The following is a 144,179-nucleotide window of genomic DNA, read 5'->3' as shown; positions in this document are numbered from 1 at the left end:
CATCACTTTGCACTTGTCCACATTAAATTTAATTTGTCATTTGCATGCCCAATCTCCCAGTTTTGCAATGGCCTCTTGCAATTTCTTACAATCCTCTTGAAAATTAACAACTTTAAATAATTTTGTGTCATCGGCAACTTTGATCACCTCACTTATTTTCCCATTTCCAGGTCATTTATAAATATATTAAAAACTAAAGCGGTGGTCCCAGAACAGATTTCTAAAGCATTCCACTATTCACCTTTCTCCATTGGGAAAACGTACCATTTAGCCCTTCTCTCTGTTTTCTATCTTTTAACCAGTTGGCAATCCACAGTAGGAGACTGCCCCTTATCCCATGACTTTTTAATTTCTTAAGAAGTCTCTCATGAAGGACTTTATCAAACGCTTTCTGGAAATCCAGATACACTATAAGTATATATCAACTGGCTCACCTTTATACACAAGTTTATTTACACCCTCAAAAAAAGAAGCAAATTTGTGAGGTAAGACTTCCCTTGGCTAAATCCATGCTGGCTTTGTTCCATTAAAATATACTTATCTATGTGTTCAGCAATTTTGATCTTTAAGATAGTTTCTACCACTTTGCCTGGCACAGACATCAGACTCACTGGTCTGTAGTTTCCTTGGTATTATATGACAACCCTACAGTCTTCAGGTACTTTCCAAATTTCCAAAATCACTTTACAGATTTCCAAAAACAGGTCAGCAATTTCATTTCTCAGTTCTTTCAGTACTCTGGGATGCATACTGTTCTGATTGGTGGTCAGGGTTGTCCCGCAGACCACTGCTCCTACCTTCTCTTGGTCCCAGCTACCCTGCAATGCAGCAGGATGCCACAGATATGGGGAGAGATACCGCTTGCAACCCCAGGTCCAAGACAATCTCTGCCAATGGTGCCCATGAACGCAGCTAGATGCCGCCAACACGCAACAGACACCATTGCTTAGGCATGCTCTCCTCGTCTGTTTCCTTAGGCGCACGTGTGCGCATCACTCTGTGATTTAAAAGGACAGTGGTAGGGAAAATCCCAGCAGATCCTGAGAGTGACATCATGAACACTGGCCAATAAAAGGCCTTTGCCTACTTTCACATCTTACCTTGGCAACAGGTCAACCTGCTTACCAGTAGTATGAGTTGCCAGTGTCTCCATTTTTTATTCCTGTGGTTCCATTTCCTGTCTTTGTCTTCTTTTCCAGTATCTTCTGTCTTCATCCTTCAGTCACTGGTTCCAGAGTCCTAGGTTCCAGCATCTTCAGTCTTCAGCATCTTCAGTCTTCAATTCCTACCTTTCTTGTCTTTGTCTCCGCATCTGTGACTTTTCAGCTCTTCAGTGTGCCTTGCCTCCTGTCTTTCTCCATTCCTACTTACCCTGTCTATCCACCCTTCCTTTCCTTCAGAGGGATACTTGATATTGACCTCGGTCAGACTTCTGAACCCTCCTGACTGCTGCTTGCCTCCGACCATAGCCTGCTACTGGATATGCCTTGTCTTCTCCTGTTTCAGTCCTGTTATGCTCACATATCTATCAACCAGCAGACACCAGCACCAAAGTCCTGCTAGCCCTGGAACCCAAAAGCTCAACCCAAAGGGAACGTGGGCTGGTAGAGGTGAAGCTCCAGTTGGGCCTCTATCTCATCCAGATCCGCCTATTGATGGTGGAGACCTACAGGCCTCCACCCTGCAGGTAGCATCAACTTCTCGGTCCAAAGGTCCACACTCACATTTATTTATTTATTTATAAATTTTTCTACATTGCATATAGCAGAAAAACTGTGCTAAATGGTGAACAGTTACAAGCTAACAGTGCATCATATAAAAATTAATACAGTACAACAAATAATGCAATAACATAAAAATGACTAGTAAAATTTCAAAGAAAAGGCAAACCAAAATAATAAATGATCAGAGAGATTTCTCAACTCTAAGAGCAACTCATTCCACAATGTGGGGCTGGAGACAGCAAATGCTCTACTCTAGAACGAATGGTCTGCAAGTGATACATTTTAACAGAGAGAATAAGAAGAAGTCCGTTATCATCTGACCATAGGGACCACATTGGAACATACTTTATGATATTTTTAACCAAAGATGCAGGGCCAATGGAATAAAGAAGCTTAAGTATAAGAGTCATAAGTTTAAACTGAATCCTGTATTTGACAGGAAGCCAGTGATGTTGGTGCAAAGAAGGAGAAATGTGTTCTCTAAGCAAGAAGTAAGTAGACATATATCATCTGGTCCAGGTGATTTGTTACTCTTAAGTTTGTCAATTTGCTCTAGTATCTTCTCGGTTCATTAAGAATCCTTCAGTTCTTCTGAATCATCACACTTGAATATCATTTCTGACATGGTATATCTCTTAGGGTTGCTAGCTTTTCCACAGACCAGGACTGGACACTTGAAGACCAAGGGGGGTTGGGGGGGGGGGGGCGATGGAGAAGAGAGATGGTGTCCCTCATTTGCATACATTTTTGGATCCTGCTAGTGAACTGCCTAATTACTTTATCTGTGAATGCTTTAAAGGCCAATAATGAATTGACAGGCTGCACACAGGCAACAGTTTCTCTTTCAGCCTCTCAGGACAGTGAAGAGGCCTCCCTGACACTCAGCTCTCCCTGCTTTTTATCTTGTGGATTATTAGGGAGGGGGGTTGGAACACAAACGTTTTCCTGTGTCTCTCTCTCATACACAGACACATTCATTCTCTCACACACAAACACACATATATACTCCATCTCTCACACATGATCTCAGGAGGCAGAAGCATGCTGTGCAGAGATGGTGGAAAGAGAGAGGGGAACCAGGAATGTCAGAAGAGGCAGGCAACTGCCCAGGGTGCTGTGTCCAGGAGGAATGCCCCCACCCCAAGCTGAAGCAAACTGTTTTTTAATTTTGTTAGCAACCTCTTTCCCCTTTGACTACCCCAACTAAAGCTTTCAAAAGCAAAGGAAGCATTCTCCACAAGACCGAGCCTGTGTGAGGTCAACACAGCCAAAAGGTCCTCCTCTCTCCCACCCCTCCCTTCCTTGACTGATTTCAAAAGCATTATTTCTTTTTTTTTTTATCCTTTGCCCTTCTCACAGACCTCCCCCACTCTTTCATTCCCTTCTTGTTTTTGGACTCCTAATTTCTTTGTTTTCTGAAACCACTTGGCAGACATTATGCCAAGGAGCACTCCAAAGAGCAAAATGGGGGAAAAAGACCCTACCACCTTCCCTCCAGTAATAGATGTCCTAAGGGCCACCGGACACGTATCACCAGCTGTGCCCAATTCCAACCCAGCAATGGCAGGGACTCCTAATCCCACATACGTCCCTCTACTCCCAAGTATTCATAAGAACATAAGAACATGCCATACTGGGTCAGACCAAGGGTCCATCAAGCCCAGCATCCTGTTTCCAACAGTGGCCAATCCAGGCCATAAGAACCTGGCAAGTACCCAAAATTTAAGTCTATTCCATGTTACTGTTGCTAGTAATAGCAGTGGCTATTTTCTAAGTCAACTTAATTAATAGCAGGAAATGGACTTCTCCTCCAAGAACTTATCCAATCCTTTTTTAAACACAGCTATACTAACTGAACTAACCACGTCCTCTGGCAACAAATTCCAGAGTTTAATTGTGCATTGAGTGAAGAAGAACTTTCTCCGATTTGTTTTAAATGTGCCACATGCTAACTTCATGGAGTGCCCCCTTGTCTTTCTATTATCTGAAAGACTAAATAACCAATTCACATCTACCCGTTCTAGATCTCTCATGATTTTAAGCACCTCTATCATATCCCCCCTCAGCCGCCTCTTCTTCAAGATGAAAAGTCCTAACCTCTTTACTTTCCTCATAGGGGAGCTGATACATTCCCCTTATCATTTTGGTCTGCAGGGAGCCTTTTTTTCAACTAGCTATGGGATTAGGAGACATGACAACCACCCCTGCCTCTACAATACCATGGTCTCGGTGCAACCCACAGCTCCTCAACATCTGGCCCTTTTTCATCTCCTAACACCACAATAGCAGACCTTTTGACCAAGGTGCCTGCCAGCAAGCTAATCACTATCTACACTAGGCCAGGTCACTTTGCTTTTTCCATCTTGGAAGGCACGACACTTAACCTAGTGCCCACTAAAGACAACCATCATCCCACAGTGCTATTTTACACTACTTTTGAGTGAAGCACAGGGAGGTGTTATGACCATCGGTCGCAGACAGCTGCGACCGCATCTACTCACACCCTGTGCTGTTCCACTTCCCTCTCTGGGCCTACTCGCAGTGGGAGCCAGCCTCTGCCGCCGCGTACCTCAAGGTTCCTTGTGGTGGCCAGGATGCCGCTGCCACTCACGTCGACTCCAGGCCTTCCTAGGTGCGCGCGCTTGCCACCAGGCCCTCTTTTAAAGATCCTACGGCAGGAACCTCTGGGGCGTCCCAGACTGACATCATTTGATCAGGGTTCTTAAGCACTGCCTTCGCCTCTTGCTAGTTGACTTGGCAACAAGTTCCATCGCTATTCTACGAGTTCCTGTCTCTCTGGATCTGTGGTGACTTTCGGATCTTCTCGGACTCAGGACCCTGGTTCAGGTACCCGCTCCTTGGGGTCCTGTGTGTGATATCTGATGACTCGGTCTTCTAGTTTCCCCTACTCCACGGGCTAGCCTGCGCCTCCCACGGTTTTACCGCCGGCTTCCCCGCTCCTCGGGGTTGCCTCCGAGATGCCCTCACCACTTGGGAGTTCTATCTCTGTGCATCCCCACTCCTCGGGATTGTGCCTACGTTCTACTCCAGAGACAGCCTGTAGTTCCCCGCTCCTCGGGCAGTGCCTACATTCTATTCCAGAGACAACCTATGCTTCCCCACTCCTTGAGGTAGTGTCTACGTTCTTCTCCAGAGATTATTTGTGCTTTCCCACTCCTTGGGGCAGTGCCTACATTTTACTCCAGAGACTGAACTTCCCCGCTACTCAGGGCTGTGCCTACGTTCAACACTGGCGATTGCCAAAACTCCCCGCTCCTCGGGGCTACTACGTCATCACCTGAAGACCTGACTCTGGCTTCCCCGCTCCACTGGGTAACCTACATCATCGCATCAGTACCTCTCTTGCTACGCTGTTCCGCCCCCTCCCCCCCCCCCCCCCCCCAGTGTTGCCTTTGCAATACCTCTTGCGCTCTTTGCTTCACGCCTCCCGCTCCTCAGCCTTGCCTAGCGATACCCTCTTGGAGGTCTTCGTCCAGGTACTGCTTCTCGACCTACTAAGTTTGTTGTAGGATCTCTGCTCGCTGAGTTCCTCACCCCGCTCCTCAGGATCTTCCCACAGACTCTCTCCTAGATCTCCTGCTGTGCCAGACCTCGCCTCACGAAACTCACAAATCATAACAGGAGGGACCACTGTGGGAGTGACCAGCACTCCCTTATCAGCGACTACCACCCATGAAGCGATACATTCAGGATTACAATAAAACCACTCAATTGGATAGCAGTCAGGTATGTCCATACTTATTAATGGAAGATGAGTCTGACACTTACAGCATTTTGACAAACTATTTGTATGCTTCAGGGGCAAGTTGAAACTTAAATTGCAGCTGATGTATAGATCATTCAGATATGGCTGCAAAAGTTAGAGAAACTGGGCAGATTATGATTGTTATAGCCACCTGTGAAAATTATGTGATTTCATCACACGGAGGAGTAGTCCTCGTAGGAAGGCATAAGGGTTTATTTTATAAGCATTGCTTGTGCAAAGAGGCCCATATATGCGAGTATCTGGGCTGCATGCAAGCAGCGCGTATTTTAAAAGCTGGAAATTATGTATGTATGTGCCCGTGTGAGGGGGGGTGTAAAAGGGGCAGAGTTGGGGGCGGAGCATTGGGCTTTCCAGTGTGGGCCCAACAGTTATGCGTGTTGTTCTGTATTTTAAAACTGGCCGCCGCAGCACGCAACAGTCTGTTAACCATGTATGTTCTCTTCTGCTCCTGATGAGGCGAGAGTCTACTGAAATTTCTGATAAGGCCCAATTCGACTGGGTGACGGGGTCTGGATAAACTGGGGGGAGTGCAGGATGAAGAACCAGAGGGTCAGGATGACCTCAAGACAGACTGAGCAAACTGGAGCACTTATTGTTAAAACTGGGAATGTCCTTCACGCAAGCATGTTTTAAAATCTGCTTACCTGTATATGTTAAAGCCAACAAAATCCTAAGGAAGGTAAGGCGAATTTTGTTTGCCCGCGTAAACTCTTAAAATTAGGGGCACACATGCGATGGGTGTATTTTAAATCTGGTGGCTCCTCAACTCTGTCTAAGAAATGATAATTCTGTGTTGTGTGTCCTAAAGCTGAGCCTGACCTGTGACCCCTTACGGGACTTCCCCCATGGGCATGGTCAGCAGCCACAGTGTCCAAGGGTTCACCCAAAACCTTACAAACAATAACACAGGGTCTCCCAGTCAATGCGGGGAGAATGCTTCTGGAGCTAGGATAGCCCCAAGACCACAGGGTGAATGGCCTTTTCTAGGACGAAGAAGGTAATTTGTTCCTCATAAAGAACCCCCGAGCAGAGGGTCACTGGGGCAGTAACTGAGGTCACACAGCCAGGATGAGGACTTCCATGTATGGAGGAGATCCACAGCGGTGGTGTTCTCGGGATTACCGAGAGCTGTATTTGTCTCACCAGTTCTGCCAGGATGAAGTTGCCGCTGGCCCCCGAATCAACGAAAGCCAGCGTAGAGAAAAAACCTCCAGAGTAAGACAAGGACACTGGAACCGTGCATTGGGAAGCAGGATTCACGCAGCCTAGGGTCAGCTCCCCTGTGACTTCTAGCCTCGGGAGTTTTCCGGACATTTCTTGCATTGGGCCAATAAGTGGCCTTTGCTACCGCAGTAGAGACAGAGTCCCAGAGAGTGACGTCGCTGTCTCTCCTCAGGGTGAGGGGACTGTGGCCTAATTGCATGGGTTCCTCGGTTCATGCAATATGGGCTTCGGTAGGAGGAGGAGCCAGTGGGCGTGAAAAGGATAGTGCTAATAGAACAAGTCTACGTCCAGGATTTACTTCTCAGGCTCGCTGCTAAAGTCGATGGTCAATCTTGTCTATCAACTCAATCAGGGATTCAAGGTCATCTGGTAATTCTCGAACAGCCAGTTCTTCTTTGATCTTAGAGGACAGGCCCTCCAGGAAGATACTTTGCAGGTTGCCCTCCCGCCAGCCCAGCTCCGAGGCCAACGTGCGGAATTTGACCGCATAGTCGACCAGGGGGCGAGAGCCCTGGCGTAAATGGAGGAGTTCCATGGCGGCCGTAGAAAGCTGAGTTGGTTCATCAAAAACCTGCTTGAAAGTTAGGACAAAGCGCTGGAGGTCTCTGAGCATAGGGTTGCCTCGTTCCCAGAGGGGGGGAAGCCCATGCCAGAGCTCTGCCATCCAACAGGGACAGGATGTACATCAGACGGAAACTGCATTGGTTGTAGCGAGAATAGCATTAAGCAGTGGTTAAGGAAGCCCTGGCATTGCGTGGGATCTCCAGTATAGCGAGGAGGTGCGGGTAGATGCAGAGTTGGTGAAGGCGCTGGAGGCGGAGGCGAGGCCACAGCCTGCGGACTGGAGTCCAAGTGTTTGGCCAACCGCTCCACGGTGACTGCCAATATATCCAGGCAATGCTGTTGCTGCTGCAATCGCTGAGCCAGGCCCAGAATGGCCTAGAGGCCCGAGAGGTCTGCTGTGTCCATGGCCTTGTCAAGCTGTTGGAAATGTGGACCCTTGAGCTGGCCCGAGGATGGAAGAGCCACTGGAAGAAGGCCTGACAATGGTACTCGAGACCAGGAGGCAGAACAGGACCAGGAGACCTGACAGGATTTTCACCTATACCAACCCTCGTTCCCCAAAGGTTGAGCCTTTGGGTGCTGGAGCTGGCAGGACTTAAGCGAAGGTCTCCTGGTGGAGGAAGTCCGAAGAGCAGTCTGAGTCGAGGCAGGCTAAAGACTAGAAGAAACAGCGTCAGTCCAAGGGTCAAGGCGGGCAATGGAGGAGCAAGACGAGGAAGCAGGCCAGAGGTCAGGGCAGGCAGCAGACTAGCACAACCGAGGAACATGCCAAAGGTCAGGATGGGCAGCAGACAGAGGAATTCAGGAACCAGGCCGAAGTCAAAACCGAAGAATCAAGCAGAAGCTGGAGCGGAAGCAGGAGCGGAACCACGGGGACGGGAGGGGAGCAGGAACAAGCAGGAACTCAGGAGCAGGATCAGAAACACACAGGAACAGCAATTAGTTACTCACAGGAGTCAACCTGTTGCCAAGGCAAGGCAAGGGAGCAGGAAGTGGGCTTAAATAGCCCAGGGCTGTGATGTCATCGCTGGGGGCCGGGCCGAGATTTCCTGCCACGGCCCCTTTAAAAGTGGAGCTAGGCCGTACGCGTGCCTAGGGGGGAGAAGCCCAAGCGGCAGTCGGCGGTGTCTCCCTCATTGGGAGAATGCCGCGGTGGAGGCTCGGTGTGGCCTACCCGCTGGGACCACGGGGAGCATCGGAGGCTGGCGTCTGCTGGGTAAATTGGGGGACCTGGACACGGCAGTCCTTGGCCAGAGTTCCCAACATATGCAAAATACCTCGGTTCAAATCCTGGGCCATGATTGTGATTCCTAGGCCAGCTGGGGCTGTGGATCTCTTGGAATCAGCACTCAGAGTTCCTGGGGGTAGAAAGTTTCAGCCATCACTCAGCAATGACACTTACTAGCCATAAACTGCAGAGCCAAAGGAAAAAAAAAAAGTATACATAGAATGTGGAATAATTCAATGTTTTCAAAAGTCATATATTATGATACCCAAAATGTAAATACATTTTATCCTTATTTTTGTTTCCTGAGCTTTTTTCTCTTCATCCACTGTTCAGTGTACTACTACTAATCACTTCTATAGTGTTACACAACATTCACAGCGCTGTACAGAAACACATAAGAGACAGTCTCTGCTCAGTAAAGCTTACTATCTAATCAAGACAAACATACTTTCATTTTGGGCCCTAATTACTGAGACCCCGATATTGAAAGTGCATTTAGTGCTGGATAGCCACATAAGTAAGACTATCTTTTAACCCGCCTAGTGGGTGGGCATTGAGCAGATCTGGGCAGCACAACTTATCCGGTTAACTTAACCGGATATATAGCAATATTCGCTGAATATCCCTTGTAATTTAACAGGATAAGTCATATCTGGCTAAGTTACATACCTGGCCAGCACTGAATATCGGGCCCTAAGCATTTTTCCTATAGGCATAAATTGGAAAAAAAAAACTTTAGTACATACTGTAGACCCCAAATTTATCTGTTTTCTCAAATAAAATAAAATAAATGTCTTTTTCCTGGTTCTCCTTTCCTATGCATTTTTTCTTATGTCTCTCCTTCTCTCTCTCTCCATCCTTCTCTTGTATGTGGCAACCCCTCCCAGGTTGGTCACTATGTGTCACTATCCTTGTACAGAACACACTATCAATGAGCCTACCATCCCTCTTAGCTCCTCCCACCTGGAGGCCTGTGGTTGGATGTCTCATCACTACTTAGCCCAGCCATTTTAGAGCTCTTTGAGATCAGTTTAGGAAGCCTTTGATGTTTAAGTTTTACATTCTGGTGAGGCCTCCCAATTTCACCTTGGAGTTTCAATTGGAAGTGATACCTCATTGTGCACTCCCTGCCAGAGGGTCCTTCTCAACTTATTTTATAGAAGAGAGAGATTTGTATGCCTGATTTCCTTTTTGGGGTGAAAGGGCTCTCACCAAGAGGACCAAAGACCTGTGACTCCAATCTAAACCCTAGGTGGGCAAGCACCAGTGATGGATCCTGCTACGAGAGACAGTGATGGCTGAAGATGTATCCAGTTTTAACTTTAGAAGTACTTTTTGGGACATGAACAGTGTGGGGAGGTATTTGAATTCCCTTTCCCACAGGGACTGCAGTGCTGAGGTAGCCTGATCCCATCTGACTTTTCCCCAAGAGACTTCTCCAGAAATATCAACTAAGGATAAAAGATCAGCAGACTCCAACCGGATCTTCACCCATGTTCAGGACGGGCTGGGTACCCAGGAAGGATTTTTGCTGTGAAGTGGGGAACCCTTAAATAGGATTCCTGGATAGCCGCTGGGTGAGCTTTGTACAAGTAAAATCACCATGGGAGCTCCACCCAGATGCCTGAATAAAGGACACCTATCTACAGAAGAAATCATTCATGTATCACAGTCAGATGAAATTTCACTATTTATGGACAAATGGGCTTTCATCTAATTATTATCAAATCAGTAAACTTTAACACCCAAGCCTAGTCCTGTTGATTTGTCCCAGCAACTCACCCCATGGGATGCAACTGCACTCTAAACATACTGGAAGCAAGACACCATGGTCTGGGCCATAAGCAAGAGCTTCCCCCAATAAAAAAAATCCCCCCCCCCCCTTCCAGGATGAAGAGTTTAAGGATGGGAGTAAATTGCTAGTCGGAGCATCCCTGAAGAATAAGTAAGTTTGTGTGCCCTTGGGATTAAAACTCCCACTAAGGGTTACATCTATATCATTTACACCTCAGTTTTCTATCTTACTCCACTTATTCTTTGCTTCACTTCAGCACTACTGTTTCAATACTTTCCCTCCTCTATTACTCTGTCCGTCTGTCATCCCTCCATTTCCTCCTCTGTATTTCTCCTACTCCACTTCCCTTATATGTTATATGTTATCCTTTTTTCTCCCTCCCTCTCTCTCACCCTCCATCTCCCCTTTTCTACTTTTTCTTCTTTCTGTATACCATTCTGCCATTACTCCTATCCTACTTTTACTTTCTGTGTTTTCTCTCCTTCCATGACTCACCCTTTCCTCCCAGTCTCTTGCCACCCCTTTGGCCAACCCCAGCAATCATCTTCTACTTTGTCTTCTGATTTTTAATGCCCATTTCTTTCTTTTACCTTTGCCTATAATCTTGAACCTTGGAAAACACCAGAATAAAACAAACACACTGTATATATAAATAACCAGTACCTACTTACTCATGCGGCCATGGGTTATTCCCTATTTAATTTTGTTTTGATATCTGAAGGGTGAAGCAGTTCTTTTCAGGTTCTCTTTCAGTTTCATTTCAACTACACTCAGAGGGGATTCCTGGAAGTCACAAGTATCAGCAAGAGGACGTGACTAACTCAAATAAAATGTAACCTTTAGGATAGAGACAACCATCAGTATGTTTATCTTTTCCTGGTCAGTCATTCACCTCTCTATCAGTATGGGTAGAACTTATTTAAATCATAAAGAAGGCTAAAAAGAATTGGAATTCAACTAAGCAAAATACTTAAAACTAAAATAAGCCAGTGTAAGGGAAAATATCTTTATATTAGCAAAGTCAATATATGCAAGAGTAAAAACTGATCTACCTGGCTTTCAAAAGTAATGAAGATGAAAAGATTATCATTTGGAAGGCATAAAGGATGACTGGGGGAGGAGCACAGTAAAAAAAACATATCTGGAAAGGCAGAGGAAAGAAAGAAAGGCATTCAAGAGACCAAGATGCAAAAAGGAGAAGAATATAATTATGACAGTAAAACAAGGTGACGAGGCATTAGTGAAAGGATTCTTTGGCGACTCCTCCCGCAGTTGATGGGTGTCTGGCTGCCGCAGCATCTGCCTGCCGTTCCCTCCAGCGGCCCCAGGCCGGCATCCCCAGTCCAGCTTGGATGCTGCATCTCACCATGTTGTTCAGCTACCATAGGGCGCACGCGCCGCACGGCCCTGCTTCTTATGCTTCCTTTGGCGCAAACCTCAGGGGTGTCCCCCTGTGATGACGTCACGCATCCCGGATACAAAAGCCTACTCAGTTTGCTAGCTAATTGAGTTAGCAAGGGTATCCCTTACGGATGGGATTCGCTCTCCGTACCTAGCTACTCTGCCTCTCCTTAATTGGACTTATTCTATCGGGCTCCTTGAGGGCCTCTCTCTCTTTTCTTTCAGGTTGCTGTCTGGAACCGGTACTCACTCCTCAAGGGCCCATGTTTCCGGACTCACTGCCTGAACTCCACTTCTGCTTGGAAGATACCGCTGCCTACGCCATCAGTGAGTTACCATCTACTTCTCTCAGAGCTGTTTCCTGGAACCAGGTCCTTGCTCCTTGAGGGCCTGTCTCTATTCCAGCTCCTGTGTTACCTCTCGGGAGAAACCGCTGTGTGAGTAATCAACCAACTAGGCTCTATTCTAGAACCCTGTGTATGCTCCACTGTACTCACTATCTCAGTTTCTCTCCACTACAGCACAGCCATTGAGAGATCGCTGCTCCAGTGTCCTGAGGGACTACAAGCCCAGCCGGGCTTCATTTCTACTCACTACTGCCACCTCTGGTGGCTCCTCAACTCTGTCTAAGAAATGATAATTCTGTGTTGTGTGTCCTAAAGCTGAGCCTGACCTGTGGACCCCTTACGGGACTTCCCCCATGGGCATGGTCAGCAGCCACAGTGTCCAAGGGTCCACCCAAAACCTTACAAACAATAACACAGGGTCTCCCAGTCAATGCGGGGAGAATGCTTCTGGAGCTAGGATAGCCCCAAGACCACAGGGTGAATGGCCTTTTCTAGGACGAAGAAGGTAATTTGTTCCTCATAAAGAACCCCCGAGCAGAGGGTCACTGGGGCAGTAACTGAGGTCACACAGCCAGGATGAGGACTTCCATGTATGGAGGAGATCCACAGCGGTGGTGTTCTCGGGACTACCGAGAGCTGTATTTGTCTCACCAGTTCTGCCAGGATGAAGTTGCCGCTGGCCCCCGAATCAACGAAAGCCAGCGTAGAGAAAAAACCTCCAGAGTAAGACAAGGACACTGGAACCGTGCATTGGGAAGCAGGATTCACGCAGCCTAGGGTCAGCTCCCCTGTGACTTCTAGCCTCGGGAGTTTTCCGGACATTTCTTGCATTGGGCCAATAAGTGGCCTTTGCTACCGCAGTAGAGACAGAGTCCCAGAGAGTGACGTCGCTGTCTCTCCTCAGGGGTGAGGGGACTGTGGCCTAATTGCATGGGTTCCTCGGTTCATGCAATATGGGCTTCGGTAGGAGGAGGAGCCAGTGGGCGTGAAAAGGATAGTGCTAATAGAACAAGTCTACGTCCAGGATTTACTTCTCAGGCTCGCTGCTAAAGTCGATGGTCAATCTTGTCTATCAACTCAATCAGGGATTCAAGATCATCTGGTAATTCTCGAACAGCCAGTTCTTCTTTGATCTTAGAGGACAGGCCCTCCAGGAAGATACTTTGCAGGTTGCCCTCCCGCCAGCCCAGCTCCGAGGCCAACGTGCGGAATTCGACCGCATAGTCGACCAGGGGGCGAGAGCCCTGGCGTAAATGGAGGAGTTCCATGGCGGCACTTCCCTTATATGTTAACCTTTTTTCTCCCTCCCTCTCTCTCACCCTCCATCTCCCCTTTTCTACTTTTTCTTCTTCTGTATACCATTCTGCCATTACTCCTATCCTGCTTTTACTTTCTGTGTTTTCTCTCCTTCCATGACTCACCCTTTCCTCCCAGTCTCTTGCCACCCCTTTGGCCAACCCCAGCAATCATCTTCTACTTTGTCTTCTGATTTTAATGCCCATTTCTTTCTATTACCTTTGCCTATAATCTTGAACCTTGGAAAACACCAGAATAAAACAAACACACTGTATATATAAATAACCAGTACCTACTTACTCATGCGGCCATGGGTTATTCCCTATTTAATTTTGTTTTGATATCTGAAGGGTGAAGCAGTTCTTTTCAGGTTCTCTTTCAGTTTCATTTCAACTACACTCAGAGGGGATTCCTGGAAGTCACAAGTATCAGCAAGAGGACGTGACTAACTCAAATAAAATGTAACCTTTAGGATAGAGACAACCATCAGTATGTTTATCTTTTCCTGGTCAGTCATTCACCTCTCTATCAGTATGGGTAGAACTTATTTAAATCATAAAGAAGGCTAAAAACAATTGGAATTCAACTAAGCAAAATACTTAAAACTAAAATAAGCCAGTGTAAGGGAAAATATCTTTATATTAGCAAAGTCAATATATGCAAGAGTAAAAACTGATCTACCTGGCTTTCAAAAGTAATGAAGATGAAAAGATTATCATTTGGAAGGCATAAAGGATGACTGGGGGAGGAGCACAGTAAAAAAAACATATCTGGAAAGGCAGAGGAAAGAAAGAAAGGCATTCAAGAGACCAAGATGCAAAAAGGAGAAGAATATAATTATGACAGTAAAGCAAGGTGACGAGGCATTAGTGAAAGGATGCATTTTTAACATAGAAACATGATGGCAGAAAAAGACCATATGGCCTATCTAGTCTGCCCATCCACCCAATTAATTTAGCTTTATAATTCCCATCATTTCCTTAGAGATGCCCTGTTTTATCCTATGCTTTCTTAAATTCATTGTTTTTGTCTCTACCCACTCCCTTGAATGTAGTTCCATGCATCCATCACTCTCCCTCTAAAGAAATATTTCCTAAGATTACTTTTGAGTCTACCCCCTTCCACCCTCATCCCATGATGCCTTGTTCTTAAAAACATAAGAACATAAGACTTGCCAAAATGGATGATATAAAAGGTCCATCAAGCCCAGTAACCTGTTTCCAATAGTGGCCAATCCAGGTTACAAGTGCCTGGCAGGATCCCAAGGGGTAGATAGATTCCATACTGCTTATCCCAAGAATAAGCAGTGGATTTCTGCAGCTCTGCCTTAAAAATGGCTAAGGGATTTTTCCTCCAAGAACTTGTCCAAACCTTTTTTAAACACAGCTACACTAATTGGGGTAGATTTTTAAAGTTATGCGTGGGCGTAGATTTGTTCGCGAAACCCAGCGCAAACAAATCTACGCCGTGTTTTTATAACGTGCGTATGCTGCCGTGCGCATGTTATAAAATCCAGGGTCGGCGCGCGCAGCGGGGTGTACAATTGTGCAACCTGCGCGCGCTGAGCCGAGCAGCCTGCCTCTGTTCCCTCCGAGGCCGCTCTGATTTCGGAGCGGCCTCGGAGGAAACTTTTTTATGCCCCCCCTTCCCCTCCCTTCCCCTACCTAACCCCCCCCCCCCCAGCCCTAAGTAAATCCCCTCCCCCACCTTTGTTCAGAAAGTTACACCTGCCCGAGGCAGGCGTAACTTGCACGCGCCGGCCAGTTGCGCCATTGCCCGGCCCAGGGGCTAGTTCGGAGGCCTCGGCCACACCCCTGGAACGTCCCCAGGCTGGCACCATGCCCACAGCCCCTCCCCGGAACCCCCCCGAATGCCGCGCCGCCCCCGACCCCCCCCCCCCAAGCAAAGACCCGGGACTTACGCACATTCCAGGGGTTTGCGCACACCGGCGGCCTATGCAACATAGGCGCGCCGGTGCGCAAGTCCCCTGCGCGTGTAAATCTGGCTGGATTTATGAGCGCAGGGCTTTTAAAATCTGCCCCATAGCTTTCACTACATTCTCTGGCAATGAATTCAAAAGCTTAATAATTTGCTGAGTAAAAAATGTTTGTCTCTTATTAATTTTAAATGTATTACCTAGTAACTTCATTGTGTCCCCTGGTCTTTGTACTTTTCAAAAGATTAAACAACTGATTAACTTTTACTCGTTCCATTCCACTCATTATTTTATAGACCTCTATCATATCTCCCCTCAACTGTCTCTTCTCCAAGCTGAAGAGTCCTAATCTCTTTAGTCTTTCTTCAGAGGGGAATTGTTCCATCCCCTTTATCAATTTGGTCGCCCTTCTCTGTACCTTTCCTAATTCTACTATATCTTTTTTGAGATGTGGTGACCAGAACTACACACAATACTCAAGATGAGGTTGCACCATGGAGCGATACAGAGGCATTAGGATATTCTGTTTTATTCTTCATTCCTTTCCTAATAATTCCTAGCATTCTATTTGCTTTTTTTGGTTGTTGCTGCACACTGAGCAGAAGATTTCCGCGTATTTTGAATGATGACACCTAGATTCTTTTCCTGAGAGGTGACTCCTAATGTGGAACCTTGCATTATGTAGCTATAATTTGGGTTACTCTTCCCTAAGTGCATCACTTTGCACTTGTCCACATTAAATTTAATTTGTCATTTGCATGCCCAATCTCCCAGTTTTGCAATGGCCTCTTGCAATTTCTTACAATCCTCTTGAAAATTAACAACTTTGAATAATTTTGTGTCATCGGCAACTTTGATCACCTCACTTATTTTCCCATTTCCAGGTCATTTATAAATATATTAAAAAGCGGTGGTCCCAGAACAGATTTCTAAAGCATTCCACTATTCACTTTTCTCCATTGGGAAAACTTACCATTTAGCCCTTCTCTCTGTTTTCTATCTTTTAACCAGTTGGCAATCCACAGTAGGAGACTGCCCCTTATCCCATGACTTTTTAATTTCTTAAGAAGTCTGTCATGAAGGACTTTATCAAATGCTTTCTGGAAATCCAGATACACTATATCAACTGGCTCACCTTTATACACAAGTTTATTTACACCCTCAAAAAAAGAAGCAAATTTGTGAGGTAAGACTTCCCTTGGCTAAATCCATGCTGGCTTTGTTCCATTAAAATATACTTATCTATGTGTTCAGCAATTTTGATCTTTGAGATAGTTTCTACCACTTTGCCTGGCACAGACATCAGACTCACTGGTCTGTAGTTTCCTTGGTATTATATTGGCAACCCTACAGTCTTCAGGTACTTTACAAATTTCCAAAATCACTTTACAGATTTCCAAAAACAGGTCAGCAATTTCATTTCTCAGTTCTTTCAGTACTCTGGGATGCATACTGTTCTGATTGGTGGTCAGGGTTGTCCCGCAGACCACTGCTCCTACCTTCTCTTGGTCCCAGCTGCCCTGCAATGCAGCAGGATGCCACAGATATGGGGAGAGATACCACTTGCAACCCCAGGTCCAAGACAATCTCTGCCAATGGTGCCCATGAACGCAGCTAGATGCCGCCAACACGCAACAGACACCATTGCTTAGGCATGCTCTCCTCGTCTGTTTCCTTAGGCGCACGTGTGCGCATCACTCTGTGATTTAAAAGGACAGTGGTAGGGAAAATCCCAGCAGATCCTGAGAGTGACATCATGAACACTGGCCTATAAAAGGCCTTTGCCTACTTTCACATCTTACCTTGGCAACAGGGTAACCTGCTTCCCAGTGGTGTGAGTTGCCAGTGTCTCCATTTTTTATTCCTTTGGTTCCATTTCCTGTCTTTGTCTTCATTTCCAGTATCTTCTGTCTTATTTATTTATTTATTTAAAATGATTTATATACCGGAGGTTCCTGTATAATATACATATCACCCCGGTTCACAATGAACAGTAACTGTCGCTACATTTAGCGGTTTACATAGAACAGAATAATAATAAAACAGGAGTTTTTACATTGAACAAAATAAAGTAAACAAGTTTTTTTACATTGCACAAATTAATCGAAGTAGGTTACTTTTCTTCGTGTTCTTGGTTCTAGGGGAAAGCTTGTTTGAACAGCCAAGTCTTAAGATTCTTTTTAAATGTAGAGTGGCATGGTTCCAGACGAAGGTCTGGAGGGAGCGAGTTCCAAAGTGAAGGGCCCGCTGTGGATAATGCACGTTTTCTCAGAACGGATTTCGCCGGTTGTGTGATTAGTCTGTTCTGATAGGCGCTTCTGGTTGGTTTCACGGATGTGTGAAGTTGAATTTGAAATGTTAGGATGAGAGGTGCGATGTTGTGTAAGGCCTTATGTATCATCATTAAAGACTTGAACTGGATCCTGAATTTAATTGGAAGCCAGTGGAGATGGTGGAGGATTGGGGTGATATAATCTCTTTTTTTGGCATTTGATAAAATTCTTGCAGAGGCGTTCAGGACCATCTGAAGTGGTTTGATGGTGCATGCTGGTAGGCCTAGGAGGAGAGAGTTACAGTAATCCAGCTTAGTGAGAATGATGGCTTGTAAAACCATGCGGAAGTCTCTGTATAGGAGGAGTGGTTTGAGTTTCTTTAATGTTTGAAGTTTGAAGAAACATTCTTTTGTTGTGTTGTTGACGAATTTGTTGAGACTGAGTCTGCTGTCTATGATGACTCCCAGGTCTCTAACTTGTTGCGTAGTGGAGAGCCCTGCAGTGTCCGGATGTTGGTTAGTGTTAGAATGTGAGGAGGGGGTATAGTTTTCCGGTGCTATAATGAGGATTTCAGTTTTGTTTTTGTTTAGAACCAAGTTGAGGCTGGTGAGTAGATTGTTGATAGCTGACAGACATTTATTCCAGTATGATATAGCTTTGTGTAGGGAATCTTCTATAGGGATGAGGATTTGAATATCATCCGCGTATAGGTAATGTCTTAGCTTAAGGTTAGTGAGAAGTTGACAGAGCGGGAGCAGATAAATGTTGAAAAGAGTTGGGGAGAGGGATGATCCCTGTGGTACCCCCCTCTTGGATTCGATGGTATGGGACTCTTTGTTATTTATCTTGACCTTGTATGATCTGTTCTCCAAAAACGATTTGAACCAGTTAAAAGCTACTCCTGTAATGCCGATGTCTATTAGGCGTTGTAGGAGGCATGAGTGGTTTACGGTATCAAACGCCGATGAGAGATCCAGTAGAGCGAGGAGGCAAGGTTGGCCCTTTTCTAGGTTGAAAATGATAGTGTCGGATAATGATGTTAATAATGATTCGGTGTTCATAGTCTTACGAAAGCCAAATTGGTTTGAGGTGAGGATATTGTTTTCGTCAAGATATTCAGTAAGTTGTTTGTTTACAACTTTCTCCATAACTTTGGCAATGAAAGGGAGGTTTGCTATGGGTCTAAAGTTGGCTGGGTCTGAGGTGGGTAAGTTAGGTTTTTTGAGGAGCGGCTTGAGCATGGCTAACTTGAGTTGGTTCGGGACATGTCCTTGGGTGAAGGAGCAGTTAATGATGTCTGCTAAAGGTTTGGCTATGGTGTTGGTGATCAGACTCAATTTGTTGGATGGAATATGGTCTGATGGATGGGAGGATGGTTTTATCTTTTTGAGAATATTCTCTATTTCTAAAGTGGATGTGAGTTCAAAAGTGTTGAGCACTGTTAGTGAAGTGTTGGGTTGTTTGACATTTGGGTGTGATGGTTGTTGATCTGTTGAGAGTGGTGGTTGATGAGCGGTTGAGTGTGGTGTTTGTTGGGCGGTTGATCGTGATGATTGGGGGCTGAGGTTGATTACGTGTTTTGGATATGTAGATGGTCCCTTGAGGGGGGCTAGGAGTGAGGTGATTTTGTTGTCGAAGAAGTCTGCCAGTTCATTCGCTTTATTGAGTGCTTGATCGTCTGGAATGGTAGGTGCCTTCAGTCACTGGTTCCAGAGTCCTCGGTTCCAGCGTCTTCAGTATTCAGCATCTTCAGTCTTCAATTCCTATCTTTCTTGTCTTTGTCTCCGCATCTGTGGCTTTTCAGCTCTTCAGTGTGCCTTGCCTCCTGTCTTTCTCCATTCCTACTTACCCTGTCTATCCACCCTTCCTTTCCTTCAGAGGGATACTTGATATTGACCTCAGTCAGACTTCTGAACCCTCCTGACTGCTGCTTGCCTCCGACCATAGCCTGCTACTGGATATGTCTTGTCTTCTCCTGTTTCAGTCCTGTTATGCTCACATATCTCTCAACCAGCAGACACCACCACCAAAGTCATGCTGGCCCCAGAACCCAAAAGCTCAACCCAAAGGGAACGTGGGCTGGTAGAGGTGAAGCTCCAGTTGGGCCTCTATCTCATCCAGATCCGCCTATTGATGGTGGAGACCTACAGGCCTCCACCCTGCAGGTAGCATCAGCGTCTCGGTCCAAAGGTGCACGCTCACAACATTTATTTATTTATTTACAAATTTTCTACATTGCATATAGCAGAAAAACTGTGCTAAACGGTGAACGGTTACAAGCAAACAATGCATCATATAAAAATTAATACAATACAACAAATAATGCAATAACATAAAAATGACTAGTAAAATTTCAAAGAAAAGGCAAACCAAAATAATAAATGATCAGAGAGATTTCTCAACTCTAAGAGCAACTCATTCCACAATGTGGGGCTGGAGACAGCAAATGCTCTAGAACGAATGGTCTGCAAGTGATACATTTTAACAGAGAGAATAAGAAGAAGTCCGTTATCATCTGACCATAGGGACCACATTGGAACATACTTTATGATATTTTTAACCAAAGATGCAGGGCCAATGGAATAAAGAAGCTTATGTATAAGATTCATAAGTTTAAACTGAATCCTGTATTTAACCGGAAGCCAATGAAGTTGGTGCAAAGAAGGAGAAATATGTTCTCTAATTGAGCAAGAAGTAAGTAGACATATATCATCTGGTCCAGGTGATTTGTTACTCTTAAGTTTGTCAATTTGCTCTAGTATCTTCTTGGTTCATTGAGAATCCATCAGTTCTTCTGAATCATCACACTTGAATATCATTTCTGACATGGAATATCTCTTAGGGTTGCCAGCTTTTCCACAGACCAGGACTGGACACTTGAAGACCAAGGGGGGTGGGGGGGGGGGGGGATGGAGAAGAGAGATGGTGTCCCTCATTTCATACATTTTTGGATCCTGCCAGTGAACTGCCTATATCACTTTATCTGTGAATGCTTTAAAGGGCAATAATGAATTGACAGGCTGCACACAGGCAACAATTTCCCTTTCAGCCTCTCAGGACAGTGAAGAGGCCTCCCTGACACTCAGATCTCCCCACTTTTTATCTTGTGGATTATTAAGGAGGGGGGTTGGGACACAAACATTTTCCTGTGTCTCTCTCTCATACACAGACACATTCGTTCTCTCACACACAAACACACTTATATATACTCCATCTCTCACACATGATCTCAGGAGGCAGAAGCATGCTGGGCAGAGAGGGTGGAAAGAGAGAGGGGAACCAGGAATGTCAGAAGAGGCAGGCAACTGCCCAGGGTGCAGTGTCCAGGGGGGCATGCTCCCACCCCAAGCTGAAGCAAACTGTTTTTTAATTTTGTTAGCAACTTCTTTCCCCCTTGACTACCCCAATTAAAGCTTGCAAAAGCAAAGCAAGCATTCTCCAGGAGACCGAGCCTGTGTGAGGTCAACACAGACCAAAAGGTCCTCCTCTCTCCCATCCCTCCCTTCCTTGGCTGATTTTAAAAGCCATATTTCCAAGTTATTGTTGTCCTTGTTATATGTAACTGCTTTTTTGCTTTTTTGCACTTTTGTTAAATGGTAAAGTTTCACCCCTGTTTCTTGTGAACCAGCATGATGGGACCACTGTCTTGAATGTTGGTATATAAAAAACTTAAATAAATAAATAAATAAATAAATAAATATTTCATTTTTTTTTATCCTTTGCCCTTCTCACAGACCTCCCCCACTCTTTCATTCCCTCCTTGTTTTTGGACTCCTAATTTCTTTGTTTTCTCAAACCACTTGGCAGACATTATGCCAAGGAGCACTCCAAAGAGCAAAATGGGGGGAGGAAGACCCTACCACCTTCCCCCCAGTAATAGATGTCCTAAGGGCCACAGGACACATATTTATTTATTTGTCTGTTTGTTTATTTATTTATTTGTTTGTTTATTTATTTATTTATTTAACGGCTTTTTTATACCGACATTAAAATTCACATCATATCAGTTTACATAATAACAAAAAGGTGGAAAATACAAATAACAGGGGGAGGGGAGAACTGGGAGCGGGGGGTCGAAGAGGAGGACCCCAAATTCCAACCCAGCAATGGCAGGGACTCCTAATCCCACATACGTCCCTCTACTCCCAAGTATTCATAAGAACATAAGAACATGCCTTACTGGGTCAGACCAAGGGTCCATCAAGCCCAGCATCCTGTTTCCAACAGTGGCCAATCCAGGCCATAAGAACCTGGCAAGTGCCCAAAAACTAAGTCTATTCCAAGTAACCATTGCTAATGGCAGTGGCTATTCTCTAAGTGAACTTAATAGCAGGTAATGGACTTCTCCTCCAAGAACTTATCGAATCCTTTTTTAAACACGGCTATACTAACTGAACTAACCATGTCCTCTGGCAACAAATTCCAGAGTTTAATTGTGCATTGAGTGAAGAAGAACTTTCTCCGATTTGTTTTAAATGTGCCACATGCTAACATCATGGAGTGCCCCCTAGTCTTTCTATTATCTGAAAGACTAAATAACCGATTCACATCTATTCGTTCTAGATCTCTCATGATTTTAAGCACCTCTATCATATCCCCCCTCAGCCGTCTCTTCTTCAAGATGAAAAGTCCTAACCTCTTTAGTCTTTCCTCATAGGGGAGCTGATACATTCCCCTTGTCATTTTGATCTGCAGGGAGCCTTTTTTCAACCAGTTATGGGATTAGGAGACATGACAACCACCCCTGCCTCTACAATACCATGGTCTCGGTGCAGCCCACAGCTCCTCAACATCTGGGCCTTTTTCATCTCCTAACACCACAATAGCAGACCTTTTGACCAAGGAGCCTGCCAGCAAGCTAATCGCTATCTACACTAGGCCAGGTCACTTTGCTTTTTCCATCTTGGAAGGCACGACACTTAACCTAGTGCCCACTAAAGACAACCATCATCCCACAGTGCTATTTTACACTACTTTTGAGTGAGCGTTGGTCGCAGACAGCAGCGACCGCATCTACTCACATCCTGTGCTGTTACACTTCCCTCTCTGGGCCTACCCGCAGCGGGAGCCAGCCTCTGCTGCCGTGTACCTCAAGGTTCCTTGTGGCGGCCGAGAAGCCGCCGCCACTCACGCCAACTCCAGGCCTTCCTAGGCGCACGTGCTCGCCACCAGGCCCTCTTTTAAAGATCCTACGGCAGGAACCTCTGGGGCGTCCCAGACTGACATCATTTGATCAGGGTTCTTAAGCACTGCCTTCGCCCCTTGCTAGCTGACTTGGCAACAAGTTTCATCGCTACTCTACGAGTTCCTGTCTCTCTAGACCTGTGGTGACTTTCGGATCTTCTCGGACTCAGGACCTGGTTCAGGTACCTGCTCCTCGGAGTCCTGTGTGCGATATCTGGAGACTCGGTCTCCTAGCTTCCCCTACTCCACGGGCTAGCCTGCGTCTCCCACGGATTTACCGCCGGCTTCCCCGCTCCTCGGGGTTGCCTCCGAGATGCCCTCACCACTTGGGAGTTCTACCTCTGTGCGTCCCCACTCCTTGGGGTGTGCCTAAGTTCTATTCCAGAGACAGCCTGTAGTTCCCCACTCCTCGGGGCAGTGCCTACATTTTACTCCAGAGACTGTTCGAACTTCCCCGCTCCTCAGAGCTGTGCCTACGTTCAACACTGGCGATTTCCAAAATTCCCCGCTCCTCGGTGCTACTACATCATCACCTGAAGACCTGACTCAGGCTTCTCCGCTCCACTGGGTAACCTACATCATCGCATCAGTACCTCTCTTGCTACGCTGTTCTGCCCCCTCCCGGGTTGCCTTTGCAATACCTCTTGCGCTCCTTGCTTCACGCCTCCCGCTCCTCAGCCTTGCCTAGCGATACCCTCTTGGAAGTCTTCGTCCAGGTACTGCTTCTCGACCTAAGTTTGTTGTAGGATCTCTACTCGCTGAGTTCCTCACCCCGCTCCTCGGGATCTTCCAACAGACTCTCTCCTAGAGCTCCTGCTGTGCCAGACCTCGCCTCACGAAACCCACAAATCATAACAGGAGGGACCACTGTGGGAGTGACCAGCACTCCCTTATCAGCGACTACCACCCATGAAGCGATACATTCAGGATTACAATAATACCACTCAATTGGATAGCAGTCAGGTATAAGTCCATACTTATTAATGGAAGACAAGTCTGACACAGCATTTTGACAAACTATTTGTATGCTTCAGGGGCAAGTTGAAACTTAAATTGCAGCTGATGTATAGATCATTCAGATATGGCTGCAAAAGTTAGATAAACTGGGCAGATTATGATTGTTATAGCCACCTGTGAAAATTATGTGATTTCATCACACGGAGGAGTAGTCCTCGTAGGAAGGCATAAGGGTTTATTTTATAAGCATTGCTTGTGCAAAGAGGCCCATATATGCGAGTATCTGGGCTGCATGTGAGCAGCGTGTATTTTAAAAGCTGGAAATTATGTATGTATGTGCCCGTGTGAGAGGGAAAAAAAAGGGGGTGTAAAAGGGGCAGAGTTGGGGGCGGAGCATTGGGCTTTCCAGAGTGGGCCCAGCAGTTACGCGTGTTGTTCTGTATTTTAAAACTGGCCGCCACAGCGCGCAACAGTCTGTTATCCATGTATGTTCTCTTCTGCTCCTGATGAGGCGAGAGTCTACCGAAATTTCTGATAAGTCCCAATTCGACTGGGTGACGGGGTCTGGATAAACTGGGGGGATTGCAGGAAGAAGAACCAGAGGGTCAGGATGACCTCAAGACGGACTGAGCAAACTGGAGGACTTATTGCTAAAATTGGGAATGTCCTTCACGCAAGCATGTTTTAAAATCCACTTACCTGTATGTGTTAAAGCCGACAAAGTCCTAAGGAAGGTAAGGCGAATTATGTTTGCTCGCGTAAACTCTTAAAATTAGGGGCACACACGCAATGAGTGTATTTTAAATCTTGGGTGCATAATTGCGCACACAATTTTAAATTCCTCTGTATGTGCACTTGCATGTACTTGCACACTCATTTTAAGGTTATCATCATAGTGTTTCTGTATATTATACAATAAAACAGGATTATCTACTTTTTATATGTGATTTTTACCCATAGATTGATTGGGTATGGAGTGTGAACTTTCTTATTTTATTTCTACCCATACTGATTAAAGCCATCAGCCTTTAGCAAACTCAAGTTTACCTTCATACAGGTAGAGCTGGATAAGAAACGATAAACATACTGATGGGTTTCTGTTCTAAAGGTTAAGTTTTATTTTTATCAGTCACGTTCCTGCTGCTGATACATGTGATTTCCAGGAATCCCCTCTGACTGCAGCTGAAACGAAAGTGAGAGAACCAGGAAAGAGCTGCTATACCCTTCAGATTCCAGAAAGTATTCTGTTCCTATGCATGACTATGGTTAAAGAAACTGCAGTAAACGTCTGGTTGAGTAGGATATAAGTAACACATGAGAGTGTGTGCTTACAAAACCAGTAACAACATTTTATAAAACATGAGTTAGAGGCTCTCTAGTGGTAAAGAAGGGAAGGGAAAACCGGGAGATTGGCTGGGATTGTGGTATGCTGAAGCCTAGCCTCATATGCCACCTTTGGGGCTGATGCAATAAATCAGCGCAGAAAATGGGTCCCCAGTGTTGAGTGCCTGCTTTCTTACTGTGCACCCAGCACCTCTCCTGGGCCCAAAATGGGTTGCGCTGCCAAAAAGGCGCCATGGAGAAATGGCTGTCAGCGGATTCAGAAAATGGACACTTAATTTTACGAGCATCCGTTTTCCTAACCTGTGTACAGCCAACAGGAGTGTCAATAAGTGCTGCCCCGGGAGGTGGGATCAGGAGAAGGTACGGTAGTGGCCCGCAGCAAGGGGTACGCCGATGAGGATTCCCACAGAGGATGGTATGGCGGAGGTCCGCTATGAAGAGGCTCATAGGAGAGTTCAAGGAAACAGAACACGGTAGTGGCCCGCAGCGAGGGGTACACCGGAGAGTAGTAGTCATCCGAAGAATCATGGTACTCAGGGCAAAAAGCATTCCAGCAGATGCCCCGGGGAACAGGGTAGAGCGATGGTCCTAGATAGAATGCCCTGCGAGGAGCGGATAGCCAGTAGCAAGGAAGGGCCCCTGAGGAGCAGGTACCCAGAGTATGCCAATGTAACTGGAACGAAGGTCCGTACAGTGAGGTGTGGAATAAGCAATGAGGGAACTCATTGCCAAGTCATCAGTGGTCAGGTTCAGTCAGTTTAAGTATCCAGGAGTGGAGACATCATCAGAGGGGGACTCCCCCGAGGTTCCCTTCAAGCGGTGCTTAAGAATGACCTATGTGCACGCGCGCCTATGTGATTCCGGAGTCAAGATGGTGGTCAGCAGCACCCACACTATCCCGGGGAAGCCAGGCAGGTCAGCGGTAACTGGCGAAGGCTGCCACTCTCCCCAATAGAATTAGAGCAGAGAAGAAAGAGGTGAGCATAAATGGTCGCAGCCATCTGTGACGGGTGTAAGAGAACCCCCCTTCTTAGGTCCCCTCCCAGGGGGTTTTGGTTTCCTCGGGTGAGAGATATGGAACTGTTTGATCAATTCCTTGTCGAGGATGTTGCTTGCAGTTTCCCAACTATTTTCTTCGGGACCAAAACCTTCCCATGCGATGAGGTATTCCCAGTGTCTTCCATGCTTCCTGACGTCTAAGATGTCCTCAACCTGATAAGTAATATCCTCTTTGGCAGATAGAGGTTGGAGTTAAGGTGGTTTCTTTGAAAACTCAAACAAAATGAGCGGCTTTAAGAGCGAAATGTGGAAAATGTTGTGTATCTTCAAAGAAGTGGGTAGTCGCAGACTGTAGGTGACTGGACCTAGACAACGAAGTATTGCAAAAGGTCCAATGTATCTGGGAGCGAAGTGAGCTGAGGGCAATTTCAAGCAGATTCACCTTAGGAGCTGCATGATGTTGAGAACCTGAGGAGCTGCACGATGGTGAGCATAGTAGAATTTCTTCACCTTCTTGCCAGCTTGCAGCAGTAGTTGCTTCGTGTGTTCCTAGATTTGATGCAGCTCTTGAGCAAAGGCCTGTGCTGCTGGAGATGACACGGACAGCGGTATAGGTAGTGGTGGCAGAGGCTGGCATCCATAGATGATCTGAAATGGCGATGAACCAGTGGAGGCAAACTGGTGTGAGTTCAAGGCAAACTCAGCCCATGGAAGATTGGACCAGTTACTTTGCCTAGTGTTCACATATGCCGGAAGGAATTGTTTTAAGGTATGATTTGTTCTCTCTGTCTGATCATTAGCCTGTGGATGGTAGGTGGATGTGAGGCCCAGAGATATGTTGAATTTTTTGCATAAAGACCTCCAGAATTTTGCCGTAAATTGTACCCCTCGATCCGAAAGTCTTGGGAGTCCATGAAGGCGAAAACTTTGATGGATGAATAACTTTGCTAGTTCTGGAGCAGAGGGTAGACCACGTAATGCCACAAAGTGAACCATCTTTGAAAAGCCGTCCACGGTAACCCAGATAGTATTGTTGCCACCTGATGGAGGGGCGGCCTGTTGGTGGCTTTTGATGGCACAAGTAGAGCATGACTCTACATAAGCTCTGGTATCTTCTTTCATGGTTGGCCACCAGTAATATCTTTGAAGAGTGGATAGTGTTCTAGCCTGTCCTGGATGGCCTGCAAGTAAAGAGTCATGAGCCCATCTAAGGATCTTCCTTCTAAGTGATCGAGGAACCAAGGTCTTCCCAGCAGGCACTGTGTGTGTGGCATAGATGAGCACCCTTGTTGGGTCAATGATATGTCGTGGCATGTCTGGCACATTTTCTGTGGTGAACGAGCGGGAGAGTGCGTCTGCTCATATGTTCTTGTCCACTGGCTGATACCACAAGAGGAAATTGAATCATGTAAAAAATAAGGACCAACGGGCTTGTCTGTGATTCAGGTATTGAGCATGGTGCAGGAACTCGAGGTTCTTGTGGTTGGAGTAAACCGTGATTTGATGTTGTGCTCCCTCAAGCCAGGGACACCACTCCTCGAAAGCCAATTTAATCGCCAATAGTTCCTTGTCCCCGATTCCATAATTGCTCTCCATGGGAGAGAATTGCCGGGAGAAAAAGGAGCATGGGTGCAGAGTGTGATTGTTGGAGTATTAGCTGAGGACTGCACCGACCCCTCTGTCTGATGCGTCTACTTCGACAATGAAGAGTAGTCGGGGGACTGGATGGCGTAGGCACGGTTCTCGTAAAAATGCCTCCTTGAGTTTTTGGAAGTCGGCCACGGCTTCAGCTGACAACTGTGAGGGGTTATCTCTCTTTAGAGTCATAGCTGTGAGTGGGGCAGTCAGAGTGGAGTAGTGATTAATGAACGACCTGTAGTAATTGGTAAACCCCAGGAATTTGCAAAAAACCCATATGCTGCTGGGTTGTTTTTTTTTTTATCCATCTGAAACCCTTGGCTAGAGACCACATAGCCCAAGAAAGGGACTGACTCCTGGTGGAAGGAGCACTTTTCCAGTTTCGCATACAACTGGTTGTCCCTTAAGCATTTTAAGATGTTGGCGACGTCTAGGTGGTGGCTCTGAAGTTCTTGTGAGAAACCCAAAATATCGTCCAGCTATACCACTACACAGGTGTACAACATGTCTCTGAAGATTTCGTTCATCGTGTTTTGAAAAGCTTCCGGGGCATTGCAGAGGCCAAATGGTATTACTAAATATTCAAAATGGCCATCACAGGTGTTAAAAGCTGTTTTCCATTCATCGCCCTGGCATATCCTAATTAAATTGTATGCTCCTCTGAGGTCCAATTTAGTAAAAATCTTGGCCCATTTGAGTCTGTCAAACAATTTTGATATTAAAGGCAATGGATAACGATCCTTCTGTGTGATCTCGTTTAGGCCACTGTAGTCTATGCACGGCCGAAGAAAGCTGTCCTTTTTTCCCACAAAGAAAAATCCTGCCCCAGCAGGAGACTTAGAAGATCGAATAAAGCCTTTCGCCAAGTTCTCTTTTATATACTCGGACATGGCCTTAGTCTCAGTCAGAGAAAGTGGGTATACCCTTCCTCTGGGAGTCTCAGTGTTGGGTAGTAAATTTATAGCACAATAAAAAGAGCAATGAGGGGTAGAATGTCAGCGGCTTTCTTGGAGAACACATTCCTAAAAGAGGAGTACTGTGGTAGAAGTCCTGGAAGAGAGGTTATAGTGGTAAGGCAGGGCATGGTAGAAACAACCTCCAAACACTTCCCATGGCAGGAATCGCCCCAGTGAGACAACTGTAATGTACTCCAATCAAATTGGGGTGTGTGCACTTACAAACAAGGCAGTCCAAGCACCACAGGATGTATCGCTTTGTCTAGAACCAAAAACGAGAGGGTCTCTGTGTGCATAGACCCGGTGCGAAGTCGGATAGGAACCGTGGATTGGATGACTTCGCCTGGTAATGGCTCGCCATGAATAGAAGACAGTAGCAATGGCGTCGGTATCTGGACCGTGGGGATTCATAGATGATCCATGAGTTGCTTGAGTATAAAGATACCGCCGGCCCCGGAATCTACCAGCTGTTATGCCCGTTGGTCTTAGGCAGCTGCGACCTTTCATGCTTACCTCTTTTCTGCTTGCTTCAACTTCATTGGGGAGAATGGCGGCCTCTGCCAGTCACCGCCGGCCTACCTGGTGTTCCCGGGATGGCGTGGATGTTTCCGACTGCCATCTTCACCCTGGAATCACTTAGGAGCGTGCGTGCAGTGGTCAGCTTTAAGCCATGTTTGGTGGGACCCTGGGGGGCGTCCTTCCTGATGAAGTCTCTGCTTCCGGATACTTAAGCTAACCATGCCTAAACCATTGATGACTTGGCAACGAGTTCCCTATTTGCTGAATCTGCACCTCATGCTTCGGCCTCCGTCTCCTCTGTCTTGGCACTTGTCCCTCTGAGTACCCGCTCCTCGGGGGCCCTTCTCGGCTTTTGGCTATCCACTCCTCGGAGGGCCTCCTGCCTGGGACCACCGCTTCACCCCGATCTCGGGGCCCTTGCTGAGTACTTCTCTCTCCAGATCTGTGGGCCACTACCATCTCCAATCTCCTGAGCTCGGCCGAGCACCCTGCTCTACATTTATCGTAGGGATCCTCTTAACTTACCCTGTGCTGCAGGCCACTACCATACCATCTTCAAGGAAGGACCCTGTAGGTACATCCTGTGCTACGGGCCACTACGATACCTTCTCCATGTGAGTACCCTGCCGCTCTACCCTGCATATCAGGCCGTTACGATACCATCTCTACAGGAGCTCCGTGCCGGTGTACCCTGCGCTGCAGGCCACTACCGTACCAGCTCTAATAGAGGACCTGTTGGTGTACCCTGCACTGCAGGCCACTACTAAGTCATCTCTCCTTGGAGACCCTCCGGTGTACCCCGCTTCACGGATCATTACTAGATCATCATTATCAGAGATTCCTTCTGGGTATACCCCACTTCACAGACTCTGTGTTCTCCTGCATTACCCGCTCCCCGGGTAACTGCATTTTTTCTCTCTCTAATAAAGACTATTCCATAGCTGTGTCTGACGTCCACCAAGACCTAGCCTGCTGACAGTGAGGCTCACAGGGGTCCTCCCTGTGAGCAGATCCATCGCTCCTGTCAGCCCGGGGTCCACAAACCTACAAACCATAACACCAGCACTAATGTGTGATACTCTAGAGAGTCCAAGTTGAGAAAGACTGGCAGTGCTAGTGGAGGAGATGGTGCTGTTAAACCTAGGAGAAGTCCTCTGGCAGATCCTAGATCTGGGAGAATCCCTGTCATATTGGGCAGGAGGGAACCACATAGCCCAGTTGGCCGCAGTACAAGTAGAGGCCTGATCTTTGTCGATGACACTTCTCCTTTGCAGATAGATGGCTGTGACCCAATTGCATAGGTTCTTCCTCATCGATACTGGGTGTTGGAGCAGTCTGGATAGTAGATGTTGGACGGCTGCAAGGAACACTCCATGACACCTTGGCCCTTTTAGCCTCGTGTGATCACTCACGTATCCTACGATCAATGCGACCGGCGAGGTCGATAAAGGAGTCCAAAGCCTCAGGAAGTTCTCGTGCAGCTAATTCATCCTTGATGCGTGAACTTAATCCTTCAAGGAATATGGCACGCAGGCAGTCCAAGTCCCAGTGTAATTCTGAGGAAAGAGTCTTGAACTCAATAACATACTCGGTCAGCGACCGGGTCCCTTGTTGTAAATGCAAGAGTGTGGATCCAGCGATGGTCTTGCGACCAGGGTGATCAAATACTGAGCGAAATAGGACGAGAAAGCCCGGTAGGTCATTGAGAATTGGGTCCATCCACTCCCAAAGGGGTGACACCCAGGCCAAAGCCTTTCCATCCACGAGAGACAAGATATATGTAGTTTTGGCAGCTACATCAGGAAAACATGCATGTTGCATAGATTCAGGAAACACCTACAGGATAAGGGGTCATCTGCAAAACGAGGAGGTACTGATAAGGGCAAGGAAGGCCGGAAAGGAGATGCCTGTGAAGCAGGAGTAGGTTTGGTAGGCGTTGAGGCAGAATCCAGCTGGTTACTTAACTGGTTTATGGCATTTGCCAAAGTCTCTAATGTCCTTTGCTGCTCTGTAATATGTTGGGCCAGGCCAGGAATGGCTTGAATCGCCGAGACCTGGGACGGTTCCATGACTTGGCAATCTGTTATGGTTCGTAGGCTTGTGGGCCCCTGGGCCGACGGGAGTGGTGGAACCTCCCACAGGGAGGAGCCCTGCAGGTCTCACCGTCATGAGGCGAGGTCTCGACAGACAATCAGCACAGCTGTGGAATAGAGTCTTTATTAGAGAGAGAGAGAGAGAGAGAAGGTCTACCCGAGGTGCGGGTAGTGCAGTAAACACAGAGCCTGTGTAGTGGGGTATACCCAGATGGAATACCCAGTAGTAGCAATCCGGTAATGGTCCGCAGAACGGGGTACACCGAAGAGGTTTCCTAGAAGAGATGGTTTGGTAGTGGCCCCGGGGAACAGGGTAGAGCGATGGTCCCAGATAGAAGGCCCTCTGAGAAGCGGATAGCCAGTCGCAAGTAAGGGCCCCCAAGGAGTGGGTACCCAGAGGATCATATGCCAAGGTAACTAGAACGGAGGTCCGTAGAGTGAGGTGCAGAATCAGCAATGAGGGAACTCATTACCAAGTATTCAGTGGTCAGGTTCAGTCGGCTTAAGTATCCAGGAGTGGAGACGCCATCAGAGGGGGATGCCCTGAGTTTCCCGCCAAGCGGTGCTTAATAGGAATGTGAATCATTTTTTACGATTTAAAATATCGTCCGATATTTTTTAAATCATCATTAATTGTTAAAGAGTGCAATACAATAGAAATTCCACCGATTTATCGTGAAAAAATCGTTAATCGGGTTAGTGCACATTAACGGGAGTTAGGACACAACCTAAAAACCCACCCCAACCATTTAAAACTGCTCCCTTAGCCTCCACCACCCTCCCGACCCCCCAAAAAACATTTTTAAATTACCTGGTGGTCCAGCAGGGGTCCCGGGAGCATTCTCTTGCGCTCGGGCTGTCGGCCGATAAACAAAAAACCCACCCCAACCCTTTAAAACCACTCCCTTAGCCTCCATCACCCTCCTGACCCCCCCCCCCCCCAAAAGTGTTTTAAAATTACCTGGTGGTCCAGTGGGCCCCGGGAGCGATCTCCCACTCTCGGGCCATCAGCTGCCACTAATAAAAATGGTGCCGATGGCCCTTTGCCTTTACCATGTGACAAGGTAACCGTGCCATTGGCCGGTCCCTGTTACATGGTAGAGCACTGGACGGCCAGCGCCATTTTTAAAGATGGCGCCGGCCTGCATGTAGCGTCAACTCCATCTCGGTCCAAAGGTCCACGCTCGCAACATTTATTATTTATTTACAAATTTTTCTATTCCGCCTATCACAGAAAAACTGTGCTAATTGGGAAACAATTAAACAAGCAAACAATGCATCATATTAAAATTTATATAATACAACAAGCAATGGAGTAACATAAAAAAATGAGTAGTAAAATTTAAAGGAAAAGGCAAACCAAATAACCAAAAAATAATCAGAGAGATTTCTCAACTCTAAGAGCAACTCATTCCACAATGTCGGGCTGAAGATAGCAAATGCTCTAGAACGATTGGTCTGCAAGTGACAGTGGGAATAAGAAGAAGTCCCTGATCAGCTGACCATAGGGACCACATTGAAACATACTTTATGAATTTTTTAGCCAAAGATGCAGGACCAATGGAATAAAGAAGCTTATGTAAAAGAATCATAAACTGAATCCTTTATTTGACAGGAAGCCAATGAAGTTGGTGCAAAGAAGAAGAAATGTGTTCTCTAATTGAGCAATAAGTAAGCAGACATATACCATCTGGTCCAAGTAATTTGTTACTCTTTAGTTTGTCAATTTTGTTTAGTATCTTCTCGGTTCATTGAGAATCCTTCAGTTCTTCTGAATCATCACTCTTGAATATCATTTCTGGAATGGGTTGCCAGGTTTTTCACAGATCAGGACTGGACATTTCAGGACCGGTGGGGGGGGGGGGGGGGGGAAGAAGGGGGAGTTGGAGAAGAGAGATGGTGTCCCTCATTTGCATACATTTTTGGATCCTGCCAGTGAACTGCCTATACACTTTATCTGTGAATGCTTTAAAGGGCAATAATGAATTGACAGGCTGTACACAGGCAACAGTTTCTCTTTCAGCCTCTCAGAACAGTGAAGAGGGCTCCCTGACACTTAGCTCTCCCTGCTTTTTTTCTTGTGGATTATTAGAGAGTGGTGGTGGGGGCACAAACATTTTCCTGTGTCTCTTTCTCATACACAGACACATTCATTCTCTAACACACAAACACACATATATACTCCATCTCTCACACATGATCTCAGGAGTCAGAAGCATGCTGGGCAGAGATGGTGGAAAGAGAGAGGGGAACCAGGAATGTCAGAAGAGGCAGGCAACTGCCCAGGGGGCATGCGCCCACCCCAAGCTGAAGCAAACTGTTTTTTAATTTTGTTAGGAACCTCTTTCCCCCTTGACTACCCCAACTAAAGCTTGCAAAAGCAAATGAAGCATTTTCCAGGAGACCGAGCCTGTGTGAGGTCAACACAGGCCAAAAGGTCCTCCTCTCTCCCACCCCTCCCTTCCTTGGCTGATTTTAAAAGCCATATTTCAGGGGTTTTTCTCCCTTTGCCCTTCTTGCACACTTGCCCTACCTTTCATTCCCTCCTTGTTTTTGGACTCCTAATTTCTTTGTTTAATCAAACCACTTGGCAGACATTATGCCAAGGAGCGCTCCAAAGAGCAAAATGGGGGGAAAAGACCCTACCAGCCTTCCCCCAGTAATAGATGTCCTAAGGTCACAGGACACATATCACCAGCTGTGCCCAATTCCAACCCAGCAATGGCAGGGACCCCTAATCCCACATACATCCCTCTACTGCCAACTATTCCACTGCAGGAAGCCTTTTTTCAAACAGCTGTGGGATTAGGAGACATGACAACCACCCCTGCCTCTACAATAGCCATGGTCTCGGTGAGGCCCCCAGCTCCTCAAACATCTGGGCCTTTTTCATCTCCTAACACCACAATAGCAGACCTTTTGACCAAGGTGCCTGCCAGCAAGCTAATCGCTACCTACACTAGGCCAGGTCACTTTGCTTCTTCCATCTTGGGAGGCACGACCCTTAACCTAGTGCCCACCAAAGACAACCATCATCCCACAGTGCTATTTTACACCACTTTTGAGCGCAGCACAGAGAGGGATCACTGTGGGATTGACCAGCGCTCCCTTATCAGCGACTACCACCCATGAAGGGATACATTCAGGGATTACAATAATACCACGCAATTGGATAGCATAAGAACATAAGAACATAAGAAAATGCCATACTGGGTCAGACCAAGGGTCCATCATGCCCAGCATCCTGTTTCCAACAGTGGCCAATCCAGGCCATAAGAACCTGGCAAGTGCCCAAAAACTAAGTCTATTCCATGTAACCATTGCTAATGGCAGTGGCTATTCTCTAAGTGAACTTAATAGCAGGTAATGGACTTCTCCTCCAAGAACTTATCCAATCCTTTTTTAAACACAGCTATACTAACTGCACGAACCACATTCTCTGGCAACAAATTCCAGAGTTTAATTGTGCGTTGAGTAAAAAAGAACTTTCTCCGATTAGTTTTAAATGTGCCCCATGCTAACTTCATGGAGTGTCCCCTAGTCTTTCTACTATCCGAAAGAGTAAATAACCGATTCACATCTACCCGTTCTAGACCTCTCATGATTTTAAACACCTCTATCATATCCCCCCTCAGTCGTCTCTTCTCCAAGCTGAAAAGTCCTAACCTCTTTAGTCTTTCCTCATAGGGGAGTTGTTCCATTCCCCTTATCATTTTGGTAGCCCTTCTCTGTACCTTCTCCATCGCAATTATATCTTTTTTGAGATGCGGCGACCAGAATTGTACACAGTATTCAAGGTGCGGTCTCACCATGGAGCGATACAGAGGCATTATGACATTTTCTGTTTTATTCATCATTCCTTTTCTAATAATTCCCAACATTCTGTTTGCTTTTTTGACTGCCGCAGCACACTGAACTGACGATTTCAATGTGTTATCCACTATGACACCTAGATCTCTTTCTTGGGTTGTAGCACCTAATATGGAACCCAACATCGTGTAATTATAGCATGGGTTATTTTTCCCTATATGCATCACCTTGCACTTATCCACATTAAATTTCATCTGCCATTTGGATGCCCAATTTTCCAGTCTCACAAGGTCTTCCTGCAATTTATCACAATCTGCTTGTGATTTAACTACTCTGAACAATTTTGTGTCATCTGCAAATTTGATTATCTCACTCGTCGTATTTCTTTCCAGATCATTTATAAATATATTGAACAGTAAGGTTCCCAATACAGATCCCTGAGGCACTCCACTGTCCACTCCCTTCCACTGAGAAAATTGCCCATTTAATCCTACTCTCTGTTTCCTGTCTTTTAGCCAGTTTGCAATCCACGAAAGGACATCGCCACCTATCCCATGTCTTTTTACTTTTCCTAGAAGCCTCTCATGAGGAACTTTGTCAAACGCCTTCTGAAAATCCAAGTATACTATATCTACCGGTTCACCTTTATCCACATGTTTATTAACTCCTTCAAAAAAGTGAAGCAGATTTGTGAGGCAAGACTTGCCCTGGGTAAAGCCATGCTGACTTTGTTCCATTAAACCATGTCTTTCTATATGTTCTGTGATTTTGATGTTTAGAACACTTTCCACTATTTTTCCTGGCACTGAAGTCAGGCTAACCGGTCTGTAGTTTCCCGGATCGCCCCTGGAGCCGGGAAACTCAGTCAGGTATAGGTCCATACTTATTACTGGAAGACGAGCCTAACACTAACAACATTTTGACTGCAACATTTTGGCTGCAAGAGAAATTGGGCAGGTTATGATTGTTATAACCACCTGTGAAAATGATGTGATTTCATCACACGGAGGAGTAGTCCTCATAGGAAGACATAGGGGTTTATTTTATAAGTGTTGCTTGTGCAAAGAGACCCATAATGAGAGTATCTGGGCCTATTTTAAAAGCTGGAAATTATGTATGTATGTTCCCGTGTGACAGGAAAAAAAAAGGGGGCATAAAAAGGGACAGAGATGGGGGAGGACAATTGGGCATTCCACGCAGGGCTAACAGTTACGCATGTTGCTCTGTATTTTAAAACTGGCCGCCGCAGTGCGCAACAGTCTGTTATCCACGTATGTTCTCTTCTGCTCCTGATGAGGCAAAAGTCTACCGAAAATTCTGATAAGGCCCCATTCGACTGGGTGATGGGGTCTGGATAAACTGGGGGGAGTGCAGGATGAAGAACCAGAGGGTCAGGATGATCTCAAGACGGACTGAGCAAACTGGAGTACTTATTGTTAAAACTGGGAATGTCCTTCACGCAAGCATGTTTTAAAATCCACTTACCTGTATGTGTTAAAGCCGACAAAGTCCTAAGGAAGGTAAGGCGAATTATGTTTGCTCTCGTAAACTCTTAAAATTAGGGGCACACACGCGATGGGTGTATTTTAAATCTTGTGCACATAATTGCGCTCACGATTTTAAATTCCTGTGTTGTGCACTTGCATGTACTTGCACACTCATTTTAAAGTTATGATCATAGTGTGTCTGTATATTATACAATAAAACATGTGGTTAGTGCAGTTAGTATAGCTGTGTTTAAAAAAGGACTGGATAAGTTCTTGGAGGAGAAGTCCATTACCTGCTATTAAGTTCACTTAGAGAATAGCCACTGCCATTAGCAACGGTAACATGGAATAGACTTAGTTTTTGGGTACTTGTGATTTGAATTGGCCACTGTTGGAGAGAGGATGCTGGGCTTGATGGACCCTTGGTCTGACCCAGTATGGCATGTTCTTATCTTCTTACTTTTTATATGTGATTTTTACCCACAGATTGATTGGATATGGAGTGTGAACTTTCTTATTTTATTTCTACCCACTACTGATTAAAGCCATCAGCCTTTAGCAAACTCATGTTTATCTTCATACAGGTAGAGCTGGATAAGAAACGATAAACGTACTGATGGGTTTCTGTTCTAAAGGTTAAGTTTTATTTTTATCAGTCACGTTCCTTTTGCTGATACGTGTGATTTCCAGGAATCCCTGAGTGCAGCTGAAACGAAAGTGAGAGAACCAGGAAAGAGCTGCCAAACCCTTCAGATTTCAGAAAGTATTCTGTTCCTATGCATGACTATGGTTAAAGAAACCACAGTAAACTTCTGGTTGAGTAGGATATAAGTAACACATGAGAGTGTGTGCTTACAAAACCAGTAACAACATTTTATAAAACATGAGTTAGAGGCTCTCTAGTGGTAAAGAAGGGAAGGGAAAACCGGGAGATTGGCTGGGATTGTGGTATGCTGAAGCCTGGCTTCATATGCCACGTTTGGGGGCTGATGCAATAAATCAGCGCAGAAAATGGGTCCCCAGTGTTGAGTGCCTGCTTTCTTAATGAGCACCCAGCACCTCTCCTGGGCCCAAAATGGGTTGCGCTAGCAAAAAGGCGCCATGGAGAAATGGCTGTCAGCGGAGTCAGAAAATGGACACTTAATTTTACGCGCATCCGTTTTCCTAACCTGTGTACAGCCAACAGGAGTGTCAATAAGTGCTGCCCCGGGAGGTGGGATCAGGAGAAGGTATGGTAGTGGCCCGCAGCAAGGGGTACGCCGATGAGGATTCCCACAGAGGATGGTATGGCGGAGGTCCGCTATGAAGAGGCTCATAGGAGAGTTCAAGGAAACAGAACACGGTAGTGGCCCGCAGCGAGGGGTACACCGGAGAGTAGTAGTCATCCGAAGAATCATGGTACTCAGGGCAAAAAGCATTCCAGCAGATGCCCCGGGGAACAGGGTAGAGCGATGGTCCTAGATAGAATGCCCTGCAAGGAGCGGATAGCCAGTAGCAAGGAAGGGCCCCTGAGGAGCAGGTACCCAGAGGATCATATGCCAATGTAACTGGAATGAAGGTCCATACAGTGAGGTGTGGAATAAGCAATGAGGGGACTCGTTGCCAAGTCATCAGTGGTCAGGTGCAGTCAGCTTAAGTATCCAGGAGTGCAGACATCATCAGAGGGGGACGCCCCCGAGGTTGGATTGGCCACTGTTGGAAACAGGATGCTGGCTTGATGGACCCTTGGTTTGACCCAGTATGGCATGTTCTTATGTTCTTACTTTTTATATGTGATTTTTACCCATAGATTGATTGGGTATGGAGTGTGAACTTTCTTATTTTATTTCTACCCAAACTGATTAAAGCCATCAGCCTTTAGCAAACTCATGTTTACCTTCATACAGGTAGAGCTGGATAAGAAACGATAAACATACTGATGGGTTTCTGTTCTAAAGGTTAAGTTTTATTTTTATCAGTCACGTTCCTGCTGCTGATACATGTGATTTCCAGGAATCCCCTCTGACTGCAGCTGAAACGAAAGTGAGAGAACCAGGAAAGAGCTGCTATACCCTTCAGTGGCCCGCAGCGAGGGGTACACCGGAGAGTAGTAGTCATCCGAAGAATCATGGTACTCAGGGCAAAAAGCATTCCAGCAGATGCCCCGGGGAACAGGGTAGAGCGATGGTCCTAGATAGAATGCCCTGCGAGGAGCGGATAGCCAGTAGCAAGGAAGGGCCCCTGAGGAGCAGGTACCCAGAGTATGCCAATGTAACTGGAACGAAGGTCCGTACAGTGAGGTGTGGAATAAGCAATGAGGGAACTCATTGCCAAGTCATCAGTGGTCAGGTTCAGTCAGTTTAAGTATCCAGGAGTGGAGACATCATCAGAGGGGGACTCCCCGAGGTTCCCTTCAAGCGGTGCTTAAGAATGACCTATGTGCACGCGCGCCTATGTGATTCCGGAGTCAAGATGGTGGTCAGCAGCCTTTAGCAAACTCAAGTTTACCTTCATACAGGTAGAGCTGGATAAGAAACGATAAACATACTGATGGGTTTCTGTTCTAAAGGTTATGTTTTATTATTATCAGTCATGTTCCTGCTGCTGATACATGTGATTTCCAGGAATCCCCTCTGACTGCAGCTGAAACGAAAGTGAGAGAACCAGGAAAGAGCTGCCAAACCCTTCAGATTCCAGAAAGTATTCTGTTCCTATGCATGACTATGGTTAAAGGAACCGCAGTAAACCTGTGGTTGAGTAGGATATAAGTAACACATGAGAGTGTGTGCTTACAAAATCAGAGCTTACCAGGTAGAATTCAACTCAGATTCATTGGCTTAAATTTGCTAAGATAAGTAATGTAGCTAATTTTGAATTGCGATTTTAAGGAGCACAAGACATGTGGCACATTATGGGATATTTTGCAAATTAAAAACCAAACAAAAAAATGTACCTTTACTAACCAATGATTAAATATAAGGCAGAGTGTGAAAGTGAAATCATGCTATACAATGAAGCCTATTATGAAGGTCACTAATTTTACAGGTTCTTGGTAAACTGATTAAAGTTTTGGGCACAATGGTATACTTTGCTATTGTGAGTTAGTATTTACCAACGGTCCATCTCAAAGTATAAGTGATTCAAGGTCTGTGGTTCCAGTAGTGATTAGTACAAAACCAGTAACAACATTTTATAAAACATGAGTTAGAGGCTCTCTAGTGGTAAAGAAGGAAAGGGAAAACCGGGAGATTGGCTGGGATTGTGGTATGCTGAAGCCTAGCCTCATATGCCACCGTTGGGGAAGATGCAATAACTCACTGTTGCAGTCTGGGAAGCTGCAGTCCAGGTGTGGACCCTTGGACCGAACCACCCTGGGTAGAGTAGCTCGGGAGGCGGAGCCACAGGCACAGATCTTCACCCGGGAACCAGGAACCCCCCAGGAGGAGCCCGTAGGGTCCTAGAACCTTGGGACTTGAGAGACACAGGCACAGGTCTTCACCCGGGAACCGGGAACCCCCCCAGGAGGAGCCCATAGGGTCCCAGGACCTTGGGACTTAGGAGCACAGTAACAGTCTCTATGGAAAAGGCCTGGGCAAGGGTAAACCACAGAGTCCAGCAGCAGGGAGCAGATAGGCCCAGCGAGAGCGGGGCAGTAGATAGAGTCTGTAGCCTGCTGGACAAGCAGCTGGTGGCAGGCTCGGAGTCTGTAGTATGCCACGGAGTGGAGCAGACAGGTAACAGGAACAGAGTCTGTAGAGTATCGTAGGGTGTGACCTGCTGAAGGCAGGATTGGAGCCAGTAGCGTGCAAAGAACCAGACCTGGCAGTGAGTAGAAGCAGTCCTTGATGCAGGCAGGGGTCGGAGGCTGGCGGCAAGCAGGAGCGGAGTCGGGCACAGGCTGAAGTCAATGGCGGGCTGCAGGCAGAGGCGGAGTCGGGAACACGCTGAGGTCAGTGGCAGGCGGCAGGCAGAAGCGGAGTCAGGAACGAAGCTGAAGTCAAAGGCAGGCGGCAGGCAGAGGCGTAGTCAGGAACAAGCTGAGGTCAACCGGGAAGCAGAACAGCAGAAGCGCAACTAAGAACTACTAACAGTAGCGACCCTCGTTGCAAGGCAATGAGAAGGCAGATGAACGCCGGTTAAATCAGGCTTGGGGCGTGGCGTGGTTAACCCAGGCGGGGCCAGACTTCCGGTGAGCATGTATCCATAATAAGAGTCCTCGCGCGCGCGGCAGCAGCAAGATGGCCCAGTAATGGCGGACGCCTCAAAGGCCCAGCAGAGCCACGAGAGCGGCGTTCCCGGCATCGGAGGTGAGTCCTGAATACAGCAACAAAAGGGGAAATGGTGGAGACCGCAACAGTACCCCCCTTTACGGCCCCTTTTGAGAGGACCGGGTTTCTCTGGATGGTCCCGGTGAAATTGGTGCAGGAGATCTTTATCTAGAATATTACGGCTGGGCTCCCAGGTGTTATCCTCGTTACCACACCCTTCCCATGCCAGTAAATACTCCCATCTGTGATTGTGAAATCGGATGTCCAGGACGTCTTGTACTTGGTATGTAGGATCATCATCAATGGTTGTGTTTACAGGGTCCGGAGGTGCATAATGATACCGGGAGAGGACTACAGGCTTAAGTAAAGAGGCATGAAACACGTTGTGTACTTTGAAGGAAGAGGGTAACCGAAGCCGGTACGATACCAGTCCCACTCGTTCAGCCACTCGGAACGGACCACAGAACTTTGGGGCGAATCTTCGTGACGGAAGTCGAAGGTGCAAATTCTTCGTACTTAGCCAGACTCTATCCCCCGGCTGGAATGTGGGGGCTGGCCGACGATGGCGATCGGCCGTCTGCTTGGCCTTCGCGGTTGCACGGAGAATCTGTCATCGTGTCATCTGCCACAACGCCTGGAGTTGCTGGGCTGTAACTTGAGCAGCGGGGGAGGCACTGGGAGCCTCTAGTGGGAGTGGTGGTCGTAATGGTTTACTATACACTAGATGGAACGGAGATTTTCCCGTGGCGGCATGGACCTGGTTGTTATAGGCAAATTCAGCCCAGGGTAAAAGCTCGGACCAGTTATCTTGCCTCTCATTAATGAAGGCCCGGAGATAGGCCTTTAGAGTCCTGTTCATTCTCTCGGTCTGTCCGTTGCTTTGAGGATGAAAGGCAGTGGAGAAACTAAGCTTAACTTGGAAGCATTTGCAGAGGGCTCTCCAGTAGCGGGCCACGAACTGCGAACCTCTGTCCGAAACGATGTCTTGCGGGAGGCCGTGAAGCCTGAACACATGTTGGGTGAACAGGAGGGCCAGCTCAGGTGCAGAGGGAAGCTTAGGCAGGGGGACCAGATGGACCATTTTAGAAAAACGGTCAACCATGACCCAGACGACCGTATGTCCTTGAGAAGGAGGCAGGTCCACTATAAAGCCTGTGGCTATATGGGTCCATGGTTCAGTGGGAACCGGAAGCGGGTGCAGGAGACCATATGGGGAGCCAGAATTGGGCTTCTGGCGAGCGCAGGTGGGGCAAGAAGCCACATACAAGGCGACGTCTCGCCGGATGTTGGGCCACCAGTAGTACCGGTTAACCAGCTCTAGAGTCCTTTGTCGTCCAGCATGTCCTCCAATCAAGGAGTCGTGGGCCCATCATAATGCCGTCAAGCGGTCCTGGCGTGAGAGCACTGTGCGGTCTTGCGAGAGGATGGTCAGGGCAGAGAGCCGAATCTTAGAGGGGTCCAAGATGAACTGTGGTGGGTCCATATCCTCCTCGGCACAAGAGGTGCGAGACAGGGCGTCAGCCCGGAGATTCTTGGCAGCAGGACGGTATTGTACAATGAAGTCAAACCAACTGAAGAACAAGGCCCAGCGGGCTTGGCGGGGGTTCAGTCGTTGAGCCTGGGTCAGAAATTCCAAGTTCTTATGATCCGTGTAAACGGTGGTTGTGTGCAAGGAGCCCTCGAGCCACTGTCTCCATTCCTCGAAGGCGAGTTTTATCGCCAGCAACTCCTAATCCACAATGGAATAGTTGATTTCCGCAGGTGAGAACTTTCGGGAATAGTACGAGCAAGGAAGGAGTTGTCCAGAGTCAGAGTGCTGGCTGAGAACCTCTCCCACAGCAATTCTGGAGGCATCGACCTCCACGATGAATGGTCGCGAAGGGTCCGGGTGTCGGAGACAGACATCCGAGAGGAAGGCCTCCTTGAGATCGGAAAAGGCCGCGATAGCCGCCTCTGGCCAATGCTTGACATCTGTTCCTTTCCGGGTCAAGGCTGTGAGAGGAGCCACACGGTGAGAGTAACGTGGAATAAAATGTCTATAAAAGTTCGCAAAGCCCAGGAAGCGCTGGAGGGCTTTGAGACCCGTGGGCTGGGGCCATTTCGTGATGGCGGCTACCTTTTCTGGGTCCATGCAAAACCCAGCTGCTGAGATAATGTATCCCAGGAAGGGTAGAGATTCAGCTTCAAACACACATTTCTCAAGCTTGGCATATAGGTGATTGGCCCGAAGGGCCTGAAGGACCTGGCTGACATGCTGACGGTGGGAGTCTATGTCCTTTGAGTATATGAGGACATCATCCAAGTAGACTATTACATGGGAATGGAGCATCTCTCGAAGAACCTCGTTCATGAGGTGCTGGAAGACGGCGGGGGCATTACAAAGCCCAAAGGGCATCACAAAGTACTCGTAATGCCCATCACGTGTGTTGAATGCCGTCTTCCACTCGTCTCCTGGGCGAATACGTACGAGGTTATAGGTCCCTCTCAGGTCCAACTTGGTAAAGATGTGAGCTCCTTGGAGAAGGTCCAGTAGTTCCGGGATGAGTGGCAATGGATAGCGGTTTCGCTTGGTAATGGTGTTGAGACCACGGTAGTCAATACATGGTCGTAGCGAACCATCCTTTTTGCCCACGAAAAAGAACCCCGCACCTGCCGGGGAGCGGGAAGGACGAATAAATCCTTTGGCTAAGTTCTTGGAGATGTACTGAGACATCGCCTTAGTCTCTGGTAGAGAGAGAGGATATACACGGCCATGGGGCGGTGTAGTACCAGGAACCAGATCAATGGGACAGTCAAAGGGTCTGTGTTCCGGAAGAATCTCCGCCATCTCCTTGGAGAAGACATCTTGAAACCCTTGATAAGCCTCTGGCAGGAGGTGTGTGGAACAGAGATGCAGAGCGTTGGGAGGACGAGGAAGCCGCAAACATTGGTCAAAGCAGGCAGGACCCCAGCTAACCAGCTGGAAGTCATCCCATCTGATGACGGGGGAGTGCTGACGGAGCCATGGAAGTCCCAGCACCAATGGATGCACGGCTCGTTCCAGGACGAGTAGAGAAATCTCCTCGGAGTGAAATAGACCCGTCTGCAAGGTCACTGGTCTCGTAGAGCGAGAGATAACTCCAGGCAACAAGGTCCCTCGGATCGAAGAGATGCGTAGGGGAGGATTCCTTGGTTCTGTAGGCAAGCCCAGTTGGTTCACCAGCTCGGCCACAATAAAGTTCCCCTCGGCCCCAGAATCGACAAAGGCCCGAATCTGGATCTCCCCACCGGGGTACTTGAGGGTTACAGGCAGAGTGCAGAGAGGAGCGGATCCGGTAGCACCTAGGTGTAGCTCCTCGGTATAACCTAGGCACGGCCGTTTCCCGGACGCTCAGTGCAGGATGACAGGTAATGTCCTTTACCTCCACAATAAAGGCAGAGGCCTAGTGAGCGCCAACGGCTCCTCTCTTCCGGAGTAAGTGGTGACCTGCCCAGCTGCATGCTTCAGAAGCAGGATTAGTAGCAGGAGAAATCCTCTGCAGAGGAGACCTGGAGGAGACGTGAAGGCGTGGCTGACTCCTATTACCAGACCGAGTCTCTCTGTCACGCTGTTGGAGCCGGCGGTCAACCTTGCCGGCAATGTCCATTAAGTCATTCAACTCCTCAGGAATCTCCCGTCCTGCCAGTTCATCTTTAATCCGACCAGCCAGACCTTCAAGGAAGATCCCCTTTAAACAATCATTCTGCCAAGCCAGTTCCATGGCCAGGGTCCGAAAGTTGATAATGTACTCTGCTACTGGACGTGTGCCCTGCCGGAGATGCAGGAGTTCAGATGCCGCTGTGGACTGGCGTGCAGGGTCATCAAAGGCCAGGCGAAACTGAAGAAGGAATTCCTGAAGATTCTGTAGCAGAGGATCTGAGCGTTCCCACAAGGGTGAAGCCCATTCTAGCGCCTTGCCATCCAGTAAAGAAAAAAATATATGCCACCTTGGCCGCTTCTGTGGGAAACTGGGTTGGTAACAAGGTGAACCGTACTTGACATTGGTTCAGGAACCCACGACAGGACTTACTGTCTCCAGCGTACCTGCTGGGGCTGGCAACTGTGTATTGGGTACAGCGCCTGACACAGAAGGCCCTTGGCGAGTAGAAGCTTCTAGACGAGAGACCAGTTGGTCCACAGTGGCAGCAAGAGTATCAATACAATGTTGCTGTTGTTGAAGGCGTTGCACCATCCCAGGTATAGCCTGCAGACTGGGGGACTCCTCCGAGTCCATGGCCTTGCAAACTGTTGCAGTCTGGGAAGCTGCAGTCCAGGTTTGGACCCTTGGACCGAACCTCCCTGGGTAGAGTAGCTCGGGAGGTGGAGCCACAGGCACAGATATTCACCCGGGAACCAGGAACCCCTCAGGAGGAGCCCGTAGGGTCCTAGAACCTTGGGACTTGAGAGACACAGGCACAGGTCTTCACCCGGGAACCGGGAACCCCCCCAGGAGGAGCCCATAGGGTCCCAGGACCTTGGGACTTAGGAGCACAGTAACAGTCTCTATGGAAAAGGCCTGGGCAAGGGTAAACCACAGAGTCCAGCAGCAGGGAGCAGATAGGCCCAGCGAGAGTGGGGCAGTAGATAGCCTGCTGGACAAGTATGCCACGGAGTGGAGCAGACAGGTAACAGGAACAGAGTCTGTAGAGTATCATAGGGTGTGACCTGCTGAAGGCAGGATCGGAGCCAGTAGCGTGCAAAGAACCAGACCTGGCAGTGAGTAGAAGCAGTCCTTGATGCAGGCAGGGGTCGGAGGCTGGCGGCAAGCAGGAGCGGAGTCGGGCACAGGCTGAAGTCAATGGCGGGCTGCAGGCAGAGGCGGATTCAGGAACACGCTGAGGTCAGTGGCAGGCGGCAGGCAGAAGTGGAGTCAGGAACGAGCAGAGGTCAATGGCAGGCGGCAGGCAGAAGCGGAGTCAGGAACGAAGCTGAAGTCAAAGGCAGGCGGCAGGCAGAGGCGTAGTCAGGAACAAGCTGAGGTCAACCGGGAAGCAGAACAGCAGAAGCGCAACTAAGAACTACTAACAGTAGCGACCCTCGTTGCAAGGCAATGAGAAGGCAGATGAACGCCGGTTAAATCAGGCTTGGGGCGTGGCGTGGTTAACCCAGGCGGGGCCAGACTTCCGGTGAGCGTGTGTCCATAATGCGCATCCTCTCGCGCGCGCGCGGGGCAGCAGCGAGATGGCCCAGTAATGGCGGATGCCCCAAAGGCCCAGCAGAGCCGCGAGAGCGGCGTTCCCGGCATCGGAGGTGAGTCCTGAATACAGCAACAAAAGGGGAAGCGGTGGAGACCGCAACAGTCAGCGCAGAAAATGGGTGCCCAGTGTTGAGTGCCTGCTTTCTTAATGTGCGCCCAGCACCTCTCCTGGGCCCAAAATGAGGGGTTGCGCTGCCAAGGAGGTGCCATGGAGAAATGGCTGTCAGCAGATTCAGAAAATGGACCCTTAATTTTACAAGTATCTGTTTTCTTAACCTGTGCACATTCAACAGGAGTGTCATTAAGTGGTGCCCCGGGAGGTGGGATCAGGGGAAGGATGTGAAGGGGATACTAGAACACCTGGGGGAAAGGGGAGGCAGAGGGTCTGGGCCTCTTGCTGCTGCGGCACGGAAGGAACTGCTGAGAAGCTCTTCCCTAGACTCTGGCAAAGCATCTCTGATTGCTGGAGAACTATGGATGCTATGCCCATGGAAAGGAGAATCAGAAAAGGGAGCTATGAGAAGACAGAGACAATGAAAGCAAAGGAGAGACTAAGAAAAGTGTAATGAGAAAAAGCTCAGGAAACAAAAGTAATTAAAACAGTTGTCACTTTTCTTTTCATATGTGACTTTTGAAAATATTGAATTATTTCATATTGTATATATAATTTTTTGGTTTCTTCCTATTCCTTTTGACTTCCAGCTCAGTCAGAGCTAGCCTCTGTTGGTCTATGGTGCCATGAGCCTTTACAAGAGGTTTTTTCCCTTTTTATATATGTAGTAGCAATTCTAAACTATTGGGGAAGGGACAGAAGGTAAAATTTGTATATTTGTTGATGATATTAACATCTGCAATAGCGTGGATATGCCTGAAGTACTCCTTCAGGCAGAATGAAAAGTGATTTAAGAAAGCTTGAAGTGTGGCAGCTGGGTATCAATGCCAGGAAATGCATCTTCATGCATCTGGGATGCAGTAATCCAAAAGAGCTGTATGTGATGTTGTGTGTGTGTGTGATATGGGGGGGGGGGGGGGGGGGGGTGTGTGAAAGACTGATGTACACAGACCAAGAGAGCAGTCTTGAGGTAATAGTGTCTGGCGATCTGAAAGTGGCAAAACAATGTGACAAGACAATAACTAAAGCCAGAAGAATATCGGGCTGCATAGCGAGAGGAATAACTAGTAAGAAAAAGGAAGTGGTAATGCCCTTGTACAGGTCTTTAGTGAGGGCTCACCTGGAGTATTGTGTTCAGTTCTGGAGACCCTATCTCATAAAGGATAGAGACAGGTCAGAGGCAGTCCAAAGAAGGGAGGCCAAAATGGTTTGGGGTCTGATTCAGAAGACATATGATGACGGCTCAAGGACCAATAAGTATTCCTTGTAAGAGAGGAGATGCAGGGGGATATAACACAGATCTTCAGATACCTGAAAGGTTTTAATGATGCAGGTACCTCAAACCTTTTCCACAGGAAAGCAAACAGTAGAACTAGGGGGGACCACTCAGAACCAACGTCAGGAACTATTTCTTCATGGGGAGGGTGGTGGATGCCTGATTGCCCTTCCAGAAGGGGTAGTGAAGACAAAAACAGTAAACAAATTAAAATAGGCAGGGGATAAAACTATGGATCCCCTAAAGGCTACAGTTGGAAATGAAGAAAAAGTTCTATGGGGGAATTGGATTCAGACGACAGCCAGCTCTGGGCCCTGACTTTTATGCTCCAGGGTCTTGATACGCAGACATTAGGGAAAAAGTGCAGGACTGCTTTTACAGCCAAGTCCAAAAACAAAGCATGTTCAAGCAACAGCATTATCTGAATTATCAAGAAGGCTGTTCACCCTGTAAAAAGTATTGTTAGCAGTAATTTTATTATGAGTTTGACAGTTGTTTGGTTTTGATTGTTAATAATTAATACTACTCTTAACATATGGTTTGGGGGTAACTCGCACGGAGCAGCAGGATGTCACCCTTGACAGAAGAATGGGGTGCCTTGCATAGAATGGCAGATACTACCAGACTGGATGGATCATTTGGTCATTTTCTGCCATCATTACTATGTTATTATATGTTACCATATTATATATCGGCCACAAACTGAGGCTTCTTCATGAACCTAGCTACAGTGGACTCTTAAGTTTGACTACTTGGGTGCATAGTTGAACAATTGTTCGTGCTCCTTTGCCCCAGAGGTTATGAACGCTGCCTCCACAGCAGCTCCATTCCTGGCCTGGACAGCAGGAGCCTGGCCCAGGATTTGAACCAGTCTTCCTCATGGCAGTGCTCAGCACTTGCCACTGGGCCAGCCCATATTCCCACCTAATTTATTTGTGTGATAACAAAGTTTGCCAATTCTAGATTCTTCTTAGCTACTTTTCTTGACTTGGTAGTTAGAAATAAATTTAAATAAATGCAGTCTTGCATGTTTTCTCACGAACACTCTGTGCTCCCTTCCCACCATCCCCTGTAATGAGAAGGCTACAGAGCAGACATTCAGATTCAGGAAACTATGGGCATGAGAATTTGTATAATGCGTTGCCAAAGTATTACATAAAGCACATCCATTTCCAGAAAAACTGATCCAGGAAGGGTGCGTTTAAAAAAAAAAAAGGTGGAAAGCCTATCAAATTCCTGCAATAAGGCGGAGCTCTAAGAGAATCACCTTCTCTAAAACACAACCAGGAAGTCATTGGTCCGGATTTACACAGACTCACAGAGACACGATTCATTTTCTCTCTCCACTTTAATACACATTTTTATTTGTCATATTTTTATTGGCAAAAAAATGAGCACTTCCATGAACAAACAGGAAGGTACATCAAAGCCTGCATCGAAATATTGTTTGGGGAAAGGACGATATTACAGGTAAATGAGGATGGCGTTTTCAACTTTATAAGGCAATTTACTGGGATCAGGTAATAACAATCACACTAATGTATGTCTCTGTAAATCAATGAGGCAAAACGCATCTGCATTGTTATGTTAAGGTCAGTAAGAGCTCAGTCGTGTAATTTGATGACTATAATTTACAGTTACTTTAGCACGTTAAACGCACCCAGCACTGCTCATTAACATTTGTAGGGTGAGCTGTCGATACAGATGCTGAACACACAGCAGAGCTATACAAGAGAATCTCGATCTCCATATGGCGTTTGCTTTTTGATGTTTGGCCATCTGTGCTTTCCCACATTTAGATTTTAAACACAGATTTCTATATTGCTGATTTTTGTCTCGTTGGTGAAAATGTTTAAACTAGCTTAAGCTGAACTCAAACCACACAGATTTCAAACTGGGTTGCAAATTGAATGAATTGTTCCTACCTAGCCCACAAAATTTAAAAAAAAAAAAAAATCTAAAGTGAAGGTTCACAAACCTACAGCCTTTGAAATGCTTCTTGGCCCAAAGGAACAATATATCCACTTCTTCAAAATAAGAAATGGGATTTGATTTTTTTTTTTTTTGTCATTCTCTGTTTTCTGTTTTTAATGTGCAGTTATGAATGCTCTCTCCCTCTCTCTCTCTCTCAGTCTCTTACTTCAGTTGCATCTATGTGAAACCATTTTTCACACTTTTCTGGATATAAGATAATATAGATGAAACTGAAACTTCATTTTTTATTCATCTGTAAAAATGGAAACCAGGAACCTTAAACACATCACACTTCAAAGAAAATGTGAGTGAGCAAATAGCCAGAGTAAGACAAACTGGAACAAGAAATTACTATGGGTCTCAGGACCTGCTGTAGAGTAACTGGTGATTGGTACTCTGTAAAAGTTGAAACTGGCACCCTGCCTCTGGCACAGCACCATCCTACTTCGGCAGTGGCTTTGGCACAGTATTCCTATCTCTCTCTTCTGACATTTCCCACACTTTCTGCCCAGCACCAGTATCCCTTCTGCCCTGCTCTTTCCCCTTGCCCGCAGTGCCCAGCATCCCTCTTTCTCTCCGCTTAACATCCTTTTTTCTTTCCCCTTTCCTGCCAAGCAGCATCCCCCTCTCTTTCTCACCTCTCCTCCTCCCTGCAAGCTGATCCTTCACCTACCACCATAGACAGAAGCCTCAGTCCTCCTGCACAGCATTCCTGTTCCTGAGTCTCCTATGAAAGGGGGCAGCAGCGCCTCCTCGAGCATGCCACCCTGTGCAGCCACCCAAGACTGCACACCCCAAAAGCTGGTCTTGAAGAGCCAGGTGTTAGAAGGGGCACACAGCACAGCAAACAGTATTAATTTTGGTTGTGCACACATTCTTTTGTGTGTAAAATGTACTCCTGATGCAGCAAGGAGTTTTGCACACAAAAACAAATGCAATGCCGCTCATTATTATGTAAAGGGAATAACACAGCTTGCCTTAAACAGTTGAAGTTGCATTATTCCCCGAAAGTTAACTTCATCTTTGAAGCTTTAGTTAACTTTCTTCTGGAGCATCAGAATGCTAACGTGCATTCGGATTCATCTGGGCATCATTGTTAAAGGGCCCATAGCCAGCCCCGACCTTGGTAGGGTAGTGTGGATCCAGTAGGAGTGATCCCCACTTGCGTCTCACCATTTTTCAAAATGGCACCAGAGGAGAGGCAAAGAAGCATTGGGGGGGGGGGGGGGGGTATCAACTGCACCATTTTGGAAAATGTCGTCTGCAAGGTAGGAGGGAGTAGGGATCACTCCAGCTCTAACTGGATTCCAGGGCTTTTGAGGTAGAGTTATCTGAGTGTCAGGATGGTGGGGAACGGGTCTCCTAAAAGGAAGCAGCATGATCTTTAAACTGGGAATGGGGCTTGGAGGGGGACTTGTCTTACACTTGTGAAGGCAGGGTGGGGGTGCAGTGAAGAGGGGACTACTTTTTGACCACTATCCCACTGGGAACTTGCACTCCTCACTGGGTAAATGTTTTTTTTTAAAAATGGTGACTCAGGGATAGAGAGCCTGAATTTTCTATTGCAGTGGCTGAGAACATGTGATGCTCCTAGTAATGGCAATGCGCCGAAATTTACTGCAGAATTTACTGAGCTGTGGTACTTAGCTATCGCATTAAATAAACCTTGCATAATTCTCCTGCTGGAAACACAGTACCATGCCATTTTAGCACAACTTAGTAAATATGCCTCTAAGTTTGTACCTTAGGACACATGCTATTTGCACACACAACTTTGTACTGCATTTTGCAATGGGTAAAGTTAGGCTGCATATTGAGCCACATGGTTATCTACTATTCAAAGGCAACTTGTGTGTGTCTTATGTTTAAAAATCAAGATGGTTTTGATTTTCCTTGAATTTTGTGTGTAATTCTGCAGTCAGGCACACTACTGAAAATGTTCCATTCAATATAAAAAATAAAGCGAGAGTAGAGCAATGTCACTTTTTAGCAATTATACATTTTAAGAATAATTGTAAAATAAGTTAAGATATGGTCATTTAAATCAGTCAAAGGTCACAAAGGGCCTGCCTTATTAAAGCTTTTCTGCTGCTCTGAGTCTATGGGAAATCATTTTCATGAATGAAGTGGGAAATCTAATGAATTAAAAAGATTCTCTTTTTTTGCCTTTGATGTTTGTTTGTCTGCATTTTACACCTGCAGTTTCCTGTTCTAATATAAATTTTGCCTCAAACTGCCATAGGCAATCCTCAAAATAAAATAACGTGTAAGGTGATAATCCTGTGGCTTGGCCATAGCTCTGTGCACCATAGCACAGGAGGCAGGAGTTCTTTGCGTCTCCTGCTCCTTGAGGATGGTGGGACTTCTGCGCATCCATGGAGGCAATGCATTCGGATCCTGGGTCAGTCGGAAGGAAAACTACTGCTGCCACTTAGGCAACCTCTGTTGGAACAAGACTAGCATATGCGGGTTAGTCTCAGAGGATACCACCAGCCCTCAGCTAGCCAGAGATTCTAAAAATATCAGCAGAGATGGTGTGACATAAAGAAGGTGGATAAGAAGAATATTACATTTAAGATTAATTTGATTTTTTTTCTAATTGGGAAATCTATATTATGGTAAGATTTCTGGGTAATGCTTATAAAAATAATTTGTTCAAGATGAGGTATAAAGTCCTGGGAATCTAATGGGTGGTTTCAAAGCTCAGTTCTCCTTCTATGTTATAGGACCGGTCTGTCACACTCACTATGATCTGTACCTAATGATTAGCTGTTAGCTCTTTGTGACCAGGGTGCTTCTTAGTGCCTGCTGTGTTTATTTTCCAGGTGATGATGTTGATGATGATGATTTCCTGGTAGAAATGTCATGTGGACATGCTACTAGCCCCAGTTCATTAACAGGGTGGTGCCGGAGTCTACTAGACCGGGTAAGAGGAGACAGAAATGGAAGGCACGGCTGTAAATGTCTCAGCAAGCCAAGAGCACCATTGTTAAACATCTGGAAATCTGATTGTTCTTCCAGAAACAATAAGACTGAACAGAGCACCACTTATCAAAGGAGTATAGCAAGGCAGGGAAATAATAATTTAAATAATGCAAGAGCTGATACAAGATCACAAGACCTAGCTTTGGAATATTGCAGGGACAGAAAAAAGTAAAAACAAACTGCTGTTTGGAACATTTTCTGGCCTAATTAGGGTATGGAAGATAAGGTAACTAAATAGTCCCATGTCATAAGAGAGAGGTTGAGCCAGTCTATGGTCTTGTGGTTTGTGCTTATCTTGAGATCTGAAACTCTGTTTATAGATGTAGTGGAGGTAAAACAAGGACAGACCAAGCACAAGCTCCTTGTGATATGGACCTATTTGGTCACCTTAGTATAGGAGCTGTGATCACTTCTTTTAGTCACAAAGGGGCCAATGTAATAAAACCCGCACTAAAATCTGACTTAAATTTTAGCCTGGGTTTTAATTAATGAATGCATAAAAGATAGGGATTCCTGAGGAATGCAGTAAGCTAATGGGTTGCAAATCAAGCAGGAGTAAAAAGAAAAAAGCACACTAAAATGTGAGTTAACTTGAAAAATCTGCATTAATGCAGAAAAGTGCTCTAAAAATGCTTTAAAAGCTTTACTACATTGTTTATAAGAATTTTCAGATATAGTTTGTTTTTGGCATTTGGTGATATGGGAAATAATGAATATGAATAACAAGAAAGTTCCTATGACTGAAGAACTTTTTCTACTCTCAGCTAATTCAATCATTTATTTATTTATTTATTTATTTATTTTTATTTATGCAATTTTTATATATCGTTACACAGAACACATTCTTTTGTTATGGTTTACATAGTAAAAAAAATCATTATACAAAAGTTAGAAACAGAATAAATACAATAAAATTCAATAAAAAATAAAAGCAAAGTGACTAAAATCTAATTATTAAAAAATAAAAATAAACATAGTTAAGAGAATTAAGAGAATGAAAATAAGAGTCCCTCTGTTGATTTCCTGTTTCTCAATTGCCCTCTTTGGCATTGGTTCCATATGCTTGCTGAAAACACCATGTTTTTAGGTCTTTCTTAAATTTCTTCAGGATATCCTGTTCTCTGAGTTCAAGTGGTAAGCTGTTCCAGAGTTTTGGCCCTGCAATTGAAATAGCCGTGTCCCTCACTTCGCTGAGGTGAGCAGATCTAACAGTAGGTACTGAAAGTAACCCTTTATTTGCTGACCTTAGTTCTCATTGAGGTACATGGAGTTTAATAATTGAGTTCAGCCAGTCTGTTTTGTCCCCATATATGATTTTATGAATCATACGTAATGCGGTAGATTTTCAAAGGGTTATGTGCGTAACCCCCGAAAACCTACCCCAAACTCCCCCTGCGCGCGCCAAGCCCAAGCCCCGGGATGCATGTAAGTCCCCGGGCTTTCCTGGGGAGGCGTGTTGGGGGCATTCCGGGGGCATGGCCGTGGGCGTGGTTCTGGCTCGGGGGTGTTCCGGGGGCGCGGCCGCGGCCTCCAGACCAGCCCCCAGACCAGAACATGGTGCGCCAGCAGCCGGCCAGCGTGCGCCTCAAGCAGGCGTAACTTTGGGAATAAAGGTGGGGGGGTGTAGATAGGGCTGGGGGGTGGGTTAGGTAGGGGAAAGGAGGGGAAGATGGGAGGAAGCGGAAGGAAAGATCTTTCCGAGGCCGCTCCGATTTTGGAGCGGCCTCGGAGGGAACGGCCAGCGCGCGCAGGGCTCGGCGTGTGCAAGGTGCACAAATGTGCACCCCCTTGCGCGCGCAGGACTCGGCGTGCTCAAGGTGCACAAATGTGCACCCCCTTGCACGCGCCGACCCCAGATTTTATAAGATATGTGCGGCTACATGCATATCATATAAAATCCGGCGTACTTTTGTTTGCACATGGTGCGCGAACAAAAGTAAACGCTCGCGCTTTTTTATAAAATGTACCCCACAATGAGTACTCCACTTCGCGGACCACTACATTACATCTCTACTGAGGAACCCTCATTGGAGTACCCTGCTCTGTGGACCATTGCCTTATCTTCTCTACTGAGGAGCCCTCATCAGTGTATCCCGCTCTGTGGACCATTGCCGTATCATCTCTACCCCACTTCACAGACCCCGTGGCACCTCTGTGCCTGTGTGACTTTCCTGGTACACTCCCCGCTCCACGGGCAGTGTCGTTCTACTTCTTTATAGAAGACTCAAGGACTTCCCGAGCTGTATCTGACGTCAGCTTCCCGCGCTGACGCTCTGTGGTTCCACACTCTGGGACCATCCTCTCTGGCTCCTTCTGTCCTTCCAGCTTGCTCTCTCCTACTCCCTCTCCAGTACCTGCTGTGCTACGCACCCCACAGCTGAGACCTCGCCTTCCGAAGGTGAGGCTCATGGGACTCCTCCCCATGGGGGGGAGCACCTCTCACCTCGGCCTAGGGCCCACATACCCACAAATCCTAACAACAAGCTTCTTATGCAGGACCGTATCAAAAGCTTTGCTGAAATCCAAGTAGATCATATCAAGCACTCTTCCTCCATTCAATTCTCTAGTCATCGAATAAAAAAAATCAATCTGATTTGTCTGACAGGACCTTTCCCTGGTGAATCCATGCTGCCTTGGGTCCCGCAGTCCTACTGACTCTAGATAGTTCACTATCCTTTCCTTCAGCAGAGTCTCCATTAGTTTTCCCACCACTGATGTGAGGTTAACTGGCCTGTAGTTTCCAGCCTTCTCTCTGCTACCACTCGTGTGAAGTGGGACCACCACTGCTCTTCTCCAATCCCATGGCACCACTCCCGTTTGAAAATGTCCTTCAGCCGACATGCCAACAAATCTTTGAGCTTCCTCAGTATCCTGGGATGTATCTCATCTGACCCTATGGCCTTGTTCACTTTCAGTTTGCCTATCTCTTCCCATACATTCTGTTCCATAAACAGAGATTAATCTAACCCATTCCCATCTATGATTTTGTTTACGAGCAACGGTCTTTCTCCAGGGTGTTCCTTAGTGAACACTGAACTGAAGTATTTGTTTAATATTTCTGCCATTTCTTCATGTCTCTCCCCTTATTGTTCCTTGTAACCTTTCAATTTCATTATACCACTACGGACTTTCCTTCTTTCTCCTATATATCTGAAAAATGTTTTGCCACCTCGTTTGATGGTCACTTGTGCTCAGGTGGGCACCTACTCGGACATTTGAGACATTATCCCATTTGTGAGCACCATGTCAAGTAAGTATCACACCCTCCCTCGAGGGTTCCATTACTATGTATTTGAACAGAGCCCACTGAAAAGCATCCACTGTCTCTCTCTCTCTCTCTACTTCTTATTGATTCCACAGATGAGATGCTCCAGTCCACATCTGGCAGATTCAGTAGGGCAGTTAGTGGACAAAGTATCTGGCTAACGTTAGCCAGATAACTTGTCCCATATATTCAGTGAGATAAACATCCCACTGAATATGCTTGGTTAGTTATCCAGCTACATATATCCAGATAACTTAAAAACCTAACCGGCTATGTTTGAATACAGCTGGGTAGGTTTTTAAGTTGTGTGGATGGATAACTTTCTACTTACCCAGATATTTTTTAAGATATCCAGATAAGTAGCATTGTAACATAGGAAAAAAAAACAACTCAGCGCTGGAAGAACTGGGAACAAGTAGGACATTATCTTGCTCCCAACAGGGTTTCTTGGAGTCTGGGAGTAGGGAGTCATAGTATTGTGAGTGTGGGTGGGGAGCGAGTGGCTAGAAAGATTTATTTAATCGTAGCTAGAAGGGGAAGGGAGGGGTGGGAGCGATCTGCCACCCCCCTCAAAAATTAATTTGTCATTTGTGGGAGGTTTGGTGGTGGGGGAGGGGGGATGGAGAAACTCAGTCTGGTGGGGCCAAAGTGAATTTCTTGGAGAAGAGAGTTGGAAGTGAGCCACTGGCCCAGAGAGGTTTTTATGGTTTTTTCCATGTTTCAGTACTGCTTACTCAAATAAGTAGCAAGTTATCTGGCCAGACAAGTCCAGATAACATTTGGCCTGCTTCCGAGTAGCTCCTATTACATGAAAGAATCAAAATATATTATCGGACAGATTTTAAAAGGGTTACGCGCATAAGTTATGTGCGCGTAGATTTAGAAAATCTACCCCTAAATATCTATCTACTAAAGTAAATAATCAATAACAATTCATAAAAAAATCAAATAGATTTAATGACACAAGTACAATGAAATCAAACTCATCGCTTACATTATCATTAGATACAGTTTTCTCTGTGTATAATCCTTATAACATATCCATTCATACCCATGCATTCATCCTATAAACATAACTTCAACATACAATAAAATAATTACTAGGGATGTGAATCGTTTTAGGACGAATAAAATTATCGTCCGATAATTTTAATATCGTCTTAAACCGTTATGGAACACAATACAATAGAGATTCTAACGATTTATCGTTATAAATCGTTAGAATCGTGAGCCGGCACACTAAAACCCGCTAAAACCCACCCCCGACCCTTTAAATTAAATCCCCCACCCTCCCGAACCCCCCCCCCCAAATAACTTAAACATTTCCTTGCCAAATCCTACCTCCTTCAATCCCCCACCCCCCCGAACCCCCCCCCCCCAAATGACTTAAATTACCTGGGGGTCCGGAACGGCAGCGGTCCGGAACGGGCTCCTGCTACTGAATCTTGTTGTCTTCGGCCGGCGCCATTTTCCAAAATGGCGCCGAAAAATGGCGGTGGCCATAGACCAACAGGATTCGACGGCAGGAGGTCCTTCCGGACCCCCGCTGGACTTTTGGCAAGTCTGGTGGGGGTCAGGAGGCCCCCCCCCCAAGCTGGCCAAAAGTTCCTGGAGGTCCAGCGGGGGTCAGGGAGCGATTTCCCGCCGTGAATCGTTTTCCGTACGGAAAATGGCGCCAGCAGGAGATCGACTGCAGGAGGTCGTTCAGCGAGGGTTCCGGCGCCTCGCTGAACGACCTCCTGCAGTCGATCTCCTGCCGGCGCCATTTTCCGTACGGAAAACGATTCGCGGCGGGAAATCGCTCCCTGACCCCCGCTGGACCTCCAGGAACTTTTGGCCAGCTTGGGGGGGGCCTCCTGACCCCCACCAGACTTGCCAAAAGTCCAGCGGGGGTCCGGAAGGACCTCCTGCCGTCGAATCCTGTTGGTCTATGGCCGCCGCCATTTTTCGGCGCCATTTTGGAAAATGGCGCCGGCCGAAGACAACAAGATTCAGTAGCAGGAGCCCGTTCCGGACCACTGCCGTTCCGGACCGCCGCTGGACCACCAGGTAATTTAAGTCATTGGGGGGGGGGGTTCGGGAGGGTGGGGGATTTAATTTAAAGGGTCGGGGGTGGGTTTTAGCGGGTTTAACGATTTTAACGATATATCACGATATTTTACCCCCCCAAATGGCAACAATACGATTCCCTCCCCCTCCCAGCCGAAATCGATCGTTAAGACGATCGAGGACACGATTCCCATCTCTAATAATTACAGTGATGCTGTGGAAAACGTATATACAACAAGTAACACATTACATAGCAGTATAATACACCATTAACAAGACATAATATTTTTCCTGCAATTAAGATTAACAATATTTTACTAGATAAACGTATATAACAATGTAACACACAAAATTTTTTTTTGACTTAGAATGTTGTCATAATAAAAGGATGTCAAATGGATGATCTATGTCCAATAGAGATGTGAATCGTGTGATCGATCGTCTTAACGATCGATTTTGGCTGGGGGGGAGGGAATTGGATCGTCGCGGTTTGGGTTTTTTTTAAATCGTGTAAATCGTAAATCGGGGGAGGGCGGGAAAACCGGCACACTAAAACACCCCTAAAACCCACCCGACCCTTTAAAATAAATCCCTCACCCTCCCTCACCCCCCCAAAATGTTTTAAGTTACCTGGGGTCCAGTGGGGGGCTCCCGGTGTGATCTTGCACTCGGGCCACGGCTGCGTTATTTGGAAATGGCGCCGGCGCTACCTTTGCCCTGTCATATGACAGGGCAAAGGTAGCGCCGGCGCCATTTTGTTTCCTTCCCCCGACGTCACGACCGCAGGAGATCGCTCCCGGACCCCCGCTGGACCCCCAGGGACTTTTGGCCAGTTTGGGGGGGCCTCCTGACCCCCACAAGACTCGCCAAAAGTCCAGTGGGGGTCCGGGAGCGACCTTCTGGCATTCGTGCCGTATTGCAAAATGGCACCGGCCGTATTGCAAATATTTTTGCAATACGGCCGGCGCCATTTTGCAATACGAGTCTTGTGGGGGGTCAGGAGGCCCCCCCAAACTGGCCAAAAGTCCCTGGGGGTCCAGCGGGGGTCCGGGAGCGATCTCCTGTGATCGTGACGTCGGGGGAAGAAAACAAAATGGCGCCGGCGCTACCTTTCCAAATAACGCAGCCGTGGCCCGAGTGCAAGATCACACCGGGAGCCCTCCACTGGACCCCAGGTAACTTAAAACATTTTGGGGGGGGGGTGAGGGAGGGTGAGGAATTTATTTTAAAGGGTCGAGGTGGGTTTTAGGGTTGTTTTAGTGTGCCGGTTTTCCCGCCCTCCCCCTTCCCCTCCCCCTTCCCCGGTTTACGATTTTTGACGATAAATCGGGGGAATCCCTATTGTATCGTGCCTCTAACGATATTTGACGATTTAAAATATATCGGACGATATTTTAAATCGTCAAAAAACGATTCACATCCCTAATGTCCAAACATATCAAGTTGCTGATTATGTCTGCTTCAGAGTAGGCCTAAAGTTATCTTGCTAACCTACCTGGATACATTTGATATTCAGCTAAGTTAGCTAGATAACTAAAACCCCTCCCTGAAACACACAGATCGCCTCCTTTTTATCCAGCTAAATTATTGGCTTCATTGATTTTGTGATTACTACTGATTTTTGGGACTGGTAACTCACAGCAAATAAAGTTCAAGCTTTTGGAACTATACTGTATTGTTTGAAACTACATTTGTGGATCTCAGGGTGTAGGTTTGTAAGAAGAGACTTTTTAAAGAAGGTCTAGGGAGGAGTATTGAAGTTCCAGGACAGGGGAAACAATGTTGATGGTCACACAAGGGAAAAGCATTTTGGTTTCCTTTTCCTTGATCTGCAGTATATTACATCCCATTGCCATCTGAGCCAGATCCAATGTAATATCTTATGTGGCAATTGATTTTTGAACCCACAGAATTGATGCTGGCACCAAATCAGAACTTTTTTTTTTTAATTTTATGTGCCCCTAGTAGGAATTACATTAGATTCCTTTCTTATGTTCTACAAATATCACCCACTGCAATCTTCTCAGTGCCTGATGTGCAACTGACTTACTAGCAGGCAGGAGACCCCCAGTGATAACTGCAAGATTTGTGGAAGCCTTAAAAGGACCTTGCTTTTATTAATGTGCCAGAGGGAGAAGTCATAGTTTGGGTTACACATGAATAAAAAGATCCACCCTTAGATTATTGTCTGTGATAATAATCATGCCAGTTTTCCTGATTTACAGGGTCGTGTCAAATTTTCCTGCCCTGCTGACGTTGATGGTAGGAAATGTGACAAGGAATGGCCTTATGTGGAGATCCGTAGACATGCAATGCTCACGGAAGAAGAGGAGCAGGAGTTTGAAAAGAAAATTGCATCCATTGCAGTTAAACAATACCATAATTACAAAGAGGTGAGCTTAGAGCTTCAGGTTCCCATACCCTGGCAATCTTTCCCAGCCCTCTCTTTGTCCTTCGTGCACTCAGTGACTGCTCAATTGGCTCAATGATTTCAGACCTCTAATATTTTTATCTCTCCCATGTACAGGTGCAGACATTTTCAACCACACATTGGAAACATATTAGAAACCTTACTTAATAACTAATTTTTTTAAATCTTTATATTATTATGTCATGCAAGCATTTTATTTATTATACATTGTATATACTGTCGTTCCATGTATAGATCACAATGTTTTACAAAGTGACATTCATAGTTTTAGATATGACAAACAGACAAAGAGTGGTTATAGGGGGGGGGGGGGTTATTCATATGCAGGAATTAGTGTCTATCAGGCTAAATTTGCTAACTCAAGAAATATTTATCTAGTACATCAGGAATAGGGTAAGGATAATTACAAACGAAATGATGGTTTTCATGTCTTTTTCAGTGGGTTGTTTTGGGAGTCATTCAAGCTCTTGTTTGAAATTGTTCTTCAAGTTTCGGTTATTATCTCATGTCCTTCTGCTGTTTTAAGTTAGATTATATGCATTTTTGAATAGCCATGTTTTAAATTCTCCTTTGAATCTCTTTCTATCAGGTAGGATCTGTATCATCTTGGGCAAAGAGTTCCATAGTTTTGGACCCGCCATGGAGAACATGCAATCTCTTGTTTGTATGTTGAGATCTTAGTAGACACTGAGGGTTGTAAGGTTTTAGTGTCAATCCTGACATGCTGGTGGTGTTAACATGCATGATGTTGAATACCATCATTAGTACTTTATAGTAGAATCTGCATTGTATTGATAATAGGGATGTGAATCGTTTTAGGACGATTAAAATTATCGTCCGATAATTTTAATATCGTCTTAAACCGTTATGGAACACAATACAATAGAGATTCTAACGATTTATCGTTATAAATCGTTAGAATCGTGAGCCGGCACACTAAAACCCCCTAAAACCCACCCCCGACCCTTTAAATTAAATCCCCCACCCTCCCGAACCCCCCCAAATGACTTAAATAACCTGCGGGTCCAGCGGCGGTCCGGAACGGCAGCGGTCCGGAACGGGCTCCTGCTCCTGAATCTTGTTGTCTTCAGCCGGCGCCATTTTCCAAAATGGCGCCGAAAAATGGAGGCGGCCATAGACGAACACGATTGGATGGCAGGAGGTCCTTCCGGACCCCCGCTGGACTTTTGCAAGTCTCGTGGGGGTCAGGAGGCCCCCCACAAGCTGGCCAAAAGTTCCTGGAGGTCCAGCGGGGGTCAGGGAGCGATTTCCCGCCGCGAATCGTTTTCGTACGGAAAATGGCGCCGGCAGGAGATCGACTGCAGGAGGTCGTTCAGCGAGGCGCCGGAACCCTCGCTGAACGACCTCCTGCAGTCGATCTCCTGCCGGCGCCATTTTCCGTACGAAAACGATTCGTGGCGGGAAATCGCTCCCTGACCCCCGCTGGACCTCCAGGAACTTTTGGCCAGCTTGTGGGGGGCCTCCTGACCCCCACGAGACTTGCCAAAAGTCCAGCGGGGGTCCGGAAGGACCTCCTGCCGTCCAATCGTGTTCGTCTATGGCCGCCGCCATTTTTCGGCGCCATCTTGGAAAATGGCGCCGGCTGAAGACAACAAGATTCAGGAGCAGGAGCCCGTTCCGGACCGCTGCCGTTCCGGACCGCCGCTGGACCCGCAGGTTATTTAAGTCATTTGGGGGGGGTTCGGGAGGGTGGGGGATTTAATTTAAAGGGTCGGGGGTGGGTTTTAGGGGGTTTTAATGTGCCGATTTTTCGATTTTTCACGATTTTAACGATTTTTCACGATATTTTACCCCCCCAAACGGCAACAATACGATTCCCTCCCCCTCCCAGCCGAAATCGATCGTTAAGACGATCGAGGACACGATTCACATCCCTAATTGATAACCAGTGTAGTGAGATCAGCAAGGGTTTAATGTGATCATATTTATTAGATCCTAGTAGAAGTCTTGCTGCAGTATTTTCTAATAGTTGCAGTGGTTAGAACATAAGAACATAAGAAAATGCCATACTGGGTCAGACCAAGGGTCCATCAAGCCCAGCATCCTGTTTCCAACAGTGGCCAATCCAGGCCATAAGAACCTGGCAAGTACCCAAAAACTAAGTCCATTCCATGTAACCATTGCTAATGGCAGTGGCTATTCTCTAAGTGAACTTAATAGCAGGTAATGGACTTCTCCTCCAAGAACTTATCCAATCCTTTTTTAAACACAGCTATACTAACTGCACTAACCACATTCGCTGGCAACAAATTCCAAAGTTTAATTGTGCGTTGAGTAAAAAAGAACTTTCTCCGATTAGTTTTAAATGTGCCCCATGCTAACTTCATGGAGTGCCCCCTAGTCTTTCTACTATCCGAAAGAGTAAATAACCGATTCACATCTACCCGTTCTAGACCTCTCATGATTTTAAACACCTCTATCATATCCCCCCTCAGTCGTCTCTTCTCCAAGCTGAAAAGTCCTAACCTCTTTAGTCTTTCCTCATAGGGGGGTTGTTCCATTCCCCTTATCATTTTGGTAGCCCTTCTCTGTACCTTCTCCATCGCAATTATATCTTTTTTGAGATGCGGCGACCAGAGTTGTACACAGTATTCAAGGTGCGGTCTCACCATGGAGCGATACAGAGGCATTATGACATTTTCCGTTTTATTCACCATTCCTTTTCTAATAATTCCCAACATTCTGTTTGCTTTTTTGACTGCCGCAGCACACTGCACCGACGATTTCAGTGTGTTATCCACTATGACACCTAGATCTCTTTCTTGGGTTGTAGCACCTAATATGGAACCCAACATTGTGTAATTATAGCACAGGTTATTTTTCCCTATATGCATCACCTTGCACTTATCCACATTAAATTTCATCTGCCATTTGGATGCTCAATTTTCCAGTCTCACAAGGTCTTCCTGCAATTTATCACAATCTGCTTGTGATTTAACTACTCTGAACAATTTTGTGTCATCTGCAAATTTGATTATCTCACTCGTCGTATTTCTTTCCAAATCATTTATAAATATATTGAACAGTAAGGGTCCCAATACAGATCCCTGAGGCACTCCACTGTCCACTCCCTTCCACTGAGAAAATTGCCCATTTAATCCTACTCTCTGTTTCCTGTCTTTTAGCCAGTTTGCAATCCACGAAAGGACATCGCCACCTATCCCATGACTTTTTACTTTTCCTAGAAGCCTCTCATGAGGAACCTTGTCAAACGCCTTCTGAAAATCCAAGTATACTATATCTACCGGTTCACCCTTATCCACATGTTTATTAACTCCTTCAAAAAAGTGAAGCAGATTTGTGAGGCAAGACTTGCCCTGGGTAAAGCCATGCTGACTTTGTTCCATTAAACCATGTCTTTCTATATGTTCTGTGATTTTGATGTTTAGAACACTTTCCATTATATTTCCTGGCACTGAAGTCAGGCTAACCGGTCTGTAGTTTCCCGGATCGCCCCTTGAGCCCTTTTTAAATATTGGGGTTACATTTGCTATCCTCCAGTCTTCAGGTACAATGGATGATTTTAATGATAAGTTGCAAATTTTTACTAATAGGTCTGAAATTTCATGTTTTAGTTCCTTCAGAACTCTGGGGTGTATACCATCCGGTCCAGGTGATTTACTACTCTTCAGTTTGTCAATCAGGCCTACCACATCTTCTAGGTTCACCGTGATTTGATTCAGTCCATCTGAATCATTACCCATGAAAACCTTCTCCATTACGGGTACCTCCCCAACATCCTCTTCAGTAAACACCGAAGCAAAGAAATCATTTAATCTTTCCGCGATGGCCTTATCTTCTCTAAGTGCCCCTTTAACCCCTCGATCATCTAACGGTCCAACTGACTCCCTCACAGGCTTTCTGCTTCGGATATATTTAAAAAAGTTTTTACTGTGAGTTTTTGCCTCTACAGCCAACTTCTTTTCAAATTCTCTTTTAGCCTGTCTTATCAATGTCTTACATTTAACTTGCCAATGTTTATGCTTTATCCTATTTTCTTCTGTTGGATCCTTCTTCCAATTTTTGAATGAAGATCTTTTGGCTAAAATTGCTTCTTTCACCTCCCCTTTTAACCATGCTGGTAATTGTTTTGCCTTCTTTCCACCTTTCTTAATGTGTGGAATACATCTGGACTGTGCTTCTAGAATGGCATTTTTTAACAATGACCACGCCTCTTGGACATTTTTTACTTTTGTAGCTGCTCCTTTCAGTTTTTTTCTAACATTTTTTCTCATTTTATCAAAGTTTCCCTTTTGAAAGTTTAGCACGAGAGCCTTGGATTTGCACACTGTTCCTTTTCCAGTCATTAAATCAAATTTGATCATATTATGATCACTATTGCCAAGCGGCCCCACCACCGTTACCTCTCTCACCAAGTCCTGTGCTCCACTGAGAATTAGATCTAAAATTGCTCCCTCTCTCGTCGGTTCCTGAACCAATTGCTCCATAAAGCTATCATTTATTCCATCCAGGAACGTTATCTCTCTAGCGTGACCCACTGATACATTTACCCAGTCTATATTGGGATAATTGAAGTCTCCCATTATTACTGCACTACCAATTTGGTTAGCTTCCCTAATTTCTCTTAGCATTTCAGGTGACTTGCTGGGAGACCTAGTGGTAAGGAGATACAGTAGGCAAAGTTATAAAAGATTAGGATGTTGCGGTCCCGGGCCGTGCCCCACGACCTTCACTTACCTCTGCCATAGCCCAGGCCGCTGGCGCCTCGTTCGGGCCTGCTTGGGCCTCCAACGTGGCGCTCCCCTCTCGAGGGAGACTCCGGCGTCCTGCCGCGGCTAACCCCACCTCCTACGGGTGCGCGTGCGCCGGAGCTCCCAATTTAAAGGGACCAGCACGGGAAACTCCAGCACTGCCCTCAAGCTGACGTCAGACGCTGCAGGGTATTTAAACCCTGCAGCCACACTCCTACCTCGCCTTGCAACGAGGTTGACTCTTCGGAGTAACTAGTTGTGCTTCCTGCTTCCAGGTTCCTGCTTCTTCCTGACGTTTGATTCCTGGCACCTGACCTTGCTTCGTTCTCCGGCTTCTGCTTCCGTTCCTGGTTTTGGCATCCGACTTCTGGCTCCTGACCTTGGCTTGTTCCTGGACTTCGGCTTCGTCTCTTCCACTGCCGCAGGTACCTGTTCATCACCCACCCAGAAGTTTCTCCTAAGCCCCAGTGGCTCGGGTCCTCACGGGCTCCTCCTGGGGGGACTGCGGGCTTCCAAGGATGAAGTCTCTCCTGACCTCCTAGGCGCCATCTCATCGTTGGATTACCTCGGCAGGCTGCTCTTCTGATCCTTGGTCACATAGGATCCACCTAAGACCAAGAGGCCCGGGTCCCTATGGGCTCCTCCTGGGGGAACCTCTGGCTTCCAGTGGTGAAACCGTCCTTGAAGCCTCTCCTCAGCGCCACCTGCCGGCTGTTACACCAACTGTGGGCATCCGCAGCATGATACCCACAGTCTCAGCCGGCCCAAGGGTCCACGATCCTAACAAGTTGCAAGGCCATGGACTTGGCGGACCTCTCAACCTTGAAAGCCATCCCGGGAATTGCACAAAGGTTGCAACAGCAGCAAACTTACCTCGACTCGCTGGTGGCAACTGTGCAGAGGTTAGCGGACCGGGTGGAAGGAGCTGCTGCTTCCGGTTCCCCTGTACCAGTAGGCATCCCTAATGCCGCGCTGTCTGCGCCCATACAGATGCCAGCACATTCACCGTACTCAGGGGAAGCGAAAATGTGTCGTGGATTCTTGAACCAGTGTTATATTCATTTCAACCTATTACCAGTGCAATTTCCCACTGACCAGATCAAAACAAGTTACATTATTTCCCTGTTGGATGGGAGGTCCTTGGCTTGGGTCTCTTCCCTATGGGAGCGTCAGGATCCCCGCTTAGCCAACCTGGTTCAGTTCATCATGCCCTTCTGACGGATCTTTGAGCCTTCCCGCGGACTCACGGCCGCGTCCGAATTACTCCAGCTACGGCAGGGTAACCGCCCCTTGGCGGAGTATGCCGTGGAGTTCCAGACCCTTGTCACCGAGCTGAACTGGAGAAGCGATAGCCTGCATGGCATATTCCTGGAGGGGCTCTCTTCAAGACTTAAGGACAAGTTGGCAGCCAGAGATCTCCAGGATGACCTGAATGATCTTATTGGCCTGGCTGACCGCGTAGACCGCCGTATCCAACACCAGTTCCGGGAGAGGAGACTCCAGCTCTGGGATTTGGGGGCTCTGGAATCACGCCTCCTCGAACCAGGCATTCTCCTCCTGCCTCCCCGTGGCCGCATGATGCAGAACCTATGCAGTTAGGCCGGGGTCTTATTTCCCAAGAGGAGAGGAGAAGGCGCCAGGCCCAGGGCCTGTGTTTATATTGCAAGGGCAAGGGGCATTTCCTTGCCTGCTGTCACGAGCGTCCGGGAAACGCTCAGACCTAGAGTCAGTCGGGGAGCTAACTCTAGGTAACACCACTCCACCTCCCCGTATACCGTTCCAGTTACCTTGATCCTCCTGGACAGGAACTTCGACACCCTAGCCCTGGTAGACTCCGGAGTCGGGGAGAACTTTATCCTCCGGGACATGGTACAGCAACTCCAGCTTGGGGTCCAACCTCAGAAACCCCCCATATGAGTGTCTTCGATTCAGGGGACCCCACTTCCAGGAACCATTTCCACTTGGACTCTCTCACTATCACTACGCACTGGTCTCCTACACGTCGAGGAGATCTCATTTCTCATCCTGGAGAAATCCATACATCCAGTCGTGTTAGGCTGCCATGGCTTCGGAAGCACTCTCCCATGATCAGTTGGGACTCCCTCCAGATTAAGTCCTGGGGTCTGACCTGCTTTAATGAGTGTCTGTCTGCCCGGCCTTGACCGCTGGTACCACTTTTGACAACACCACTAGCAGTACCACCTCAGTACTACGCCTTCTGAGACGTGTTCTCGAAAGTCGAACTGCTTCCCGAGCATCGGCCATTCAATTGTGTGATCAACCTGATCCCAGGCACCACACCACCTCGAGGACGGGTTTACCCGCTATTGCTCCCGGAGACCCAGGCCATGTCACCTATATCAAAGAAAACTTGGACCGAGGGTTCATCAGACCATCCAACTCCCCGGCCGGAGCCGGGTGGTTCTTGTGGGTAAGAAGGACGGGTCCCTTCGACCCTGTATTGATTACCACAGTCTGAACAGCATTACACGGCATGACTGTTACCCGCTACCCTTGATCCCAGAACTATTGGATCGCCTAGAAGGAGCCAAGGTCTTCACGAAGTTGGATCTCCGGGGGGGCATATAACCTGGTGAGAATTCTGCCCGGAGATGAGTGGAAGACTGCATTCAACACAAGAGATGGCCATTATGAATATCTCATCATGCCCTTCGGCCTCTGCAATGCCCCAGCTGTGTTTCAGAACCTCATGAATGAGGTACTCAGGGAAATGCTGCACACCTCAGTGATTGTTTACCTTGATGACGTGCTAATATATTCCAAGGACTTGGAGACGCACCGCCAAGATGTCCACCAAGTACTTCAGAAACTGCGAGAGAATCAGCTTTATGCCAAATTGGAGAAGTGCCAATTTGAACAGGAGTCGCTACCCTTTCTGGGGTACATTGTATCCTCCGCAGGGTTCCATATGGACCCAGAGAAGGTCACGGCCATCAAGAATTAGCCTCAGCCTGTGGGAGTCAAGGCGCTACAGTGGTTCCTCGGCTTTGCCAACTTCTACTGGAAATTTATCCCACACTGTTCCAGCATGGTGGCCCCGCTGACAGCTCTTAAAAGGAAAGGGGCCAACGCTAGGAAGTGGTTGGTCGCCGCTGTACAAGCCTTCCAGGATCTCAAGAACACCTTCCTCCAGGAACTGGCGTTGAGGGTCCGGGTGCCTCCGGCACCCGGACCCTCAACGCCAGTTCATCGTGGAGGTTGACGCTTCCGACATGGCAGTCTGAGCCGCTTTAAGCCAGTTGTCCAAGAATGGTAAATCCCTGCCATGCTCCTATTTCTCATGCAAGTTCTCCCCCACAGAAAGAAACTACGGCATAGGGGACAAAGAACTACTGGCCATCAAGTTAGCGTTCCAAGAATGGCGCCAATGGTTGGTGGGAGCCCAGCACCCGGTGCTCGTTTACACCGACCATAAAAACCTAGAGTACCTGTGCCGCGCTCAGCGTCTCAACCCATGGCAGATGCGCTGGTCCATTTTTTTAAGCCGGTTCAATTTTTCCCTCCATTACAGACTGGCAGCAAAGAATGTCAGAGCAGATGCTCTCTCCCGCACGATGGAGACTGACGATACTATCGACACACCTCAATATATCATGGACCCAGCCAAAGTTCTTTTAGCCGCATCTGAGGTGGACCTCACAGGTAAGACAGCTCGTTCATGAAGGAAGGTGTTAGCATGGGCCCATGATTCCCTGACTGTGGGGCATCCAGGAACTTCCCAGACACTAGAACTTCTGACTGAGTTCTACTGGTGGTCGCAGGTCAAGAGAGACGTTCGGCTCTACGTCCAGTCATGTCCTACCTGTGCCCAGCAGAAACCCTTGCAGGGTTGCCCCTGGGGCCTCCTTCAACCACTACCCGTTAGGGATGTGCAGAGCAAAATTTTATGTTCATATTTTTTATGTCCGAAAGGGGGTCCCACTTGCGGCCAATATGGACATAAAAAAAATCCAATGAGTTGGGTATATGTACATATGTGCAAAAAAAAAATTTAAACCCCCTCACCCTCCTTAATCCCCCCCCCAGACTTACCACAACTCCCTGGTGATCGAGCGAGGAGTGAGGACGTCATTTCTGCAATCCTTGGCGAGAAGCATGTGACGTCGGTGGCACGTCGAGTGACGCGGCGTCACGTGATTTCCGGCTCGTTCGCGCCGGACGGCTCGTTCGGCCCAAAAAGAACTTTTGGCCAGCTTGGGGGGGCCTCCTGACCCCCTCAAGCTGGCCAAAAGTTCTTTTTGGGCCGAACGAGCCGTCCGGCGCGAACGAGCCGGGAATCACGTGACGCCGGCGTCACTCGACGTGCCGCCGACGTCACATGCTTCTCGCCAAGGATTGCAGAAATGGCGTCCTCACTCCTCGCTCCATCACCAGGGAGTTGTGGTAAGTCGGGGGGGGGATTAAGGAGGGTGAGGGGGTTTATATTTTTATTTTGGCTCAACAATCGCGATTTCCCACATATCGAACATATCTATGTTCGATATGTGGGAAATCCGATCGTTTATGTCGAATCAATTTTTTAAGTAAAAAAAAAATATGAGTTGCGTTTTACTAATGCGGTCAATCCGAATGCACACCCCTACTACCCGTACCTACTGAGCCCTGGACCCATCTGTCCACGTACTTTATTATGGAATTACCTCCCTCGGATGGGAAGACCGTGATCTGGGTCACGGTCGACCGATTCTCGAAGATGGCTCAGCTCACTTTGTGCCTCTTGCTAAACTACCTACAGCACCAGAGTTGGCCAACCTTTTTACTCAGCATATCTTCCGACTGCACAGGCTTCCTTTGCACATCGCTTCTGACCGTGGTCCTCAGTTTACGGCAAAATACTGGAAGGCCCTTTGAAAGAAGTTTGGAGTGCAATTGGATCTGACTACCGCCTTTCACCCCCAGGGCAACGGCCAAGCCGAGTGTACCAACCGAACTTTAAAGGCCTTCCTCCGGGCCTTCGTCGGAGCTCTCCAAAATGACTGGGTCGCCTTGTTACCCTGGGCAGAGTTCTCATACAACCGCCATAAACACTCTGCAACCAACTGGTCCCCTTTTCAATTGGTCTACGGGAAGACTCCCAAACCTCCGTTACCGTTGCCTCTGATGGTGTCGTCTTCAGCAGTACAACTAATGGCCCAACAACCGCTCCACCTCTGGCGTTCCACCCAGGATAAACTTCATCGGACAGCTGCCAAGTTTAAAGAGTATGCACACAGGACCCGACGACCTGCACCAGTCTTCCAACCAGGGAATAAGGTATGGTTGAGTACCAAGAATATTCAGCTACGCATCCCCCTCCATGAGGTTGGTGCTCTGCTATATCGGTCCCTTCACTGTGGTGGAACGTATTGGGGAAGTGTCCTACCGGCTATGATTGCCGTCCACCCTGAGGATCCATAATGTGTTCCACGTGTCCCTGCTCAAGCTAGTGGTCCTCTCTCCATTCCAGTCCAAGCCTCCAGAACCGACCACCTCTACCACTGATCAGGGCAACACGTATACCGTGAAAGATGTCCTGGATGTCCGATTCCACCGTCGTCGGTAGGATTATCTCCTCTCCTGGGAAGGCTACTGCTCCGAAGAGAATTCGTGGGAACCTTCGTCTCATATCCTGGACAAAAATCTCCTCCATCAGTTCCATTTGGACCATCCCGCCAAGCCCCCGGGAAGGGGGTGAAGGATGGAGGGTACTCTTGCAGTCCTGGGCCGTGCCCTGGGACCTTCACTTACCTCTGCCCTAGCCTGGGCCGCTGGCGCCTCGTTCTGGCCTGCTCAGGCCTCCGACGCAGTGCTCCCCTCTTGAGGGAGACGACAGCGTCCTGCTGCAGCTAACCCCACCCCTACACACGCACGCGCACCGGAGCTCCCAATTTAAAGGGACCAGTGGGGGAAACTCCAGCACCGCCCTCAAGCTGACGTCAGACGCTGCAGAGTATTTAGACCCTGCAGCCACACTCCTACCTCGCCTTGCAACGAGGTTGACTCTTCGGAGTAACTAGTTGTGCTTCCGGCTTCCCAGTTCCTGCTTCTTCCTGACATCTGATTCATGGCTCCTGACCTTGCTTCATTCTCTGACTCCAGCTTCTTTTTCCGTTCCTGGTTTTAGCATCCGACATCTGACTTCTGGCTCCCGACCTTGGCTTGTTCCTGGACTTCGACTTCGTCTCTTCCACTGCCGCAGGTACCTGTTCATCACCCGCCCAGAGGTTTCTCCTAAGCCCCAGCGGCTCAGTTCCTCACGGGCTCCTCCCTGGGGGACGCTGGCTTCCAAGGATGAAGTTTCTCCTGACCTCCTAGGCACCATCTCATCGTTGGATTACCTCGGCAGGCTGCTCTTCTGATCCTTGGTCACATAGCATCCACCTAAGACCAAGAGGCCTGGGTCCCTATGGGCTCCTCCTGGGGGGACCTTGGGCTTCCAGTGGTGAAGCTGTCCTTGAAGCCTCTCCTCAGTGCTGCCTGCCAGCTGTTACACCCACTATGGGCATCCACAGCACGATACCCGCAGTCTCAGCCGGCCCAAGGGTCCACGATCCTAACAGGATTTGCAGTACAGTATGGAAATCTGCATAGGTTAACGGTTTCAACTGTTGTAGTATTCGTAACTTGACATAGCCTGTCCTTTATTAATTTGCTGATTTTTATTGTGAGGTTCTCATCTATCTGTACTCGTAAATCCCGTCCTGGATTTGAGGGATTAATCTGAAGATCACCTAGGTCCAGGATGGGTGGTTTAGCTTTCGATGTGTTTCTATTCAGCCAAATGATTTCAGTCTTTTATGGGTTTAGAGACTATTTCAGTTGCATTAGTTCTTGTTGTATTGCTTTCATATAGGTAGAGAGTATCAGAGCTGTATCTTCAGGTGATCTGGATTGTGGGATGTAAAACTGTATGTTGCCTGCATATAGGAAGAAGGTTATACCAAGTTTTGTCAATTTATACAGTGGGATCATGTAAATATTGAATAGTGTTGCTGAGTGGGCAGAACCTTGAGGGACACCTGTATCATACTGGAAAGTGTCGGATATATGGTTGCCCAGTTTGACTTTGAATGTTCTGTTAGATAGAACTGAAAAGAACCAACTGAGAACCTTGTCATTGATCCCAATATTTTCATCTGCTGGCATAGTAGGTTGTGGTCTACCTTGTCAAAGGTGGCTGTTAAATCAATAAGCACAAGACAGATTCATCAACGTCAAGCCTTCGTAAGACCGAGTCCGTTAATGAGAGGAGTACTGTCTCACTTGAGTGATGTTTCCTAAAACAAAATTGGTTTGGAAAGAGAATATTTTGATCTACGAGGTAATTTACAATCTGGGATAGCACTGCTTTCTCAAGAAATTTAGCTAGAAATGGCAAGTTGGCTATTGGACGATAGTTGTCCCAGTCGTCAAGTTTACCAGACTTATTTTTTAGGATCAGCTTTATTACTGCTTGTTTTAATCCATGTGGCATATGTCCTTCTGATAGTGAATGGTTAATTAAGGTAGTGATTGTTGGAGTGATCACTTGGTGCATTTGTTTCAAGCAACTGGCTGGAATTGGTGAGGTTGTAGTTTCACGATATGGAAGATATTGGTTCTTTAAATGTTTAACAACCTCAAAGAGCAGTTTAGAATTGTATATAATCCCGTGAATTTGTTTAGTATAGTACTTTTTTCCTTTTTTTTTTTGTTGGTTAGTGTTCAGTAGTTTGTAAGGAAAGATTTATATTTTCCTAAGGATTCTGGCGAAGGGCATTTCTGCCATTGTTTCTCTAATTATCTTAGGATCATTTTAGTGCTTCTTAGTTCTTTGTTGTACTGAGATTTATTGTGTTTTGAGTTTTTTCTCTCTTCATTAATAATTTTTGTCTGGACAGGACTAAGTTTTTCAGTGATGTCATTGATTATCTTATCCCAGGAGTGTAATGCCGATGTGGAGTTGGTTTGATTTATTTCATGTAGCTTATTTTCTATGCTTCAGCAAGTGTTTCTCTCTCTATCTTTTTCCAGAAGGTTATTCACTATTTTATTATGGATTTGGTTGAAGAAAGCTATTTCCGCTTTTATTAATTGATGATCAGACCAGGGCAGTATTGAGTCAAAGTGTTTATTAGGAAATTACTTTTGTTAGCAAATATTAGGTCTAGAGTGTGTCCTGCAGGGGCAGCTCGAGGCAATGTGCCGCCTGAGGCGGGGACCACATGCTGTCCCCCAAAATTTACATAATATAACCCCCCCCCCCCCCAAGATTCACCAAAACCTCTGGTGGTCCAGCGGGGGGCCCCGGAGCAATCGGTTGCTCCCGGTCCATCGTCTGCCACTAGCAAAAAATGGCGCCGGTGGTCTTTAGCACTTACTATGTGACAGGGGCCAACCAATGGCACCATTAGCCCCTGTCACATGGTAAGGGCAAAAGGCCAGTGGTATCATTTTGGTTAATGGCAGCCATTGGCCCAGGAGCAGCAGATCGTTCCCGGGCCCCCAGCTGGACAGCCAGGGGTTTTAGTGATTCTTCGAGGGGTTGGGAAGGTGGCACAATGGGGGGGGGGGGGGGCTGGGAGTCAGGATGATGTGAGGGCTTGGCAGAATTTTGAAGGGGCACTTTTTGCTGCTTCAAAATTCTGCTACCTGAAGTGACTACCTCATCCTGCCTCATTAGAGAACCACTCCTGATCCCAAGGCTTCCATTGTTTCTAAGAACATTTCACATGCTAAGGTTCTTGGTGTTTTGTCTACTTGGAGGTTAAAGTCTCCTACAAATAACGTTGATTCTGGTGATGGGAGCATTTTAGTGAATAATTTGATCAGAGGAAAGCTATTTTTTGTAGCAAACCTGGAAGACAGACTAGACCTTTATTTATTTGCTGAGATTTTAGGATTGCCACTTCATAATGGGGCTTAATCTCTACTATGCAGGATACTAGTTTAAGTTCTTTTTTGCAGATTATTAATAGTCCTCTGCCTTTTCTTTTAGATCTAGGAAAATGAAATATGTCATAGTTAGGATGGTAAATTTGGTTTAGGAGTACATTCAGCCAGGTTTCTGAGATATAGAAGATTGTGGGCTTTAAATCCTCTAGCATGTCATTAATCAGAGGGATTTTTTTTGTTAGGGTCTGAGCATTTATTAGGAGCAGAGTCAGCATTAGGTAGGCAGAGGTAGTGGGAATGTTTTTACTTATCATAGGGTGGACTAGCTTTTCTTTCCTTCTGTGCTTGCTTCTATGGGTGCTCCTTAGTTCTCTATATCAACCCGTTCCGAGACTGGGCTCAATATTGCAAAGTAGATCCATGGTTGTGGCCACTCAGTCAGTAGTCTAGGCACTTTAGGTCCGCACAAAGGGACACACAAAGAAGCATGCTCCTTTGTCGTGCTCCTTTGTCCGTGCGCCCCACGGCACAAGCGCCTTCAGCGTTAACACTGCGCTGATGTTGAAGATAACGGTAGGGGGGGGGACTGTCCTTCCAGCACTGGCGTCGTGGTCCCCCTGCACTCATGTCAAGGTCCTCCTGTGGTCATCCCTTGTTCTTTGGAGGAAGAGTGCCTGCGATGGGATGCTGGCATCGCTTTCTCGCTGATGCTTGTCGCCGTGAGTCGCAGCCAGGAGGGCGAATCCTCCCCTCCTCCGCTGCCGCCATGCTGATGTTGAAGACAGCATTAACTTGTGAAGCAAAATAAACCAGAGATACAAGAAAAGGCAACAATAAAATGTTATACCTAGAAATAAGCAAAAGACTCTGTGCTAAAATAGTCCAAAACAAAGGGACGAGGGAGAGACAAGAAACAAGGGAGTGATAATTAAAGGGAAAAAAAAGCACAATGAAAATCTTCTAAAAGACTATTTTCCCCCTTTTAACTTTATATAGATAACCTATATCTCAAACCATCCCCTATCAAGGAGTATGTGCCCATTGTCAGAAATTCTACAGTCTAAGATGAAATGGAGCTGAGAAGGTTCAAAGAAAACATATCGCTCAGAGGCAAAAAATATTAGACTTTACATGGAAATCGCAATACAAATCATGCTCCTAAACTGACAGCTTCATTGTGCATTTGCAAACATTTTTTCCTTCTCTCAAGTCACTCAGAAGAAGTCAGGGGAAAAACCCAAACTTTAAAATCATAAAATGCAGTTGAGCAACACAAAAAAAAGTCTAAGAACTAAATCTCAATCCATCAGTGATATAAAGGTGTCCAATAGGGTGGCCCTGTATTCTTCATCTACAACAGTAAATTCCAACAAAGCAGAAATATCCAGACACATGGAATCCACAGGATCCAACTGAACAGGACTACCAGTAGCAGGACTGCCTCCAATAGGCAAAGACTAAGCCTTAATAAGTAAAGGCATTGCTTCATCAGAGATTCCTCACATGCAGGTTTTAGATAATTCTGAAGGAGGGATCATAGAAACAGGAAAATTGACCACATTGAAAGCTCTAGCAGAGTTTTCCAGATTTTCAGTCCTAAAAAAACTGAATTCCGTTCTTGAAGCAATAAAGCCCAAGAAGAGAAATGTTTATCCATAGATTGCTTGAGATTTTGGAAATCTTTAGTATGGTTAGTAGGGATGTGCAGAAGGAAAAAATTTGATTCGTTTTTCATTTCGCCGGGACCTAAATTCATTGCATATGTTTCATAGGGGGGAAAAACAATTCGTTGTTTAGTTTTATTCGTTTTCCGTTTTCCCATTAAAGTCAATGGGGGAAGTATTTGCAGCCTATTTTTGGCTGCAGAATTGGAGTTTTCTTATCATTTCTGATGAAACTTCTGAGGAGCAATCATCAGAATGAGAAAAGACCTCCAAAGTACTTAGACTGTGGCAAAGTGGCATGAATAGCCTAAGGCACTATAAAGGGGCAAAGTGGTACCAGGAGTGGCAAGAGTGCTTTAACAGAGGTGCAAAGCAGCAGCAAGAGTGTCAAAAACACACCACAGCTTCAAAAGAGACCACCAATAGCAGTTGCATGAACCCTCGAAGGCAGCACGACAGGCAAAATGGCAAGACAACTGGCATCAGCATCCTACAGCACAATGAAGGGGGAACATAGCAAGTAGAAAGACTAGCACCAACACATTGAGGAACCATGATAGTGGCAAGAACACTACAAGGAATAGAGTCATCTGGTGTATGGCAGCAAGGCAGGGTGGCAGAAAGTTGATAGGGGCAAGACAGGCTGCCCCCTGGGAGAGTTCCCTTTCCTTTGTGCAGGAAAGGGCTCCCTAGAATGGGTTCGCCCCTAGAGTGGGGTGTTTCTGTTGGCGTTTAGTGAGCTCTCGCTGGTCTTTTAAAATCTGGAGGATGTAGCAGATATACAAACTAGAATTTTGAAAGCCGAGGCAGAGGAGGTCTCCATGTAAACAGCAGTTCTGACTCATCATGGGTCAATGGGTGTAACCGTCTCTAAAAGTCAGTAAGAAGGTCCAGGCAACTGATCCGTAAAGATAGACTTTTATTGCCAGCAAGATGCAGCTAAGGCAAAGGCTCAGTACAACTGCATGCCACGCCCCTTTCGGAGCAAACCTTTATACATTTTACAATGCTTATCTTTCACACATGCGTTCTATTATCCTGCTGAACAAGCATTTTCTAGCGTGGTTTTCAGGTAGGCGTAGCTCATAATCAGGCTATTGATTCGTCATTTAATTGACGTGTTAGACATTTTACAGCGGCGATCGTATTAATACAATACATATTATTATTATAAAATGGAGTCACGCTCCATTAAACGCCAGTACGTTATTGCGTCATTTCGTAATGCATGCCGTTGCGTTTCACACATTAGTACATTAAAGATGGCTGTGCGTTTCACTGCTGGCGTTGTTAATCAGAGGCTTTCAGTTGTCTCTTGTAACCGATAGGTCAGGAAATTGAACTCCTTCATTCCCCCCTTTGATACTTCGAAGAAGTATCACCTTCATCTGCGAGGAAGTGAAAACAAAAGAAAAGTATTAATACAATGGTTACTCAATGAGGGCCCTAGTATGTGGCCGGGTTGGTGATTTCTTCACGGGTTTGAGACGGGTGGGCCCTAGTGGCGTCACCCCCCTTTGTAGCCCGACTTACCCCAGCAACATAATGGCCCAAGTGAGTTAGTAGCATGGATGAGATTATAAGTTAGTATCAAAATATTCGTTTTCAGAGTCAGATGATGGAGAGGTGGACACCGAGGCATACTTGTTCATCATCATGATTTGAGCGGCAGCTCGTCGATCAGCAATTGTCTCAATCATGGAACGTAAATTTCTGAAAATAAGAGGGAGACATAAAGGAAAGCAAATACAAGTGAATAGGAGAAACATCAATGGAAGAAGAAGTTCTTTTAGCCCAGGAATGGAGGTCAGCCAAGTGGGCAAAGAAGCTGTCCAGTCAAAAACTCCAGTCCACGTCTGTACAGGAACATGTGCAAGGCGTACCATTCGATCAGTTATTTCCTCGATAACTTTGCTTTTATCATCAATCTGTAAACAACAATTAGAAAGATTACATTTTCCACACACACCACCTTCCTGAGCTAGGAGGTAGTCCAGAGCTAATCGATTCTGATAAACAGCTGTTATTATTTTGGTATTCTGCTTGGCGAGAATAGTGAGGGCTAGTGCAGAATCATTGGTCAGGAGCTCCAGTACCGCTTGAAGTCGAATAATGCGGTTGAGCATATAAATAGGTGTGCGATATCCATATGAACCGTCCTCTGCCCATGTGGCAGGGCCATAATATTGCACAATACGTTCGGGTGGCCATTCTTGATCAGTCCAGTCCCCAATGGAAACTGCGTTACGCCGACGACGTTGATGTGGTCTCATGGGACTATACACCAGAACTCCCAATGTCTCACCCGCAATAACTGGTAACAGGAAGAAACTAGGTCGGATCGTAGCTAGGAAGCAGGTACCATACCAGCTTTTGGGTAACTGTTCATAAGCCCGTCTTCCACAAACAAAATAATAGCCATCAGGGGCGATGAAGGAAGTAGTGGGCTTTCCTGCAGTGGTCCATGTTTGGTTTAGAGTGGGTTCTTTCCAAAAAATAGTAGGGATGGAAACATTTTCCGTCTGCCACCATGTATTTGTGGTAGAATTGACTGTAAGGACCCCAGTGCATGGGGAATTCCCTATAGGTACAGTATAAATTTTGGAATGTTGTCGGGAAATACATTGTCTACCAATGACATCGGTTTGGAGAGCCCATTCATATGGATTTGTCTTTCGTTGGTATGTGATAGAGGTATTCAGTGCATTAAGATCAGATTGAAATATCTCTTTGGCTTCCCAAGGCCATTGCTCTCCTGTATTCGTACCTCCGCAAACGAAACAGTTCTTGACCTCTAGAGAGAGAGCTATATTTTCAGCTAGATTAACAAACATATTCTTCGCTTGATGTGAAATGGTATGTTTCTGTAATTCTTCAGTTAAATGGGATACTTCGTCAAAGAAAGATTGATAACCAACCACAGTGGAGTGATGGACGATTGGACGAGGTTTGTCTTTTCTCTGGGTGATTGTGATATAAGTCATTGGATCTGTTCCTGTGCCATCGATACCGAATCCCCATGTGTCTTGCCATTGGGATCCTTCACTTCGAATGGGCCATTGTAGTGACATAATGTTTCCATTTACTTTTGTCAATCTGCCGATTCCATGGCAGCCGTGGTAGCCTCCTCCAGTGTAGTCACATACCAAGGCCCAGCCGGAGAAAGTGAGATCCCCTGCACACGGAAACCAGCTAGATGGAAAAGGTATTCTCTACTATATCAACTCTACAAAGGTCCTCATGGGAGGCGGATCTACTGTTACGCTCACCTTCGATGCTTGCGACGCTATTGATAAGCATCCAAATGCAGTCCACTGCGGATCTCAATCTTGGAAAGACTCTTATACTTAGTATTTGGGAGTGGTTGGTGAGTGGCAGATGACTTGATTGTCATTGAGACATCGGTGGAAAGATTGATATCCTTGAGTAGTATTTAATGCACAAGCAGGTTGTGCGGCACAAGAAGATGGTGGTTGAGACTGATGTATGATGGTAGAAACGAGTTGGAATCCATCTGTAGTTGTAGTACGTATTTGTTTGATGCATTCAGTGCAATTTTTGCTTAAGGGAAGCTTAATAGTAATGGCTGACACACATGAGATCAAGAGTAGGAGAAGTGTAGCACTCTGTCCGGTGAGCGGTGGAGACAGATCCATGTATTATTAGCCTGAAAAGAAGGAAAGAAATGGATACATTAGTATTCTTCAATAAGCAACTTAAGTCATTTGTTCAGTAGGAACTTATTGCTTGCTTTGAGTGAATCTAAGTTTGTGGTCCCCAATCCTGGAGACCTGCCAGTTGGAAAAAGCAGGTTTGAGTCGAGTCCAATGGATCCATGTCGGACAACCCGAAACTTTCACAGCTGTAGGGGTAGTCAGTAGCACAGTGTATGGTCCTTTCCATCGTGGTTTGAGGAAATCAGATTCATCCCAGTCCTTTATCCATACAGAATTCCCAATCTGAAACGGGTGAGTTGGAGTGAGCAGGACTAGTGGTTCAATTTCACAAGTATAATTCTGAAGGGCGGTAACTGTGTCATGTAGCCCTTTAAGCTGATTACTGAGTGATAGCTCTCCTTGCACTTGCAATGATTCAGGAAAAGATGGAAGAGGTGGAGGTCTTGCATACATCATTTCATACGGTGTTAGACCAGACTGTTTTGGACTGCATCAGACATGTAGTAAGGCCAATGGTAGGATGTCTGGCCACTTGGATTTTGTCTCTTGGCATAATTTAGCCATTTGATTTTTCAATGTCCTGTTAGCTCGTTCGACGGCTCCACTGCTCTGAGGTCTCCAAGAGCAGTGCAGATGCCATCTGATACCCAGAATTTTGCTTAATTGCTGAGTGACTTCACTGGCAAATGCGGGTCCATTATCGGAATTTATTTGTCTGGGCAACCCATATCGTGGCAAGATTTGATGAAGAAGCAAGGACACTACTTCTTTAGCTGTTTCAGTTCGTGTAGGTATGGCTTCAATCCATCCAGTATAAGTACAGATTGCTACTAGCATTGCTTTGTATCCTTTGGAGGGAGTCATGTGGGTAAAGTCGATTTGGCAAACTTGAAATGGAGTAGTTCCTCGCAGGATATGTCCAGGGGCTGGACCAGGTCCATTTCGAGGATTGTTCTTTGCACATGTGACACATTGATTTATTGCGTGCTTGGTTAGCTGAGTGATTTTATTAATGTAATAAGTCTTTCCCAATAGTTTTGCTAATGAGTCTCGACCAAGATGGGTTTTGTTGTGACCTTCCTTAACAATAGTCCAAGCTAGGGCTTCGGGTATCCATATTCGTCCATCTTGGATAACCCACCACCCATTCTTCTGGTGAAATTGCTCATTCTGTGCCCAGTCATTCTCTTCTGTAGAGTAAACAGGAATATCATTTGGGAATTGTAAGAGTGGGAAAGCTGTAACGGTCAGTTGTGCTGAACATTCGCGGGCTGCTTCTTGGCAGAAAGTTGATAGGGGCAAGACAGGCTGCCCCCTGGGAGAGTTCCCTTTCCTTTGTGCAGGAAAGGGCTCCCTAGAATGGGTTCGCCCCTAGAGTGGGGTGTTTCTGTTGGTGTTTAGTGAGCTCTCGCTGTCTTTTAAAATCTGGAGGATGTAGCAGAAATACAAACTAGAATTTTGAAAGCCGAGGCAGAGGAGGTCTCCATGTAAACAGCAGTTCTGACTCATCATGGGTCAATGGGTACTAACAGAGAGGCTAGCTACACTCGGGGAGAGTTCCCTTTCCTTTGCGCAGGAAAGGGCTCCCTGGAATGGGTTGTCCCCGAAAGTGTGGTGGTTCCATTGGCATCTAGTGAATACCCAGAAGCTATTAACTGTACTTATGCACTTAGCTGATGACAAAGGAACTTGAAGAGCTCTCAGAAATAAGAAAACTGCCACTCAAGTCCAAATCTACAATATCAACCCATGTTGACTTTGTACCCTACAGTGCCTCTGTAAAGTATGGAAACACAGAGGATGAACCAGAGTACAACTACCACCAGTTTTCTATAGTACTAGAAACATTAATGTTGGCATCTAAGAAAGATTTAGGGAAAATGGCCCATTTTATGAAGGTCATGAAAACTATTGAACATATGAAATATCTAAGCTCCAAGCTGGAGGGACAGGCACAGCGTTTGAGATCAGGCCCTTGTAGGGACGTACGGCCTGGATGGACAGGCACAGCGTTTGAGGTCAGGTAAATGTGCTGATATTATCTGGAGCATAGGGAGGCAGTTGGAGCTGCTACAAGGCTTTCAATTGCTTTTATTAATCTTGCCATTCACAGGGAAAATCTGTAAACCAAAGCAAAGGCATCTTTATTTTCAAAAACACTAGCATTTCCAGCAACTCTGGTGCCAGCCTTGAGTGGTGATGGCTCATGATATCCCCTGTCATTGAAAATACACGTTCACTGGGCACACTGGTTAGTGGACATGACAGATATCGCTGAGCCACTTTGGCTAGATGAATCCAGACAGTGGACTTGTGTGCCCAATAGGCCAGCGGATCTGTCTGCATGTCCTCTATGGGCTCTTGGAGATACCGTGTCACTGACATTTGTGCTGGTGTCTCCTTTGCTTGAGTGTGCTGAGTCCTTCTTGCCAGCTGCTTTCGTTCTAGCCTGTTCCAGAAAAGATGAATTTTTAGGGACAACATGTCTTTGGCGTACTGAAGTGGAGGAGGAAGTACTAGCTGTCGCTGTCAGAATGCTGCTCCTGCTTGGACTTGCACTACTCTCTGAAGTGTCCACTGTTTTCTCCTCTGCTTCATGCCTAATCTGTCTCTGCCTATGGCACGCCTATTCACGGACATTTCCTAACAGCAGCTCCTTCACAAATGTGAGACAATTGGACTGTAGGGCTATTTTCCCTTTCACACGGGGATCACAGACTGTGGCCAGCATGTATCTGTGGTCTTTTGTGAAAGGTCGTAATCTCTCTTGCACCTGCTTTTGCAACAAGTCTAGACAATGCAGCACAGCTGCTGTCATTCCCTCTTCCTGTTTAAAGCCCTCCAAATATTCCTCCAGAAAAATAACTATAGGGATGATGTCAGCCAAGGTGGCACTTCTGGAACTGAGCTCCTCCATAGCGTCCTTGAAGGACTGCAGGATTTTTACCAGCTGACTCATGACTAACCAATCATGATGCCCTAGGGGACTCTGCACACCTATGTCCATTTCTGCAGAAAGTTCATGAAGGGGTGTCTGCTGCTCCACTAACCTCTGCAGCATCATATAGGTGGAATTTCACCGGGTGACAGTGTCTTGAATGAGATGCTTGTGAGGCATCCTCAAATCAGTCTGCTTTTCACGGAGAACCTGCCCTGCTTTCACACTTCTGTGGAAGTGCGCTGCTATGTTCCTGCACTTGTGTATTAACGTATGCAGGTATTCATTCTGTTGGTGATTGGACTCCAACCCGGAGCTGACTTCATTACCAAGTGCAGAGTGTGTGCAAAACATCGGATGTTATGAAAGTGCCCGTCAGATATTGCCTTTACCATGTCTGCACCATTGTCAGCGACAAAGAACCCTGTCTCACTGGTGTAGCTGCCAGCCTGCCAGCATCTCTCTGATGCATGCTAGAATATTGGCTGAGGTATGGGCCTCGTCCATCAGGTGGGTGTGCAGTAAAGCCCACCTCCACCATGATACTTGTTAACAGAGCTGCTGCCTGCCCCTGCCTCAGCCAGGTCCCACCAGTGTGCTGTCAGGGAGAGTTAAGAATGTGCAGCATTCATGGTGGTCCAGATATCACAGGCGAACTGCACACTCCCCTCTGCCTTAGCTAGCAGTGCTTGGATGCGACTGCGACACTGGTTGTACAGACTGAGGATGACCTTTCTGCTAAATGTGGTTCTGGAGGGGACTGTAATTTTGAACTAAGACCTTCAGCAAATGCTTGAAACCCACATTCTCCACTACCTACAAGGGCTGGTTATCAAGGGCAATCATTTCCCCGATGCTCCTGGTTACAACTTTTGAGGCTGCCTGCCTCCTTCCCCAGGATAGCATTATCGAACACCACCCCATTTCCTCCATGGTGGGTTGTCACTTCTGACAATTGGCAGGGGGCTGTTGGCTTGCCACCTGACTACTAGAAGGGGCTGAGGGTGTGGAATGACTCTGCTCCTTTTCAACCACTTTACGCTGCCTGGAAAAAGGGGTCCCCTGACTGGTTCTGCCACCATCCCCAGATATCAGTTCTGTGGGTGTTGCTTCTACATATGATGCATCATGCCAAAATTAATTAGATGTCCCATTTGCTTGCCTCTGCTAATAGCCCTGGCACAGTAAATACACTGAGAAAAACGTGGGTCCTCTGTCACTTTAAAGTGGCTCCAGATCACAGATTTCTTTCATGATCCCTTCTCTATAGCCTTCGGGGTGGATGCTGGCACATGAGTTGAAGTAGTGGGTGCACCCTGAGAAGCAATGCCAGGGGCATCATTCACATTATGTGCCTGTGCTGACTGCTCTTCCTCCTCCTCATCATCATCAGTTTCATCTCTCCCCTGCAGCACTGAAGTGGAGGCTAAGACAGAACTGACTGATCCTGCTAAACCTTCTTCAGCTATTACTTCTTCCATTTCTGATGATGAGAATCCCACATAAGATGATTCTTCATTGGAATCAGAAGCAAACGGTGTCTGTACTACATTGTCAGCACTAACTAGAGTCTGCTCTCGCACTGCTGCTTTTGGGTCTCGCCCTTTTCTCTTGCATGACTCAGCCTCCCCTTCCCTCACCTCCAAATTAACAGGGTCAGAAACAGGTGGTGGCGATGCATCATCTTTAAATTTCATTTTTTTCTGGATGGAACTGCCTGCCCCTCCAGAGCTTTTAGATTGGAACAGCTCCCTTCTTAACTTTAATGGGGGACTGGCACTGCCTTTTGAAGTGCCTCCTCTGCCAGTCCCAATCACTTGACCACGTGTATATTTCCCTGACATCATGTATTTAATGTCACTGCCTACTAGGAATTTCAATTAAAATAATTATTTATTTATTGGTGACTGAACACCTCTGTACCAATATCTGTGAGTCTGGAAAACTGCCCACTGATGCCCAGTGCAGTGCCTTCTTGGCTTAAAAGATCACTGATGTACCAATATAGGTGAGTCTGGAAAACTGCCCACAGTCACCCAGTGCAGTGCCTCCTTGGCTTAAAAGAGCACAGAGAGACAGTGAGTTCAATTAAAAAAAAAAAGAAGCCTGGCTGGCACAGCAGCAAAAACGAAGAAATATCTTTTTCAATGGAAAATTCTATCAAAGTAGCTAGCAATTGAATACAGATTTGAGACACTCTGAGAGAGCTCAAGAGCAATGACCTTTTGCAGGCAAAACCCTAAAAGAAAGTGTGTGGCACGGCGCGTGCTTAAGCTATAAATAGTAAAGCGGCATCAGGAACAGCGTCACAGAGCACTGAGTGAGAATGGCGATTGGCTGCATTAGAAAAATCCTTAGCTCTGATAGGTTGCATTCTCGTCTCCTTGCCGAACCTGTCTAACCCATTCTATGACAGGGCTGTGAGGTCACTTATGACTCACAGGAAAGGGCTGGTTTTTGCTATGGATTCTCCCACATGGCCTTCTCCTATTTCAAATGGCCGCTAAGAAATCACTGCAAACCAAAAGAATGAAACTAATATGATTCTTATGAGATGTTTCATTCGTGGGGGATTGCCATGCATTTTGCGGACACATGCATCAAACGAAATGGGACTTATGCGCTGAAAAAGAATGAACATCCCTAATGGTTAGACACAGAGATCTCCTCAGATTGAATGCAAGAGAGAATATTATTTGTAGAAAAAGTCACTCAGATTAGAGACTGCTCCATGGAAAAAAGAAGCACCAAGATACTCTCCAAAGTAATAGAAGAAGGTTTAGCGCTGTGAATCAGCACCGGGAGCAAGATTGACACACTCTGGGGAACTGGCAAACCTACATTCCCTAAAGAGAAAGTCTTACCAGCTAAAGTAGAAACTCCACCAACCAAAGCAGATGTACTTGCAGCCATTGCAAAGCCTCATTGCTGATTAGCTTTTCTCCAGTGTTTGTGGCCCTCCCATTTTTCCATCCAGGTCATATCCAACCTGGCTGGGGTTAAAGCACATAGACCCCATCATGGCAGGAGGAACAGGGGGAGATCTATCTAGGCACAGGGTCACTTTTGCATCCTGTCCCAGCAAGGATGCTGCTCCCTTCATCATCCCCATAATGGAATTCGTTCCCAACCTCACCGGGGGAGTTTGAAGATATTCGGGCATCGCTGCTTAACGCATTGGTCGTTGCTGAGGGTGAGGGGAGTGTGTTCTCCACTGCATACCCCTCCATTTAACCATCAAATCCAAGAGGAAGAAAAGGTAAAAGGCAAAAAAAGAACCTTTGACATGCCAGAGCTCTTATCAAAACATCTATTCATGACACCATCTTGGTCTCCTTAATAATTTGTCCCATTTTGTTTCTGGGTAAAGATAGAGAACCACGAAGGGTTCACAGTGTGTAGGAAGATGTATAGTGTGTAGGGATGTGAATCGTTTTAGGACGATTAAAATTATCGTCCGATAATTTTAATATCGTCTTAAACCATTATGGAACACAATACAATACAGATTCTAACGATTTATCGTTATAAATCGTTAGAATCGTGAGCCGGCACACTAAAACCCCCTAAAACCCACCCCCGACCCTTTAAATTAAATCCCCCACCCTCCCGAACCCCCCCCCAAATAACTTAAATAACCTGCGGGTCCAGCGGCGGTCCGGAACGGCAGCGGTCCGGAACGGGCTCCTGCTCCTGAATCTTGTCATCTTCAGCCGGCGCCATTTTCCAAAATGGCGCCGAAAAATGGCGGCGGCCATAGACGAAAAAGATTGGACGGCAGGAGGTCCTTCCGGACCCCCGCTGGACTTTTGGCAAGTCTCGTGGGGGTCAGGAGGCCCCCCACAAGCTGGCCAAAAGTTCCTGGAGGTCCAGCGGGGGTCAGGGAGCGATTTCCCGCCGCGAATCGTTTTCGTACGGAAAATGGCGCCGGCAGGAGATCGACTGCAGGAGGTCATTCAGCGAGTTGAAACAATTCTCACATTTTTATCAATTAATATTGTCAACAGTTACATGCCAAAAACAGCAAGTGTTTTCTCCTCATTCAATATAACTCCTTTTATATATCTCTCCCTTGTTTTATATTACTCCCGACAAGAGACTCTTGTTTCACCAAAGTGGTTTCCTCAGGGGATCACTTTTGAGCCATTAATTCTCGTTCATATTATTAAGGGAGTATCTGCTGAACTCCCTGTGATGCTTATTTCACAATGGGAACTTTACTTCTTATAAAAGTGTTGTTGCCTTTCACCTCACTTCTGTATAACAAAACACATAATTAATTAATTAAATATATAATATCACTGAAAAAACGTATAAATGGACGATTTATCCCAAGTACCATCATCAAAAACTATGTTCACTCACCCGTTGCTCTAATTAATGTTTCCTGCCACTTTGCATTAATACTTCCTACTAGAGATGTGAATCGTGTGCCAGATCGTCTTAACGATCAGGTTCGGCTGGGGGGGGGAAATCTTATCGTTAAGATATGTGAATTGGAATCGTTTCCTATTCCAATTCACATCGCTAATTTTTAGGGAGGCCCGCGCCGCTAAAAAAAACAACCCACCCGACCCTTTAAATCGACCCCCCTTAGCCTCCCCCACCCTCCCGACCCCCCCCCCCCCCCCCAAACCTTTTAAAATTACCTGATGGTCCAGGGGGGCCTCGGGGAGCGATTTCCCATTCCCAGGCATCAGCTGCGCTAAAATAAAATGGTGCCGATGGCCCTTTGCCCTTACCATGTGACAGGGTATCCGTGCCATTGGCCGGCCCCTGTCACATGGTAGGAGCGTCACAACCACCACCCAGTGTACTATTCATGCAGTTTACATTCTTAATTCTTTAACTAAGTCTTTTGCTGGCTCCAGGTTCAAATTCCATCTCAATGGAGCTTTATGGACTGACTCGGGAACCACCAGTGCTAGCTACTCTATAACCAGCTGCGCCTGCTTCCTGGCATCTGGTATCTCTGATGTAGAGCCCCTTCTTGGCTCCTCCATATCCTCAGTTGCTGGAGTTTTCACAGCGCCATCTTCTGGGCTCTCTGTGGACTCTTCCTCCAGTTCTCCACAGCACCTCTCTCTAGGCTCTCCATAGTTTCCACCTCTATATGCTCTGGCCACTTGCCCACGACGGTCGAGAGCTCCTCCACAGCCTCACTGGTTGGGGTCTCCACAGCGCCACCCTCTAGGATCTCCATAGCATCTTGCACTTGCTTTTCCATGCCCTCTCTCTCTCTGGACTTCTCACAGGAGTTGTCTCTAGATTCCTGGTAGTGTTTGGGCACCCTACAGGGTTTTCCTTGGGACCTCTTGTAGCACCAATTTCCAACTTTTCAACACTTCCGCCTCCTGAGTAGTCTGCGTCGCTCTCCCTAGGACTCTCTGTGAACCCTTTCTCAGGGTTCTTCACAGCCCCCTTCTCTGCACTTTTCATGGGAGCAGTCTCTGGAATCCTGGTATTGTTTGGGCACAATACAGGGTCTTCATCGGGGCCACCTGTAGCTCCATCCTCTGAATTCTCAAAGCTGCCCCTCTTCTGGGCTCACCACAGCCTCTCCTCCTAGGATGCATTGCCAGAGCTCACTGAGCACCTAATCAATCTCTGCTGCAATCACATTTATCTCTGCCACCATCTGCACCCATCCATCTCTCTGCCTGGCCAGGGCACCTGGGTGCGGGCTTTCTGGCTTCTCAGCCTCAGCTTGCCTACCTTCAACCTCAGGCTCTCTCTTCCCTCTGGCTCTGGAGAGCTGGGAACTCCTATCAGCTGGACAAACATGGCTGCACTCTTTCCTTGCAGAGTAACTTATTTGCTGCAAGATGGCCCTATCCTGTTTCCATTCACAGCACTCACAGCCTACTCTGGCAGCTTTCCCAGTGCCACACCCTGTTCAGTACAGCCTTGCTGCACGATGTTCCTTCCTCCTTTTTTTTTTCTTCAAGGCAAAACATTTTTTTAAAAAGCCTGTATAACCAACATTAACTAAATCACTTTTAATTCCCTGTCTATCTCCAGCCGAGTTCTCCTATAAGCCAGTATGAACCTATCATTTCATGGCTGTCTCTGCAACCAAGCCCCCACAGAGTTTCTTCTCTACCTAAAACTTTTAAACTTGCTTGGGTTTTTTTTCTTCAGTGCAGCTCTGAGCCACAACCTTTCAACATGCTCTGTGTACCCCTGCACTCTGTATTTTGGTTTAGAGCCACAGGCCCCCTGTATTCTGTACTATGTTTAGAACCAAAGGTCCTCTTTACACCTCTTTATTTATTCCAAACAGACACTTTCTTGGAGGCTGGGGTTTTGTTTTTCTGTGCAAAGCTTTAGAAAAATCCCATGCAATACACCATATATGGGAATAAGGGGTGATTCTCACAGGCCTGGAGACAAAACCACTTTGACTCCAGCCTTTCTTAAAACATAATCTTTATTCACAGCTTCAGTCATATACACAACAGTAAACTGCCTTTACTTTCAGACAGTGTAATCTCTCTACTCAGTTTGTCTTTGTCTCAGCTCATTGTGTGGACAGTGTTATGTTATAGGAGTTGCCTTCTTCCTGGAGACCCAGGCCTGGTCTGGTTATCCCCAACTGGATCTCAGCTATTATTCCCCAGTCTCTGTTTATGCCCTCTGAGCCCCATCTGCCCCACAGGATCCCAGCCATAGAGTATACTCTCCTTAAGGAATTTAAGGTGGACCAGGCATCTAGCCTGGTCCTGCACAGGTAAATAGGGGAACACTAAACACACTGCCTCACACACATCACCACTCAATGTTTTCCAGACTAAATAAATCTAGTTTCTTCAGACTATCCTCATAGGTCATGTTCTTTAGCCCTCCTAACCAATTATAAAGAAAAAAAAAAAGACCTACGTATACAAAGCAACTACAGACCAGTGTCAAACCTACCATTAATCACAAAATTAATAGAAAAAACGGTACAAAAACAACTAGCTGAACACTTAGATAACAATAATATACTGTATCAATCACAGCATGGCTTCCGTAAACATTACAGCACAGAGACACTACTGCTTTCACTAACAGACAACATTATGAGAAGATTTGATAGTGGAAAACATTACATTGTAGTGATGCTAGACCTGTCGTCAGCTTTGACACACTAAACCATGAGATACTACTAAAAAGACTAGAAGAAATAGGACTACATAGCAAAACAATCAACTGGTTCAAATCATATCTAAATAACAGATTTTTTTCAAGTACAGATCAAAGACGTAATATCAGAAAAAATAAACCTTCAAACAGGAGTACTACAGGGATCAGCCTTGTCTGCAACACTCTTTAACATATACCTACTGCCATTATGCTACCTACTGGCAGGTCTGTGTATCATACATTACTTATATGCAAATGACATTCAACTAATCCTACCCATTGATGACACAATTAAAAAAACACTAAACCTAGCTAACATGTACCTAGATATTATCAAACAGCTACTAAACCAAATGGAGCTAGTTATTAACATTGAAAAAAAACAAACTTTTACACTTAGAACGAAAGAATATTGAGGTCATTCAAAACACAATTATGCTTAAAAATAACCAGAAAATAGAATTATCAGAGAAAGTACGGAACCTCGGAGTGATAATAGAGACAGAACTCAGCATGAAACAACACATATCTTTAAAAGTAAAGGAAGGCTATGCAAAGCTCATGATCCTCAGGAGATTAAAACTACTACTAACACCTACAAACTTCTGAACAGTACTACAAGCTTTAATATTTACACGCACTGATTACTTCAACGCATTACTATTAGGATTACCATACCCAACACTAAGACCACTTCAAATACTACAAAACACTGCAGGAAGAATTCTGAGAGGTAAAAGAAAAGGAGACCAAATTACTGAAACTCTAGCAGAATTACACTGGTTACCCATCGAGCAAAGAATACAAACACTATGCACCATACATAAATGAATACATAATGAAAAAGCAGAATGGCTGAACACAGCACTACGTGTACATGTCCCACATAGAAACCTGAGATCAGCTAACAAAGCACTCCTAACCATCCCTTCTATCAGAACAGTAAGACTAACCCAAGTTAGAGAATGGGCATTATCATTAGCAGGACCTATTCTATGGAACACCATGCCACTAGAGATCAGATTACAAAGAGACATCAAATCTTTTTTTAAAAGTTTAAAAACTTGGCTTTTTAAACAAGCTTATCACAAAGAGAATGGGGAATAGAACGTAGAAGGGGACAGACCTTAGAATATCTGCACACAGCACCTAATTTGTGCGCAATTTATTATTTTACCTTACTGCTAACATAAAATATACAACTTATAAAATTATACTTGTAAATAAAATTATATCTGTATAAAAAGACAAGATTTAGCACATTCACCAAATAGTATTGATCATAAAACTATGTAACCAAATCTTAATGGCACCTGTCTAGAATGTATGTTCCTATACATTTATCATCATTATTTTATGTGCCTTCCTGTAAACCATTGTGATGGTATTTAACTTATTGACAGTATAGAAAGGATTTTAAATAAATAAATTAAGTTTGGATATATCCAATTTCTCTACATCTTTCTTGTAGATTTGGATCAGAAATTAGACACAGCTCTCCAACAATGACATTAACATTATTGTCACGTTTTGTAATTCTCTTGTTAAAACATTCAATTATTTTATTAGGTTTGTAATAATAGTATTTTTCTGCAGATAAGCAGTGTGAATTAGCCATGATGTCTGGGTTCGTCTTCTAGGTGGCGGAGCTCATCAAAGCACATAGAGCATTGCCCTGTGTGCATGTGGGTGGTATATACCATGTGACTCCCAGCCTGCCTCAGTCTTATTCTTCCGTGCTGCATGGTGCCCGCAGAGTCTCCTCTCTCTTAAATTACTATAAGGGATTTACTCTTGGAATGAAGATCAAACCTGAGGAACTGAGTAAGAAACAGAACAAGGTAATGAAGATATTCAAGATTACTAAGTGCCTTGACTTGAAGACAAGAAGTAAAGAGCCTGCACCATCCTGATAGCCAGCCAGGACAGTCTTCCTCCGGGCCCAAGCCGGGACACCCTCAGAGCAGAGACTGAAAGGGCCTCCTCGGGAGAGCCCTTCAGTGACTAGCAGGGCCCACTCAAGCGCTGCCATGTTGCCAGGAGATGAGCTGTCTTATGATTCAGAACTCGCATCGACGCACAAAGAATGGAAGCATTGATGCATGAAGCATCGACACATGAATCATCGGTGAGTGCCATCAACACACGACGCCGACAGGAGCATGGGCATCCACTCACCAAGTGTCATCAAGGAGTGCATGGATCCACGCATAACAGACCCTCAGATCAGATCCTGCATGCTTCCGCTTCCCTGGCAGACCTCCAGCCATGAGGAGTGTCCACCCTGGAGTGAGAATAGGCTTCTGGATGCGGAGCCAGTTTCGGGTCAGTGGGATTTCTTCTGTCTTCCTGATCTATCCTCAGTGCCCAGACCTAAGCAGTCTGGGTCATACCTTCAGGAGCCCCTGAAGAAACACAGGTTGGTTCCCAATGTGGCACTGCCTCCCAGAGGTCCTCCGAGGGAGGAGTCCTCCCCAGAGCCTCCCAGACAATATCCCAGATTTCCCACTCATGAAAGGTGCTTCATCTGGGGAAGAAAGCGCTAGCTGGGAAGGCGGGCTCTTCGGGTTTCCCCCTGAAGAACAGCCTTGCTTGTCCCCCCATTGGAAATTTTCTTCCACTTAAAGTTCATGAAGGAGGTTGGAAATACTCTGTGTGGAGGCCAAGAAGGTGCCAGACCCATGCGGAAGACCTTGGCATTCTAAGAGCATTGAGCGGCAGAGCCAACCACCTTGTCTTACACACGGTGTGGGATGCAGTGATGACGAGTACCTAGTCTCAGGGCCCGTGGCTTCTCGGAAGCTACAGTACAGTCTAGCTCCCGCACTCCCATTTAGAGAAAAAGAAAAATCATGCTAAATTCCAACACCCTCCGGGGTGTCATAATAAGAATATGAGCGACTTCGGAAAGCGTACATTCCAGGCGGGAATGCCGAATGCAAATGCAGTGCTTGTATGAGTGCCTTCAGCCATTGAAACCAGGTCATTGCTGCCACTCAGACAATACCCCCCCACAGAACAGCAGCATATTATGGGGGAAGGCCTGTGCTTTCCATGAGGCACTGGACAGGGCCAGAATCACCAGGAGCCATTATGTCCAGATGTGCGGCATGGCTCCAGACCAATGTTCACTGGACAACTTTTGGAGAGAAACTCCAGAAGACGCGACACCTGTACCCCTGGTCACTTCAGGTCAACATGACAAGCATGAGAAGGGTCCTCCAGTGGGGGTTGCACCTGGTGCACCAGATCAGTCCGACCATGCCTCGAATGAGGGGTAGGGTGCCCACAGGGGTAGGTGCAAACAAAAGACCGACGATTGGATTGGGAGAAGACCTAGAGGATCAACCTTCTGGAGCTGCGAACAGCAGGGATGTCTGGCATACATTCGAAAGTTCCCCTCATGTGAAGGTAATCATAGTGCACATGGAAAACCAGGTGGCAAATGTTTATGCAAGCAAGGAAGAGAAGTCCGGTTCCTGAAGGCTCTGCCAAGAAGCCATATGCCGCTTGAAGAGGGCAGAGAGGAATTTGATCACATCCCAGGCGACTGGTCTGTCCGGCGTAGGTACCCCAGGACAGACAGATTCAGCAGGATTCTTACCTGCATGGGTAGGAATTCAGCCAGAACAAAGCAGACAGCCTTTTCCAAACCTGGGGTCACTCTTCATAGATCTCTACCACTGAGAACAGTAGGAAGGTCCCCGGTGTTGCAGTTAGGTGCTGCAGTCAGGATAGTGGACCCTTGGGCCGGACTACCCAGTAAGGCAGGGTAGGCCGGGAGGCGGAGCCACAGGCTAGCGATGTTCACCCGGGAACCAGAAACCCCCCAGGAGGAGCCCCTTAGGGTCCTGGAACCTTGGGACTTAGGAGAAAAGCTGAGAGTCTTTAAACAGAGAAAGCCTGGGCAGAGGGTGTAGCAATGAAAGTCAAAAGAGAACACAAAGTCCGTAGGCCAGCAATGCGGGTTAAGGACCAGCTGAAGGTAGGACTGCGGGCAGCAACAGCACCTGTGGCAAGCTGGACCGTGAGACAGGAGTTGCAGACAGGCTGCGAACTGGAGCAGGCTGTAGGCTGGACTGGAGTCTGGAGCTGGCTGTGAACCGGAGCGGCTGTACACAGGAACGGAGTTTGTAGCTGGCTGTGAACCGGAACAGGCTGAAGACTGGAACGGGACCTGCAGCTGGCTGTGAACCGGAGCAGGCTGAAGACTGGGATGGGGTCTGCAGCTGGCTGTGACCCGGAGCAGGCTGAAGACTGGAACGGGACCTGCAGCTGGCTGAGAACCGGAGCAGGCTGAAGCGGAGCCAGGAACGAACCAGGATCTGAGGCAGGTGGCAAGCTGAAGCAGAGTCAGGAACGGTCTGAGGTCAGAGGCAGGTGGCTAGCTGAAGCAAGGTCAAGGCAATCCAAAGGTCTGGTCAGGAGCGAGGAACAGACGAAATCGCAACTCAGAACTACTTGGCAGTAGTGAACCTCGTTGCAAGGCAAGGAGAAGGCGTCCGGACGCCGGTTAAATCAGTCTTAGGGCGTGGCGTCGTTAGCACGGGCGGCGCCAGACTTCCGGGAGCTGTGCGCACATAGTGTGCGTCCTCATGCGCACGCGAGGCAGCGGGGAGACGAGCAAGCAATGGCGGACGCCATGAGGAACCAGCGGAGCTGCAGGGGTCCCGGGCGTGCGGAACGCGGCGTTTCCAGTAGTGGAGGTGAGCCCTGTTCAGGGTAAGAGGAGGGGAAGCGGTGGAGACCGCAACACCCGGATTCTACTTGGGCAACCCAGCGACAAATGCTAGATGCATAACGCCGCCTTCATTCTGTTATATTGAGAACCATACAGATATGCATCACTGATATAGCAGAATCTCATCCTCATAGCTCCATCGTGGCCCGACAACCGTGATACGCCATTGTTCCACCAGAAAGAACTATCAGGATGATGGATCAGATACTTAGAAGTACGTGGGGTGGTCCCCTTCTCCCGCTGCCAGGAACACCTGTTAGAAAACTTTCAATCACTATACCAAGTAGGATTGGCAATGGCATCTGTCAGAGTTCATATCAGCACAGTTGCAGCCTACCTCCACCATTATATGAAGTCCTGGTATCAAGCCACCCCCCTGGTTTCCAGGGTCATGAAAGGCATCTTTATGCTGTGCCCACCAGTTCAGAAACCCTATTCCCGTGGGACCTAAATCTAGTCCTAGATAAATTGATGCTCCCACCTTCGAACCTTGGACAGCAGTTGTCTGAGAGATCTCCAGGAAAGTTCTCTTCCTAGTCACCCTCACCTCAGCAGGGAGGGTCAGCGAACTATAAGCGTAGGGCCACTATCCATCGCACTGGGAGTCTCGCCACATTTGGGTGACACCGCGAGCACATCCCTCCTTCCTCCACAAGGTTGTCACCATGTGTTTCAGCTCAACCAAGCTATCACTATACCGACCACCTTTCTGAAGCCGTTCAAGACCGGAGCAGAGAAGCGGCTTCACACATTGGACTCCAGATGTGCCTAGCCTGTCACAAGCATTGCACACATTTGATATCCAGGGTTTACAACTCCTCAGTTCCTTCAACCCAAATGCCTAGGCTTCCGGTCTCCAAGAGAGCTCTTTGAATTCTGTTCTGTTCCGACAAAAATCAGAAGCCCTGAACACTGCGCTGAAAGCCATCAAGTCAGAGCAAGGGTGACATTCATCATCTACTAGGCAAAGTACCTATCTTAGACACATGCAAAGCTGCCAAGAGGTCATCACTGCATACCTGCACTTCACATCACGACTTCGACCAGCAGGCAGTCACGGATGCGGGGGTGGGACAATCCAGCTCCCAGTAATGATCAAGTAAAGAGACTGTCCGCAACCAAGTATCAGATTGAGCGCATCTCTCTGAAATAGAATGGATGGTGCACCACTTCCAGGCGCTCTTAGGTGGCGCTCAACCTTCCAGCTGGGGACTACCCAGACATCATGGCTAATTCAGACTGCTTATCTGCAGAAAAAAGCAAGTTTGCTTACCGTAAATGGTATTTTCTGTGGATAGGATGAATTAGCTATGTTATCCCACCCGCCTCCCCAGATAGTCTCCACTCCAGTTCCATATAAAGCTTGGATAACAGACTGAGGCAGGCTGGGAGTCACATGGTATATAAAACCCATATGCACATGGTGCAAAGCTCTGTGTGCTTTGAGGAGCTCCACCACCTAGAGGACCAGAGGACTCTCCCAGACATCATGGCTAATTCATCCTGCTATCCACAGAAAATACCGTTTTACGGTAAGCAAACTTGCTTTTCCTTCCTGACTCCTAGTCAATTTGAGGTCTACTATAGCCATCCATCCTTTTCTGCAGTTCGATTGTCATTCAATACAAGCATTTCCCCTTTGATACTTGTATATTTGATTTTTTTCCTGAATTCCAGATGTTTGAAGCATTTTCCCATAGAGAGAACATAAGAAAGACCCTAGGAATAATTAGAGATGTGAATCGTGTGCCAGATCAGATTCGGCTGAGAGGGGGGGGGGGGGGGGGGGAAATCTGATCCTTAAGATATGTGAATTGGAATCGTTTCTGATTCCAATTCACATCGCTAATTTTTTTTTTTTAGGGAGGCCCGCGCCGCTAAAAAAAAACCTCCACCCGACCCTTTAAATAGACCCCCCCCCACCCTCCCGACCCTTTTTTTTTAGGGAGGCCCGCGCCGCTAAAAAAACCCTCCACCCTTTAAATCGACCCCCCCCCCATCCTCCCGACCCTTTTTTTTTAGGGAGGCCCGCGCCGCTAAAAAAAAAACCCACCCGACCCTTTAAATCGACCCGACCCCCCCCCCCCCCCCCCCAAAACCTTTTAAAATTATCTGGTGGTCCAGGGGGGCCTCGGGGAGAGATTTCCCGTTCCCAGGCATCAGCTGCGCTAAAAAAAAATGGCGCCGATGCCCATTTGCCCTTACCATGTGACAGGATATCCGTGCCATTGGCCGGCCCCTGTCACATGGTAGGAGCACTGGATGGCCGGCGCCATCTTTAAAGATGGCGCCGGCCATCTTTACTCATCAGCCGCTATTATACTATGTTTTGGGTGGGTCGGGAGGGTGGGTTTTTTTTTTAATGGTGCAGGCCTCCCTAAAAAAAAAAGGGTCAGGAGGGTGGGGGAGACTAAGGAGGGTCGATTTAAAGGGTCGGGTGGGTTTTTTTTTTTATCGGGCCATCGGCGCCATTTTAATTAGTGGCAGCCAAAATGGTGCCGATGGCCCGAGAGCGGGAGATCGCGCCGGGACCCCCCCCCCCCCCCACTGGACCACCAGGTAATTTAACATTTTGGGGAGGTGGGAGAGGGTAAGGAATTGGTTTTAAAGGGTCGGGGTGGGTTTAGGGGTTGTTTTGGTGTGCCGGTTTTCCCGCCCTCCCCCAAATAATTCCCGTGTCCTATTTATCGATTTAGGACGATTTATGACGATAAATTGGGGGCATTTTTATTGTATCGTGCACTCTAACGATTTAGGACGATTTTAAAATTATCTGACGATAAATGTAATCGTTCAAAAATGATTCACATCCCTAGGAATAATAGGAAAAGGAAGCTAATGCTGCATTTGATTTGCTCCATTCCAAAGGCAGGCAAAAACTCATATAACTGAAGTGCCACCACATAAGAGTATTTAGAAAAGTCATAAATCTGCTAAAGAATATGAACAAATGTGACTGTCTGGCTCCTCATCGAATTCTTGGAAATTACGGTTTATGCCCAGTAGAAAAAAAGAACAATATAAGTCTAATGAACAAAAAGGAGGCCAATAAAAGGGGAAAAAATGAACAAGAGCATTACTCCACAGTATAAGAAACATGAAGCTTTATTATTATTATTATTATTATTATTTTTAATTTATATTTTATTCGGATTTTCAACATTTGCAAAAATCAAGAAATTTATCTTTAGTACTAAAAACAAAGAATACATCTCAAAAATATTATTAGTACATCAGATATATAGTTCCCAACAATGGGAAAATATACAAAGGAAAAATAACCTAGGATACTTAAGATTAGTATACATATACTGAAAAAGAGACTAATACAGTCTTTTATCTCACCCCTGTTCTTTATCGGTCAAGAATGTCTCTAGATGGGTGGGTTCTTGAAAAATAAATTAATTTTTTTGTAAGATAATTAGACATTTACACGGGAATTTTAAATAAAAAGTCACACCAAGAGATATAACCCTTGGCTTCAATACCAAAAATTGCTTCCTCCATAGCTGCGTGCTACAGGCAACATCAGGGAACACTTGGATTTTACATCCACAAAAAAGAAAATCTGTATTTCTAAAGAATTTCTGCAAAATTAAACTCTTATCCTGTTCTCTACAAAACGAAACTAGCAAAGTTGCTCTACTAGGAATATCATCCACCGAGGCCTCTAGAAAAGATGTCAAATTTGGAGATTCCCGTTGTACAATGTCTAATTCTTCCACTCCTTCTTAAGTTTGAATCCTTGACCTGGGTATATAGTACATTTTAGAAATACTTTTTTCATCTATAGTAGAAATATATAAAATTTCTAACAAATATTTCTTAAGTAGTTCAAAGGCGGATAACAATCTAGATACCGGGAAATTGAGAAACCTTAAATTCCTAATACGAATTTCATTTTCTAACATTTCTAAATGACGATGTATTATTAAGCTATCTTTAACAAAAGAAATATTAGCTACTTGTAACGACGTTATTCGAGTATTTATTACCTTACCATTTTCATCAATTTGATTTAACCGACTCTTGTGTTTCTCCAGCTTATTGTTAATCTCTACTGTATCCTTCTTAAATTGTAAGCAAGAGTTTGATAAGGTTTTCTTTACATCAATAAGTACCCTCCAAATATCACTTAAGGTGATATTTTGAGGATCCATTAGTTCAGGATTCATATTTCCTTCTAAAGTCACTTCTTGCATTGATGGTACACTCGAACTATCTTGTATCCTCCCACTCTCTATATTTAACACATTACCAAGCTGTGCAGTATTTACTAGGGATGTGAATCGTTTTTCAACGATTAAAATTATCGTCCGATAATGTTAATATCGTCTTAAATTGTTATAGAACACAATACAATAGAAATTCTAACGATTTATCGTTAAAAATCGTTAAATCGTGTTAGTGCGCAGTAACGGGAGTTAGTGCGCACTAACAGAAAATGATACAAATTGACACTTTCCAGGTCAGTGAAGGTCAGTTAGGAATGAATATGCATTCCTATTGGCTGGCTGCCCTCTTATCTATTGATGTTACCAAGGTTCCCACTGAGGTGATGGTTGGGGGGATGGGAAATGGAACTGGAAACTCACGAACACCAACAGAAAATGATACAAATTGTTGACACTTCCCAGGTCAGTAAAGGTCACTTAGGAATGAATATGTATTCCTATTGGCTGGCTGTGCTCTTATCTATTGATGTTACCAAGGTTCCCACTGAGGTAATGGTTGGGGGGATGTGAAATGGAAACAGTTGGAAGCTTGACAAAAAAAGTAATGTGATGATCATCACTCATGTGACTAGAATTGTTTGTTTATTATTTTTGTTAGCAGGCACGTGAAATGCTAGTGCATGTTGAATTTGCCAATCACTGTGCATTTTAGAAAGGTGTTCCTGGCTGGAATTTCACAGTTCAAATATATATGGTAATTGATTGTTGGTAAGTGTATTTTTTAAGTAGCCACACTGGCCACCAGTATGTTTACTTTACTTTTCCTCCTACTTAACTCACTAGCTCAGCTTTGTAAGAAGGGCTTCTCTGCTTGTGTGTTGCTTTTGTTTGGTGTGAGGAGAGCAGAAACATCAGATCTTTATTCAATCTACTACAGTCATCTATTATATTAACCTACTCAATTTTTTTTAAATGATTTATTATATCACTGCACTGTGTGCAGGAAGATCACAACACTCCTGGTATTAATAGGGATAGGGCACTGTGTACATGAAGATCACAACACCCCTGGTGCCAGGGTTAGGGCACTGTATGCAGGAAGATCACAACACCCCTGGTATCAGGGTTAGGGCACAAGTTCTAGTCACATTGACTGATCACATTACTTTTTTTGTCAAGCTACCAACTGTTTCCATTTCCCATCCCCCATATATTGTCAGTGGGAACCTTGGTAAATGAATAAATAAGAGGGCAGCCAATAGGAATACATATTCATTCCTAAACTGACCTTAACTGACCTGAAAAGTGTCAAATTGTATCATTTTCTGTTAGTGCGCACTAACTCCCGTTAGTGTGCACTAATCGGGAAAAAACGATTTTTAACGATTTTTTAACTAAAAAATTGTGCCTAACACGATTTTCTTCTCCTGCCACACGATTTCTATCGTTAAGACGATATGGCACACGATTCACATCCCTAGTATTTACTGGACCCCAGTCCCTTGTACCATACTTTGAAGATTAGGTCTCAAAGTCTCCATCAGCGTCCGAGGTGACTGCATCTGGGCTGGTCTCTCTGAGGATCCTGATGAGAAGGAAATTTCTGGTATGGAAAGGCTTGCAAGTTGGTCTACGCGCCTTACCACATGGGAGTCCATGGGTCCTCTAGTTGCTGGAAATCCCGGTAATGAAGTTAAGAACTTTGATTTTCTTTTCCTACCCATAAATTATTAGGGAGGAAAGAAATAGAAAAAAATTTAGAAGGGGCGCACCCCTTTGGCATGCGGCTTTGGCTGTGCGCGGCAGCCCTTCCAGCTTTATTGGGAGTCCAGTCTCCGCTTGATGATGTCAGCGGGGTTAAAGCAGCAAGGTAAGGTGTTTTGAGCTCCCTGGGCTCCCTGAACTAGATCAGGCACCCCGTCACTGTCCTCCTGCCCTCCTCTCTCTCGAGAGGTGTGTCTCACCGATTTCCTCCCAACTTTATTATTTAACAATGTGAGGATTGAGCAGTATCTCAGACGTGATATTCAGTGCTATTTAGCCGGATAAGTTCAGACTTAGGTGGCTAAGTACCATCGTTTGAATGGGTGTGGTCAGTGGCACCCACTTAGCCAACATTTTATCCAGCTAAAACCTTAGCCAATTAACCCCTAGATTCACTAAGCCGTGATGTTTTTATCAAAGGAGGTGTCCCACTATCACGAGGGGTTAGAGATGTGCATCGTTTTTCATTTTTGTGTCTTGCTTCATTTTTGGCCTGCTGCGGGAAATTTTGTTTTCCCGCGGTTCGGGCCTTTTTTTTTTCAGGCACCATTGTTTTTCGGGTTAGTCGTGCACTAACAGGAGTAAGTGCGCACTTACCCGAAAAACTATTTTTTCCAAAATTTCGGAGAAAATTGGAGAATTTTGTTGAAATCATCTTATTCGACAAAAACGAATGCACATCTCTACAAGGGGTGTCAACACGATAGTGGGGCTCCTCCTATTATACTATATAAATAGAGTTAGGAGGGAGGTAGATAGGGCCGGGGGGGGGGGGGGGGTGGTTAGGTAGGAGAAGGGAGGGGAAGGTTGGGGGAGGTGCGTGTGCGCAGATTTATAAAATCTGCCCCTAAGTGAACTTAATTAATAGCAGGTAATGGACTTCTCCTCCAAGAACTTATCCAATCCTTTTGTAAACACAGCTATACTTACTGCACTAACCACATCCTCTAGCAACAAATTCCAGAGTTTAATTGTGTGTTGAGTAAAAAAGAACTTTCTCTGATTAGTTTTAAATGTGCCACATGTTAACTTCATGGAGTGCCCCCTAGTCTTTCTATTATCCGAAAGACTAAATAACCGATTCACATCTACCCATTCTAGACCTCTCATGATTTTAAACACCTCTTTATCCCCCCTCAGCCGTCTCTTCTCCAAGCTGAAAAGTCCTAACCTCTTTAGTCTTTCCTCATAGGGGAGCTGTTCCATTCCCCTTATCATTTTGGTAGCCCTTCTCTGTACCTTCTCCATCACAATTATATCTTTTTTGAGATGCGGCAACCAGAATTGTACACAGTATTCAAGGTGCGGTCTCACCATGGAGTAATACAGAGGCATTATGACATTTTCCATTTTATTTACCATTCCCTTTCTAATAATTCCCAGCATTCTCGGGCCGATACAGTAAAGTCTGCGGGAGAGCGGGCGAATGCCCACTCGCCGGTGCGCACGATGCAGTATTTAAATTAGGTCCGGCGGTAGATCCGGGCAAAAGGAGGCGCTGGGGACACCAGCGCGTCCCTAGCGACTCCTTTTTGACAGGAGCGGCGGCTGTCAACGGGTTTGACAGCCGACGCTCAATTTTGCCAGCGTCTGTTCTCGAGCCTGCTGACAGCCACGGGCTCAGAAACCGGACGCTGGCAAAATTGAGTGTCCGGTTTTCAGCCCGACAGCCGCAGGCCGAATTCAAATTTTTTTTTTTAATTTACTTTTTTTACTCTTCGGGACCTCCGACTTAATATCGCTATGATATTAAGTCGGAGGGTGCACAGAAAAGCAGTTTTTACTGCTTTTCGGTGTACTTTCCTGGTGCCGGAAGAAATTAGCGCCGACCTTTGGGTCGACGCTAATTTCTGAAAGTAAAATGTGCGGCTTGGCTGCACATTTTACTTTCTTTATCCCGCGCGCATACCTAATAGGGCCATCAACATGCATTTGCATGTTGAGGGCGCTATTAGGTGTCGCGGGTTGGACGCGCGTTTTCCTCCCCTTACTGAATAAGGGGTAAGGAAAACGTGCGTCCAATAGCCTGTCTGTTTGCTTTTTTGACTGCCGCAGCACACTGAACCAACGATTTCAATGTGTTATCCACTATGATGCCTAGATCTCTTTCTTAGGTTGTAGAACCTAATATGGAACCTAACATTGTGTAACTATAGCATGGGTTATTTTTCCCTATATGCATCACCTTGCACTTATTCACATTAAATTTCATCTGCCATTTTGATGCCCAATTTTCCAGTCTCACAAGGTCTTCCTGCAATTTATCACAATCTGCTTGTGATTTAACTACTCTGAACAATTTTGTGTCATCTGCAAATTTGATTATCTCACTCGTCGTATTTCTTTCCAGATCATTATAAATATATTGAAAAGTAAGGGTCCCAATACAGATCCCTGAGGCACTCCACTGTCCACTCCCTTCCACTGAGAAAATTGTCCATTTAATCCTACTCTCTGTTTCCTGTCTTTTAGCCAGTTTGCAATCCACGAAAGGACATCGCCACCTATCCCATGACTTTTTACTTTTCCTAGAAGCCTCTCATGAGGAGCTTTGTCAAACGCCTTCTGAAAATCCAAGTATACTACATCTACTGGTTCATCTTTATCCACATGTTTGTTAACTCCTTCAAAAAAGTGAAGCAGATTTGTGAGGCAGGACTTGCCTTGTGTAAAGCCATGCTGATTTTGTTCCATTAAACCATGTCTTTCTATATGTTCTGTGATTTTGATGTTTAGAACACTTTCCACTATTTTTCCTGGCACTGAAGTCAGGCTAACCGGTCTGTAGTTTCCCGGATCGCCCCTGGAGCCCTTTTTAAATATTGGGGTTACAGTTAGTCAGCCAGAGTGACTCGCTGCTCTCTTGATTAACAGATGTTGGTACCTATTCAAACCAAATCACACTACCTCAACACCTTTCCAAGGTGAGTACCTGAGCTGAACTTTTCAACCTGTTTACTTAGGTATACACTGCTCCTAGCTTATTTCTAGCTTCTGGCTACTTTTTGGGTTGGGTTTTTTTTGTTGTTTTTTTTTTTTGTTTTGTTTTGTTTTTTAAATACAAACACTCAGTTTGTAGTAAATACAAACACTCAGTTCTTAAAAGTCTGCAGAATACTCAGTTCTGCAGACTTTTAAAAATAAACACACTACCTACTGCTTACTAGCTGCCTTATTGACTGACTGACTAAAAATACAGTCTAACTTGTTTATTCACTGCCTTACTGACTATTAAAAACACAAACACACTAAATAATATTCCCAAATAGTTAACTTTGTGCCAATACTTTTCAAAAAGACTATGTCCCAAGCAAAAACTTACCGATTCCTTTCAGCCGCCAGTAAGGAGATCCTCTCCTCTTAGTTGCGTGTTAGTAGGCAAATATGAGTATGCAAAAACCAGGAAAATTATGCAAATGAAGGACTCCTACTGCATTTCGCGGTGAAATAACAGATAATAATGCAAGATTTACCATATTCTTCGCTCCATAAGACGCACCTGACCATAATAAGCAGCTAGGATTCAGAGCGGGAAAATTTAAAAAAAAAAAAAAAAAATGGTGTGATAAACCGGCTCTATTCCCGGGCGTCTGTGTCTTATGGAGCAAATTAGGGTAGGGCATAAAATGGTTTTTTTGTCCCTTTTCCCCATCCCAACCCTTTAAATTTAATTAACTACAATCCCCCACCCTCCTGACCTCCCCCCCCCCCCCCCCAAGACTTGCCAAAAGTCCCTGGTGGTCCAGCGGGGGTCTGGACCGATCTCCTGCACTCAGGCCATCGGCTGCCAGTATTGAAAATGGCGCCAATAGCCTTTGCCCTTATTATGTCATAGGGGCTACCAGTGCCATTGGTCGGCCCCTGTCACATGGTAGGAGCACAAGATGGCGCCGGCCGTCTATTTCTTCTACCAGACATTTCCCCCCCACTTTTGGGGAAAAAAAAGTGTGTCTTATGGAGCGAAAAATATGGTAATGTGGTAATTAACACTTTTTTTTTTTTTTTTGCAGTAGAGTGGAGAAAGTTTTTATTGCACCATAGTAGCTTTTATCGCAGATTGTGGCTGCTATTGTAGCTATTATTGTGTATGATAAAATGAGGCCTTCTGACACACCTACACAGCCCTGCTGGGCCAATAAAAACAGCTTTTCTTACCTGCCCTTTCTTTCTAATGCTACTATGTTAGGGGGAAGTGTACTAATAGTGAGATACGGCCTGCTTTGGGCTGCTCAACAGTAACAAGAACTAGGGATGTGAATCGTTTTTTGACGATTTAAAATATCGTCCGATATATTTTAAATCGTCAAAAATCGTTAGAGCCGCGATACAATAACAATTCCCCCGATTTATCGTCAAAAAATCGTAAATCGGGGGAAGGGGGAGGGCGGGAAAACGGGCACACTAAAACAACCCTAAAACCCACCCTGACCCTTTAAAATAAATCCCCCACCCTCCCGAACCCCCCCAAAATGCCTTAAATTACCTGGGGTCCAGAGGAAGGGTCCCGGTGTGATCTTTTACTCTCGGACCTCCGGGTGCGTTATAGAAATGGCACCGGCGCTACCTTTGCCTTGTCATATGACAGGTCAAAGGTAGCACTGGCGCCATTTTGTTTTTTGTCCCCCGACGTCAGGAGCGTAGGAGATCGCTCCCGGACCCCTGCTGGACCCCCAGGGACTTTTGGCCAGCTTGGGGGGGCCTCCTGACCCCCACAAGACTTGCCAAAAGTCCAGCGGGGGTCCGGAATGACCTCCTGCAGTCGAATCGTGTTGCCGTACGGCCGGCGCCATACGGCAACACGATTCAACTGCAGGAGGTCGTCACAAACGCTCTTTTTTCCCATGTCTGGGCCTGGTCATAACAGCTTTATGTAGCCACATTAATTGTTGCATACGATTCCCTCATGAAAGGTAGAATTTGCTGGACTTGATGAGAGCTTTTTATGCAGTTGTCGACTTTCCATATGTTCTGGGAGCTATTGGCTGAATTCACGTAGCCATCATCCCACCCCATGGCAGGGAGGAGATCTACCTCAACAGAAAGCTCTTCCACACCATCAATTTTCAAGGGTCTGTGATGCTTGACTGCACATCCTCGATGTGGTCGCCAGGTACCCAGGAGCTGCACACGATTCCTTTTTACTTAGGCAGTCCGGCCTGTTTGAATGTTTTGAAAACGGCCTTTACAGTGACGGTTGGCTCATAGGTAAGAGTGGTGGTTCTTTCTATAGTCCTGCTCCAGCTATGTGTTAACAGCAAATAGCACTGACATAGGGGGCTATCGGGGATGTAGCTACATCAGTTAAATGACAAGTGACTTGCACAGTTAAGTCAATCGGCCATAGTTCCAGGGCCCAGCTTTCTCTCTTCATACTGGAGAGGCTTGCTAATGTTATGTGTCCCTACCAAGCACTTTCCACTAAGGTCAATGTGTGACTGAAAACTACAGACTTTCAACTTATTAACTTTAAGCAAGTGGCTGTTCAAATCCTCCCTCTTGTAGCTGTTGAAATGTCACTTGTCAACAAAAACATTTTTGTGTTCACAGTGCAGGGACTCTCAGGTCAGGCAGACCCTGTTAGTGCTCTGTCAGCCAGGATGTCAGAGCACTAATTTGTGTTGACCAGCACAAGGGTACATGGGTTCAATTGAAGCTGGGGGCTGTGCATTTTGGGCCAATCCCAATCACTTTGTCATGTCAGACAAAAGTGTATCTCTGGAGGACATACTGCAGAACAGCCATGGACATGCACAATGATACCATGAGGTTAATGTCTTTCTGCAATGACATGAATGGCAGCAGAAATGGTTGTGACATGGAAACATTGTGTAGGAACACCAGATGCAGTTTTCCATTCGGGAGGATCTGATACAGCATAAGCAAGTGCTATAGTGTCCATATACTGTCACAGTAAAAGACGGCATGGACTTTGGGTTTGGAAATAACCTTTTAAGGCTCATGTCAAGCTATAGCTTACCTTCTAGTGTATAATATGCTGTGGGTTGGCAGAGATATCACAAAGTCAAGGTGGTGTGAGTGATGCAGTCATTCTCTCTTTGCCACAGGAGATTTCAGCTATGTTAGCAGTATCTGGCTTCTCATACCTGTTGCTATTCCCAACACACTAGTGGAGATGAAGTATAAGGTGGCCTTATATTCTAGCCGCTGTGATATAGAACGCACCTTTGGACTTCTTAAAAGTAGATTTTGCTGTTTGGACAAAACAGGGAGAGCTTAAATGTATGCCCCACCCACAGTCGCTGAGATAGTGCTGCTCTGCTGTATATTCCATAATCTGACTCTATGGTACATCATTCCAGATCTACCCGAGAAACCCCCATGTCCCCCTGCAGAAGCCAGGGAGACCACATGAACTGCCAGCCAGCTTCGGCATACAACACTACTTTGCTTGTTAGTCCTCATCTACTCATTCCCCTTCCATGAAAGAGAACCAAGCAGAGTGGTTTGAGCTGTCCTCATCTCTATCTTTCTTTTACTCACATGTCCTCTATCTGGGTCAGTGTGAAACATAAATCACTTAGAATTAGTTAGGCAATAGCATGATAATGGAACAATAGGTTCAATAGACCAGTGATTCTCAGCCTTTTTTCCATCATGACACACCTGACATGATGCTCACCTGTGTGACACATTGCACACTACATTTAACAGCTATACTAAAGAGAAAAATCCTAGATATTTTATTGTTAATTGATGCAGAAGAAATAACATTCATTTCAATAACTGCTTATAAAACATCATTATTAAATGTTTTTTTCACAAAAATTTTAATTTTTGCTTACTGCATCAGTGAGAAATCTGGGACTGATATGCATATGCAGCACACAGTTTTTCAATACAAACTCTCATGCATTTTACTGTCAACCTCAAAGTTCTGACCTCGTCTGGAATTTATACAGAGCAGAGTTAGGAAATTTCAGCTTTCAACTCACCATACAAAAAATATATTCAAATTCTGTTATCCTCAGTAATCTTATTTCAAAATTCCCTTCCCTGCCAGCCACTTTGTGAAATAACATGAAAACCTGCTAAAAAGGCATTTAAAAATTATATAGTATATCAGCCATACAACAAGAGTACTAACACCCAGGACTTGAACAGCAACAACCTTACCTATGAAAAAGAGACTGCAAATATAAAACATATTTCACTTACTATTGGAAAAACAAAGCAAGCCAGACTGCTCTAGATTCCTACACAAAATCTACTTCCTAGTTAGCAGAATCCCTCACCTCTTTCAAACATGCAGAATGCAGACTGACTGTTATGTAAAAAAGAATAACAGACCCTAAATTATAAACAAATAAACAGAGAAAAACTGAAACTCCAACTCCAAGAAGCAGGGGGAAGAGGGAGGAGGAGGTGCGGTGGGATGGCGGGTCAGGATACAGCATGCCTGCAACATTTCTGGCTTGGATGGTGGTGGCAGTGCTTGCCAGGGTTGAGGAAAAAGCAGCAACAGGAAGTGGTGATAAGGATTTTAAGTACCAGCTTCTTATTTTGCACTCTCCTCAAGCAGCAAGCACATGTGGCTGTTATAGAAAGCAAGGCTTGCTATGTCAAATTTTTGGTGACACATCTTCCATCCCTTGGTGACACACCAATATCTCCCGACACACTGGTTGAGAACCTTTGCAATAGACAGTAGTAGACAAAGTAGACACAAAATAAACCTAACACCAAAGAGATGTGGCTGGCCTAATATATTTATAGTGATTATCAGTCCAAAATAGTTGTCTCGCCATAACATTTGTGTAGAATTGCTAATACAGTGTACATAGCTTGCGCCTTTTTACTTGCCACATCTATGCCTTTGACCCTGTCCTAGCCCTCGCATGTTGGTGAGATAGTCACATAGGTATGATGGAACTCCAGCATAGGGATGTGAATCGTTTTTTGACGATTTAAAATATCGTCCGATATATTTTAAATCGTCAAAAATCGTTACAGCCGCGATATGATAACAATTCCCCCGATTTATCGTCAAAAAATCGTAAATCGGGGGAAGGGGGAGGGCGGGAAAACCGGCACACTAAAACAACCCTAAAACCCACCCCGACCCTTTAAAATAAATCCCCCACCCTCCCGAACCCCCCCCCCCAAATGCCTTAAATTACCTGGGGTCCAGCGGGGGTCCAGAACGACCTCCTGCAGTCGAATCGTATTGTCTACGGCCGGCGCCATTTTGCGCCGCCATTTTGCGCCGCCATTTTGCAAAATGGCGCCGGCCGTAGACAACACGATTCAACTGCAGGAGGTCGTTCCGGACCCCCGCTGGACCCCAGGTAATTTAAGGCATTTTGGGGGGGTTCGGGAGGGTGGGGGATTTATTTTAAAGGGTTGGGGTGGGTTTTAGGGTTGTTTTAGTGTGCCGGTTTTCCCGCCCTCCCCCCCACTGGACCCCAGGTAATTTAAGGCATTTTGGGGGGGTTCGGGAGGGTAGGGGATTTATTTTAAAGGGTCGGGGTGGGTTTTAGGGATGTTTTAGTGTGCCGGTTTTCGATTTTCACGATATTTTAAAAACCCAAACGGCGACGATCCGATTCCCTCCCCCTCCCAGCCGAAATCGATCGTTAAGACGATCGATCACACGATTCACATCTCTACTCCAGCAAGGCCTAGGACATGGAGCCAAGTGCTTTGTATGTCATAGAAATCACAAGTAGCTCAGCTGCTTAAAAGCACAGTCTGAAGCTACAAGTTGACAGTTACAATCATCAATCACAGATTTTACAGCCAGATTCCCTAGCTAACATCTGCGTGCATCTGAATATATCTGTTGCGAGCGATGTAAGCATGAGCCCCTCTTTCCATGGCTCAATTGATGCAACCTCGTGGGTGGGGCCTTGAGGTCTGCGTCAACAGCAAGCGAACAAGATTTGGCATGAGCCAGGCTATAAGTCTAGGACACTGACTATATGGTCGGATCTGAAGTACCAGACAAGGTTGACAATGCCAAGCTGAAGACGAACAGGGAACAAGGCTGTAGCTGAAGCTGGATGAAGAGCAAGGCTGAAACTGAAGCTGAAGACTTGGACGAGGAGCAAAGTTGAAGCTGAAGCCTGACAAGGCTGTAGCTGAAGCTGATGGCTTGAATGAGGAGCAATGTTGAAACTGAATACTGGAGCAAGGCAAAGACTGAATACTAGAGCAGGGGAAAAGACTGAATATTGGAACCAGACAGAAGACTAGGAACCAACAACCTTCTTGCTGAGGCAATAAAGAAATATCAAGAGAGCCCTTTTATAGGGCAGCAGGTCAGGACATCATCTGAGGGCACCACAGGTTTTCCCGCTGCGGAGCCTTTAAGAGTGCTGACTTCTGGCATGCACACACCTAGAGGAAGGTGTGAGGGTGGTGAGCATGGTGGCATCTTGTTGTATGTACTTCAGGCAGGCAAATGCAGCCACTCCTGTCCCACGAGTGGCAAAATGTAATAATACCCCCTCCTTTAAGTCCCCTCACCAACCCTCTATTCTTTGGCTTCTGGGGAGACATTGAAGGTACCATTTTACCTCAGGGAGCTTCGGGGTCTCAATATGACATCTAAGAATTCTTTGGCATTGGGACTGGGCTGGAGAAACATCTGTTGGTTGATCCTTTTCTACAGACAGGAATCCTTTGGAGGATTGCAGACATGACTTGTAGGTTCCCAGATCATCTTGCTGAATGAGGACAGCCCCTGCAGTCTTGGCAATGGCTTCTACCTCCATGACATTGAAGATTTGGAATGGACAGTTAAGGCTCCTGGTTGCGCCTCATGGCATAACTGGGGACAGGGTATATACAAGAGTGGCAGATATGGTCCTTCAAGCAAGCTGGTCCGGGATAGGCCATTCAGGAATGAGTTGGTACAATGTTCCTGGCAGTATGAACCCCAATGGGTGATCTGTATGGTGTTCCAGGTGATGGTTTAGGTGTCGTGGACCATTTAAGACTGCTAATTTCATGCGCGCGCACACCTAGGGGAAGGTCCGGGGGCGGTGAGCATGGCGACATCTTGCCACATGTGCTTCTAGGCATCATATTATTGCTGCCAGGCCCACTGTTAGGCAGGTAAGTGCAACTGCTCGTGGGACGTGAGTGGTGAAATGTAACAATATCCACATGTGCATAGGATGCATAGTGTCACATGGGCCTGCAAAGACACAGGTATCAGCACTTCCTCAGCTGTTTGAGGCAGTGCTGACATCAGAGTACTCACATAACAGGCCTTCACTTACAGCCTTTTGGGAAGCACATGTCCAATATCATTTCTATCCCAAACTTCTCACAGGTCATTGCAAGCTAGCATATCTCATGGTGCTGCACACGACCATGCACAGCTGGGCCCTGCTATACCTAGATAAGCAGTCAACTCTCATGTACAGATGGTGAGGGCCTTGGCCTTTGGGCTGTCCTGTTGGTTATGTTAGCTGCTCATGGAGGCTATACAAGGATGCTGGTCTATCTGAAGGGTGGATTGGGAATAGGATGGTGTCATGCCTTCAAATGTTGTTGAAAGTCTCTTATAATAGCACCCACATGTCGCATAACAAAAGTTTCACCTCATAGAACCCAAGGCAAAGCTGTCTTAGAAGCTAATATCCTAGCCTGACATGTCACAGGTAGCCATTGGGAAATACTGAGATGTCAGGGTACAGCAAGACCCTTTGTCTATCAGTTCAGGGCTAGTCATGTTGTCCCACTTTATGTAGGTACATAGAAAATCTGGAGTAGTTTTTGTTCTGATTGCTAGTAGCAGTTACAGTCCTTATCCTATCTGTGGCCACCCTTAAAGCACATAGGCTGAAGACTCCAGGGGAGACAAGCTAGCAGAATGGTCATTTTCCAAGCTGAGTTGCAACCTTTCAGATCTTTTCAGGTTTGAGGCCCTTGCTTATCCACATCACTGCCACGACTTGTAGCCAACATAGCACAGTTATTGTCCTGTAGGATGGGTTTCCTGTGGTGTGTGAGCATTTTAGATTTTGTAGATACCAAGACCAAGGCAGGTGTGCTGATAGACTCTCACTCATTAGCTCTGTGCATAGCATTAACGCTAGAGAAGGAGTTGTCAACTGATGACCTCATAAGCCAACAGCAAGCCACTTTCTAAAGCCTGCCACTGTGCAAATTGTATAGGCTAACACCTCCTAGAGGTATCATGTAGTAAGCATGAATTCTTCTGCACCTTCAGTGTTATGAAGAAAGACAAGTATTTTGGAATACTTGAGACTTGAAGGGGCCCATGTCTGTAACCAGGACAAATCAGTGAGCATATATACTTCTGACAGATGTCTGTCAGGCTACCATTTGCATAAAATCTTCTATGAGGAGTAATGACTCTGACTACCTCATTAGTAGATAGGGACAATCTTGCCACAGACATCATTGATGGTTGATGACAAACAGACCAGCAAATTTGGGCCAAACTTGTAACCAAAGTGCTGGAGGTAGTCTGAAATCAACAATGTCCTATCCGATGAGTGTCTGGGTGAGTGACATGCTGTGTTACCCACAGGCACAGATATAGATAGAGGCTATGTGGGGCTTGTAGTTATCTTCCTTACCACACCAATGCATACACCAGAGCATGCACTGTATGTGGCCCAATGAGCATACACTGGCTTGTGACACAAGCATATTATGACCACCGTCCACTGCAGGCTCAACTCACCTCATGTCTCGCCTGGCCCTCCTCCAGTGCTCTCGCAGCAGCAGCGGCCAGTCACCACCGCCACATTTCTTCCAGCTCCCTGCACTCCACGTGGTGGCCGGGACGCAGCCGACCAGTGCTCTGATCTCGGGCCTCTCTAGGGGCGCATGCGCGCTACCTGCCCTGCTTTTAAAGGGACCATGGTGGGAACTCTGGGTACATCCCCGCCTGATGACATCATTTGACCTGGGATATTTAAGCCTCACCTGTTGCCTCTACTAACCGACTTGGCAACGAGTTCCGTGGTTCCTTTTGGTGCCATACCTTCTCCACGGACCGACTGTTCCTGTCCTCTGCGCTTCTCCTTCCGGGTTCCTCTCTCTGCGCTTCCTGCTCCGCAGGCCCTGGCTCAGTGCAACCTAACTGGACTACTTCTCAGTGCAACCCTACCCAGACTTTCTCTCTGCACTACCCGTTCTGCGGGTCCTGGCTCAGCGCAACCTAACCTGGACTTCCTCCCAGTGCTTCCCGCTCCTCAGGGCCAGGCTCAGCGCCAGTGTCCTTGTGAGTTCCAACAGCAATGCCCACTGCTCCTGGGAATCCCCATGGTACTTCTCCTTGAGGACTACATTGCTTTCTCTCTCCAGGAGTTGGCTCAGCGCAGTACACCTTCAGACTGGGCCTCAGAGCCCCGCTTCTCGGGGCAGCCCTCTACGCTGCTGCTTCAGAAGATCAGCTTGTCGTGTCCCAGGCAGTATTCCAGCGCTGCTACTCTCTTTAGGCACCGGCTACAGCGGGTTCCCCACTCTAGCCGTTATCCAACGTATTACAGTTCGTGTCTCCGCATCTGCATCTCCTTTCCTCGAGGCCACTCCCACGTGGTCCTGCTCTCCTCCCTCCCTCTCTGCACTTACTCACCTACCCTCTCAGGGACCAGCCACACAGGGGCGCTCCTAAGTCCTATTGGCCCCGGCACTCAAGGGCTCAATCTGCGGGGAATGAGGGTCGGCACAGGTAAAGGTTCAGCTTGCCTTTGTGCCAGGCCAGCCTCTCCTCCCGACGGTGGGGACCTGTGGGCTCAACCCTTCAGGTAACAACAACCCCACCTCGAGCCAAGGGTCCACAATTCCTAACAAAGCAATCCTCTGCTTCCACTCTTTACAATGGATGCTACAGCTATGCTAATGTGTTCGCAGGAAGAAAATGGTCTCATGCATTGTAACCAAACATTCCACCTTGGCTTGACACGGTTTATTCATTCAGTCGAGAGGGGGGTGTGAAAATTGGCAAGGTCAGAGCTCAGATGTAGATTTATGCTTGTAGTGAACACCTCCCCTCCCCCCCGGCACCTGAGGCTCTCCCACTCAGTACCTGGAGTGGGCCTATTTGTATTGATATTAGGGGGGTGTGGTGCCTGGTTAGAAAAGCTTCAGCTGCCAGGGAGGCTGTGATGGGTTCTGGATGAGCCGAGTAGTCTTCTTCCATCTAACCGGCATAGAAATTCTGTAGTCTGGATGGACCCAACAGTCTTCTTCCATCTAGCTGGCACAGGAACTTTGTACAAAGGACCATCCTGGCTTGTTTGGTCAAGTCATTTTTGAGTGAAATTTTTTTATCTTTTACATTGAGGGGCCTCATGGGCCATTTTGTCACCTTGGCTTTTGGCTGGTTGGGGGTGGCATATCTTTGGAGGGTCTATCTCTGAGCCATCCTGAGAGCTGGGGACTGATATATGGAGTGGATTCCTGGGAGGATGGGAATGGCATGGGTGCAGGCTTTGGATGAAGGTGGAGATGGTGATTAAGCCCTGCATAAGGGTTGCTGCCTGTTCCTGCACACTGTTGGTGTGATTGATCTGAACCCTCCTCAGCAGCACTAGCTTTGCCTGTATATGGTGCAGGTGGAGTCCATGCCTCCTCTCGATCAATTGAGTGTGTCATGGACAGGCTACTCCAGGGCTGCTGGTGCTGATGATGTTGTGGTTGGTAGTGACTGAGGTGCTGGCTGATGCTCCAAAGCTGACATATTTGGGCTGATCTGGCTAGGTGTCTTGTTCATCTTGCTGGTATTGTGACATGCTGCAGGCAGGTGGGATTTGGCAACCGTTGTCCCATGGCATCAAGCTGTAGAAGTTTAAGCTGGTGTCAAGTTGTAGGGGTGAGCCAAGGGGGTCGCAGTAAGAGGTACTGTTCTGGCGGCTGCTGCTGCTGCTCCTCTTCTTCCTCTTCCTTGCTCCATTGGGTCTGAGTATCAAGTTGCAAGCTGAGAGCTTGGGCTGCGCTGCTGGTCCCTGGGGCTTTATGGCTGGGACCAGCGGTTTCCTGGGCGAAAGCTGTGGAAACAAAAAAGACATAAATATGAATGCTAAGAAGTGCATATGAACTGTTTGGCAAAGGATGTGCTCTTTGCATCAATGAATGTGGACATCTGTAGCAGACGTGACATTTACAGGAGACGTTAACTTACCGGCCCCAGCTCGCATAGTTTCCAGGATCTTGTCCATCCCCTTTAACATGTCCGGTCCCAGCCGTTGAATCAGGCGCTTCTCTATGGTAGTGAGGACTATCTGGAAAGGGGCTCCTCTTCCTGTCTAGTGCAGATACCTGTTGCGGCTCGCCACCTTGCTTTTCAGCTGGGCCTTTATGTCACAGTAGCAGTGGTTCACCTGGTTTCCATTCCTCTTTATTCCGTTGCGCCGGGATATGGCCTGGGCAATGGTGTGCTGTATCTAGGCCTTGGCCCAGATGTTCAGGTTGCCACTTCCAGAAAGGTGTCACTTTCCTCACTTTTGCTCCCACTCCCCTCCCTTCCCCCCTCCTGCACCTGCCCTGCCAACTCCCCCCCCCCCGCCCTCTCTGTCTAGCCCTACCCTGCCTTCCTCCTGCCTATCCCTTTACTCCTCCTGCCTCCTCCTATCCCTTCTCCCTACTCCTACTCCTCCTGCCATCCTCCTCTCTGCTTCTTGCCCTCCTCCTCCATCCTCTTCTCCCTCCTGTCCTCTCCTCTTTCCCCACACCTTCCATGCCCCATCCTCTCCAGCTCCTCAATTCCCCCCTCTGCCTCACCACTCCTCACTTCGCCTCACTCCTCTGCACATTTTCACCACTACACTCTCCTCCTCTGCACTCCTCCGCAATCCTCCACCACCACCATACAAAGACAAACTGACAAAGACACAACAATTTCCATACATAGATAAATATGAGACAAAGATGAGACAAAGTTAAAGGTAAACAGATGAAAACACTAAACAGGACAACTCACTCAGAAAAAAACAACCTACGTCATCCCCAGAGTCATAATTAATAGTAGGTGCACCATGCCAGAGATTTCTTAACTCTTTCAATATGTTTTTCTCTTGAATGTTTAAAAATTCTCCCTTTTTCTGTCCCAATAGACTTAAGGAATTAGAGTCACTATATGTATGATGGAAGAAGTCATTATATGTACACTTTGGTTTTTTCTTGTTATCTCTTGTAATAATTTCCATTATGACATCTGTGATTTCTGTTATAAATCTTTTGATTTGTAATATTCAAAAAGCAATAAATAATTAAAAAAAAAAAAAAAGAAATCGCTATGAACCTCCCCTAAACTCCAACCAAGAACTCACCTTTTCTCCTCTCTGTCCCATGCCTGACACCACCAACGAGGCAGCCGCTGGAAACTGGTATATATAAACAAAGAAAGTAACACAACACATGTAAAATGACACGATGCGCTAATGCGTGACACAATGCGATACTGTGTTGTGCAATATAATAAATTATCGCAAGTTGCAAAATTTTACCTACGCAATGTATCAGATATTTCCCTAACCATGCCCATTTTTTATCACATACGCTAATGTACATTATTTCTGCTTTATAGCATTTTGATGAATTTAGCTATAAGCCGGATAAATGCCTATATTTGGTGTTATCCAGCTCAGGAAGATATTTATTAAGCATTTTTCCCATAGACATAGAATGGGAGAAAACCTTTAGTAAATAGGCCCTTACTTAGCCAGATAAGTGTAGGAGGGCTATTTAGTTGCCCTAAAGTTAGCTGGCTATACTACTGAATATCTCAGCATAGTTACCCAGATAAGTTTAGCCAGCTAACTTGTGTAGCCAGATAGTGGCCAAATATTGGACCCCTTGTTTTATGTATAACATATTAAACTATCACAATTTCTTGATTATATGCCTGGTTAAAATGGTTCCAATATTGACACCCTTGTTTTATCTATAATGTTTTAAAAGATAACAGGTTATGGATTATATGCCTGATTTATTTCTCTCTAGTGCCCTGGATGTAAAAGTTTTGTGGAATGTGAAGACCTAACATTCCTGAATGTGCCCTGTGCTATCTGTACAAGAATCAATGGGAAAGTCTATGAGTTCTGCTGGCAGTGTCTGAAGCCTTGGAAAGGTGATCGTCCTTCATCTGTGAAGTGTGGTAATAAAGACTGCAAGAATCCAAAGCTTGAAGTTTTAGCAAACTGTGCTCTGAAAGATCTTCCAGGAACTGAAATTAAAAACTGCCCAGCTATCCGGGCCTGTCCAACCTGCGGACAATTAATAGAGCACAAGGAAAAGTGCAAATATGTTATTTGCAATCAGTGTACTATCGAGTTTTGTTTTGCTTGCCTTGAAACTGCTCAAGACTGCCAAGCTAAAAAAGCAAGTTCTTGGTATAAGGTCTGTGCTAAGCCTTTAGCGCCAAAGCAAACAGAAGTTCCTGTGTGGTCCCAGAGAACCCAGCAGTCCCAGATCGAAAACCGCCTGCTACGTCTGCGCCAACTCGAAAACCGCCTGCTACTGTGGCGCCACCTCGAAAACTTCCTAGTTCAGAGCCAGAACACCCAGCAATCCCAACCCCAGCAAGTCCAGATTAAAGAATCCCAGAAAACCCAGCAATCCCAGGATCAGGGATCCTGGTGTACAATTTCATAATGCTGGTCTTGCTGTTAGCTGTTATTGGCAGGTTTCCAACTACGTCCTTCCCGCAGACCTATACTCTGTCCCCTTCCTCTTCCTTTTCTGCTTGCTTGCTCACCTGCTGACCCTCTGCTTGTTTGCTCACCTCCTGCAGCCATACTATTGAATATAGCCGGCTATCTTAATTAGTTAGCTAGCTAACGGTAGCCAGCTGACTTTAAGACAGCACTTTGATTCAACTAGACCTAGCTGGCTAAGTCATCTGGCTAACTGTCGGGCCAATACAGTAAGGACACGTAAGAAAATGTGCGGCAGAGCCGGGCGCCCGCTCGTTTGACGCACACACATTTTGGTTCACAAGCCGCTCGATTCAGAATTCAAATTAGACGCAAATCCAAGCAGCGGCAAATGAGCGTCCAAAGCGCCTCAATGAAGCGGTAGGCGTTTGCAATCCCTTTTACTGTATAGAGCGGTATACAGCGCCTATACAGTATCCAGGGTGCGCTGGTACCTGTCATTTCAAATGTAATTTCAAATGTTATTCCACCAGGCAGGTGGATGGTTCTTTTCTACAGACCCCGGACGTCTACGTCCCCGGACATCCGCACGTAGACGTCCAAGATCGGGGCTTCCGTTCATGGACCTTCCCGCCATGTATCTGGGTGTCCATGATCGGAGGCCCCGGTGCCATGTATCCAGGCGTCAATGAGGCCCTGGTGCCATGTATCCGGGCGTCCATGATCGGAGGCCCCGGTGCCTTCCAACGTCCATGGCCGCTGCCTTGAGCGCCTGGCCGGACGTGTAAGGTTGCGGCTTACGTTCATGGACGTTCATGGACGTTCCTGCCTCTTTCCCACCGTCCATGACTGAAATGCCCCTCTGCCTGTATGGATGTCTGTGTTTCTGTCTGTCTGGTTGATTTTCCCTTTGTATTCCAAGTGCTCCTCCTCTGTTTGTTTGATTTTCCTTCTGTTTGTTTGATTTTCCATTTGTGTTCTATGTGCTCCTCTTCTGTTTTGTAGATTTTCTCTTTGTATTCCATGTGCTCCTCTTCTGTTTGGCTGATTTCCCTTTGTATTCCATGTGCTCCTCTTCTGCTTGGTTGATTTCCCCTTTCTATTGCATGTGCTCCTCTTCTGTTTGTTTGATTCTCAAATGATTTTGATTACAGAAATGATGACAGTATTGATGAACGGCTTTCGAGATGTCGTCTCTGCCTTTTGTTCTATTAACCTGCCTTAAAATTTTTAAATAAAAGTTTGTTTGGTCCATTGCCTGATGTATCATTTTAATGTGTCATCCCACCCCTCATTTCATGTAAAAAATATTTAATAAAAATTTGAATAATGCAAACTCAGTCAATATTCAAAGTGAAAACAAATATATTCTCAAACTATTTAAAACAACTATTTACAAAAACACATCTCTGTATTATTTACAACTGTTGCCAAACATTGCCAAGCATTTTTTTTACATTTATATATATTTTTTACATTTATATATACATATTTACATATGGGACAGGAATGGGAAAGTGAAGGGAAGGGACCACACCATGGGGGAAGAGGTGGCTCATCATCATTGATTTTGCTCTGATGGTGGCCGTCCCACAGGAGCCTGCGCCATGCCCAGTAAGGCCATCGTGCACAGGCGCTCGATGATCTCCCACTGGCCATGGCGCAGGTCATGCAGGATGGTCACTGCCTGCATGGTCAGTCCCACCAGATCATCCAGGCTGTTGGACACCCATGCTGGAGAGACAGCACAGCATCCAGGCATGCCTCAAGGGCAGGGGGGCACTTGCCTGGCTGCTGCGCTGCCCCCCCCCCGGATGATCTGGAGAGACCGGGTTCACAACATCAATAATGATGTCATCCTCATCCCCCAAGGCTGGTGGGGCAGGAGCGATGGGGGCAGGAGAGGAGATGGGGGGGGGGAATCATTGCCACTGGAAGGGTAGGAAAGATGGGGGCTGGAGAGACAGGGGGGTGGAGAGATGGGGGTGGGAAAATCATTATTGGTGGCTCGCGCCCCATGGCTGGTCGGGCCGGAGAGAGGGACGGTGGGAGAATTATATTCGCCGGCCGATTGCGTTCCTCCTCTTCTGATGTATCTGAAAAGACAAAAAGCAAAAGCGTTACCGCTGTTGCGCACGCAAAGATACAGAACGGTAGGAAGGAGAACTTTCTTATATCTATTTTAAACAAGACAATCCCCTCTTGCATTACCGTAAGCATGACATTTACATTTCAAATGTGAGCGGCGTGCCAAACGGCATAAAACATCCATATACTTTTACATGGACTAAACTATTATAGGCTCACCTCGGTGTTCTGGTGCCGGGGAAGGCAGAGGAGCGGATTCAGATATATATGAAGATTCAGATGTGGTCTTTGAAAACAGAATAGGAAAGTTTCACTGCTGCCCATGCAAAGATCCAGAATGGTAGAAATGATACATTTCTTAAAGCCATTGCGACAGAATACCTCACCGCTTGCATGTTAACCATGACATTTCAATTGCTGACAGCACATCCCTTCCGCCGCTCTGCGGTGGGCCCGCAGGTCTCGCAGGTAGCCAGGGTCCTCCCACCAAATCCTTCTTGCCCTCTTTTTCAATGCCACAACCTGGTGAGAATAAAACACGAATAGGAAAGATAAGTTAATATAAAAGCTTGACTTTGATTTACAGGCTAAAAGCTATTCTAACCAAACATGTCTCAGTGTATCTTTGCTAACCCCTAGCAATACAGAACATGAACAAATTACATTTTACTTGTTTTCTCCCTGATAAGGAACAAGTATAAGCTGTGTCATTCCTTATAAGCAACATATACTGGAACTTGGCAAACCACAACAGAGGCCTATGAACTTACCTCCCTTGGGAAGGACAACTGGGCATTGAATTCCGCCCTGAGCACTGGCCAGGCCTCGTCGGCCTGATCCTGGTCCCATGGATGCCCAGGGCGAAAGTAGAGATGTCGTTCGTCCACCACGATCAAAGTGCCAGCAGCCAGACGCCCCCCTCCGTGAAATTCGGCAGTCTGCCACGCAGCATCTTCATGCACCTGCTAAAGAAAAAAAATGGCCGTCCGGGCGTGGCGTCCCACGTGCAAGAGCCTTGACACCTGCTCCCTGCATTCCTTGAGGCGTCCCTTTGGTTCCGCCATGTGCCTACTGCTACCGTGTTTCCCCGAAAATAAGACATCCCCCAAAAATAAGACCGAGTAGAGATTTTGCAGAATTCCTAAATAAGACCTCCCCTGAAAGTAAGCCATCCCAGGGGCGGATTGACCTATCGGGGGATCGGTCAATCCTGTGACGTCATTTTTTTTTTTTTTAATAAAGTTTCCAAGGTATTAGGGGCAGACGCGAGCAGTGGTATCCCGAGGGAAGCCGATGCCCCCGGGCGCAAGGAGGCTCATGCGGCCGCTGAGCCTCCTTGCCCGAAGAAAAAGATCGCGTTCAAACGCGCTGATGCTCTTCCTCCTTCCTGCCTATGCGGCCCCGGAAGTAAACGTTGCCGGAGCCGCGTGGGCAGAAGGAGGAAGAGCATCAGCGCGTGCAGAAGAGGAGGAGCCGCCGCGGGCCGCTGCGAATCCCAAGTCGCAGCGGCCCAAGAAGAGGAAGAGGCCCGGTAGCAGGGCCGAGGAAGAGATTGCGTTCAAACGCGCTGATGCTCTTCCTCCTTCCTACCTATGCGGCCCCGGAAGTAAACATTGCTGGAGCCGCGTGGGCAGGAAGGAGGAAGAGCATCAGCGTGTGCAGAAGAGGAGGAGCTGCCGCGGGCCGCTGTGAATCCCAAGTCGCAGCGGCCCAAGAAGAGGAAGAGGCCCGGTAGCAGGGCCGAGGAAGAGATCGCGTTCAAACGCACTGATGCTCTTCCTCCTTCCTGCCTATGCGGCCCCGGAAGTAAACGTTGCCGAAGCCACGTGGGCAGGAAGGAGGAAGAGCATCAGCGCGTGCAGAAGAGGAGGAGCCGCTGCGGGCCGCTGCGAATCCCAAGTCGCAGCGGCCCAAGAAGAGGAAGAGGCCCGGTAGCAGGGCCGAGGAAGAGTCCCGAGAAGTTCAGGGCTGCTGCAGAGCCTATCCTGCGGCGACCCGCGAAGAGGAGGCCCAGAGGTGAGAGAGAGGCTGAGGGTCTGTAGAGGGTGTGTGCGTGCGTGTATGAGATGAGTTGAGAGATTGTGCTAGAGCAAGACAGCATGTGGGAGTGAGAGAGAGCCTGTGCATGAGAGTCAGACAGCATGTGCCAGTGAGAGACTGTGTTATGAATGATTGTATGAGAGACAGCATGTGACAGTGAGAGCCTGTGTGTGTGTGTGTGTGTGAGAGAGAAATGCATGTGAGAATGAGAACCTGACTGTATTTGAGGGAAGAAGATGGAGAGAAAAGAAATACGGAAGAAAAAAGGACAATATAAAAGGAATTGGCAAAAAAATAAGAAAGGGAAGGTGGGAAAAAAAAAAGCCTGTGACCAACCGATTAGAAAACTAAGATCAGCCAGCAAAGGTAAAAAAAAGAATAAATTACTTTTTAGTGATTGGCACATGTAATCTTTGGGAATGTGCAAGAATAGCACTTTCTCTATGCGGATCTCACAATGTACGAGATCAGCATGGAGAAAGTAGAAGCCCACGGGGCCTGCACAGAGGAGGCAGCAGAATGGGCCTCAGTGTCAGTAGCAGCAATCGGTGCCTCCCCAATAGCCATGTGGCAGCAGTGACAGTGGCAGCAAGATTACTGACATCTGGGGATGGTGGCAGTACCAGTCGGGGGACCCCTTCCAAGCAGTGTGCAGAGGTTCAAAAGCAGCAGAGTCAGCCCAAGCTGACTACCATGAATGATGCACACTCTTACCTCTCTGACAGCACACTGGTGGGACATGACTGAGGCAGGGGCAGCCAGCAGCTCTAAATTAGACATCCCCTGAAAATAAGGCCTAGTGCATCTTTGGTAGCAAAAATTAATATAAGACACTGTCTTATTTTCGGGGAAACAGGGTACCCACTTTTCTGGGCGCTGAAGGCTGAAGCCTAGAATTAGGCATCCCTTTGGTTCCGCCATGTGTGTACTGCAACAAACTTTTCAAGCGCTCAAGGCTGAAGCCTAGAATTAAGGCGTCCCTATGGATCCTCCATTTCCCTACAGCTACCAACTTTTCTGTTTGCTTAGGCCCGGGCGCTCAAGGATCGAGCCTACAATTGGGCGTCCCTTTGGTTCCGCCATGTGCGTACTGCAACAAATTTTTCAGGCGCTCAAGGCTGAAGCCTAGAATTAAGGCGTCCCTATGGATCCGCCATTTCCCTACAGCTACCAACTTTTCTGTTCACTTAGGCCCGGGCGCTCAAGGATTGAGCCTACAATTGGGTGTCCCTTTGGTTCCGCCATGTCTTTACCGCTACAAACTTTGCAGGTGCTCAAGGTGGAAGCCTAGAATTATTTATTTTATTTATTTATTTATTTAGTGATTTTTTTATATACCGCGGCACGTAAAAAACATCACCTCGGTTTACAATAAACAATAAATCAGCAACAGGCTTTACAGACAATATGAAATTAAGGTGGACATAATAAGAATCATTTAAGAACCATTTAAGAACAAACATAATATAAATCAATAACGAACCAGTTAAGAACCAAAAGCAGTTGAACTGATGAAAGTCAAATTCCATTAGTTAATGGCAAGTCAAAAATCATAAACGGGGGGGTGGGTGAGTGAAAAGGGGAAATTAGCAGAGAGAAAAATAAATTGGGGAGAGGAATAGGTTCAGGGAGACAGGGAACATGTAAACGGCATTTCAGAATAAGAGGTGTTCATAGCGTATAAGCTTGTTCAAACAGCCAGGTTTTGAGGTTTTGTTTGAATTTCTTATGGCAGGGTTCGAGACGCAGGTCAGTGGGCATTTTGTTCCAGATGGTTCCGGCTATGGTGAAAGAGCGGTCTCTTGTGGCAAGGTGTTTGAAGTGTTTAAGAGAAGAAGGGGCAAGTTTAGCTTGGTGGATATTTCTTATTGGTCTCTTTGATGTATGGAAAATAAAATGATCGGAGAACCATTGCATCTCTTGGTTATGGATCGACTTATGAATGAGTGTGAATACTTTGAATATAATCCTAGAAGCTACAGGAAGCCAGTGCAGGAACATGAGAGCTGGTGTGATGTGTTCATGGCGGCGAGTATTAGTGAGTAGGCGTGCTGCAGCATTTTGTAGCATCTGTAATGGTTGTATTGTGTTTTTAGGGAGACCTAGTAGTAAGGCGTTAAAGTAGTCTAGTTTCAGCAATATTGTAGCTTGTAACACTGTCCGGATTGAAGAATCTAAATATGTACACCCTGGAGGAAAGGAGGAGCAGAGGTGATATGATACAGACTTTCAGATACTTGAAAGGTTTTAATGATCCAAGGACAATGACAAACCTTTTCCGTAGGAAAAAAATCAGCAGAACCAGGGGTCACGATTTGAAGCTCCAGGGAGGAAGATTCAGAACCAATGTCAGGAAGTATTTCTTCACGGAGAGGGTGGTGGATGCCTGGAATGCCCTTCCGAAGGAAGTGGTGAAGACCAGAACTGTGAAGGACTTCAAAGGGGCGTGGGATAAACACTGTGGATCCATAAAATCAAGAGGCCGTCAATAAAGAGTGGGTGGCTAGCCAGAAAGACGGCTACTGCCTGGAGTCAATACCCTTATTCAATAAACATACACATGGTTACTGTGACTCCAACATCGCTCTAAGCTACAACAGCAAGAGGAAATGTGGAAAAAAGGATTCGCACTCACAAAGTGGGGAGTAGCTGGCTTGTTACGGCGGTTACTACCCCAAACCAAATAAGCCTGATACTTCACTTTCAATACATATCCAGCATAGCTCTCTGCTTCAACGGCAGGGGAGAAGAAAAACTGATACTTCACGCATATCCAGCATAGCTCTCTGCTTCAACGGCAGGGGAGAAAAAAAACTGATACTTCACGCATATCCAGCATAGCTCCCTGCTTCAACGGCAGGGGAGAAGAAAAACTGATACTTCACGCATATCCAGCATAGCTCTCTGCTTCAACGGCAGGGGAGAAGAAAAACTGATACTTCACGCATATCCAGCATAGCTCTCTGCTTCAACGGCAGGGGAGAAGAAAAACTGATACTTCACGCATATCCAGCATAGCTCTCTGCTTCAACGGCAGGGGAGAAGAAAAAAGGATTCGCACTCACAAAGCGGGGAGTAGCTGGCTTGTTACGGCGGTTACTACCCCAAACCAAATAAGCCTGATACTTCACTTTCAATGCATATCCAGCATAGCTCTCTGCTTCAACGGCAGGGGAGAAGAAAAACTGATACTTCACGCATATCCAGCATAGCTCTCTGCTTCAATAGCAGGGGAGAAGAAAAAAGGATTCGCACTCACAAAGCGGGGAGTAGCTGGCTTGTTACGGCGGTTACTACCCCAAACCAAATAAGCCTGATACTTCACTTTCAATGCATATCCTGCTTCAACGGCAGGGGAGAAGAAAAACTGATACTTCACGCATATCCAGCATAGATCTCTGCTTCAACGGCAGGGGAGAAGAAAAACAACCAATAAGGGCTGAATAACACAGTCTGGGTAAAACAAATAAGCATGGGTGTAGCTTGCTTATTGCGGCGGTTACTTCCCCTACTACCCATAACTAATCAAGCTTGATATTTCACTTGGTTGCAGCTCCATCACTGCTCTCTACATTAATGGTGGGGGTGGAAGGGAAATAGAACCAAAGAGCTAAGAGAAACAGATAAGTATGAGAAAAAATGTGAAGCTTGCTGGGCAGACTGGATGGGCCATTTGGTCTTCTTCTGCCATCATTTCTATGTTTCTATGGAAGTCATGTGGATGTAGAAGAGGTTTAATTCTTTTTAGAGTATGTAGCTTGAAGAAACCATTTTTTATTGTGGCCGTGATGAATTTCTTTAAGGAGAAATGATTGTCAATAATAACGCCAAGGCTGCGGACTTGCTGCAAATGGTGAGAGTCTGAAGGTGAATGTAGAGTAGTGTTAGAGGAGATGTTATTGTGTGGTGTGATGATGAGGAGCTCTGTCTTGGTAGTGTTTATTGCTAGGAAGTTTTCTGTGAGTAGTTTTTTTATTTCAGCCAGAGCCGTATCCCAAGTTTTCAGAGCATTAGCGAGGGAATCGTTGATGGGGATGAGGATCTGTACATCATCAGCGTATATGAAATGAAGGAGATCCAGTTTCACCAGAAGTCGACAGAGAGGAGATAGGTATATGTTGAACAGTGTAGATGAAAGCGAGGATCCTTGTGGGACACCTTGTGATAGTTTTCTGGGTTTCGAAACATGGCAGCCCATCTTGACACTGTATGTCCTGTCTTTCAGGAAAGATTGGAGCCAGCATAGGGCAGTGCCAGCGATGCCAATTTGTGAGAGGAGAGAGAGGAGGGTATTGTGGTTGACAGTGTCAAAAGTGGAAGAAATATCCAGGAGAGGCAGTAAGTAAGAATGACCAGTATCAAGGGTTTTGAGTATTGAATCTGAGAGGGACACTAGCAGAGTTTCTGTGCTATGGTTCTTACGGAAACCATATTGTGATGGGAAGGGTAATCGATTTTCGTCTAGCAAGTCTGTGAGTTGCTTGTTGATGACTTTCTCTATGATTTTAGCCAAGAAGGGGAGGTTCGAGACTGGACGATAGTTGGCAGGTTCTGAGGGATCCAGGTCAGATTTCTTTAGAGTAGGCTTTATTATTGCGTGCTTGAGTTGTGTAGGAAAAACCCCAGATGAAATGGATTTGTTGATAATGTTAGAAATGGGAGGGGCAATCCTTGTGGGAATGGAGAGGAGTGTTTTTGTTGGCATGATGTCAATCGGGTGCATGGCTGGTTTGATTTTTTTGAGGATTGCTTCAATTTCGGATGCAGTTGTAGTTTCGAAATTTGAGAGTGTGCCTGAGGAGATCATGGTGCTTGTGGATACTGGTGGAGAGAGAGAGGTAAAGCGAGCCAGGATATTAGCAACCTTATCGTGGAAATAGGTAGCTAGTTTCTCACATTTATTTTTATCTTCGTTTTCTGGGTTGATGTTTATTGGCGGGGTAACTATGCTAGAAACATATTGGAAGAGGGCACGCGGGTTGAACTGATATTGATGGATTTTTGCTGTGTAAAAGTTTTTCTTGGCTTCATCTGTTGATTTACGATACTCATGGAGACGGGATTTGTATTTTTGTAGATGTGTTGGATCTTGGTTTCTACGCCATTTCTTTTCCAGTTTACGGAGTTCGCGTTTCATATTTCTAAGGTCCGTGGTGTACCATGGTTTTTTATCTTTCTTCTCAGAGCTGATCTCTTTCGTTAGTAGAGGGCAGAGTCGATTTGCTATGCAGCTGGTGAGTTGATGCCAAGAGAAACAGGCAGAGTTGGCATCAGAGAGGTCTAATTTATGGAGATCTTCTGTAAGCGCTTCAATGATGTCTTCCGTTTGGCATTTTTTTCTGAAATCTATGGTTCTTTTCTTAGGGGGTGTCATGTGGGGGTTACAGTTGAGAGTGCAGCGAGTGTCAACTCGGTAGTGGTCTGACCAAGGTATGGGGATGCATTGGGGGTGGTCCGTGCGTAAGAGAGGCCATCTAGGGTATGGCCTGCCTTGTGAGTTGGGCCTGAGACCATTTGTTTAAATCCAATGGCATTTAGAGTAGAGAGTGTGGCTTCACATGCTGGTGTGAGAGGGGAGCGGTCAAAGTGAAGGTTTAGATCTCCTAGGATGATGGCAGGTATGCTGATGTCAATGTGTTTCTCAGCAAGAGGAGAAGGGCTTTTTTCCAATATGCCAGGGGGGGCATAGATTAAACAAATTTGAAGGTCTTTTGATTTAAAGAGACCAATTTCAATCTTGTGAGGAGGTAATGTGGGTTGCAGGGAGAGATTGAATTTCTTTTTTGCAGCCAGGAGAAGTCCACCTCCTTTCTTTTTAGGTCTCGGAATGGAGAACAAATTGTATAAGTCAGTTGGTAGTTGATTTAATATGGAGACGTCTGTGCTTTTTAGCCAGGTCTCTGTGATTGCACATATGTCGGGGGACTCATCCGTGAGAATATCACCTAATAGGGTGGCCTTTTTTAGTAGGGATTGTGTGTTCAGAAGCAGGATAGAGAATGTCATTAATCCTAAGATTTGCGTGATGGGAGAGGTCATAATTGGAATGAGTGATTTGTAGTATGAGGTGTTAATCTTTGTTCTCATTATATTGGTGGTGAAGTTCGAGTATTTGAGAACTGGAATGTGGGAGGTGATCATGGTGAAAGTGATTGGTCTAGTTATGATGATCGATTACTGTAGGGTGGATAATCGAAGGAAGACGAAGTCAAGAATGGAAGTGCCTAAGTTTTGAGGCTGGTTGAATGCTGGGTGCTGGGTGAAAGAAGTCTGTGGCTGGTTGAATGCTGGGTGCTGGGCGAATGAAGTCTGAGGCTGGTAGAATGTTGAGTGCTGGGCGAATGAAGTCTGAGGCTGGTTGAATGCTGGGTGCTGGGCGAATGAAGTCTGTGGCTGGTTGAATGCTGGGTGCTGGGCGAATGAAGTCTGAGGCTGGTTGAATGCTGAGTGCTGGGCGAATGAAGTCTGAGGCTGGTTGAATGCTGAGTGCTGGGCGAATGAAGTCTGAGGCTGGTTGAATGCTGAGTGCTGGGCGAATGAAGTCTGAGGCTGGTTGAATGCTGAGAGCTGGGCGAATGAAGTCTGAGGCTGGTTGAATGCTGAGTGCTGGGCGAATGAAGTCTGAGGCTGGTTGAATGCTGAGTGCTGGGCGAATGAAGTCTGAGGCTGGTTGAATGCTGAGTGCTGGGCGAATGAAGTCTGAGGCTGGTTGAATGCTGAGTGCTGGGCGAATGAAGTCTGAGGCTGGTTGAATGCTGAGAGCTAGGCGAATGAAGTCTGAGGCTGGTTGAATGCTGAGTGCTGGGCGAATGAAGTCTGAAGCTGGTTAGATGCTGAGAGCTTGGAGAAGATCTGTAAGTAATTCTTAATCAAGGTGCGCACGAAGGAGCGCAACAAAGGGGCTTTGTCGCGCACCTTAGGCGCGCGACGCCTGGATCCGTGTGTGCGTCCCTTCCGTTCCGCCATGTCCCTACCGCTACAAACTTTGCAGGCGCTCAAGGCAGAAGCCTAGAATTAGGCATCCCTTCTGTTCCGCCATGTCCCTACTGCTACAAACTTTGCAGGCGCTCAAGGCAGAAGCCTAGAATTAGGCATCCCTTCCATTCCACCATGTCCCTACTGGGGCTCAAGGCTGAAGATGGACATTCCTGCCTTTTCGGAACTGCTGTTTCCCATTTGTGATGTCATCACAGCGTCATAATCCTACCATGAACGTGTATATAAGTTGCTTCTCTGAATGAAAAAGTCCCTTTCAAATTCGTTTTGGACTGTTCCATCGGATATCTATCTGGAGATTGGCAAGGCTTTCAGCAGGTAGGCATAGCAATACACGCTTCTTTCTTTCCGACAGGTACCGCAAGGCCACCAGGATTCATGGACACTGCGGCCATGCTAGCCACTTTCGAACGTTCAACCAACCTTTCCGGCGCTCAAGGCAGCCTATTCGTGATAGTCTGGAAAAGTTGATAGGTAGGCCATGATGTACGCTGAAGCCTAGAATTAGGCGTCCCTTGTGTTGCTCCATGTGCCTATGCTACTCATTTTTCTGTGTACTTAGGCTTGGGCGCTCATGGATGAAGCCTAGAATTAGGCATCCCTTTGGTTCCGCCGCTGGCCATGGACATTGGAAGGTAATATGGCCGGCGAACATGGACATTCCCGCTTTTTTCTCGCTACCCTCCATGGCCTCAACATCCATGGTGGGAGGTCTGTTTTTCATTTTCCTGTTTGCAATATATGTTCACCTTTCCAGTAATTATTTGTTTATTTATGATTTTCATGGTGACTGTTAGCTGTATACGTGCCCCTCTTCTTAGCGGTTATTCTGTTTTGATGTTTGTTATTTTCACTGTTACCTGTATATGCTACCCTCTTCTTTGCATTTATTCTGTTTTTGATGTTTAGGTTTAGACTCTTGGCTGTATGCTCTCCATTGTGCCCTGTACCTTTGCTGTCATTTGGTAAATTTTCATCACAGCCATTAATCCCTTTTCCCCTTGTTATTGTCTCCGATTCAGACAATGATGCCCGGAAAACATTGCATTGCACGGGTAGAGGTGGGTCCGAAGACTAGCATCCAGTACTGGAAGGCACTTCAGGCTCTTGCTTGATGCTGTACATGGGCCTCTATAGTTTCTAGTATATTCTATTAACACAGATTTTGTTAATTTCCATCATGCTGTCTTCCCATTCATTAATTACTGGTAATATTTTTACAGTTCAGGTATTAATATGCCAGGAAAGTGCACAATCGCTGAGGTTGAGGAGCATGCCGTTGAGCATGAAGGCACAAGTGCGAGCCAGCCATCCAAAAAGCGAACTCATAACACTCGCTTTACAGATGAAGAGAAGGAATTATTGTACCGTGCTGTCTGCAAGAAATATAAAGTACTTTTCCAGTCAAAGGTTTCGTGCTCGACGAAGAAAAGGATTTGGGAAAAGATCACTCAGGATGTGAGCTCCCTTTCTGTCAAGTCCAGGGACATTAAACAGGTGTAGCACCAGTGGCGCGACACCAGAAACGAGGTCAAAGAGAAGGCCGCAAAAATAGACGCCTCGGCAAAGAGGACCAGTGGAGGGCCACCATGTAACATCGTGCTCACAGCAGTGGAGGAGCTGGTTCTACGAACTGTCAGGCCGGAGGTCATGGTGGGCGTGCAGATGCAGTACGGCGCTGACATGGCAGTATGTGGAGGTATTTATTTATTTATTTTATTTATTAATGCTTTTTCTAAACCGATTTTCATGATACAGAACACATCTAACCAGTTTACAGGGAACATAGGCATTGACAAACGATAACTATAACCAGAAGGAGTAAAAGTTACAATACAAGGGAAAGTAACTGGGAAGAAGAAAAAAAGCAGCAGGGGGAATGAACTCCATGAGATAAATATTGTAGAATAAACTGTAGAGGTAGCGGGTATTAGAGGAGCCTACATCTGATCTATGGCCTGACAAACTATGACAATGCTAGCCTTGATTAGGGGAAGGCTTGTCTGAATAACCTAACCATGTCTTAAGTTTTTTTTTTAAAGTCAAAAGACAAGATTCCTGTCTGAGGTCCGGGGGTATGGCATTCCAGATGGAAGGTCCCGCAGTCGAGAAGGCCTGTTCTCTGATGGTTGATCGGTGGACCACTTTGTTAGCAGGAGGTTGAAGAGATCCCTTATAAGCTTCCCTGATGGGTCTTGCCGAGGTGTGGAATTTTAGTGGAAATTGCAGGTCAAGGGGGACCTGGTGGTGGATGCTTTGTGGATGATAGTAAGAGATTTGTGTAGAATTCTAAAGCTAACTGGGAGCCAATGCAGATCTTTAAGGATAGGTGTAATGTGATCTCTCCGATTGGTGTTCGTAAGGATTCTCACCGCTGCATTTTGGAGCATCTGCAGAGGTTTTGTAGTAGATGCTGGGAGACCTAGAAGAATAGCATTACAGTAATCTACCTTAGAAAACAGAAAAGCCTAGAGAACCGATCTAAAGTCATGGAAGTGTAGAAGAGGCTTGAGTCTTTTCAGCTCCTATAGTTTTGGTAGTGTAGTTGATGTACTTCTTCAAACACAGATGTCTATCAATTATCACTCCCAAGTCTCTAGGTATGCATGTACATAAATTTTGTTAGCATTGCATGTTAACTTTATGGATCATGAGGGGTTGACTGATGTTTGATTGCGCTTTCTCTTTCCTTGGTTTCCACTTTTTTCCAACAGTTATTTTGAGATGTGCGTGATTGTCCTACCGTCACCCTTCTTATAGTAATACTATCTGATAAAATTTTGCAAATATGTCACGTCTCTCTGTTCTTTTACTGTTATAAGAATTCTTGTTCGATTACATATTTATATGTATATATGTATGCATATGTATGTATATGTGTGTGTGTGTGTGTGTGTGTAGATATATATATATATATATACACACATCTTTTTTTATTTTGTTTTGTCCTCAGGATTGAAAATTTGGCTACACTTAACACATGATTCCATGAACCAAATGTTTGGAGTATGATGACGGTACAGCTATAAAGTCCGATGCACTCTTCCTAGCTTATAGAATGACTGCAACCTCTTTCTATATCTTTATCCACAGATAGAGTGGACGATGGCGATGTTACCAGCAAGGAATCCATCCCCACACCAGATGATTTCATCTTCCCGATGTCGAGCGCTGACTCCCCCAGCCAACACATGTCAACAGAGGACGTGGTAACACTGAACCTGTTTGATGTGTCTTCTCTCAGCCAACCACCATAAGCATCGGTTCCCCTGGCCCCCGAGGATTCAGCACCCCTGGAAACATTTCTTGATTCGCAACCATCCCAGCTACAGGCTGATGCTCCACCAGTACTGGAAACAGTGTCAGTAGCACAGGACCTAGAACTGGCACTTTTTGGAAATGATGGCCTGAGCGAGCAATTTTTGAGTGGAATAACCTCGCATCAGGATCAACATAATGAACTCCTCCTCCAGGAAGTGCGGTTGATGAGATCCTACCTCAACGCTGGGATGGCTGCTCAAGCAAATGCTATTCAAGAAATGATGGCAGAATTGATAAGTGCAATTCGAGAACTAGCCCCAGCTTATCATTCCGTCAACCAATCTTAAAATTTTCAATAAAAGTTATTTTTGCAATTTACCTACGTATCATTTAATGTCACATCCAGTACTGAATATGTCCAAAAAAAGTTAAGTAATCAAAGTTGACAATATTACAACATAGCATAACTGCTATTTTTTTAATTGTTAGAGATATATACATGGGGATAGGATGGGTATGGCAATGGAAGAGACCATGCAGTACGGGGGAATAAGAGCATCATTGTCATTGCAGTTGGCAGGGGAGAGACTGGGTTCATAACGTCAATGTCGCTGTCACCTCACCCCCTATGTCTGCTATGAAGGTACAGATGACCATTAAAAACCCTAGATATTTTGGTTGCGGAAAAAGGCAACAACAAAAGAAATTTAAAAAAAATTAAAAAAAAAAAGTAAGCCAGACGCCGCCATCGACGCCACGCTCCGCCCAACCACCCTCTCTGGGCTCCCCAGCCTCCAATCAGGAAGCAGGAGCCGCATCTGCGTGGGCGCATGGGAGGAAGGCCAAGCAGCCCTTTAAATTAGGGCGCGCGACTGCGGCGCCGCGTGCTGGGCATCTCACGCACGAAGGAGCGTGACCTAAGGGGCCTGCCCCTTGGTGTGCCCCTTCATGCATTCAATTCGGGCCTACTCTACACTAGCCCTGACGACGTTAACTCACCTGAACTACCTGCCCCAAGACTGCGGACCCACATAGGAAAGTGCTCCACAAACCTTCCACCTTCTTCACCACTCGACACCACGGAAAACAACACTCATTTATTGCGCCTCTGTGAAGGACTCGGCAACAACCCACCTTAACATTATAAGTATAACCTTATTTTTGTACCTCTTGAATTACCCTTTGTCACCTCTCCTCCCACTTCCTCCTACATTCTGGGGCTCGCCCCTTTCCCACCCCACCCCACTCCCTTCCGTTATCTAAAGAAATTCCTTCCGTTATCTAAAGAAATTCCTTTTCCATTTCATTTGCCCCTTTTTCCCTTGCCCCCTTGCAATTCATTTTATTTATTTATTTATTTATTTAAATTTCTTATATACCGGCATTCGCGATGGGAGTCGCATCATGCCGGTTTACAAATAACAAGGTGTGACAACAGAATAAATACTTAATAACTTAAAAACATTAACATGTGATAGAAGAATAAGGTAGCAGTTACAATAAAACAGGGATAAAATGCAACTTGGAATGAAGAGAAGGCAAAAGAGAGATTAACACTGAGATAACAAAAGAATGACCAAGGTAAATAGAACCAAGGTAAATAAACCTGCCTCATTAAAAAAGAGAGAACATTATTGAGATGTCAAAGGTTGTTGATTACTCTGACGGGAGTTCTTAGTTGCTTAAGTTGAGAGTGGGTTCAGTTGGTGTCTGGAAAGGCTTTCAAGAATAGCCAGGTTTTAAGTCTTTTTCTGAAAGTGGGGAGGCAAGGTTCCTGTCTCAGTTCTGGTGGTATAGAATTCCACAAGGTAGGTCCTGCTGTAGAGAAAGCCCTGTCTCTGAGAGTCCTATGGTTAAAGGTTTTTGCAGGAGGCGCCTGTAATGAGTCTCTGTAGGACTCTCTGATAGGTCTGATGGAGGTATGTTTTTTAAATGGTATTTGGAGGTTAAGCGGAGAGAGTTGATGGAATGCTTTGTAGATGGTAGTAATGGATTTATATAAGATTCTATAGTGCACTGGCAGCCAATGTAAGTCTTTGAGAATCGGAGATATGTGGTCTCTTCTTCTTGTGTTTGTCAAAATTCTGGCCGCCGTGTTCTGAACCATCTGAAGAGGTTTAGTATGAGAAGACGGGAGACCTAATAGAATAGAATTGCAATAATCTAACTTAGAGAAGATTATTGATTGCAAAACTGTTCTGTAATCGTGGAAATGGAAAAGTGGTTTGATTCTTTTTAAGACGTGTAATTTATAAAAGCAGTCCTTCGTGGTTTGATTAATAAAAGATTTTAGATTTAGCCGATTGTCGATAATGGCTCCTAGGTCTCTTACATGTGAAGTTTGAAAGCCGGTTGGAGGATTTGAGGTGAGGTTACTGTTTTCAGGGGAAATTATGAGGACTTCGGTTTTAGCGGAATTTAAGATTAGATTTAGGCTGGAGAGGAGGTTGTCAATATTTTGAAGACAGTATTCCCAGATTTTGATAGTTTTTGTAAGGGATTCTTTGATAGGGATGACAATCTGGATGTCATCTGCGTATAGAAAGTATTTGAGGTTAAGATTAGTTAATAGTTGACATAGGGGTAGGAGGTAAATGTTAAAAAGCGTGGGGGAGAGAGAGGAGCCCTGTGGAACACCTAGCGAAGAAGGGTAAAACTGGGATTCTTTGTTATGTATTTTGACTTTATATCCTCTGTTTCCCAAGAATGATTTGAACCAGGCAAGAGCAGAGCCTGTAATTCCGATGTTCGCTAGTTGATTTAGGAGAAGGGAGTGATTCACGGTGTCAAAGGCCGCAGATAGGTCGAGGAGTATCAGCAAGTATGCGTGACCTTTATCGAGGCCCATGATGATGTAATCTGTCAGAGATATGAGAAGTGATTCTGTACTTAAAGATTTTCGGAAGCCGTATTGAGTGGGGAATAATATGTTGTTGTCTTCGAGGTATTCTGATAATCTGGTGTTGACTAATTTTTCTGTAACCTTGGCTATAAAAGGAAGGTTGGATATTGGGCGGAAGTTGGATGGATCTTTAGGATTAAGGTTCGGTTTTTTTAATAGGGGTTTGATAGAAGCAACTTTCAGGTCGTCTGGATAAATTCCTTGGGCTAAGGAACAATTGATAATGTCAGTTAGGGTTTTGGCGATGGTATCTGGAATTAGCAGCAGTAGTTTGGGAGGGATCTGGTCAAATGGGTGGGATGATGGTTTCATTCTCTTCAATACTAACTTGGTCTCTGATATTGCAATGGGTTCGAAGGCTTGTATAGCAATGTCATTGCAGTGATGGCGGAATGTGCTGGGTGGGGCTAGGGTATTCGTTTTTAGTTGAGATTGCAGGTTGGAAATTTTGTTACTGAAGAAGATGGCCAGCTCCTCAGCTTTTTCGTGCGCTTGGTTGAGTGGTATGTCCGGAGAATTGGGTTGAGTTAAGTTCGAGACGTAAGTAAAGAGGGCTTTTGAATCGAAGATGAGGTGATGTATCTTGTGAGCGTAGTAGTCCCTTTTTGTTTTTAGTGTGGCACTCTTGTAGATGTGAAGAGCAAGTTTGTAAGCTGAGAGGGAGGTCGGTGATGGTGCTTTACGCCATTTATTTTCTTTTTGTCTCAGTGAAAGCTTGAGTTTTTGTAGTTGGTCATTAAACCAGGGTTGTCTTCTGGCGGCATTATGTTTAGGTTTTTTTGTTGCCAATTCATCTGCGTCCTCTTTCATTTAAGATATCTTCACTCCCCCTGTGCATCTATTATGCACACGTTCCTCATCCCTACCATTAAGCACTATACCAGGGTTGCCATGCAAGTAGCTTTGTTCAAACAAATGGTAATGGAACCCACTAGAGAAGGAACTATACTTGACTTAGTGCTCACTAATAGAGATAATGTCTCTGATGTCCAGGTGGGAGCCCACCTCAGCACCAGTGATCATCAAACGGTATGGTTTAATATAACTAAAAGAATACGGAAAAGAAGCACAAAGACCCAAGTTCTACAGTTCAAAAACATGGACTTTGAGGAAATGGGGAAGTACCTAGAGGAAGAACTAAAAGGCTGGGAGAATGAGAGAGATGTGGATCAGCAGTGGACCAATCTGAAAGGAGCAATTACCAAGGCAACTACTCTATATGTTAGAAAAGTAAAGAAAAGCAAAATAAAAATGAAACCTATCTGGTTCTCAAAGGAGGTGGCTGACAAAATTAAGGCTAAAAGAACAGAATTCAAGAAATATAAAAGATCCCAAAGGGAGGAACACAAAGAAGAATATTTGATTGAACTGAGGGAGACGAAGAAATTAATCAAATCGGCAAAAAGTCAAGCGGAAGAGAGGATTGCCAAGGAAATAAAGAATCGTGACAAAACACCAGGGCACAACAGGAAGTGATCTGCAATGTTATTGCTTTTGCATCAAAGGCCTGTTTAAGGATGGATTCCAACAGCCTATCACGAGCATCCTTTAAGGCTGCTCCTCCCTCTACAGAGATAGTTGTTCTCTTCGAGACAGCGCAGACCAGGGCATCCATTTTTGGGAAATGCAGGCATTCCTTGACTGCTGAGTCCATAGGGTACAAGGCCTCCAACGCCCGACCTCCTTTAAAACTCGCCTCCGGGGCATTCCATTCCAGGTCAATCAACTCCTGGATGGCTTCCAGCAATGGGAAATAGCAAGAGGCTTTTCATAGAGACACCAGGATGGGGTTCTTCTTTGGCTCTGACATAGGGTCCATGCCCGGAACTCCCAGAGTCATCAGGGTCTGGGAGACTAGGGCCAGTAGTTCATCTCTGTGGAAAAATCGAAGCATTGTCCAGTATGGTTCCAAGGCCTGGAGGGATTTCTCCATCCTCCATGGTGTCTGGGTCCCTGTCAGGGATACCCTTGGTGAGGCAAGGCATGTCCCCGCTGACAGGGCTGGGAGGGTGAGGCCTTCCCAGCTGGGGCTCAGTCCGGGCAGGGGCAGGGGCTGACTACCCCTGAACAAAGGCTTGAAGGCCCTGAAAAAATTCCAACCAAGAGAAGGCCGCCAAGTTTATATTTGGCCCAGGAGGAACCGGGGTAGGGGCCGCTGACCTGCCCTCTCCTGGGGAGGATACAGCCCCGGAATTGCTCAAGTCCAGGGTGCTGCCCAATAAAGTCATGACTGACCCATCCTCCGACTGGAATGGGCTGGACCTGGAAAAGTACTGAGAATCCAGCCCTCCCTGGGCCTCCTCATAGTGCTGATACAGGCAGAATTCCAGGTCAGACTGTGCCGCCCTAATGGCAGGCAGAACAAAGGGAGTGTCGTCTGAGCTTCTTTGCTGCTGGGGCCATAACCTCTATAGCTTGTACGTTTAGCCGGCAAATGCCTCTCGAGTGCGCACAGATCCGCCTTGGCGCGCGTGGTTCTAAGCGGCCGGTTGTGCACATATGCGCGCAGTTATGCACTCAACTATACATGCAAATATGTGCGCCGTTATGCCTGTACTTGTGCACACGTTAGGTGCACAGAAGGCCGGCCTGCACCGCGCATACTGACGGACGAAAGGGGGAAAATGACGCCGCACCAAACTGTGCGCAAGATGGCACCGCTGTGGATCACCACATGAAGAGTCCACCGAGCCTGAAGCGGGGCTTAGCGGGACTAGATCTTCCTTTCAATTTGAAGGTAAAATTTTCTCCTTTGGATTAGTGCTGCAATCCCCCTCAACACCGCTGCTGGTGTGGGGATAGCATCCACATCTGCCTGGAGACAGAGAGATACTGAATGGCTGAGGTCACTGCAGGTGTATATCTAGGGTGATGTCAGCTTTGAAATCTGACTCCATTTCCATCTGCTAGCAGGGGAGCACATAACCCCCTGGTCCTGAGTTCATCTGGCTACACGCTAGGAAATTTTGTGTAATCTGCAAATTTGATTGCCTCACTCATTGTACTCCTTTCCAGATCATTTATAAATATATTTAAAAGCACCGGTCCAAGTACAGATCTTTGAGGCACTCAGCTCAGTCAGCTGTTTACCTTTTTCCATTAAGAAAACTGACTATTTAATCCTACTCTGTTGCCTGTCTTTCAACCAGTTTGCAGTCCACAAAAGGACATTGCCTCCTATCCCATGACTTTTTCATTTCTTAGAAGCCTCTCATGAGGGACTTTTATCCACATTTATATTAACTCCTTCAAAATATGTAGCAGTTTTGTGAGGCAAGACTGTCTTTGGGACATGCCATGCTGGATGTGTTCCATTACACCATGTCTATCTATATGTTCTGTGATTTGTCTTTAAAATAGTTTCCATGAAATTTTCAGCCCTGAAGTCAGGCTTAGTGGTCTTCAGTTTCCAGGATCACCCTTGGAAGCCTCTTTAAATATCGGAGTTACATTGGTCACCCTCCAGTCTTCAGCCACAATGGACAATTTTAAAGATAGGTCACAAATTACTAGTAATAGTTCTGAAATTTTATATTTGTAGTTATTTTAGAATCCTGGAGCGTATACCATCTGGTCAGGTGATATGCTACGTTCAGTGTGTCAATCTGTTTTGGTTCATCTGAATCATCACCCTTGAAAACCGTCTCTAGAATGGGTATCTCCTAGTGATGTGCACTGATTTTTTTTTTTTTTGTGGCACACTAAGTATATTTAGTGCGCACTATTTGAAAATCTTACCAGTAAGTTAAAAACTGTCAATTGGGGGAGCAATTCGTTAGCTAAAGTATGGTTCTACATTCCCATTGGCTGTCTGTTTAGTTACTTGTTTGTGCTGCCAAGATTACAAGGTAGTGTTTGTGGGGGGATGGCTAGTGCCTGGTAACAAGTGTAAAGAAACAAGTGATGTAATAAATTATAGCATCAAGTTATAATCAGCAAAAGCATGTAATGCAAATTCATATTTTGAATTCACTAATCCCTGACATTTTGGGATACTTTGAATTTCCCTAGTGACCATCTGTGTGTTGGGGGGAGTGACTGGTGAGAGGGAAATGTATGGGGTGACAGATGGGATAGAGACTGGATGGAGTTGTGACTGGTGAGAGAGAGGCATCTTAGTGTGTGTAGTGAGTGACTTGTCACCCCATACAGTCACCCCAGTTAACTCCCTACACACCAGGCTGCCTCTCCCACATCACCCCATACAGACACCCCAGTCACTTCCCCTGATGGTGAGGTGACAGTCACTCCAGTCATCCTCTTACCATTCACCCCCTACATTAGAGGCTGCCTCTCTATCACAAGTCACCACCTCAACTAATCTCTCTTCCACCTGTCACCCTATACAGTCACTCCAGACACTCTCCCTCTCACCATTCACCCACACCAGTAGTATCTCTGTAGAGTAGTTAAGGTCCTGGATTGTCCTGGGTGACCAGCAAGTCGGGAGTCATGAGCCCACTGAAGAATTTTTTCCAAAGCGTCCGAGGTACCACTGTCTTTCCGGCTGGAACTGTGTGAGTAGCCAATAGAAGTATCTTTGTAGGATCAATTATATGACGTGGAGGGTCAGGTACATCTTCCATTGAGAAGGAATGTGAAAGGGCATCTGCACGGATGTTCTTGTCCGCTGAGTGATACTTCAGAAGAAAGTCAAAATGGTTAAAGAACAAGGACCATCGGGCTTATCTGTGGTTCAAGCGCTGTGCATGACGTAGATATTCTAAATTTTTATGGTCAGTGTAGACTGTTATCTGGTGCTGGCCACCCTCGAGCCATGGGCACCACTTTTCAAACGCCAATTTGATTGCTAGAAGCTCCTTGTCTCCTATCCCATAGTTTCACTCGGCAGGTGAGAATCGCCACAAGAAGGAGGAGCAAGGGTGTAGTGTGTGAGTGTCACTGTGTTGACTAAGCACCACCCCAACTCCTACGTCTGAGGCATCTACTTCGACGATAAAGGGTCGATGGGGATCTGGGTGGCGAAGACATGGTTCTTGGAGAAATGCCTCCTTGAGTTTTTGGAAGGTGCTTATGGCTTCTGGTGACCATTGAGAGGGGTTGGCTCCCTTCCGTGTCATGGCAGTAAGCGGTGCAGTTAGGGGAATAGTGATGAATGAAAGATCGGTAGTAGTTAGTGAATCCAAGGAAGCGTCTTAGAGTCTTAAGACCAGTAGGTTGGGGCCAGACCTGAATGCTTTTGGTTTTATGTGGGTCCATTTGAAATCCTTGATTGGATACAACGTAACCTAAGAAAGGAACGGACTCCTGATGAAATTGCCATAAATTGCCATGCTGGGTCAGACCAAGGGTCCATCAAGCCCAGCATCCTGTTTCCAACAGAGGCCAAACCAGGCCACAAGAACCTGGCAATTATCCACACTAAGAAGATCCCATGCTACTGATGCAATTAATAGCAGTGGCTATTCCCTAAGTAAACTTGATTAATAGCCGTAAATGGACTTCTCCTCCAAGAACTTATCCAAAACTTTTTTGAACCCAGCTACACTAACTGCACTAACCACATCCTCTGGCAACAAATTCCAGAGCTTTATTGTGCGTTGAGTGAAAAAGAATTTTCTCCGATTAGTCTTAAATGTGCTACTTGCTAACTTCATGGAATGCCCCCTAGTCCTTCTATTATTTGAAAGTGTAAATAACCGAGTCACATCTACTCATTCAAGACCTCTCATGATCTTAAAGACCTCTATCATATCCCCCCTCAGCCATCTCCTCATGATCAAGAACACAGTTCTGTGTGAGAAAAGGGAGATATTTGTGTTATTTGGTGAGCTTGTACCCCTGATGAAGGATTGAATCCGAAACCTGGCCATGTTGGGATGAGGAAGTGCTACCAAGTAATTTGATAAGTCATGGACAGCGAAGAGATTTAAGAAACAGCATTAATGTGTAGCTAAGTAACATTACACAATATTGTGTATAAGAAATTATTGTATTTTGGGACAGTTTAACATATTTTTCACAGTTCTGATTTTGTGTTCAACATTTTTTAGTCATATTGGACCTATATAAAAAAAAAAAGAGGGGGGATGGTGGTAGGTTTATGATAATATAGTAATAGGTACCATACCAGGTTACCCACTTTATGTAAGACTACCACTGTCTTCACTCAAAATTTTTATAAAAATATTTAAGATGGTTTTCCTTTTTTTTTTTTAAAGATCTCTGATCAATTGAAGAACATTTTGTAATTTATTTTTTTTGAGTATTTTGGTGATTACTCACATTTTGGCATTTTTGAACAGTTATTCCTAGTTTGCTAAGAGTCTTAAAAGACAAACGTTGAGAAGCCCAATGATACAATAGAGTTCTTATGATAGTAGGCCAAGGCTTCTTTTACAATCCAGTGAATGAGAACACAGTCTCCCCGTTATGTGCATGAGGTTTTGCAAAAGCATACAGGCAAAAAGGATGGCTCCACAAATGAAATGTAGAAACTATTTTGGTAGTAACAGAGGGCAAGTGCAGAATATCATTCCGTTGTGGAAAAACTGCAGATAGAGAGTAATGAGCCAATGCTTGTAAGCTCACCGACTCTGCTAGCAGACGTCATGGTTAACTAGAAATTCCCCCTTCCAAGTAAAACTAAGAAGCCAACTCCAAAGCTTGCGGGGAGGCTTAGTCAGTTGCACCAAGATGACAGTGAGACCCCCTGGTACTGCTACCTTTGTAAATTGAGGTCTCATGCCATAAACCCATAATGAACCTCAACAGGCTGGCTGGAGATAGGCTCTTCTACTTGAGGGTGATAAGATTCAGTGGCACAGAGATGCTGACTGATGGGGAGAACAAGTAGATTGTGGATCACAGGCAACCCTGTTGATGAAGCCTGCTCGACACCAAAACAGGAAAAGTGCTTCCATAGACTGCTTCCTGGCTGAAATCACAGTATCAACCTGCTTAGATAGTGACAACTATTGAGTGCCCAACATCCATGCCATCAAGCAGAGGGAAGGGAGATTTGGACAACCCCCCCTCCCGAATTAGTAGAGCTGCATTGGTAGACAGCAATCAGCTCAGTGTGCTGTGGTGGTAAAAAAAAAAAAAAAAAGGCACACCACAAGGGAATATGGAAAGATGCACAGCACACAGAACAAACTGGAAAGTGTGTTGCCAATGACTCAGTGGTCTGGTGGGTCACATGAGAACCAATAAATGTTAGTGCATAATTTCCAAATATTTATTCTAAAGCTTCTCCGTCCCTTGGCATGCAATTCAAGGCTTTTGAAACAGACATTGCTAAAGTGTTCTAACCTTCGTTAAAGCTTTTATGGTCACTGGAACGATGTAAATAACATCACCCACTATATTGTGAATTATTCCTCCCAATGCATCTATGGCAAAACATGGTGCCATGTTGGGGGGCAGAGGAGCTTTGGAATAAATATTGGAAGTTATGAATTACACACTGACATTTATTTGCTCTGATGTGGTCAAGAAGAGCAAACAATGTTAAGGAATTAGGACGAGGATGACATGAGAATGAGATTAACCATTGAGAGAGAGGCATGACAATACAATTCTGGTGGCCCCATAAATTTCACCAGAGAAGGACGACCAAAATGATAAAGGACAATCCCTATGAAGAAAGGCTATTGAGATTAGGGCTGTTCAGTTTGAAGACGAAACTACAGAGTTTACTATACCCCCCCCCCCCCCCAACGTGATATCAACATCCAAATAAATACATACAAGGGTAGATCAATATTATCAAAATCAACTAATTTCTAAAAATATTTAGAATTCAAACTAATTTAATATCATTGTTCCAATACAAAATACTTTGTCAGTATATATTACTATGTTTAATACAACATTTTTATATAATAAAGGTTAAACAAATATAGTTACATAGTCTTAAACCCATACTTTTTACACTAATAGTGAAGATACACACCACTCAAGACATTAAAATAAAAATCCCTTAATATTCTTATATCCCCACAATTGGTCTTCTATCCCAAATGTTATAATATTCCTTCTCACTCATATCCTGACAAAGTCCCTTGTTTCACCCCACAGGCTTCTTCAGGGGATATCAATCCAAACTTTCAGGCAATTAAAGAATTCAAGGGGATAACTCAATCAAAATCTTCAATGTGATACAAGGATCACTGTCTTCAACAGCACATAACCGCGTGACTGATAATTACTAAGTGAACCGTATCGATCTGAAACAAAACACCCTGTAATCAATTCCCACACATTACCAGTTTCCAACATGCACTTACAACACATTTTTTCCATGTTCATATATTATCCGATAACCATTTCACAAGCCGATTTTAACTTCATGCTCTTCTTATTCACTATGTTCTCCTTTATACCTATAACAGATACCCATATAATCAATAAAAAATATATAATTTTTTTTAAACATCGGAAAATAGATTAACATACCTTATCCGAAACTAAACAAATATGCTCCCAATTTTATCACACCAAAAGGATCAAATATCCATCTACCTCCTGTAACCCAAAACAAAAGGTTATCACTCAAAGGATAACCACATATTAAAAAGAATTTTCAAACCAAACATTTCTCTAATTTGGCATACAGGTAGTTGTCCCGAAATCACAGTAGAACCTTGGTAATGTCTATTTGATAGCTCTGGAGGTTCTGAGAGCAGACCAGTATATCGTCTAGATACACTACTACACATTGATACAGCATGTGCCTGAGATTTCATTTATCATGTTTTGAAATATGGCTGGGGCATTGCAAAGGCCAAAGGGCATGACTAAATATTCAAAATGACCATCACGGGTATTAAATGCCGTCTTCTATTCATTGCCCTGGCATATTCGGACCAAGTTATATGCTCCTCTAAGGTCCAGCTTAGTGAATATTTTGGCCCCTTGGAGGCTATCGAAAATTTTCGAGATCAGAGGCAATGGATAGCGGTCCTTCAAGGTGATCTCGTTTAATCCATGGTAGTCTATACATGGGCGAAGAGATCCATCCTTCTTGCTTACAAAGAAAAATCTGGCTCCGGCAGGTGACTTGGACAAAGAAAGCGGGTATACCCTTCCTTTGGAAGGTTCGGAGACAGGTACTAAATTGATGGCGCAGTCAAAAGACAGATGAGGTGGTAAGGTGTCTGCCGCCTTTTTTGAGAATACATCCTGGTAAGATGAGTACTGTAAGGGTAGGCTTGGAAGAGAGGTGGTGGTGGTTAAGCAGGGTATGGGAGCTACTTTAGTTAAACACTTCCCATGACAGACGGTTCCCCATTAAGAAAGTTTGAGGATGCTCCAATCGAATTGGGGTGAATATTCTTGTAGCCAGGGTATTCCAAGTACCACCGGATGTATAGCTTTATCCAGGATTAGGAAGGAGATGGTCTCAGAATGTAGAGATCCTATGTGGAGATGAATGAGTAGAGTTGAATAGGAGACCTCACCAGGAAGTAGCTCACCATGTATGGATGACAGAAGTATTGGTGTAGGTGTCCGGACTGTGGGAATTCGAAGGTGCTCTACGAGTTGCCTGAGTATGAAGTTCCCACCGGCACCAGAATCTACCAATGCTAATGTGGAGAATTTGAGAGTCTCTAAGATAATGGTCACTGGGAGTGTCAGTGGAGGAGATGGAGAAGTTAGACCTAGGAAGAGTCTTGCAGATCCTAGGCCTGCAAGTCTTGCAGATCCTAGGCCTGCAAGTCTTGCAGATCCTAGGCCTGCAAGTTTCCTGGACAAATAGGACAGGAGTGAACAGCTTAGCTGTTAAGTGGCTGCGGCCTAACTACATGGGTTCTTCCTCCTTTTTACTGGATGCTAGGGGGGGTCTGAGTAACAGGTGCTGGACGAGAGTATGTAACCACTGCTGGAGCTCTTTTGGGACTCTACTTCTTGAGACCATGCGCGCAGCCGACAATCAATTCGTCCAGCAAGGTCTATGAGAAAGTCCAGGGTATCTGGCAGTTCACGTGTTGCTAATTCGTTTTTATCCGAGTGTTAAGACCCTCCAGGAAAATAGTCCGTAGGCAACCCAGGTACCAACATAGCTCCAAGGATAAAGTCTTGAATTCAATAACATGGTTGGTCCTAGTTTGGTACCTTGTTGTAAGTGGAGAAGTGCAGATCCAGCGACAGTCTTGTGAGCGGGGTCGTCAAAAACAGAATGAAAAAAGGCTAGAAAGGCTGTTAAATCGCTGAGAATGGGATCACTACACTCCCAGAGAGGTGAAGCCCAGGCCAGGGCTTTCCCGTTCAATAAAGACAGTATATATGTAGTTTTGGACACTGCATCTGGGAAGTAGGTAGGTTGTAGTGAAAAATGCATACAGCACTGATTAAGAAAGCCCATACATAACTGGGGATTGCCAGTAAAATGAGTGGGGGCTGACATGGGTACAGAGAGGCGTGCTGGCATCACGTGAGACGAAGAGGTGGCCTCGTCAGGCGTCAGAGTAGAGTTCAGCAGAGAATTTAGCTGATTAAAGGCATTAGTTAAAGTCTCTAG

The 144,179-nt window shown here is 46.0% G+C and overlaps 1 protein-coding gene across 1 annotated transcript; it reads left to right on the top strand.

Moving 5' to 3' along the window:
* The first annotated feature begins 48,722 nt into the window (after nucleotides 1-48,722).
* Nucleotides 48,723-117,679, top strand: LOC115082696 (uncharacterized protein DDB_G0292642-like). Its single transcript, XM_029586892.1, has 4 exons — nucleotides 48,723-48,883; nucleotides 52,213-52,313; nucleotides 59,912-60,079; nucleotides 115,754-117,679. The coding sequence occupies exons 2-4, from the start codon at nucleotides 52,248-52,250 to the stop codon at nucleotides 116,402-116,404; spliced, it is 885 nt and encodes a 294-aa protein (XP_029442752.1). The 5' UTR covers nucleotides 48,723-48,883; nucleotides 52,213-52,247; the 3' UTR covers nucleotides 116,405-117,679.
* Nucleotides 117,680-144,179: the final 26,500 nt, after the last annotated feature.

Source organism: Rhinatrema bivittatum, unplaced genomic scaffold (assembly GCF_901001135.1).
Source record: "Rhinatrema bivittatum unplaced genomic scaffold, aRhiBiv1.1, whole genome shotgun sequence".
Taxonomy (NCBI): Eukaryota; Metazoa; Chordata; class Amphibia; order Gymnophiona; family Rhinatrematidae; genus Rhinatrema; species Rhinatrema bivittatum.
The sequence above is the reverse complement of the archived record's forward strand: the minus strand, read 5'-3'. Positions and strand labels throughout refer to the sequence as shown.

Bases quoted from the DNA above. Each gene is read 5' to 3' on its own strand.
- LOC115082696 (XM_029586892.1), top strand. From the start codon at position 52,248: ATGTCATGTGGACATGCTACTAGCCCCAGTTCATTAACAGGGTGGTGC. The intron at 52,314-59,911 runs GTAAGAGGAGAC...CCTGATTTACAG, and splicing joins GCCGGAGTCTACTAGACCGG to GGTCGTGTCAAATTTTCCTG. The intron at 60,080-115,753 runs GTGAGCTTAGAG...ATTTCTCTCTAG, and splicing joins AATACCATAATTACAAAGAG to TGCCCTGGATGTAAAAGTTT.